Genomic DNA, 144,179 nt, shown 5'->3' on the forward strand with positions numbered 1-144,179 from the left:
GTGCAAAGGCATGATGACTTAGTGATTAAGAGAGTGGAGTCTGGAGGCACCCGCTAAAGTCTAAAGCTCTGCCACTTTCCCGCTGTGTATGGGGCAAGTAACCTAATGTCTCTGCACATCAATTTCCTCTTCTGTAAAATGGAAATGGCTATAACATCACCCCTCTAAAAAGACTCTTATAAGAATGAAATGTCAGAATGTGTAAGGTACTTAGAAGAGTACCTGGCACATAGTGAGCATACAATGGACAGATGATACATTTTTAAAAAGTCACCTTTTAGGTGATGGGGCAGCAGGTGATTTTTTTTTTTATTCAATTAAAAACATGTACTTTTTGATCATTGGGGAAAAAGTTAACAATTTTTTTACTAAGACTTAGAGAAAAATCTGTGCTTAAAATTTTGTTTTCTTTTGAGCTAGTTTCTACATCCCCAGCTGTTTCTTTTTCTCTTACTCTACTGTATCCAATATTAGACGTCTTCTTGGCTGTAAGAAATCCTGGGGTTTGGGTTATTTCTCAGAGTTTCCAGAATTATTGTTTTATTGTAGTCAAATATACATAACATAAATTTTACCATGCTGACTACATTTAAGTGTACAGTTCATTGGCATTAAATACATTCACAGTGTTTTGCAATCATCTCTGTTATCTATTTCCAGAACTTCATCCCCTCAAACAGAAACTCTGCACCCATTAAACAACAACTCCCCATTCTCGCTATCCCCAGTCCCTGGTAACTCCCACTGCACGTTTCGTCTGTGTGAATCCACCTATTCCAGGCACCTCATGTAAGTAAAATCACACAGCGCATGTTCCCTTGTGTCTGGCTTGTTCACTTGGCATGATGTTTTAAAGGTTCGCCTATGTTGTAACATGTGTCAGAGCTTCATTCCTTTTTATGACTGAATAGCAGTCCATAATAAGTATGCATGACATTTATTTATCAATTTTTCTGTTAAGCATGTGAGTTGTCTCCACTTTTTGGCTACTGTGAATAATGCTGCTATAAACACTGTGTACAGGCATCTGTTCCAAGTCCCTGCTTTCAGTACTTTCGGGTACATACCTAGGAGTTAACTTTTAAAGGAACCGCCAAACTGCTTTCCACAGTGCTGTGCCATTCTATTCCCACCAGGATTCAGCATTATTTTTAAGTATGTAAGGCTTAAAAAAAAAGTCATACCTAGACTGGGAATAAATAACAAGGCTTAGAGTCCTGCCACTTTGCTGACAAGTTGCCGGTATCAGCACCCTTCATGCATCACCTCCTGGTCTACAGCAACGCTTTTCACTGTACACAGCTGAGGCTCCCATAGCAACCCCTGAAGGGGCTTGTTCCATGTGTAGGGCCCTGGGTCCCATCCCACATACGCTGAATCAGCATCTCTGGGAATGGGGTCTGCTGAATCATCATTATGTGTGCTAAAATATGAGGCTCAGAAACCTAGATTGTTGAGTTCTGGAGGGCAGGGAAGCTATCTCAGTCACCGTTGTGTCCCTCAGAGCCACAGAGCGGACATTCAGCAAACATATACTCAGATTAAATACTGCAATCTAAAGTTATTCCTATCTGCCTGCTAAGTGCAATATTCATTAAAACTGAATTTTATCACCAGACAGCAGTTAGAGAAACTGTAATTAAGGTGTGCAGAATACCTTTCATTCGCATAGAGCGTGTATTTTTCCAGCTGTGGTCTATTATGCCATCTTATGCTGCCAAGAATTCTGTGTGTAATTTTCAGTTGAACCCTCCATGCTTTGAGGCAAGGTGCAAAAAAATAGGGACTGGGAATCGGAAGAGCTGTCTCTGTGTGGTCTTTGACAAGTATATATAAAATATGTGAGAATGAAGTTTATAATTTGTAAACGTTGGTAACATTTGGTAACACTGTCACCTCCGCAGTGTTGCTGAAACTCAAGCGGTATTATGCGTGAGGAAGCCTGGTGTGGAAATGGCTGTAGTTACTATGTGGCCTAATCATTCAAACAAACAAAAGCTCATTTCTAAGTCTTCCTAAAGACTTTACATATGCTGCTGTATAAACTGGCTGCTCTAAAACACACAAAAGAGCAGACTGGAAAAGAAACATAGGAAAACATTAAGCGGATGCACAACATTCATTCATTCATTCATTCCATTTATCCAGAATCTATATTTACATCACGCAGGGCATTGTGTGAAACATGGTAATTAAATAAACTCAAATCTGTTCTCCAAAGGTTTAGTTCCTTTGCGTACGTTAGTAACTCACAAGCTTCCCGCGTCAGATCCAATCTCCGTCGGCCGTCCTCACAGGCTACGGGACCTCCTGAATTCGCACGCGCTGTCTCTTTAACGAGTAATAGAGCTCCGATCGCATCGATCAGAGTCTTTACCCTCTAGCTCCCATCAGTCTCATTTCTGTCCCGGTGACTCCTCTCCTTCTGGGTGTCAAGCCGGGTGGAAAACGAGTGTTAATAAACTTTGGCTTTGGTGCGTGTTCGCACCTGACCGTAGGGCGTCTCGCTTGCGAGCTTGAGGTCGCAGGGCCGTCCCCGCGCCGCGGAGCCTCGGCGCTCGGCAGAGCCTCGGCGCTCGGCTAGCCAGGCCTGGAGCGCGGGGCGTGATTGGGCCGCCGTTGTTGTAGTGACCGGGAGGCGCCAGCGCTCCCGGCAGACGGTTCCGGGCGCCGCACGGTCCCCCATCCCATCCCGCCCCTTCTTCTCCCCGGTTCCCCCCACCGGCAGGAACCGGTGGCCCACCGCTTCCCCTATGGCCTCTGTCCCGGTAAGGACGGGCTGGGGAGCGACTGCCCGGAGCTGGTCCCGCGGGCGGCGGGGCCAGGCCGGGGCCGCGCCCGCACCTGGCGGGAGGTGGAGGCAGGTGTCGGCTGCGGGGTCCAGAACCTCTGGCTCCTCGCCCCTGGCCCCGGGCGCCCGCGTCTCACCCGGCGCTGCTGGGGCGTCGGGAGCGCCCAGCTTGGCCGGGCCCGGGGCGCTCCGGCCGGGGCTCGGGGGCTGCAGTCTCATGGCCCCCAGAACCCTCGGGGGGGTTCCGTGGAGCGCCTGCGTCAGAATCGCCGGGAGGTTTCTAAAAAGCGCCCGAGCCGGGCCCGCCTGGCACTGCGGCTGCGCGGCCGGGCCTGGGCACCTGCATTTCCCACGAACTGCCGGGGGCGGGGGGGGCGGGGCCCGCAGGTGCGCTGGGCTCTGAGACGCGGGAACCGAGGATTGTGCCCGCTCTGCGGGGGCAGGTGGCGCCCGCGTGTCCCGGAGGGCTCCCCGCGCGCCCTGCGCGCTAGCGGACCCCCGAGGGGCAGCCTGCCTCGCCGACGCCCGACGCCCAGGCCTGCGCCTGCTTTCCAAACAGGACCGCTTTCCTTCCCAGGAGGACCCGGTTCTGGAGCGTTATTTTAAGGGCCACAAAGCTCCGGTCACCTCCGTGCACTTCAGTCCCAACGGCAAACAACTCGGTGAGTTTTCTTCTCTGTTTTCTTTTTGTGACGGGCAAGCGCTCGGCTGTCGGAGCCTCGCCCGCCGCCCACGCTGGGCCCCGGGAGAGCCGCCGAGGCGGGCGGGCGGGCGGGCGGGCGGGGAGCCCGTGGGCGCTGAGCCGGCGGCGGGCTGCGCCCGGCCCGAGGCTTTTCGCGCCCGAGCCGCCAGGAGGAGCGAGAGGGGAGGGCGGGCTGGTCGGCGCCGGAGGGCGGGGCGCCGGCGGCCAGAGAGTTTGTGAAAAGTTGTGAGGCGCGGGAGGAAGTGCGGCGCGGCCGGAGCCGGGCGGAGGCGGTGGCCCGCGGTGCTCGGTGGCCCCGGGAAGCCCGGCGGCGGGAGGGGAGCCGAGGGCCCGCGCGAGAGGAGGGTCCCGGTGGGAAGCGCGCGCCCACCTGAGCCGCGAGCCCAGCGGCGGCCCGCAGCCCCCTGCGCGGAGACCCGCGCCCGCGCCCGGCCATGAGGCTCCGGGCGGCCGCGCGGGGCACCTGGGCGGGCAGAAGCTGCCTGCTGCTGGCGCTGGCGGCCGTGGCCTACGTCCTGGCCGAGCTGTCCGTGTCCACCTTCCACGCCTCCCCCGGAGCCGGCCCGGCCGGGGAGCGGGGCCCCGGGCAGCCGCGGGGCCCCGGGCGGAGGGCGGAGGACGGGTCGCGGCCGCTTTACGAGAAGCCCCCCGCGGACGCCCTGGCCCTGGGGGAGTGGGGCAGGGCCAGCCGACTGCAGCTCAGCCCGGCCGAGCAGAAGCAGCAGGAGGAGCTGCTGGAGCGGTACGCCATCAACATCTACCTCAGTGACCGCATCTCCCTGCACCGCCACATACAGGACAACAGGATGCCCGAGTGCCGGTCCAAGACCTTCGACTACGGGCGGCTGCCCACCACCTCGGTCATCGTGGCCTTCTACAACGAGGCCTGGTCCACGCTGCTGCGCACGGTGCACAGCGTCCTGGAGACCTCGCCGGCCGCGCTGCTGAAGGAGGTCATCCTGGTGGACGACCTGAGCGACCGCGCGCACCTCAAGGCGCAGCTGGAGGCCTACGTGAGCACCCTGGCGCGCGTGCGCCTCGTCCGCACCCAGAAGCGCGAGGGGCTGGTCCGCGCGCGGCTGCTGGGCGCCAGCTTCGCCACGGGGGACGTCCTCACCTTCCTGGACTGCCACTGCGAGTGTAACTCGGGCTGGCTGGAGCCGCTCTTGGAGAGGATCGGCCAGGACGAGACGGCCGTGGTGTGCCCGGTGATCGACACCATCGACTGGAACACCTTCGAGTTCTACATGCAGACCGGCGAGCCCATGATCGGCGGCTTCGACTGGCGCCTGACCTTCCAGTGGCAGTCGGTCCCCAAGCAGGAGCGGGAGCGGCGCAGGTCGAGAACCGAGCCCATCCGGTCGCCCACCATGGCCGGGGGCCTGTTCGCCGTCAGCAAGAAGTACTTCGAGTACCTGGGGACCTACGACACGGGCATGGAGGTGTGGGGCGGCGAGAACCTGGAGCTGTCCTTCCGGGTGTGGCAGTGCGGCGGGCGCCTGGAGATCCACCCCTGCTCGCACGTGGGCCACGTGTTCCCCAAGCGCGCCCCCTACGCGCGCCCCAACTTCCTGCAGAACACGGCGCGCGCCGCCGAGGTCTGGATGGACGGCTACAAGGAGCACTTCTACAACCGCAACCCGCCCGCCAGGAAGGAGGCCTACGGCGACATTTCCGAGAGGAAGTCGCTGCGGGAGCAGCTGCGGTGCAAGAGCTTCGACTGGTATCTGAAAAACGTGTTTCCGAGCCTGCACGTCCCGGAGGACAGGCCGGGCTGGCACGGCGCCATCCGCAGCCTGGGCATCTCCTCCGAGTGTCTAGATTACAACGCGCCCGAGAGCAACCCCACGGGCGCGAACCTGTCGCTGTTCGGCTGCCACGGCCAAGGGGGCAACCAGTTCTTCGAGTACACGTCCAACAGGGAGATCAGGTTCAACTCCGTGACGGAGCTGTGCGCCGAGGTGCCCGAGCGGAGGACCCACGTGGGGATGCAGAACTGTCCGAAAGACGGGCTCCCCGCGCCGGCCAGCATCGTTTGGTATTTTAAAGACGACGGGACGATTTTCCACCCGCACTCGGGACTGTGCCTCACCGCCTATCGGACCCCCGAGGGCCGGCCCGACGTGCAGATGAGAACTTGTGACGCCCCGGATAAGAGTCAGATCTGGAAGTTTGAGAACTGAAGGAGCACAGCAGCGCTTTGCCCGGGGCGGGTGGCGTGTTCAGGGAAGTCAGAGGCGCCTCCGCCACGATGGTGTTTGATCCGAAAGGGCCCCGGGGTGGTCCGCGGTGGCAGCGCCGAGGCCCGCGGGGGGGGGGGGGGGGGCGCGGGCGGCGCCTGGCTCTTGGGGGGCTATTTCAGAGCTCTGTCGGGCGGCTCCTCCCCTTGGAGAGGGCGACTGGGAATCAGGATACACAAAACATGGAAGTGTCAGACGATACTAAAGAATGTAACAGTTCAAGTAAAATAAGAGATGATGTATGTTGATGGGTAAGTTCACTGCACGTCCCGTTTTTAAATAACACGCATAAAAGTGCAGTTTGAGCTACAGCTGTTTTGACTGTACATAGAAGTTTAATTTCTTTAGCCAGCACATTAAGTTTTAGGTTTTATTTTTTTTATTCTTGTTGTTTTTTTGTTTTTTTTTAATCAAATGGAAATCAGAGAAAGCTGATTTTAAGGAGAAAGGCCTGGTTTAGATATATGTGTCATTAGAAGAGGGCATTAGTTTGAATGTGAGGTTGGAGGTCTTTTTAACGTACAGACATCTCAGAAAAATATACCCACACCTGAATGAAATGGGGAGATCTTTACATTCCACACTTTGTAAACTTGAGCTGTTGGACTTCACTGATCTATTTTGATACCTCAGATAGCTCTGGTTTTGTAGCCTGTCCTGTCTGTGAACTTGTTTGTGTGTTAGGGCATTTTCCGATTGCACTTCCTTAAGTTATGAATGTACTGGGGAGGGACTCACTGAGAATACTGTACTTCCTTACCTTTGTTAATGCTTAATCACTTAAAGTAAATACAGTTGAGGCCTCTCTGAGCTCAAAACCCAACTGTGTTTACTGAAATGTGTGAAACCGAAAGTGGGCCCCTCTGTGCAGAGGCTGTGGAACTCGCCTGTGCGTTCTTGCTGATGAGGGCATTTCAGGACTTATCTTAAGAAGACTAGGGAGAAAAGCCTGTCTTGACAGTGGTGAATGCCGCCTTCCAGCACGTTTTTAGCTGCTACCACCGAACCTGGCACTTAGGCAGCTTCGGGCAGTGGGAGAAGGACTGAGCGAATGAATAGCTCAGCCCAGGAGTGTGACTCCGGTCAAGTCGTTTGACCAAATGACTCAGTTTGGGCCTCAAGTTTTCTCATCTGTAAAATGTGGGTGCTGGACTAGATCTTGAAGATCCCTTCCAGCTCTGCAGTGTTACGATGATGCATTATATCAGTCTCAGATTGAATCATTGTGCAATCTTTACAACACTTTTTATCTCTTCATTTTAACACAGGTAATATTGTTGAGCAATTCAGTCCAGTTAGGAAGCTGGAAAAGAGAAATGACTGTAACGCTTAAGTGAGCTGAGCTCACCTGGACCTGGTTTATTTTGCATTGAGTGGAAAGCTATTGTGGTCAGTGTTTGCATTCATTTCATTTTGACAATTGTTGAACCAGTTTTTGTTTTTATCTTTTAATCTTTCAAACTGTAAGTAATCTTTTGGGCTAAGGATGTAAATATTTCCCAAACTAAATAATTTGAGAAGTAAGCACACTATTTTTTACTGATTTTATTCCATTGTTATATCTAGAAATCACTGGCTAAATTTAGAATTAAATTTTAGTTAGTTCACTTTGGTCTACATTTTTGAAAAATGTATGCTTCGTAAAGATTTAGCTCTTTTCGGTGTCTACTTAATGACCTAGAGGGTAGCAACTTTGCAAAATCTGAAATTAAGAGAAAAATGTTGAGGCTAGCCATTTCAAAAAGTAAAATTGCTCAGTGTCTTGAATATTTTGTTTCTTTTTTTGCTTCTTAAAATGAAAATGTGTTATTAGCTTTCTGTAAGTAAGTTATCTGGCAACCTTAAAGATGAACAAAGAATTGCCCAGATTCCCTGTGCAGTGTGCATGGCCCGGGTGTAACTTAAGGAGGACTTAGAATAGTGCTCTGAATTTTACAGAAGGCTTGACTGACAACAGATATTCTCCTAAACCCACCCTCTTCCCTTGCTCAGTCTGTCTTTTTTAATGATTAAATTACCTTTTCTTTTAAACTTATTTTTGTTGTTCTTGGTAGCACCTCCTCAAGTGGGAGAACTAAAATAGATATGTTCTGGAAGTACTTACTGGAATTATTTTTATTCCAGTATCTTGCTGCTCATGTCAAGAGGGAAAGGGAGCATTGAAAAGTGAAGGAGTACTGTACTTAATTCTCCACTTTTGGTCTGAATTTCAGGGTGTGACCTATTCATCTTTTTGTAAGAAATTTTAGGGTAGTGCTTTATTTATATGAATAATTTGGAACAGTTAGGCTGTTCATTCCTCACAATACTGTAGGTAACAGTATTGTGACTCACAATACTGTAGGTAACAGAATGAGACTCACTTTTCATACATAGGCATTTCCAATTTAATTCCAAAACCACACCATAAAACTGCAAACAAAATATGTTTTGTTGCCCTACTTCTAATTCATTGGTACCAAAGCTCTCTTTTGTTGTGGACAATTAAGAGTTGACCTTTTAAGTTAACTTACATGCTTAATAACAGTTTTAGTAAAATATTTGCTAGACACAAAGTTCCAACTTTAACTGGCCAGTCACTGTGTCATTTGGTATCCAAGTCATTTAAAAAAAAAAATGATAAGTTGGTCGTCCGCAGGATCTATAACTCAAAATAACTTGTTTGTAAAAGAAAATTTGTATTCATTAGATGTTGGCAAATCAAACTTTCCTAGGTGGAAGACAAGGTTATTTTTTAAGTTATGTAGTTGTAGTTGATTTAGGATCTCAATTTGAGTTGATAAAATACTTAGCTTTGACTTGTCTCTTTGAGTTGCTGTTTTAATAATATTTTTAAATGAGCACAAAGAATGTTGAGGTTCAGATTAATCTGTTTTGAACGATGAATTTTTTTCTGTGTGATGAGTGGTTTCCACCCTTTTTTCCTTTTGTTAATGGTATTTGCCATGTTGATTAAGGCATAAAATAAAATGTGTGCCTAATTATTTTTGCAAATGGATTCTGATTATTTTAGTCTGTGCGGTCACTGTTCCTGGGTGCACATTTATTGATGGTACAAAAGTAAGTGAAGCTTGTAATCCTTTTACTTCATTGAGAATGCAGACAGTACAATATAAAGAAGTCAAGTTTTCTGTATTATTTTGCCAGATGTCATAAACCAGCAAGTGTTCTGAAGTGGTGGTAGTGCTATTTATGGCTGGGAATAATCAGGGATCTCTGGGACCCACTGAGGGCACTATAAAAGAAGGCAAGTGAACACCTGGGCACATTAGCACTCATTTCACAACCCTGGGCTGGAAAAAAAAAGTCTGTCCTGTAGCCTCACACTTTCTCAGCCTTCCCTCTGCATCACCCTGTCCCGTCAGTACCATCTCTCTTCCTCTTCAGTGACTCCTAACGCCCTGCACTCCTGCCTCCCCGCAGCCTGGGAATTACTAGCCTAAGGACTCTGCTTTATATATTAGGTGTCTTATAGCCACACTGAAGATATGCATAGTTGAGCTAAATATATTTTCACTGATCTCTTGTTTTTTTATACTATTTAAAAAGTTGCTATAAATACATGTGTTATAATCTTGCTCTTTTACTAGGTGACTGCAACCCTGAGCAAATCATTGCATGTCTCTGTGTTTGTTTCTTGAATATGAAAAGCAAACTGGAAAATCCATAGAGACAGTACATTAGTGGTTGCCAGAGACTGGGGAGGGAGGAATAGCAAATGATTGCTAATGAGGATGGGTTTGGGGGGGGCAGAGGGAGTCGTGGTGATGAGAATATTCTGGAACTAGATAGTGACAATGGTGGTGCAACTTTGGGCAAAACACTGAATTGTACACTTTAAAAGGGGGAATTTACATTATGTGAATTGTATCTCAGTTGAAAAAAAAAAACCTCAGGGTAAAAAAGAGGCTGGAGAATTTCATGTGTCCTAGAAAATATTTCTCTTTTCTGTGTCCCTCTGTGCGTACTAGACTTTATAACAGGCCAGCATGATTTATTATTAATACTTGAGTCATTTTGGAATTTAGTAGAATTAAGAAACTTAGATATAATGTGAATCTCCCAGCTTATTAGGCTGCTGGAGGAAATCAGTTGGTATTGAAGTTTTTCCTAAAATTCAGGAAAACCTCAATTAATGCTTTTTAACAGGATGTGGAGATTGTTTTAAAAGGTGAATGAGTTCCTGAGGTGTATAGGTTGTTCATGGCAGAACCGAAGAGTAAAGAAGTCCCTACAACTTGCTAATAATCAGGTAACTACTTTCCCTTTCATGCCCAACCTGACCCCTTTCTCGGGCTGGCCTGGGAGAGAGGTCTTCTGCAGGCCCCAGTGTCCTCAGCTGTCTGGTCAGCCTTCTAACCCATTTATTTGCACTTACCTAATCCTGTTCAACGGGGAATGGGAGGTACTGTGTTTTTTTCAGTAATCCTTTATTTAGTTACTGCTACTGTGTGCCAGATGCTGTCCTACGCTTGAGTATACAAGAGGAAGTTAACAAAGCAGGTGTGCTAGGAGTGGCATGAAGAATTCACAGTCCAGAGATAGAGACAAAGAGTAACAAGTGCACACACAAATTATATGCAGGTATACAACTTGAAACAGGAAAATCATTGAATGCTGTCAAGAAAAGGGACAGGGTGCTTTGAGGGATAATAACTGTGTCAACATACTAAAGTTTATGGGTCAAAGGACACTTCCCTGTGGAAGTTAGATTTAATGCAAGACCCGAAGGAGAAGTTAGCTAGGCAAAGACAAGTATTGTGTATAGAACAGCATATGTAAAAAGGATGGGAAAGAGCTTGTCCTCAAGAAAACAAAAGGCAGATGAATCTCAGAGGGAAGGTGGGGGTGGGGGGATAAACTAAGAACTTCTATGCATATGTGCATAACCCATGGACACAGACAATAGTGTGGTGCAGGCCCAGGGGGAGAGGAACAATGGGGAGAAAAGGGGGACATTTGTAATACTTTCAACAATAAAGATAAATTAAAACAAAAATAAATTAATTAATTAATAAATTAATTAATTAAAAATAAATAAATGGCAGCCAGCATGGGTAGAGCCTGTACACCAAGAAAGAGAACTTTGGGAGATGAAGTTGCAGGGGGAGGCAGAGTAAGCTTGCGTAAGGCCTTGGAGGCTAGGAGGCTGTGGTGGGTTAAATGGTGGCCCTCCAAGAGATATGCCCATGTCCTAATTCCCAGGACCTGTAAATGTGACAGTACTTGTAATAAAGGTCTTTGCAAATGTAATCAAGTTAAGGATCTTGAGAAGAAATAATCTAGAATGATCTGGGTGGGCCCTAAATCCAATGACTAGTGTTCTTATAAGACACACACAAAGAAGATAAGAGAAAGCCACATGAAGCCGGAGGCAGAGAATTGGAGCGACTGAGCCACAAGCCAAGGAGCTCTAGAAGGTACCAGAAGCTGGAAGGGGCAAGGAATGAAATCTCTGCAGTCAGTCTTTAGAGGGAGTGTGGTAGTGCCAGCACCTTGATATAATACTTTCAGTCGCTACAGCTGAGAGAGAATAAATTTCTGTTGTTTTAAGTCTTTAAGATTTTGGTAATGTGTTATGGCAACCCCCCGAAACTAAGAGGCCGTGTTTTAGGATTTTGATCTGAGAGCTGTGAAAGGTTGCTGAAGGGTTTTAAGGAAGGGAGTGATGTGATCCAATTTATACCTCAAAAAGATCACTGCGGCTACCATTGGGAGACTGAACTATTAGTAGAGAAATCAAGAGCTATTGTAGTAATATCAGCAGGTGATGATGGTGGTTCAAACTAGAGTGGCAGTCTTCAAAGTAAAGAGGTGGTCTGGGAGTTATAGCATACAGATGGCATTTAAAGTCATGGGACTAGATAAAATCACCTGGGAAGAAACTAGGACATTGAGGGCAAATGGCCCATGTCTGAGTCCGGAAGATCTCCAACCTGTAGATCAGGGGAGGAAATAACAAAAGAAACTAAGAAGGAAGAATCCGAAAGCTAGGAGGGGAAGCCAGTATAGGGGGGTGTCAGGGACGCCAAGGTGTAGAGGAGGGTAGAATGTTGAAGGAGAGACGACCTCAGGTAGTCCTGAGAGAGAGAGTGGGGGAGGGGCTGTCACAGAATTGAGCCCTGGTGGGCGGCGTGGAAGATCCCTGTGCAATTAGTGATGGTGAGTTTACAGTGTTCCCAGTCTGTCTGAGATTGTGTCCAGCAGTTCTTTCTCACTGGCACAGAGTCTCAGAAAAGGCAGAGGGATTGGGATTTTTCCAGGCTAACCTGAAGGAAGGAGGGAGAGCCAAGGGATTGAATAGATGTGTAAGACGGGAATTATAAATAGGATAGTTAAATGAAGATGGTAAAACGGGGCCTAACGGAGATCATAGGACAATGGATTAGGCTTCGGGATGAGGCGGAAGCTCCTGAACACGTGAGCTCTAAGGAAAGCAAGTTGTCAGAGGACAGCAAGTCTCAGTTAGCGATGTGGGAAGTGTTCGGGTCCTGCTGGCGACAAGATCCAGGGCATGACCCGGAGGAACGGGTTGCTGAGGAAGCGCGCAAGGAAAGTGTGTGGAGAGCCCCCAGTGTCCCCTTGGTCTGAAACGCTCCTCAGCACCTCACTCCTGGCTTGGCTGGCTCCTCCTTGGCCTTCATGCCTCCACTGAAAAATTCTACGGGTCACTCCATTTGAAGTAAATGTTCTGTCCCACACAAAATTCTCCTCATGACTTCCTGCTTTACCTTCCATGTCTTCCGTGTTTGTTTCCCTCTTCTCCACCTGAATACAAGCTCCCCGAGAGATTTTTGGCCTATTCTGTTACCTAGCGTTTCCCCTGCCCTACTCACAATGCCTTGCATGCCGTAGGGGTGAGAGCCCTTGAATGAACTGGCAATGCCAAGACTTGCGATGGAGAGGGAGGCTGTCCTGGAGGGGTGAAGTGTGGGAGGGAAAGTGGTTGTTGCTTGAAAGGGTTTCAGCAAACTTGGTGTCCCCAAGCATGGCTAAGGGTTAAGTAGTTAAGGACAAGCAGGGACTTTCATAGGAAGATGTGGATATGAGGGTGATCATCTAATGGGAGCTGCTCTGGTCCAGTGGTCACTTTTGGGAAGGAGAGAAGGCATGGGTGTCAGGTTCAGCTTGGGATACCTAGAGCGTTATGGGAGTGAGAGCACCCGGTGATTGATGACCAGAGGAGCCCAAGGCTTATACTTCTGGTCTTGATCGGAGAAAACAGAACATGAAGCATGATGGATTTATTTATTTTTAGCTTTTTTTTTCCCATTAGAGTTGACATACAATATTATATTAGTTTCAGGTGTACAACATAGTGATTAGACAGTTACATACCTTACAAAGTGATCTCTCATAAATCTAGTACCCATCTGGCACCATACATAGTATTACAATATTAATGACTGTATTCCCTATACAATATTTTACATGAGGAATCCTTCTTGATAGCCTTCCTTGGGTTTCACAGGACAGGTTGCGAGGTGATCAGAGGAGTGAGAGGAGAGGGATGGGAGAAAACAATAACCTGTGAAGTGTTGCCATCCCTTTTTTGGATGCAGAAACTGAGAGTTCAGTTAAGTTTCCTGAAGCTATCTAGCAAACGAGCTGCAGAGCCTGGCCACGCCTCGCTTGGAGTCGGACTCTGGAGACACGCTCTTTTCCATTAGACCAGTCAGGCTCTTTCCCAGAGGGCAATGCTCAAGTTTATACAAACATTAGAAGAGCTTAGAAGTATTTTCACATAGTTTGCAGAATCCGAGCTGCACTTTAGAAGTTTCCATTTAAAATTATCAAATTTTAATATTGAAGTTCACAGTTTTTCCCCTTTTTCCTTCAAGGTCATCCTGTTAACTCAATCCCTGTTTAACATGCTTAGGTTGTTTGTAGAATAAATGATTGTAAAGAACAAGTTAACGTCTTGTTTTCTGACTGATTAGAAGCAGGATTAAATTTGGAATTTTTAAGTTATTTCCTCACAGTGAAACCATAATAAAAGTTTTCCAGAAATTCTTCTTCTGATATGATTCATGATGGCAGCCTGTGTAGTAGCTCTGTTGAAGCTTCTCCTACTGTTACAGTTTTAAAAATTACTCCCGAGTGCTAAACTAATCTAGTGTACTCCCTGAGCAGTAGTAGCAGGGTGCAGTATTTCTCAAATTCTGATAATATCTACCCCCAAAGAATGTAACCTCCTAGAAGTATGCATTTAAAGGTCCCCAGTAATTCTAATGGAGACAATTCATAAATCCCCAGAGCTTTGGGTTATTGATAAGTGCCCAGGATTTGGAGTCTGATAAAACTGGGTTTAAAAATGGAGCTGTAGCCTTGGCCCATGTGACTCAGTGGTTAGAGTCTCCCCCGTGCACTGAAGGGTCCCGGCTTCGATTTCCCATTTCAAGGGAATGTACCTGGGTTGTGGGGCCCATGCCGGAGGCAACCGATCGATGTGTCGCTCTCACATCAATGTTTCTCTCTCTCTCTGTCTCCCCCTCCCGCCCACTCTAAAAAAATCAATGGGGAAAAAATACCCTCCAGTGAGGATTGACAACAAAAATTTTTTAAATGGTGCTCTACTACTTTCCTTCTGTGTAACCTTGGACAAGTTCCCTACCCTCACTAAGACTCATTCCCTCATCTGGGGGAGAGGGACCATTGTATCTGTCTGCCCTGTTGTGAGGAGTAAATGAAAGAAAGCTTGTGAAGCCTTTTAAGGTACTTGGCCCATCATAACTCAGTAAAGGCTTACGCTGCTAGGATTATCAGCCCTCAGAGATGTGGAGTTTGAGTAAGTTAAATTAAATTTCTCAGATTGATTATTACTAAAGCTAATTTTCAAATCCCCAGCAGCTTCTTTTAGACCATGGTTAAGCCAGCAAACTAATTACTTAGTGGCAGCTAGTAGGAAAACGCTTAATTATACCCTCATTCGGGGCAGAGAAATTGTAAGTTCATGCCCTCACTTAACTATACTATTATACAGTGCTAGGGTAGTAAAAACTAGTTCTGAAAGTATTAGATAGGGTAATAAAGCTTATCTAGTTAAGATTAGAATGTTCTCTTTTCATTGTGCAAACGTCTTCTGTCCAGGTGCATAGCTGTGTATGCCTGGGGGTTCCATTTTATTTTTCTTTTCTTAAAAATATTTATAGAGAACTCCTTCTCATAGATTTCCTTAGAAGATTTCCTTGTTTATTTTTCCCTGAAGAAGGTAGTCCAGTGTTTCTTTTGTGACCCAAAGGCTAGCATGAGCCGGGAAATGGAACAGAAAGTACAGAATCGTGGTGCCTTCAAACTAGAAAGCTGACACTAGTTCTGGCAGGTGACTTTTAAGGCAGGACATAATGAGGGTGGAAAACAGAGAGGGACTTCTGAAAGAACTGAAAAATTCAAGAATTCCACATGAATGTGATTGAATTATTAGGACTCTCTTGAATATGGGACAAAAAGGCTTGAGAGGGATATAATCCTAATTTATAAAGTTGTGAAGGATACTATAGTGTGAACACAGACCTTTTTAGTAAATTCTAAAATGTGTATTCTTTGACCCATCAATAATTCTTTTGGGAATTTACCACAAATATAACATGTGCACGTGTCAGAAATGACACATGCACATCACAGCGTCATTTGTAAAAGCACTGGGAACCACCTAAATAGGGCAGACTGGTTAAATAGATTAAGGTAGAATACTATGCAGCTATTAAAAAGAAGGCAGACCTGCCTCCAGTCATGACGCAGTAGTTGATAACTAAACTCACCCTCCAGCTGGAAACAACTGTAAAACATACGAGACAACTGTTTACAGAGCAACAGAGTACAAAACTGTGAGCCCCCCATTACCTGGGCTTTCTTCCTAGGGGCACTCTACCTGCTGCACAGCAGAGAGGTGGAGACTCAGCGTAGTGACAGCCTGGCTGCTGGAGGCAGCAGAGGTCATCGCTGTGGCTGTGAGGGGGCTGACGGTTGTGTGGCAGGATTCCTAAGAAGTTCTTACTGAGTAGGGGAAGCAGCCACAGAAGTCTGTAGGGGGTTGTCATAGTTTTGGTTGAGGGCCCAGCAATATGTGCAAGTTGAGAATCTGAAGTCTAGCAGAGGTTGCTTAATGCTGGGCTGGAAGCGGAATGGTGGCCTGGGTGCAGGGCTGGGCATCCCTATATCTCTGAGACAAAGTGGGGAAATCTCACGAGCACCTCGGACATGTGGTTGAGATACCAGGGAGGCTAAGCCTTAGAAATCAGGACTGCACCTGATATAAAAGGCCCGCCCTAAACCTAAGTTCAAAACTGAACTAGGTCCACTCTAACAAATAATAAAACCAAGTCCAACAAGACCAAGAAGGGAAAAAACTGAATCCTGAGTTCTGGTTGGTGGGGTTGCTGTTTGCAGAGGTGTGGGTTAGTTATTGATGATCACCCTACTATTTGTGTATTCTAGGCTTGAACAAAAATATATTGAGCATAATGGGAGCCAAGTTTTTACTGTGGGGGAAGAGTTAGAAATATGAACTAGGCCAGGCTAAGGCTAGAGTGTATTCTTTAGAGGTGGGCTGGAATTGGAGTTATCAGTATGCACTCGTGGCTTTTGATATTTTTTTATCTATGTATATAGATAGATTGATAGGTGATAAATAAAGATATACAGCCTTCTGTTTATATTTAATTTCTTTAATCTGCCCACTGAAATTTCTCTTTGTATCTCATTTCCTAGCTCTGCTCTGACATACTCACAGCAGTGTACAAACACAGCCCCCAGGTCTTGGTTTCTAAATGTCATTCTCCACTAACAGGGACCAGAGCATTTGCAGGGAAGGCCAGTTCCAGGGCGGGGGCAGGGAAAGTACATCTTGGAACATTTTGTATCTCTAGTAGTAAGGAAGTTCTCAAAGAATGATGAACACGTATCAGAAGGACAGCTTTAAGGGCTCTTCTAGCCAAGTATGGAACTATATAAGAGTCAAAATAAATTATAGTGATGGATTACCACCGGAGTAGAATAACCTTGAATCCATACTGAATCTGACCTTGAATAGGTCCATAGGTTATGAACCTGTTTATTCAAGATCCAGGATTCAGTATGGACCCAACCTTGAATAAATAGATAAATGGAGGAAAAGGAGAAGTTTTACCTTACAATAATAAATTAAATATTAGTTCATTAAATAATTTACTTAATTACTAATTAATATAATTACTAATTAGTAGATTATAGAAATAATGATGGGTTGGAAAGTCATTAAAGAATACTAAAATTAGTGTGTGATAGTTTGTTGAGGAAGAAGATTTTTATATAGTCTTAAAATGTCTCCCCACAAACTACTTATTAATTACAAAGGGGACAGATACTAACTTTACAAGGCAAAACCCACCTAAACCAAGTGATCAAAGTGAACCTCACCAGTAGTGGGACAGATAAACATCACGTGCATCCTAATATGATGATGCACTGATAAGAGAACATAAATTTTGTGGATTTCTTATCAAAAAATATATCCTGAATCTGACACACAAGGTAACATCAGGGGAAAACATATTGTTAAACATACTACAAGAATAACAGGCCTGCAATCTTCAAGAATATCAAGGTTAATAAAGACCAAGAAGACCTAGGAAATCTTTCTAGCTCACAGGGGACTAAACATATATGGCAGTTAATACAACACACATCCTGGCTTACATCATGGTCTGGGGAAAACAGCTATAATCAGCAAATTCCATATATGGACTGTGGCTAATGAAAACATATTAAATATTACTTAATTTCCTGACTTTGCTAATTGTACTGTGGTTTATACTAGTGAATGTCCTTGTTATTAGGAAATACATACTGAAGTATGTGGTAGTAAAAAGACATGCTTCTAACCTTGTTTCAATTAGCTAAGGAAAAATATGCCTATATAAAAGTGTTTATATAGAGAGAAGGCTAAAACAAGTGGACAAAATGTCAACGAGAGCAAAATCTAAAGTAGAGAATATAAGGGCTTTTTTTATTGTTAAATTTATTGGGGTACATCAGTTAATAACATGTAAATTTCTTGTGCTACATTGTAATTTACTGTAAGCTTGAAATTGTCAAAATAAAAGTGTACCACAAATGGGGTGGGGGGGTGCGCAGCTCTGTGTCCTAATAAAACATGATCTCCAATGCATTATACACTAGGTGGGCTGGGCAAGAGGAGCGCGGAGAGGCAAAATGCAGACTGGCCGGAGTGGCATGCTGCTATTTGTGTAAAGAATACATGTGAATAGACACATTTGTTGAAGCACACAGGAGGATACTCAAGAACATGGTTAACACTGGCTGTCCCTAGGAAAGGAATCAGGGGCCAAGGGGCTGGAAGGAGCTTTTGGTAAATGCTCTTTCGTAATACTGGAATTCCGTACCAGGTACATGTACTAACAATTGAAAAGATAATTTAACAACAAATGCAAAAACTGGAGGCAGTACCGTTTCCTTCCAGAAAATGGTATTCCTGACAGAGCAGACCTCTAAGTAGTTGATTTTGTCTACATTAACGAATGAGAGAGCTTGGGTTGACTAAAGAACGTTATTGCTACTTAGGCCAACACAGTTAACTGTTGGCTTTTTGGACATTATGGGGAGCAAACATGTTCTCTCTCCATTAGTACGTTCCTTGTGTTACCGCCAGAGGCAAAGCACTGGCTAGGTGAGCATGGATTTTGTTCTTTCTTTTGTCCTGAGGTGGATTTCTTGAAACAATGAATTATTGTTACAGAAATTAAATAGTTTTTTAATGTGTAGATTTACCAGTTAGCCTTTTTTCTTAATGTCCACCTTTGACATTTTATCTCAAAATAGACCAGTCAGATGACGAATGGTATGGCTTTGACATTTACAATTATGTGGTAATGTTTATATAGGGTGTTGCTCAATGGAAATGTATGAAAGCAAATTCCAGGTTGGCACTATCCATCATTGACATTGATAAAACACCTTTCATTATCATCGCATTAGAGTTCAGTGGGGGAGGTTAAGGAAGTAAGGAGGAAAATTCAGTGTTAGTTTTCACAGTTTTTAATAAAAATGCACTTATGGGTTTTTTTTATAGATTGTTGGTCTTTTTTTTCTGTTTTCCTGAAATTCACAAGAAAATGTAAAGTGTACCCTGGGCCACACCGTTGTAGTTGGAGCATCTTTGCTTCTGGTGTTTTATAATTAGTGGGCCTCTGAAATGCCCCCTTACCCTAAGGTTAGGCTTCCCCTGTCCTTCAAACCATTTGTTCATCCTGCTCCCTGTCACTTCTCTTTAGCAGGCCTCATGCTAATAATAGCAAATATTACTTTAATGTGGGTATGTAGCCAACAAGCCTAAAGTTACGTTTTGAGCGTCTACTCTAGGTCAGGTGCCTCTTCCCTCTTCTAAATCTCTTCAAAGCATTTCCCACAGCTCATCACCCTCTTGGAGTGCTTCCTGAACTTCTGCACACCACAGCCTACTTGCCCCCTCCTACTTCATTGTGGTTCCTTCCCGTGCCCTTCCTTCTCTCAAGGGTGAGTGCCTTCACCTCTTCTTATCTGCATACTCGCCTCCTGAGAGAGCCCATTCAGCTCCCAGCCTTTCATATACTATCTAGACGGCTACTAGTAACAGTCACAAAAACTCCTGTAATAATGGCCACATTGGACTGTTTTCTGTGTGCCAGGATGAATTATAAGTATTACTTCACTTAATACTTTAAATACCTCGTTCTGTAGATGAAGTGTCCCATTCATAGGGGTTGGGTCACCTGCCCAAGGGTGCACAGCTGGTGAGCCTGGATTTCAGTCAGGAGGTTGAATTCTATGCTTTGCTTTTTAAACCACCCTGGACAATTGAAGCTGCAGGTGAGTATGTCCAACACCCTACTTGGCATTTCAACTTGTATGTCAAATGGGCATCTTAAACTTTATATTCTAAAAGGAACTCTTGATTTCCCACCTCATCCTGCCTCACTCTCAACCTCCTCTTCTGGTCTTTCCAGTCTCATTAAATGGCTCAGAAATTCACCCGGGTGTCCAGGCCAAAAGCCTGGCATCTTTGCTGCTTTCCTTTTCTCTCCCTCACGTCTAATCCATCAGCAAGCCTCGCAGGCTCCACCTTCACCGTGCATCTTCCCCATCCACAGTCTCTAATCCAGACCACTGCCCTTCCCCTGACCAGATAGTTGCAATAGCCTCTTAACTGGGTTCCTTCTTCAAGTCTGCCCCCCTATATATTCTCCACACAACAGCCTTATACCTTGAAGTATAAGGTATGTATCAAAATTATACAACCTGATGAATCTTCACAGTGTGACCTGTGCATTTAACCAGCACCCAGAGAAGAGAAACAGTATTACCAGTACCCTCAGGGCCCCGTTTGCACTGCCTTCCAGCTGCTGTTCTCCTTCCCTGCCGCTCAATCCCTGTGCTGACTTCTGACTCCATAGATTGGTTTACTACTTCTTGAACTTCATATAAATGAACTTTAATTACACAATAGTTATATAATATCAGTATACCACAATTTATATATCCACTTTACTTTGATGCATATTTGGGTTTCTAGTTTTGGTCTATTTTTAATAGTATTGCCACAGACGTTATTGTACTATGATTTTTGCTAAACACATATAAGAATTTCTGTTAGGTATGTACCTAGGAGTGGAATTGCTGAATCAGATGGTAAGTGTATATTCAGCTTTAGTAGATACAGTATTTCAAAAACAATTTTTCTAAGTGGTTATAACCAGCAGCTTTATATGAGAGTTCTCGTTGTTCATATCCTCACCAAGATGTGGTATTGGGTTTTTGTTTTGTTTTTTCATTATAGCCATTCTGATGAGAGTGTAGTAATACCTCATTGTGGTTTTAATTTGCCTTTTCCTGGTGACTAATAGAATTGAGTACCTTTTCATGTTTACTGACCATTTGGATTTCCTCCTTAATGAATGCCTATTTAAGTCCTTTATTTTCCTGCCTTTTCTAATTGATTTGTAGGAATCTTTATAGATTCTTTGTTGTATGTTGGATGTATGTATTGTAAATATCTCCTTCCTCTCTGTGGCCTTCCTTTTCAGTTACTTAGTGGTATCCTTTCAATGAGCAAAAATTCTTTCTTTTTAAAAAAAATTTCTTAATATTGTGTAGTAAATTCTTCTTTTCCTTTAGTAATTTAGCAGTTTTCATGTCCTGTTAAGAAATCTTTGCCACCTAGCCGGCGTGACTTAGCGGTTGAGCATCAACTTATGACCCAGGAGATTTGGGTTCAATTCCTGGTCAGGGCACATGCTGGGTTTCTGGATCGATCCCCAGTAGGGTCGTGCAGGAGGCAGCCGATCAATGCCTCTCCATCACTGATGTTTCTCTCTCTCCCTCTCCCTTCGTCTCTCTGAAATCAATAAAGATATATTTAAAAAAACAAAAAAGAAATCTTTGCCTATCCCAGTGGCCATGCAGATATTCTAAGTTCTCATCTAAAAGCTTATTGTTATGTTAAAATCCCTATGCAGTTAATATTTTACACCTGAATTATTTTTAAATGTTATGTAAGTGATTCTCATATAACTTATTCTCATAAGTAGCACCTGTTGCTTTACCAGTAAAAAAATTAAGGACTTAAAAAAAAATAAAAGCTTACTGTTTTACCTATCACATTTAGATCTACAATCCATAGGGAATTTGTGTGTGTATATAACAAAAAATGTAGGAGTCAAGTTACTTTATTTTTTTTTAATGAATATCCAGTTGACCACCTTTTTCTCATTGTCAGAGAGGCAATTTTCTTAAATCAGTTCATGAGATCTCCCTGCTCAAAATCCTTCAGTGGTCTCCCATTGCACTTAGAACAAATATGCACCTGTTACCATGGCTCCTTGGCTGGCATCTGCGTGCTTCTCTGCTTCCCTTTCAGGGTTCACTTTCTCTCCCCTCCACTATGGACACTCAGGCCTCCTTACTGTTCCTTGGCCTTCAAGTGCGTTATTGTATCAGGCCCTTGCAGTCGTCTTCTGTCCAGAGTGCTCTTTCCCCATATCTTAGCCTGGATCATTCCTCATTTAACTCAGATTCCTGCTCAAATGTCCTTTCCTTGGAAAGAACCACTACCCACCCCATATGACATTAAGAATCAGTAATGTATAAAAGTCCTCTGAACATGTATGATGTTACTAATGAACTTTCTCCCCTACAGCTGTGATTCCTTGAAGTAAGGGATCGTGTCCTGTCTTCGTTTTGGGATCTCATTTGCAACATAATACATTAGAACTCAAATAGGGCCCTGAATATAAAGCATATTATAATTCATTGTTGTCCCTATTTTGTCTATATTTGCCTCAGATAATTCAGACCCTGATATAAAAATTTTATAATTTAATGAGCTGTGGTGGAAAATCAACTCTTTGTACTTTTTAAAAAGGGAGTAGTGGACAGCATTACAGTTTGAAACTTATAAACTCACTTTAACTCTTTTACATGGAAACAGTGCATAGCCCAAATGAATTTTATCTGTGGCTAAAGAATTTAGAAGGTTTTCAGTGACTTAATATATCACATCTAATAGTAATATTAATTGCATTTAAATTTTATAAAGTTGCATTTTTTCCCTAAGCATTCTACAGTCTAGACTTAGTGACTCTCAGTCCTATTGTCCTATAATTGGGGCAATTTTGGGGGCTACATGCATACATAAAATTTGGTTTGGGGACAAGAGTTAGACCCAGCTTTAATCTGTTTATTTGTTCTTTCTTTTTTTTCCATATCCAAGGATATGTTTTTATTGATTTTTAGAGAGAGAAGAAGGGAGAGAGAGAGAGAGAGAGAGAAACATTGATGTGAGAGAGACACATCGATTGGTTACTTCCCGCACAAGCCCGGACCAAGTCTGGGGATCAAACCTGTAACCCAGGTATGTGCCCTTTACCGGGAATCAAACCCAAGACCCTGTGGTGCATGGGCGGATGCTCTAACCACTGAGCAACAATGGCCAGGGCTCTTGTAACTTTTTTATAAATGTGAAATTACTTCCACAAAAATGGTTTGAAAAAATTCATCTCATCCAGCCCTCTCTGGAAGATCATTCAGTCCTTATGACAGAAAAGTTAAGTAACTTTGCTCAGTCACCCAGAGAGTTAGAGACAGCACTGGCTCCTAGTCCTGTGTTCTGTTATAGTCACTGAGTCTAACCCAACACAGGGGCCAGGGATCCTGCTGTGTGGTTTACACAGGACACGGCCAAGCTTGCATATTCATCATGTAGCTCTGGGTTTCTGTTAAAAATCTTTTTGCCGTTACCAGTCAGCCTTACAACCTTCAGCCCCTCTATTACCTGGACATCTCGCTATTAGATATACTGCCCATTGTAACAAGACATGCCTACATGTTACGTTTTAACAACCAGTGCTTTTTCTTCTGTTTCTTGATAGCAACTGCTTCTTGGGATACGTTTCTCATGCTATGGAGTTTCAGGCCACAAGCTAGAGCTTTCAGATACGTGGGTCACAAGGACGTTGTAACGAGCGTGCAGTTTTCTCCACTTGGAAACTTACTGGCATCTGCTTCACGAGACAGAACTGTTAGACTCTGGATTCCTGATAAGTAAGAGAAACAACTGGTGTGCTGTGGATTTAAAAATGTGAGAGAACGCTGGAGCCTGCTGCTCCTGATGCATGTCTCGGGCGGCCCAGACGCCCAGTTACCTGCGCTGTTACCTGTGACTCAGTCTGAGTCACACTCCAGGTGTCAAGTCAGACTGCTTCAAAGCACTTTCTTCTCATCTTTACCTCATAATTATGTCTTCTATTTGAAAACTATTTTTAACCGTGGAAATATGCTTAGTATGCATTAAGTTATTGCGGGGGAGGTGATAGTTATCAATCCCTTAGTAAATCTGATGTGAGCTTTAGATTGTCTCCCCAGAGAAATCCTCATTGGCATGTACAAACAAAAATTGTGGTTTTTAACCTCCTAAAGCCCTTCCATGGATCTTTAGGGACCTTTGGGTCCCCATTAAAACGCCCTGTGCCAGAATTATCCTTTGATGCATATCATTCATTATTAGGCTCCAGAATGTTCCTGTTAAAGAAAATTTCTGACAAAGTGTAAATCATTGCATTTATTGTAAGGTCCTATTCCGTTATAACAAACCTCTCTGTAAGACACTTTTCAAACCCTAGTTGATTGCCCACCTATTTTAAACAATTATTGAGCCATGAATTTTTTCAAAGCTTTTAAACTCTTAATTATGCAATTTTTCAAACATACTTGAAAAGAGGAAGAATGGCACAAAGACTCCCCCACCCCATACCCATTGATCAGATATAGTGGTTATCAGTATTTTGTCAATCTTGTTTCATCTATCCCCCCTTTTTAGAACAAATCCCACACATCACATCATTCCCCCTGTAACTACTTCAGAGAATAAGCATTCAGGCATGTTCTATGACTGTTGTGGCAGGATTTGATTGGTGGTGTGTGAGCCGGCACGCCCAGTGAAAGTAAGTTCACAGGGCATTTCCCTGCCACCACCCAAGGGAAACCCCATGCTCAGAAATCTGAATATTATCCTGATGACAGCAAAAACTGTTGAAGAGAAATGACATGTTATAATGACACTGTGGATGACAACATAGAAGGGAATTTTAAGGGAGAGAGACTGGTTTGTGGTTTAAAAGGGAAAGCATTTTCTAAACTTAATTTTGGGAATGTAAGACCAGCACAACACAGGCTCAGTCACTCATTGCTAATTCAAGGAAGCCTAGTGAACAAACTCTACAGAGGTACATGAGCTAAAAGCATATTGCACCATTAATCTGCACTGGCTAATCTGAATACAACAATTAAGCTTGTGTAGATTCTCGTTGCTCTTTTTAAATCATACAGTAGGCCAGGGCAATACAAATCATGGCAAAGGGAAGGAAACAGTCATATCCTCACTCATATGCCAAGGGCCTTGGTGCTGGCTATTGGTCCTTGATCTGCCCTCTCCCTGGCAGGATAGGGGCCTCTGTATAGCAGGGCAGCCGGATTCTAGGATGGTAAAAGCAGAAGCTGCTAGGCTTTTTGAGGGCCAGGCCTGAAACTTGAAGAAGTGTCACTTCTTCCCTATTCTGTTGGTCAAAGTAATTCACAACACCAGCCCACATTCAGAGGGAAGAAAAAATCAGCAGATTCCGCCTCCTGTGGGGAGGAGTGGCATGGGTGTGAGGGAGGAGAGGAATTGTGCAGCCGTATTTCCAGACAGACGCCCCAATAGAAGACTAAGAAAGAATAGTGGAAGCAGGTCCAGCCTGGCATTTGTCATGGTAGACAGTCAAGAGAATTTGGGCAGAAAGGACAGGTAAAGGTGTGGGAGGCAGAGCACCTACATTAAGGCAAGGTGAGGAACTGGAAACCAGGTAAGCACTGGCACAAGGCATTCAGATTTTTTTTGATTTTTTTTACATGCTGCCTGTTGAGACAGGATCCAGTGGCTAGGCCAGCCTACAGCTGGGAGGGCCGTTTAGAAGGATGGCAGGCCGGCCGGCCTGTGCGGGTGCACCATGTAGAACTAAAGGGCAGGGCCGACTTTGATGATCTGTCTCTTTGCTTCCTGGTCACAGAAGATACCAAGGCTTTTGTTTCTTCCGGGCCTTATACCTGAGTCCAAGCCAAACTACTCTGACCTCCACTCATAAAACTTTCCCTGAAACCTGAACTAGTCCCTGAATGCTCCCTCCTATTTTATTAAATACTCGTTTTAGTTATCCCTGGTATAGTATCGTATATCAGGTGATGGGGATTCATGAGTCACCTTTGCCTCCTATAGGCCACCAGAGGATCTAAGAACCTTTAAGTATTGCCTCTTCCCAGTGGAATTCAACAAAATGCATTGAGCTCTTTTTGTATGCCTGACACTGTGCTAGATTCTGGTCTTACTGAGATAAATAAGTCATCATTCCTGTCTTCAAAAAACCTACTGCTTAATAGGAGAGAAACAGACCTATTTTAAAAAACGAAAAAGTGCTGCATGATGTAATAAGCCAAATGGATCCAGCACTGAGAGCAATTCAGCCTGTCTGGGCTGGTCAGGGAGGTCCAGGGCTGGGGAGTTAGTTCAGGCTGAGAAAGCAGTAAGTACAAAAAACCAGAGATGTGTGTCTGAGTGCTGTGACTGTTCTCAAAATGCAAAGTTCAGTGCGGTGACAGGTTGCCCCAGCAAAGAGCTTGGGTGTTGTGCCTTTTTTTTTTTTTTTTTGGAGAGCAGCCAGTGACACGTTGACACTGGGAATCTACATGCTTGGAATTACACCGTTAGCAGGGTATTACGCACAGCATGTAGGTGACTGGAGGGAGATAAAAGATTAGAGCAGGGGCCAGCTAAGAGGGTTTGCGATAATCTAGGTGAAGGATATTGAGGGTGTATCTACCTTAAAGCAGGCATAGCTGGGACAGAAAGAAGAGGGATTCAAAGATATTTAGGCAGCAACAGGCTATCACTATCACTCAAGAGGTGTGTTGACCTATTGGGTGTGGGAGGAGAGGCGGGGAGGAGTTGAGTGTGACTTCCAGGCTTCTGCGAATTCTGTTGCCTGATCTTTTTCACACAGTTCTGAAGATTTCCCTCATAAGGACTCACCTGTGTAGATGCGATGTTCTGAATGGAAGACTTGCTGCCTGGATGTAGGATAGAGGGGAAGTGCCTTGGGAACTTGAGGACGAGACACAAAGTAGTATTTCCCAGATGTCACCTTTTAACCCCAGCGCTATCTACCAGACTGCTCCTAACTATTTTAACATTTTCCCCCCTGCCGCTTCTCCTTAAATGCCACATATTATTTTCTCCATCTGTTTTTCCTATTCTTTTTTCCCACCCTAGCCAAGAAAAAACACCAACATCTGAAATTTCAAGGTGTTGAGAGCTGTGTTGTTTCCATTTATCCTTTGTTTTGCTTCTGAGGGTAAGACGGGGCCTAGGGGCGAGCAAGGCCCTACATCCAACCCGGGTGTTGGAAACAGGAGTCAGAGGCAGATCACTCAGGGACATCTCCTTCCCAGCCCAGACTGCCAGTCCAACAGCGTGGGTCGACCCCAGTTTGGAAGCATTGCCCTGGAGCTATTCTTTTAATCAATCTTAGCTTTTCTAGGTTTCAGGTTCTTTAAATTACATATTGCTATTTCTAGAGAAACAGAAGGAACTTAAATGCGTGGTAGAGATTTGTTCAGAGTATTATTACCCTACCTTCCAATTAAAACATAAAGAACAAATGCCTTTCAGGGTGGGGACCACCAGTCTTTCTTATTAAGTATCAGTTGTGACTTTAATTGACAAAACCAGCTTGAAACAGTGTTGATGAAGAGCATGGTAAGCAGCCTTTTCACACTCCTGTGGGTTTTACAAGAGTTAAGCTGTTTTATATGTTTCAGAGTCTGTATACTGATTAGATGTTGATTATAATTAAATCAAGTGATACAAATATTGAACTGTTTGTTTCCAGGAGAGGGAAATCCTCTGAGTTTAAAGCCCATACAGCTCCAGTTCGAAGTGTGGACTTTTCCTCTGATGGCCAGTTTCTAGCTACGGCTTCTGAAGACAAATCCATCAAAGTATGGAGCATGTATCGCCAGCGCTTCTTATATTCCTTGTACCGGCATACACACTGGGTACGCTGTGCCAAGTAAGTGCAAAAAGCTTCATGATAGGATTTCCACGCTTTCCCTGCCATAGTCTATGTTTTCTCTCCAACTCTCAGAAGAGGAGTTTGTTTGCCTTCCTGCCTGCCTGCCTGCCTTCCAACCTCCCTCCCTCCCTTCCTCTCTTTTGTTCATATATTCATTTATTCAGCAAACACTTATTGTGTGCCTGGGAACACAACAGTGATGAGAACAATGGTAAACAAAACAGTCACAAACCCCTGTGCTCATGAAGCATTCATCCTACAGAGGGGAGCCAGGCAATAAACAAATAGGTAAATGGGTAGGGTAGGTCAGATGGTGGTGAGTTTTAGGGAACAAAACAGCTGGATTAGAAGGAGGGCTGCAGCTTTAAACAGGGTGTTAGGCAATCCTCACAAAGGCCTTGGAGCAGAGACCTAAAGGAAGGGAGGGAGCAGGGCTTGAAGATACTTGGGAAAGGAGTGTCTTGGATGGAGAAGCAAATGCGGAAGCCCTGGGGCTGGAGCCTGGTGGCTGATTGAAGACAAGTAAGGAGCCTGGTTGGGCAGACCCGGGGAGGGAGCAGGAGAGACCCGGAGGGAGGTGGGGCCCAGGTCAGGAACGGCTCTGATGTACGCTCTGAGTGAGATGGGGTGCCACTGGGCCGTGTTCATTTTCTGAGTTACACTTTAATGAGATCACGTGGAGTGCTGTATGCAGAAGAGACTCTCAAAAGTCCCGGCTGAAGCAAGGAAGCACTGGGAGGCCCTTGCAGTAGTCCCCACCCTGGCTTGGACCATCCTGGTGGTGGCACTGGAAAGCTTGAGAGGTGGCTGATTCTACAATAGTAGTTTGAAGTTACAACCAAGCAGTATTTGCTATCACGTTGGATGTGATAGAGAAAAAGAGGAACCAAGAGTGACTCCATAATCATGGCAACATTCTGTTGGGAGAAGTGCTGTTGGCGGTGTTAACTGTCAGCCGACAGCCATGGAACCCTTTCTGTTCCTAAAGACACACCGCTAACCCACTTAAAATGCGCACCTCATTTCCCAGGGCGGGGAGGGGGGGCTGCTCTTTATTTCCCCACTGTGCAGGTGAGGAGGCTGAGATTCAGAGCTAGGGTTGAATTTGTGCTTTTTCTCCTCAAGGTGGTTGCTTGGCTGGTGTGTTTGATGTTTGATAGCCTTGGAGTGGGGAGGGAAAAGACTAGAACCAGGGGCTCCAGTGCCCTCAGGTCTCTCCCTAGGCCTCTCTACACGCTGGCTCCATTCTCTCAAGCACCCTGGTATTGAGGCCACTGTCAGCTCTACACTGAATTCCTCACAGATTCGTGACCAGATTTCTCTTAACTTCCCCTAGCTCCAGTTAGAGAAAAAGGTACCAAGGGGTGATCTCAGCTCAGGCCCTATGCCCATCTCTGCCAGGCAGTGAGATACTGTGTCTCCATTTAGCCAGACACCTGACTGAGACCAGTTAACCTGGCCAGGGAGGAGGGGTCATACCAACCATAGGTTCTGGGGGTGGAGAGAGAGGACAGTGCTCACAAGAAGCACTGGTACAGACATGGTCACTGGGGAAAATCTGAACCTGGACCCTGCCGCCCCTCAGCTTTGTGCCCGCTGTATGAAACAGCATGCCCGGTGGATCCAGCTGGGATGTGGTGGGACTGGAGTATGAGACTGTTCTGTCTGTCTGGCCTTATAGCCCATACTCTTAACACTTACTATGCCCTCAATGGGACATTATTGCTTGGGAGGTGTTGATTATAATCTATGGTAATGAATCTAAGGAAAAAAAAACACCAAAAAAACCAGAAGGCCATACTTTTAGTCAGCAGTTTTTTTCTTCTAAAGATTTCAGCTACTTTTGGCTCTGGCTACCTCAGTATTTTTTCTATATATGCCAAATATCTGTGTGGTTGAGAACAGGGACCTGGAACCTAAATATATAGGTAAAAATCCCAATCCCACCACTTAACAGCTGTGTGACCTTTGGGAAAGTTACCTAACTTCTCAGAGCTTCAGTGTTCTTACCTATAAAATTAGGATGGTGATAATAGTTAACTGCCACATAAGTTGTCATGGTATTTAATTAAGTGAGCAAATATATAAGAGCATGTGCCCACTAATCACTAGATAAATCTAAGCCACCATCCTCATCATCACCATTGGACATATTTTTATTTAATTTTGAAAGATACTTTGTTATTCGAGTTGATAATTTTTTTCCATCTAAGAAGGTCCCAAGTGGCTGGTCAAATCACTGATTTGATTTATAATAATAAATACATTATTATTTATGTGTCAGTGATGCTATAGTAAGAAGAGGAGGCAGAGATGTAGCATCTAGTACATCAGGCCCAGAGAACGGATAGGCAACTGGGCTAGGTACTGGGAAGAATTATTTAACTCCCATTGTGTGTCAATTCTGGATATGTTTGGCAAAGGACTCACTTTTATTATCTTCATCAGAAAGCTCTACATAAGCAAAAGCATTGAATATTGGCTTAACTGATCAAGATAGATTGTTTCATGTATACTCTGACTAATAAATAAATAGCTGTTATTTATCCAATTTGTCTTACATGCCTCTATATCCTTCCAAGAAGAATTTAAGGTGGTTTATAATAATTTTCATACCTGTGTATATATCAGTCATGGGAGAGAATGAGAAGACACTTCTACCTAGAGCCATGTCACTTTGCTTAGCAAAATTGGGCATATGCTTAGCCTGTTTGCTGCAGCTGTGGTATTAATGGAATAATGGTAGCTGACCTGTTTTCATTTTCTAACAAGAAGGAATCCTAAGTTGTTCAGTTAAAAGAAAATTTTTCCTAGAGTAAATTTTAGGAGGTACTTTTCTTCCTTGCTCTCGTGTTGAATCAACTGTGTATAATACAAATGTTAAAATAAAAAAGTAACAATACAAACCAGAAGAATTTATGAAAAGTTGAAAGATCACCCATGAAGTGAGATTTTAGTTTTTAAAATATTCCTTTAGTAAGCATAGTCCCCAGTCTGTACCACATATCGGTGCTAGTGTAGAGCTGAAAGGTGCCGTATTAGCCTCAAGGAGCTCTTATAGTTCAAAGGGGGGGAACAAGATACCAGATAATTATAAAGTGGCGTGTCCTATGAGAAGACGATACACAGGGCGATAAGGGAGCCTGTGAGTGGGCACTGAACCAGAGTTGTGTGAGGAAAAGTCAAGGAGGACATTCCTGGCCCAGGACTGAGGAAAAGGAAGGGGAGTTGGCAGCATATTATCAGGTGGGAAGAGCTGGTCAACTGTTCCATGGAGGGAATCTGCAGGAGTAAGCACTGTAGCCTGGGAGTGCAGAGTACGCTCTGGGACCATTTATTATTAGTTCAGCCATAGCCAGACACAGGAAGCCAAGTGGGACGAGGTCAGGGAGGAGGCGGGAAGGCTCGGGGTCACTGGATTGTGAAAAGATTTTAGACTTCATCCTACAGGTAATCAAAGACACTGGAGGGCATGGAATGGGGAAGAAACACTGTCATTTCTGAGCTCTTCTTTACTTATCGGGCTATTTACCAGCATGACTTTGCGGTTTGAGGGTTGGCAGGAGATGGTCCATGCCAAGATGCGCCTGCCCACCTGCACCACCTGGTTACCACTGGGCAAGTTAGGCTATGGCTCTCAGCCTCTGTGGGGAGTGCGGCTTCTCCAGGTCGACTGTTGTGTGGATGGGAAGTACAAGTTGACTGTGTTGGGGACTGAGTGATGCCATAGGACTGCCATTCCTCCAGCTGGGCACCGTTCTTTAGGGGGAAACTCGGGAATGGGGAGGGGCCCCTGCAAATGTTCTCCTCCCTTGTCAGTTCACGAGAAGAGAGTGATAATGGGGCTCTGCATGCCTGTCTGCCCTGCATCCATTCCCCAGGTCATGGTAATGGTGCCCGAGTTTCCCTGAGGAACCGGTCCGCCCCCACAGCCCTTCCGTGTGTTACCCAGCTGCTGCAGTGGCCCTGTCACCAGTTCCAGCCATGGGCATTCGGCTCAGGCTTGCCATGCAGAGCAGAGCATCTCCCTCCTGTAGGAGTTAGTGGGCCTCATTGGAACCACAGGACTTTCTCTGGGATTGCTCTCTTTCAGCTCATTTAAGCCTGTAGTTGCTGAGGGATACTGTGGGCAAAGAACTGACCTGAGAATGATGCTGATTCCAAGGAGAGCAGAGCTGTGAGATAAAGACAGAATGAATGGCTGTCTGATTACATGGGGTAGTTTCTGGATGCAGCTGTACCTGGAATTATTAGCATATGTGTGGGGGTTGGGGGAATACGAGCCTGAAAAAAATTCCCTTTTGCTTTTTTTTTAAAGTTACTTTCCACAGGAAGTGATAGTGGAGCAGAGTTTTGTAAAAGTGGGAGTTACCCTTGCATCCGGTCATGTGCGCTCAAGAGGCCTGCTTTATCTCCATCCCAGCACCACTGCCTTAATTTTTAGCACCACTGGCCCTTGTAGAGGCCTCTGCAATTTGCCTCCTACATGTTCTCTCTGATCACAGATTTGCCTTCATTCAGCCTTTCTGCCTACTGCTCTACTGGCTCCAAAGAGACCTTCTGAAATGCAAATCCCATCACCTGCTCCTCAGCTTAAAAGCCCTGAGTGACTCCTCTCCCTGGCATCTGCTCTGCCTTCCCGTTACTGCCCCGTCTTTTGTCCCTTGCCCATTCACCGTGTTACAGCTGCCCAAGTGTGTGAGGCTCTGTTATCTTTACCTCCACATGCTGCCTGCCACGCCTGGAGGAACCCAGATCCCACCGCCCCTTCAGGGTCCTGCTTTGCATCTGTTCTCCGAGAGATGTTTGGCCTCTGCCAGGCTGAGCTTGTTGATCCCTTGTGTGTCACATTGCTCTGTTTGTGAGGTCTGTCAGTTTAGGCCTTTCTTCCCTATTACACTTTGAATTACAGGTATTTTATTCATGTTGTATTCTCTTGTCAGGCAGTCTTCTAAGTCTTACAGATACCACAGGAAGCAAAACAGAAAAAATTCCTGTGCTCATGGGGCTGCTCTTACTAAAGGGAGACAGACAGTGAACAAATATACTAGTGATATGTGCTCTGCAGAAAAATGCTGTAAGGAAACAAGCTCCGTATGGCGGTCAGGGAAGCATCTCTTCTAAGGGACTTGACTGAGGTGAGGGAGCTAGTATGGCAGGTGTCAGGAAGGGTGTTCGAAGTAGAGTCAAGTACGGTGTGAGAAGCACTGTAGAGTGTTAGTCATAGAGTGGGGAAGACCCAGAGTTGTACAAAAATGTGGATTGAATGAATCAGTGAAAGGGTGACCTCTATCTAATGTGCAGGTAGCTTTGGAGGGAGTTTTCACAGGCCCCTTCAGGCGGGAGTCATTTTTGTGGATTCTTTACATCAAATTCAGGAGTACTGTACATGCATGTTGCATGGAGAATGTTTACAGGGCTTCACTGCTTTCTTTTTCCCGTTTGGTCTTCCTCTGTTCGGATTGATAATTTTTATACTCATCACACCTTAATGGAATGCCTTTATCTTGCTGGTACCTTGTGGTTCTGAGTTATTATTTTTTGTTTGGTTGGTTTTTTAATCATTTGCTTTCTTACTATTTGGAGGGAGTGATTCATACAAAGTTCTGCAGAGGCCACTCTGGAAGAATGTTCTCAGATAAGTAATTGGGTTAAATTTAATGAATAAAGACTTCACCTTCTCGGCACATTTCCATATGTGTGCTCTACAACATGCTTAGAGATTCTCCTCCGGCATTTATTATGATCTTTTTTTCTTGGCTCAACGTACTGCAGTTAGAGACTAAGACAACTGAGAGGGTCCAATTGACCACTCAGGCTGAGCTCTCAGAGTGTTTGTGCAACTTCCTGATGGGGTCGTCCTAGTCCAGGCCTTACTTCCAAAGTCTGGCCGACTAGACGTCCTGTTTCCACTCTTTACCCAGAGGTGAGAATGCTGAGAGGAAACTGAGTCGTACTTAATACAGTTAGGAGAGTCTGAAACATAAAGTGGATACCAGTTTACTCATGTACAGTGACAACACTAGCTTTCAGCTCCCTGGAAGATCTGTGTGCCTCAGCCAGGGCCTCTTCCTTGTTAAGAAAGTCGCAGTAAGACCTCAGTGGGCCCTGGAACCAAAGCAAGAGAGTTTGCTGGGAAAAACCTTGACGGATGGTTTTTCAGGCCGGGATAATGAGATGGCCCTGCCTTTGCCACGCATACACACCTGCCGAGGAGTCCGCATCGTCAGCCTGCTGGTCAGGCACCCTCTCCCGGGGCCGGCGGGACACGTGCTGACCGTGTTGCTCTTGCGTCCGCGGTTGCTGGGCGCTCGGCTGGCACAGCCTCTTCCGGGTGGCGCAGTTTGTGCGTTAGTTTCAGCAGAGAGACAGCATAGGGTAGTGGAGAGCATGGGCTCACCAGCATGCGGTCCCGGGAGCATGGCATAGCCTCTCTGGGCTTTTGTCTCACCCAGAGCTGAGAATGGGTACAAAAGGTGCCTTTCTCATCGAGTCATCGTGAATGAACAGGCTAATGAATGTGAGTAATGTCAGCTATTAATTACCCTCACATTCCGGTTTTTTTTCTCTTCAGGATTGTACTGGAGTCACCTTTAGGTTGTATCCAAAAGCCATTTCCCATATCTGCTCATAGTGCTTGAGGTTGCTGCTGTACATGGGCAACTGCTCTCCTCCTTCGAGTTCATTTTATGTATTTAACTAGCAGAGGATGACTTTATATTCAAGTACTTGGCTCTGAAAATCTGTCTTTTAATCGGAGTGTTTAAATTTATGTAACTAGTCCTACGATTAGGTTTAAGTCTACCCCCTTGATTTTTGTTTTCTGTTTGTCCCATTTGTTTACTTCATTTTCCTCCTTTTCTTTTGGATTCATCGAGTATTTCTTAGTATCCCATTTTACTTCCTCTGTAGGCTTTTTAGCTTTGCTCTTCATCTGTATTTCTGTTTATTGGTAACCTCTACCGGTTGCATTGTACATCCTTAACATATCACCGTCTACTCTTGAATTAATTTTATATATAATGTCAGAACTTCTAAAAGTTCTAATGTTAGAACTTACAAAACTACATCTTCATTTACCCACCGCTTATATCTACATATGATAATAGCCCACAACACATGAAGCAACCATTTTCTTTTAAAGAAAGTAAGAAAAAAAAATGTCTATCATAGTATTTGCCCCCTACTTACCTTTGCTAGCATTCTTTATTCCTTAGTATAGGTCCAGGTTTTCATCTGTTATCATTTCCCTTTATCCTAGAAAATGTCATTTACTATTCTTGTAATACAGGTCTCCTGGTAATAAATCCTCTCAACTTTTTGTTTACCCTTTTTAAAGGATGTTTTTGCTGAGATGTTGAATTCTAGTTCAATGGGTAATTTTTCTTTTAGCACTTTAAAGATGTCACCCCATTGTCTTCTGGTTTGCATTTTTTAATATGAAGGTGGCAATCATTTATTGTTATTCCCCTATGTATAATGTTCCGTTTTCCCCCTGCTGCTCTGATTTTTTTTTTTTTAATTTTTTTTTTTATTATTTATTTATTTATTTAAAATATATCTTTATTGATTTCAGAGGAAAGGAGAGGGAGAGACAGAGACAGAAAGAAACATCAATGAGGAGAGAGTCATTGATCGAGTCCTCAACCCGGGCATGTGCCCTGACTGGGAATCGAACCCTGATCACCTGGATCCTAGGTCAATACTCAACCGCTGAGCCACGCCCGGTCGGGCAAGATTTTTTTATCTTAATCTTTTGTTTTTAGCGATTTGACCATGATAAGCCATGGACTTAAGTAATTAAAATTCTGTACCTGTCTCTGTGCTCAGTACTTATGAACTTTTTCCTGAAGCCCAGACTTACTCCATGGGGCACAGAGATGGTGCTCATTAGTGTAAAAAAAGATGAACAGTTATGTTCTCTGGACTAACCATTGTTTTTGACCATGCATCTTAATTTACAGAAATATTTTTAAGATATGCCAGATATTGGGAAATATATTCATGCTTTTAAAATATAAATTAGTATAGTCTTTTTAGAAATCAGTGTGCAAAATATTTCAGGAGTCTTTGTTATAGAGATTCCACAACTGGAAATTTATTCTAAAATGCCCTTTTGTATTCAAAGGAAATAACTTTATATTCAAAGATATTGCTTTCAGTATAGTTTATAATGGTGAAAAATTGAAAATAAGCAATTTTTCTGAATAACGAAAACCAGTTAAATAAATTTAGATTATTATGTAGCTATTAAAAGGGGACTATAAGCAAGTAATTACATGAAAACATGTTTATGTTGGGGAGAGAGAGGGCAAAATTCAGAACTCACGATTATAATATAAAAGGCCTATAAACGAACAAAAGACAAAGTACCTGTTACACACAAAATATTAAGGGTAGTTTTGTTTGGGTGATGGGACTATGAACTTTTTTACTTACTATATTTCTTAATTTTTTAAATAAGTAATTTTTCTTTAATAAGTAATGAAGAAAATATTTATCATTTGAAATATATATATATGTAGGCAAGAAATATCTATTTTACAGACAAAAGAATTCTTCTAAAAGTTAGAATTATTGTAGCCCTGTGTTCTTAAAAATAATGTATACTGTGAGATAACTATATTTCTTTATGATGTTCTTAGTCAAAAATAAGTAGAACCTAATGAGACAACTGTTCCAACATTATTGCTTTTATAGCATTATTTTTTTAGGGGGAAAATCTGCCTTTAATTTTCAGTTGTTGTCAGTGTTACACGCAATCTTTAACCATCTAAATTGCAAATATTTTTTGTTATTGTGCTAAAATAAATGTAATATAAAATTTACCATTTTATGTATACAGTTCAGTGGCATTAAGTACGTTCATGTTGTGTGACAAATTGCAAAGATTTTAAACATAAGATCTCATTGGCTGTAATACTAAGTTAGTCCCAAATCCCTTAAAAAGTTTTTTTTCTTATGCCCTAAATGTTTACTGAAGACCTACTCATTACCATGCACATGACTACGATGGATGTGGTTTCTCTCTTCTTGGAGCTTACGTTTTGTTAGGGAAGCAAACAGAACACATGGCTGTAAGGGTGGTGTGTGAATGTGACCTATGTTAGTTACACGACCCGGGGAGCTAACGTGGGGGTGGCGGGAGTTCAGGAAGGCTTTTCTTGAGGAAATGAGGGGAGCAGAGACTTGAAGGACAAGTAAGATCCTTTTAGGTAATTTAAACTAGATAGAGAGTAGGGGGTGGTGTTTGAGGCCCAGGGAACAAATAGCATGCGAGGTAACAGCTGATTCAGGAGCAAGGACCTGAGAAAAGAGGGGTGTGGTGTCAGAGAAAGGACTGTGATGAAGATGAATGGACAGGAGGGCAGAGGACCTGGCAAGCAGTGGTGCGGATGTCAGACTTTTTCCCAAGGGAAATGTGAAACCCCCCCCCCCCCAAAGGGTCTTAATCTGAAAGATTTGATTTAGAATTTAAAGATCACTTTTGTTGAGCCATGGCCAGTTTGGTTCAGTGGTTAGAGCACTGATCCGCGGACTGAAGGGTCCCAGGTTTGATTCTGGTGAAGGGCGCTTACCTTGGTTGCAGGCAAAAAAAGGTCACTTTTGTTCCCTGTGGAGAACAGAAGATAGCATTGTATGTTTTTTTAATTAATTTATTTATTAAATTTATTGGGGTAACATCGGTTAATATGATCATATAGGTTTCAGGTGTGGGTTTCTATGTTACAAGATCTGTATATTGCACTGTGTGCCCACCACCCAAAGTCAGATCTTCTCCCGTCACCATATATTAGGACCCCCTTCACCCCCCATCCCCTTCCCTCTGACAACCACCACATAGCTGTTTGTTTCACGAGTTTCAGTTTTATATCCCACATATGAGTGAAATCATATGGTTCTTAGCTTTTTCTGACTGACTTATTCCACTTAGCATACGGGGGCTAATCATGGATTGGAATATGGGGGGGTGGGGGAGAAAGAGGAATCAAGCATGACTCCTAGGTTTCTGACTTCAGAAAACGTTTACTCAGAAAAGGAACCCTGGAGAAGGAGCTGTCTGAGGAAAGAGATGAGTTCAAATTTGGACAAATTCGGAGTCAGAGGTGCCTACAGGTATCCAAGAAGAGACACCCAGTAAGCAATTGTACTTAAGGGTGGAGATCCAAGGAGAGGAGTCTGGGCATATAAATTGTAGATGGCCCAACAAATAACTGGCATGCTTAAATTTTTTATACCTCTTTCATCTGCTCTCTGTCTCTCAGCAGTTGCAAGAGTGAATCTTGTTACTGCAATCAACAGATGGTTTCTCTTCTAATGCTGACTAACACTTAAAAAAAACATAAATATTTTGCTTATTTTCTTGAACTTCAACCTCAGTATGTAAACACAATCCCATCAAAGTAAGCTCTGAGACTGCCTTTTTTTTTTTTTTTTTTAATGAGTCTATGAAAGTTTTAGGTCTGAATGCAATCAGACTCTCACATTATCTAAATAGAAAGTGGTAGCCAGGGGGGTATGAGTTTCACAAGGTTACAGAGCTGGGCAGTTGCAAAATTGACCCTACAATTCAGGACTCCGTAGTGACTAGGCAGTCTTATTTCCACCGCTTTTCACTGCTCTCCCCCGCCCCTGCCATGAATACTGCTGACTTCAGAGTACCTCTTACTAATGATTTGTTTCTTAAAGGACACGGACGATGCTCATGCTGGTCTCAGAGCCCTGAGGGCTACAAATTTGTTTTTATAGAATATTTATTCTAATGATAAGAAATATTCAAATGAAAATTTTTATTTCTTATGAAAGCACTTTAAAACCTCATGGTTCATGGATCTGTTTGGCTTTCTAATGAATGAATAACTTTCTGTGCATATAGAATGCAGTTTTATGTACACTTTTGGGAACTCCATAGATTCCAAGTTAAAGATCTATTATATAACTCTTGGGCTACGTTCAAGGACACGTGAACCAGTTTTTATGGAAAGTGTTCAAGAATTTTCTCATTCACTCGTATGACTACCAATACATTTTAAAGGATTGAACAGTAAATAGTTCAGTTAACTTCTAGAACAAATGCCTTATAGACAGTCCACGTCTGCTGATCCATTAGTCACTACTGACTAACGTAGTATCCATCTTGGTGACAGTCTCTGGAAGTTTTTAAAGGTGGTTTGGTGGTACTGAATTAGAGAATTAGAAATCTGTTAATGTCTCAGAGCCCTGACAAAGAAATGACTTTTCTTTCCTGATCAAAGTCAGGGCAAAGCCAAGCCTGCTCTTTTGGTTCTAACTTTTTTTTTTTTTTTTTAATATTTCTTTATTGATTTCAGGGAGAGGAAGGAGAGGGAGAGATAGAAACAGTGATGAAAGAGTCATTGGAAGCCCCACACTGGGGAATGAGCCCGTAACCTGGGCATGTGCCCTGACTGGGAATCAAACCAGTCTCCTGGATCACAGGTCGATGCTCATCTGCTGAGCCATGCTAGCTGGGTTGTTGCTAACTTATTTTTGAGGTATCTAATTAAAAATAAAAGGGAGAAGAGAAGATACAAGCCACCATCTTTACTTTCAACCCCTCCAAAGGCAAAAAAAAAAATACAGAAAGCATATGCAGGGATTATGATATAGTGTCCAGAGGAGGGGCAGGGCCTTAACCCTTTGGTCATGTGGAGTTGGAGGTAGAAACCTCTAACTCTGGTGCCAGCTTCTTCCCAGTCACCTCCTCCATTCTGTATTTATCTAATGTTTGCATTCTCTGCCTTTCTTTAGCACAGGAAATTTCTTTCAGGCTGTACCCTCCTGCTCACGATAAATTTCTAGCTTGAAAATTTTCTCTTATTCTATAGCCCCTTCTGCTCAGGATGAATTCATTCTGGCCAGTATACCTCCTTTTTCTTACATGTTTCTTTAAAATCATATTTCTTCTATGGAGCTTCTAATGATAAATTGGCACCTTTTTGTTTTCTTATCATGAGGACAGGGATGTCAGTTTCATTCACCACTAATGTATATTCCTGTTACCTGGGACAGTGCCCAGTGCCTGGTTCAGGCAGGTGCTCAGTGAATGTTTGAATGAATGAATGAATGTCCTCCACATAAACTCCCCTAGAGCGCTCACAGCAGATGCTAGTGCACGCAGATTTTTATTAAAGGGTAGTCCAGTGGTTAACCTGTCAGAGCCCATCACGCAGCGCCTGAGGAGCACTGCCTCGTGGTTCTCCACTCTAGAACCTTCTATGGTTCCATAGGGGCTGCACAGAGCTTTCTGTGCTCCACATCCTGTGCCCAGGAGAAGACACTTCCCTGTCTGTCAGGAACTTAGCAGAGTGATCCAGAGGTTTAGCCATGGAGCCAGGTTGTCTGGTTCTAGTCTTCCTGGTTGTGTGACTGGCATTTACTGATTCTTTATGTGCCCCAGTTTTATGCATCTGTAAACTGAGGTGAGCGGTGGCACCTGTTTCGTAGGGTTGATTGGGGATTAAAAGAGTTGCTGTAGGGTTAGCAGGATACTGATGATGGTGGAGATGGTAGGATTTGGCCAATAGTGTTGTTGGGTGAGGATTTTTGTACTTTGTTTTTAATCTGATCATTCCATTTTATTAATTTTTTTCATCATTGCTTTCTTAAAATGTGAGCACCAAGTCGTCTCAGAAATAGTCCTACCACTTGAAATATGCACATTAAGGAATGTTTTAAAAAGATAGCTTGTTACAAGAGGCAGTTTGATTACTTGGATTAGTTGTTTACATTGTCATGTAAAGTTTATTTTCATGGGGATGCTGAGTAGGTTTTTCATCCCCAGGGCCTGTGTAAAATAAATTTCATCTCTTGGAGCATTTCTACAACACTGTCCTTCACATTTGAATCTTCATCACATATTTTCTGGTGGAAAGATTAATAATATATCACATTATTATAAAATCATGCTGAACTACCAGCATGGGAGATATTTTCTTGCAAGGTTATTTTCTTGAATTTTTAAAGATTATTTTACATAGAACTTAATTGTGCTTCTATGTGCCTTTTTTAAAATATGGTGAATCCATAACTGCCAGATTCAAAGTTTCTGTCAGGAAGAATTATTATTCTTAGGTCAGCCTTAAGAACAGGGAGGGAGGAGAGGGTGGAGTGAGAGAGAGTACAAAGAAAAGCCTATAATTATAATCCACACCCGTAATTGATGATTTATAGTAATCTGGGCATAGAGGGAAATGTAAGTAAAATTGAAACATAATTAACCTGTGACCTGAATTTGTCTTCTTTGGTTTTTGTTATTGCTAAAATATTAATAACAAAAATACTATTCATGATTTCCTCGTAGTCTAAAAAAATTGGTTTTGGTCTTCTGCTCTTCTCTGTCCAAAAAAGGCACTTGGGGGTGGGGCAGCCTTGGAAAGGATCTTAAAATGAAAGGAGAGCATAAAAACAGTAGATAAACCATCTGAGAATTTTGCCATTTGTTTTTTAATGGGGCACGTGGATGATAGGTGTGTCCATGCAGGAACTTCCATTCCCTGTAAATGAGTTGTCCTACTTTCAGTCCACTGGCGCTCTCTGGCCTCCCCACGTCCAGGAACTTACAGGTTTGGAGAGTTGGTCCTTTTGTTAATGGTATAATTTAATTTTAATTCTAAACACACAAGTCCTTTTGTTACAAAAAGCTTAACTACAGTGGGAGGATGAATTATAACGGCTCTCTTGGGTCATACGGATAGCACCGGAAAATGACAGATGTAGAAGAAAGAAAGAGAGTGCTTTCAAAAGGCAAGGCACTTGGCTTGGAAGGCATGGAGAGATGAATCAAAGACCTAGAACAGATGCCATCAAACTCAGCTATTTAAATAAAAGAATAAAAGGAGAAGAACCTTGGTTGATCTACATAGTATATTTTGATCTTTTAATGGCCTGTCAGTGTCGTCTGTCGTGCTTATTTTCAGTTGAAAAGATGTCGGTTGCAGAAGCCGACCTGGCTGCATGGTGTGGTGACAGTGGTCTCTGGTATTTAGTATGTACAGCCTGACTTTTTTGTGGTGGGGGTGGGGGGGCTGTGGTTGTGATCATCAGGAGCCTTCCCCAAAAACAGCCTTCTTTCTTGTGCTTTCCAGATTTTCACTTGATGGAAGACTAATTGTGTCATGTAGTGAGGATAAAACTATTAAAATTTGGGATACCACGAGTAAGCAGTGTATCAGTAACTTCTCAGATTCTGCAGGGTAAGTCCATTGCATTTGTGCATTTATGTGGCATAGTTTGCTAAGGAGACATTTCATTATTACAGTTCGAATAAAGAAATCAGAATAAAGAAATCAGAATATGAGACCATCTTATCCTTTCCTCCTAGGTTTGCAAATTTTGTGGATTTTAGCCCTAATGGTACATGCATAGCTTCAGCAGGTTCTGATCATACTGTGAAAATCTGGGATATAAGATTGAACAAATTACTCCAGCATTATCAAGGTACAATTTCCATAACAAAAGAATTCAGTCGTTGAGTGGACTCCTGGGAAACTCAAGCCGACAGACTGTCCTTCTCAGTGTGGTCTGGCCCTCTTAATAAGAGTCATGGGCTGCCTTTGAACTGACTAAAGAACACTGAGCCCCATCAGCAACATGGTCTGAGAAGCTGGGGTAGATGCCAGAGTGGAAAGGGAGGTGGCAGGACCTTTAAAATGATGCCAGGACTGTAAAAGAAAAAAGAAAGAAATTACTGTGAGACTTTCAAACTCTAGTTGTTCACATTATATGAGAAGTCAGAGATAGAAACTGGCACAAATACTTGTTATAACTGGTAGAAAACAACATCTTACTGTGCCTATGTATTGAAGTTAAAAGAGAAATGAATCCATGTCTTGGTTTATATTGGTTTTATATTAAAATTTTCAGACTTAATAAGTGTAATATTTTACCATGTAGCTGACACTGATAAATCCTCACAGCAGCCCTGAGGAGGTATTATTATTGCCCCCATTTTAAAGATAAGGAAATTGAGACTTAAAGAGGGTAAGTAACTTTCTAAAAGAATTGAGAAAACTGACGCGGGTCTTTTGTTTACAAACTTTCCATTGCTGTGTTATGCTGCCTCCTATTGGAAGGATGGTGTCCCGAAATGAATCCTCAAGCTGGCAAGACTGTCCTTCTCCAGATATACCTGCACACTCTTCACCCCTTAGTACCAGCCTACTAATGATTACTGAACCTAGTTTAAAGCTAGGTTGTATACCTTATGTGAACTGGTAGTAATCATCTGATGCTTATATTGGTAATATATCTGAAGACTTTTTAGTTTTGTGGTTAACAAGATCATCTTTCTATAACACGTTCTTATTTAGAAAGCTATTCTGTCTCATTAGCTGGATACTTAAGTGTATATTGCCAAACTACGTACTTGTTTTAGTGAGCTATATGGAATTTTGGTGTTTTGGAAACGTTGCCTATAATTGATTTTTGTTTTCCACCTGATATTGCTAATAGAGTAAAGGGGCATCTTTAGAATTAAGAATTGTTCTCTAAAATTTTTGCTTTATTTTCTACAAATCAGTTCACAGCTGCGGAGTTAATTGTTTATCATTCCATCCTTCGGGTAACTATCTCATCAGTGCTTCTTCAGATGGTACACTTAAGATCCTGGATCTATTAGAAGGAAGGCTCATATATACACTTCAAGGACATACGGTACTAACACTGAGACTTCTATTTTTTAAATCATATATATTTAAAGTTTTGATCCATTTTATTATATGCTTTTATTATTTTTCAAAATATAGCACATATTGCTGCTGTCATAAAAAATAGTTTTGCTTCCAAGGTCATGTTTTTATCCTGTGGAAACAACTAGAAATACTATTTATTGTAATTCTTGTCAAAACTAGTGTGTATCTTTTATGGCCATTAAATTAACCTTTCACTGCTGTCTTCATCAGGGTGTAGTTTAGGTTTAACTGGTTAAGTGGTAATAGATAAAATTTTCCCCCTACTTCTGATCTTTCTTGTCCTGTGGAGGCTGTCCCACTAGCTCTGACACTCTTAGCCTCTCACACACCCTCAGTCACTTCTTTCACTAATCTGGTGAGATTAAAAGGATACATTTATCAAGTAGAGTCCAATGCCTTCTACTCTTAGAAGTAAGCCTGCCCTCGCTTTTCATCTTTGATACTTCTTGTGGGAGGCCTGCTGTTGTCCAGTCTTGCCTGGGGCTGGACACTCAAATATGACTCATTCAGGGATTCAGTTCTAGGAAGCCCACTAGCCCACAGATAAAGCTACATTCTTTCTTTGCAAACCGTTATCAGTAAGAAAGATGATATTTTGGCTCTCCTATGCCTTATTTCTTTTTCTTATTTCTCAATTGGTTTAGAACTCAGTGAGAAAGAGAGGTCCTATTTATTGAGTCCGTTTAATCACACACACACACACACACACACACACCCTGGCATATAACACACTAAGGAAAAACTTTTTTAAGTATGTAAACTATTCCTCCTTTCTGGGTAAATATTCAAACTTATCTGAATTTTTAGAATGCATCCTCTCTCTTTTTTAAAGTACTAGATACTTCCTTTTAACCAAGTCTAAGCAGCTTATATCCAGAAATAGAATGGGCTTTGTGGTCTAGGGGAGAAGGGTTTTTTTCTGCCTTCCTATATCCTGCCTGGCTTCCTGCTTTGCTTTGTCACTTGCTCTGCAGCTGTGTTAGCGTGAAGCAGAAATAGACACTAGCCAGCTCATATGTACATATTCACAGGTTTAAGCTGAGTAAATAGCCAATAAAAGTAGCCAAGGATTAAAATATCCATGGAAATAGATTAATAGAAAAAATAAACAATATTTAGGAGAAAAATTTGTACACAAAGATGTAATTTTTCATGGTCTGGAGGAGATGATGTTTATGAGGCTACAATAACCTAAATATGTGGGATGGTCTACTTAAAAAAATATAAAGTGTTTTTTACAAAAAGCTTTCTTTTCTAGGTTAAGGACACATTAACAAAACAGAATATGCTGATATTTTTGAAAGGAGAAATCATTACTCTTATCTGGGTTGAAAAATTGACCTAGAGGCTGTGCACGTTGTGACTGTGCCAAGTGTAGTCTTGTCCAACTTCACAGTCATTGCTCAATTTCAAGTTCTCACAACCTCTCACCCAGATGATTGCAGTAACTTCCTAACTGGCCTCCAACCATTCATTCCTACTTCATCCTCTCACAATTGCGACATCAATCTTCATTCAATGTTATTGTGTATTAGTTTCAGGTGCACAGCATAGTGGTTAGATAAAGTGTTTATGACATCAGTTTTTCATCACCTCTCTTCTCCTATTTATCTTCTGCTTTTAAAATTAATAGTGGCTCACTGTTACCCACATGACGGGCGAGCTCAGTGAAGCCCATTGTAGTCAGAAAATGGGAAAATGGCCTTTTTTCATGTAGCCTTAGTCTCATCACTCAGAGCTATCATTCAGTTTCTGCTAGTGAGTTGTTGAATAGAGTCCAAAGCCAGAAAATCTTAACAGAAATTCTTATTAGCTTATCCATGTACAAGCTTTTCTTTAAAGGAAAAAAAAAAAGTATACTTTAAAATTTTTATTAGAATTTATTTTTCATTTAATATCATTTATACGTGTTTTCATATAATTGGGCTGGTTCTTTGATTACCTTCACTCCGCCTGCATTAGTTGCTAGCGACAGGATGTGTTCTCTCAGACCGACTGCATCAATTGTCTACATAAATTAGACAGAAAGAAAATGAATGTTCCCAGTACTCTTAGCCATGAGAAAACTTCACCAAGTACGTTTTCTTTTTCCTCCATTCATTTCTTAGGGACCTGTCTTTACTGTTTCATTTTCAAAAGGTGGAGAGCAGTTTTCATCAGGAGGTGCAGATGCACAGGTTTGTACGTCTTCCTGCTCCCTCTTTGATTAGGTTAAGGCAAGGAATCCAAGACTCCAGTGCAGATTTTTACAACCAGCTAGTTTGTATATGTTAAAATGAGTATTAATGAGCTTATATTTTAACTTAATGCCAGGAAGTCTGCTATTTCATAGCTGAAATCGTGCCAGTTCTGTTAATTCTTGGAACTGAAACAGCAGTTAACTTTCTTTGCTTGTCTTTGCACTTAATTATACATATAACTGACACTTAATGTACGCCTGGTATTGGTGTGGCACTTTCACTTGAATTGTTGCCTAGTATTTTGTCTGTATGTCTTATGTTTCAAATGATAAGGTTCTTGAGGATAGTAAATATAAATTGTTTATGGGGCAATTTTGCATTTACTTGAAATAGCCAAAAGTCATTCATAGCCAGATTTATTGAATAAGGTGGACAGCATGGTTTTGGGCTTTGGGAAAATAAAGAGGATTTTGAGGTAATAAGTTATTTTCTTAATAAGAATTTTAAACTGGACGTAAAGACAATTCAAAAGGTTAAATCTTTCTCTCACTCCCACTCTTAAAAAAGTATTGAGAAGTAACAATGTTGTTGAAATATACATCTAGTCTTCCTATTTTGAGGGACAATTCTGTATATTCATTTTTTAAAAAATCAGTCAGTTCTATTGCTTGTATATGCAAGTCAATAATTGCCAATGTGATTAATTTTTCAACAGGTTTTATTATGGAGAACTAACTTTGATGAACTGAATTGTAAAGATATTATTAAAAGAAATATCAAAAGATTACATATAGATTCACCACCACATCTTTTTGACATCTATCCAAGAACACCACATTGCCATGAGGGGAAAATTGACAGTGTTGAAGTGAGTACTTTGTACATATTTGTCCTGCTATTTGTAAGTGTACATTTTGGGGCTACTGGTCAACTAGATGCTTGAAATTAATTATATAAAACCTAGTTCTGCCTTAAAACAGCAGAACTTCAAGAAACAATTACTTTTATTAATAACACTTTAAATATGGTAGCATGTAATAAATTCTAAAGCCTCTCATATTTGCTTCTTGAAGGCTTAGAAATAAAACTTAAAAACTGTGTTAATAGTAGTAGGAAATGAGGAAAAATCTAAGGCCCTTGGTAACCGTGAAAGCTGAGAAAGCTTCATATTTTGAATGTATTTAGGGAGCTCATGTGATGACTGTCATGAGAACGGCGCCGAAGCGTCATCATTTTTATGACAGTGATTGAAATAAGTATCTTGAAGTCCTTTCATATTGCCTTATGGACAATAAAAAAGAGATTTGGGCATTAAACCTAGTAATTGAGACCATTTTACTATTTGTTACATATATTTTCAAGTATGTAATTATCTGTTTAGCTGTAGGTTTCTGTTGACAAGTTCCTTTAGGTCCTATAGATTTAAATGATCTCTCTTTTGAAAATAAAAATCATCTTTGCTGGATACTTTCCATTTTCCATGATTCTCTTTAAGCCCTTTTCTCTTCCAAGAGTTAATATTAAATCATTATTTCCTGTTCATCTGAATTTCTTTTTATCATTGACAGGGCCTCTTTTTGCGTTTAGAGTAGGTATTTTGAGTTCCTAAGACTTACTCCCGAGTGGCGATGCACAGGGGCCCATGCAGTGTTCATGCTGTGCTTCCATCTCTCTCCATGGTCTCTGTCCCCAGCCCCCAATCATTTCTTTAATTTTGGTTTCCTTCGTCTTGGTCTCTCTGTTATCTCAGGTATTTCTGTTAGTCTCAGGGTGTGTGTCTGTGTGAGTATGTAAGTTTAAGTTTTTAAAACTTAAGTTTTTTGTACTGTTTCCTGTATTTTGCTTAATCTAGCCACATTTTGGGATTTCTATTCTAGTTTTTTCTTGGTAATGTTTATTTTCAGTTCTTTGCTATAATTTTGGTCCTTTCCAACTTTGACCTCCTTTCCAGTTTTTCTAAATAAAATCTTTACCATTATGCTTTACTACTCTTATTTTTTTGAAAGAAAGAGTATAATTTGTTTGTGTTTCAGTTTCTACAATGATAGATGTATTGTTTGATCCCCGTGATTACATGTATTCACACAAAATATATGTAAAATATATTTTAATTTGAGTTTCCTTTCCTTGTTTAACCCCAGCCAGTTTTACTAACTCTCTCAGTGTTTTATGTTGTGAGCGTAACTGCTGTGGCGTTGCTGAGCTTAACCGTCCGTGTTCCTGCTGCCCTGTCACTCCGCCACCTTTCCACGGTGATGGGTGGCTGGCTGCAGGCTGAGCCCTGCTTTCCTTACTCCTGATTCAGTGACATTTCCATGACTCCACACTACCTTGGCGCTGGCAGTTCAAGCCATTCTCCCTGTGATTTACTGCCAGCCCCAGCCCATTTAAGAGTTCCCCACTTTCTTCAAAACATCAAGTTGTCTGAGTAGCTCTGCTCGGACTGCAGCCAGAAAGCAGTGAACTGGCTGGGTTGCTTTGTATGGCTAGGTCAGCATGACCCAGGCCAAGCAAAGTACAGTCTCAACAGTATTTTTCACATATACTCTTAAAAAACCTATTAAAAACGGACTTTTCTTCTTGGAATTAGAGTTCAGTTACAGAATGCTGAGTCTTGTGACTGAATTATATTTGTGGCCTTAAGAAAGTTGGCCTGAGTGCACTTAGTTTAAATTATCTCTAAGCAATCATGGTTGCTTAAATTAAGTACACAATGAACATTTGTAAATTACCTTTATATCCTGTAATATAAATTCCAGAGAAGTGATAGGATTCTGCATATGAACAACCAATTGTTTATTTTTTTTAAATCTCTTATAATAAATTAAGTTTTCTAGACAGAAAACATTTAATATTAATAAATAATTATTAAATATCAAATTACTTTTTAAAAACTGTAACTGTCACTAGAGTAGAATAATATGACTCAGACTAGATATTATGCTGTGTGTTCACTTAGATTAGGTAAATTTTACTTTGAAATACTAAATTTTGTGGATTGAATTATTTTTCAAATCTTTAGGCAAAATCACCTTACATGTTACTTAGGAAATGTTTGAAACTTAGCAAAAAACTTTTTTTGAGGTTGGAATTCATGATTAAAAGAACAGAAATGGCCCTGGCCGGCATTCTCAGTGGTTAGAGCGTCAGCCTGCCCACCAGAGGGTCTCAGGTTCGATTCTGGTCAGGGGCACCTACCTGGGTTGCAGGTCTGATCCCCACCCCCTGCTGGGCCGCGTGTGGGAGGCGACCGATCCATGTGCCTCTCTCGCATGGATGTTTCCCTTTCTCCTCTCCCTCCGCAGGTGGGGATTAAAAAAAATAAAGAACAAAAAATGCATTATGAGAGGATGTGGAATAAATGGCATCTATGATCTACTTAATTTCACTAACTTTCTTTGCAGTCACCATAAGTGTTTCATTTCTGAGTTTGAAGCAACATAGCCTTTCTGTGACTTGCATTTTATTGTGTTTTCATTTGAATTGCATAATTTCAATCTTCTGAGTGAGATTGTTTGGGCTTTGGCAAAGGCCACCCATTTGCCAGCCTTCGATGCTCCACTCGTTTGAAGGTGGGGGATCCTGCAGAGTCTTAGGCCTTCGGTACCAGCTGACTAAACATATAAATTAGTAATTTCTACATGGGTGGAGAGGGAGATAGCAGTGAGCTTTCAGAATACATGAGAGAGGAAGGTCACATGGAAGGGCGTGAAGCATGAAGCCCTCACCCCAGCTGTGGGAAACAGACCCCTCGTGCGTCCTCTCTACTATCTCGCTGCACGTCCTTTGTAGTGCTTCTGGCCTAGGCACCACATCTTAATTAAAAACAGGAGAACAACTTCTTACTTTTTTTGGTGGGAAAGATGCCTGATTTCTAGATAATGTGCCTTAACCCCACCCACAATGTGCCTATGGCACATCACTGGGTCGTGCTGACTTTCTCTTCTTCGGACTGTCATGAGTTCATTGCCCAGCCCTGCCCCCAAACAAACGCAAACTTTCCATCTTGGAGGGGGAACTTACTGTGAGTGATGACACTTTGTCCTGAGCAGTCCCCTACTCTTGTGCATATTTTGATAGGAAGATAACAGAGTCACTCTAAGGGGTGGTGATAGATCTTGGTGACAGTTAGACCTCAAAATATTTATTCTGGGAGAACTGCAGAATATTGTAGGAAGGGGTTATGGTTAATTAAAGAGAATTTATTAATAAAAGAATTGCTGTAATGGCTTTTAATTTTATAATGGCTGTTTAAGATGATCTTACTCTATAAATTGCACTGGAAATTCTGTGTGACCTTTAGTAGGAAGGAAAACTTCTTTTAACTAAACCAGATATTTATATAGCAATCTGGCCATGATTCATTGTTGAAAACTGTAAGTGATCAATTTAAGTCTTCAAGTCTGAGATTGGGTTTTATCTCAATCTTCTATAAAGGTTGAAAACATTATAATTTATGATAAATAATGACAACTTCTTTACCAGTTTTGTATTTTTGTTCTAGATGTTGTATATGGCTATATTATTTTGGGCCTCAATAATTGTTCTTTAGAGATTACATGATACTAATAGTAGTAATAATAATATCTAACACATACATTATTTTAATTTCTTTATATAAATTAAGTCATTAAATCTTCCTAAAAACCCTGTGAAGTAGCACCATTTTTATTCCATGAGAAACTGAGGCACATGCAGTTAAATCATAAAACTAGTCAGTGGGAGCACTAGAATTTCAACCCAAGCATTTGGGTCCCATTCTTTACTTTAACCATTTTGATGTAATGCTTTAGTATAATCAGATTTAACATATTAAGTATGACCTATGTGCTGGACATTGTGGTGGCTTTAGGGTATGCAACTGGGAACAAAATGGGCAGGTTCCTTGCCCTTCAGAATTTGTTAGTAGCAGTGTTTGTGTTCATGGACTCCTAAGTATGCTGGATACAGAGAACCTCGGAGCGGGGTGGTTCCTGTGAGGTCAGATAGACTAACTCTCTCTCATGTGTGAATCCCTCAGTTATATGCCATGTTCAGTGATAGAGAATTCAGCCCCTCATAAGGCAGCCCACTTCATTTCAAGGCAACTAATTAGTAAAGGTTTCTTCCCTTTAATAAAAACAGAAAGCTAGAAGGCAGGAATACTGTTGGTATTCCTGGAGGTTAGCTAGAAAAGAACTTAACTGTGAGTGTCAAACACCCCCACCCCCATCCCCAGCATGTTTTCTTTATGGAGAAGACTGTAAGCTTTTACTTAGTAAGAATTTTTCCCTCTATTTAATGTATGTGACATCAGCTTGTGCCACAATACAATAAAATACTGTTACATCAACAGTTTCCCAACTTGTAGAAGCTCAAGGATTTCTCAGTGAGGGATGCTGACCATTTATTTCCATGTGATTTAGATTTTTTAGAGCAGTTCCAATCTGATGGTAAAACCAGATTGTATTTTTCATAGGCACACAATTTCATATCTACACTAGGTGGCAGTAGATAGAAGAGAATAAATGTTTGTGAGCAGTCTGTTAGGACAGCTCGCCTAGGAGGGAAAGGAGCGTTGTCCTCAGGTTCCTTGTCTTTGCGGAAACTCTGGCCCCAGAGCTCCTAGGATGGGGCTGTGTGTTCCGCTCTGTGGGACAGCCAGGAGGGCACACCGGCGTTGACAGGCTGAGCACGCAGTGCCCCCCGCACCCTGCAAATTCTAATCTCTTCTTTACTGTAGCGAGGGGATTACTGGGCATGTACACCTCTGCCTCTGACACAATTGGCTAGATAATTATAGAAGCTTCTTAATGTTTCCAAAACTACAGCTACACCCTTCAAACAGGATAAGTGCTTTTCAAATCATTCTGCTCCTCTAGCCTCTGGCTCAGCCCTTACCCCACAGTCCAGGGCTGTTCCAGTAGTGTCCTCACGGTTGCCCCTTCTTCATTCTTGATACTCTGCACGTCTCTGTCCAATTAATTTTTCTAAGGCATGTTTTAGAAAGTTTTTCTGTGCCTTCCCAAATCCCTTCACCCTTCACAGTTTGACCTTGCCGACCTCTCTCATCGCTACCCTGCGCAAAAGCCAGGTCAGCATCCACCTCTGCTTGGAAATGCCTTTTGCCTCATCGCTATGTCTCTGTTTTTTGTTTGTTTTTGAAACCTTTAAAAGGGCCGCCTTAAGCTCTGTTTCCTCCATAGGAAGCCTTCGCACGCGGTGCTCAGTCGGTAGTTTCTTCCTTGTGGTTCTCCGCGCGCTTACTGTTGGTGTCATTCATTTCAGAGGAAGTTCTGCTGCCTCTCTTGACCTTTGTTCACTTCTTTGTATTTATACTGTTTAATAAATATTTGGTGACGATGTGGTTTAATTTTATTTTCTCAGATTCGGAAATAACCTCCCTAAGAAGCAGTCACCGCTCTAGTTAATTATTCCTTTGCTTTTTTAAATTTACTATATATGTTTGAATCTATAATTACGTATTATTTCATTTTTGATGGTTTTAAACTACACAAATGAAATATACTGAGTATATTTTTCTGTAGCCTGCTTTTTTATTTAACATTAAAATCCTGAGATTCCTATGTATGTATGCACTCTGAACTCAGACATTCACATGTTGTTGCATGTAGTTGTATTTCATTCCTTTCACTGCTGCACGGGGTTCCAGTGAATTTATCACGGCAGTCATCCCCACGATTATGTATCTACCCTACTGTTGGTAAACATTGGGGATTCCTGGTCATGGGTTATTTTTTCTTTTCTGCGATTACAAACAATACTGGTATAACCGATGTTGGCGTCATTGAACTTTCTAGTTTTTGCAGTTTAACAGGTGCCAAGTGCTATTTTGCTTTAATCTTTTCTAATAACTGATGTTTCTGAAAATCTCTTCGTATGCTGGTTATCTGTAAGATTTTCTTTCCTATAATTTTTTTCTTGGGATTTCTGTCTTTTTCACATTGATTTGTAGGTTTTTCTTATGTATTTTAGATATTTGCCCTTTTTAGTGTTAGACATCACACTACCTCCTTCTGTTTCGTTATCTGATTGTTAACTTTGTGGTGTTCATTGTTAAACAGAAATCCTTACTTTTGATATAATCACATGCTTTTTTCTCTCTCTCTTTTTCCTTATGGTTTTGCTTTTGCAGCTTCTGTTTAAGTAGTCCTTCTTGACCGTGGGCCACAGAAATTCTTATACATTTACCTTATTAACTTTATAATTTTACATAACACTTAGGTTTCCAGTTTGCCTGGTCTCTACCTTTGTATGTAGTGTATTAGTAAGGGGTCCATGTAGTGAGCCAGTTTTCTCAACTATAAGTTGTCTTTCCTCTATTGATTTGAGGCACCATCTTCCCTTTACATTTATTTTTCACATATACAGGGCTTTGCATCCGAGCTTCTTATTTGAGAGCCTTTTATTTTGTGTATTGTCATGAGTTTTGTGTGTTTTTTTTCATATAGGTCATACCCATCTTTATATGTTTATTATGATGTATTTAAATTTTTTATGGTATTGTAAGTGATATCTTTTTAAAATTTACATTTCTAACTATCTTGAAGTTAGACATACAATTGATTTTGTATTTTGATTTTCAATTTGGTAAACTTGCTTTTAGTTTTAATAATGTAGCAGTAGATTCTTTGGGGATTTCGCCCTAGACAATTATATATAATGACAATTTTGTTTCTTCTGTTCTAATTCTTATATCTTAACACCTTTTATTTCCTTTTCTTGTGTTAATGAACTGGATAGGATTTTTTTCTGCGTCTTTTGAGGTGGGTCATTTTGTTTTGTTTTTAAAGTCCCCTTATTAGGGGAATTATATTGATTTTCTAATGTAAAATTAACTGTTTATTTCTGGAATAAATTCAATTTGGTCATGATGATCTTTTGTTATACATTGATATATTTGATAGGCTAATATTTTGTTAAAAATTTTTACATTTATGTTAATGAATATACCAATATATTTTAATTTTAGAATATATTAGGAAATGCCCTCTAAGTTTTACAAATGGCATCCAGTTTCTTGTGATATAAATTTCTAATATTAAATTTTGTTATGTGTGTATACAGATTAATCCAAAGCTTGAAGTAATCGACTTGCAGACCTCTACTCCCCCTATTGTGGACATCCTTTCTTTTGATTCTACCACAGTAAGTTTTCTTTGACTTTTAAATGCATTTAATTATTTGGCACAATCCATTTTTCTTTTTTTTCTCTTCTCCTCCCCCCTGTCCTCCCCTGCCTGCTCACCCCCCTGCACACACTTTCCTTCCCTCTGAGGTTCATCAGTCTGTTCCATGCTTCTGTCTCTGGATCTATTTTGTTCATCAGTTTATTTTGTTCATTAGATTCCACATATGAGTGAGATCATGTGATACTGTCTCTCTGATTGGCTTATTTCACTTATCATAATACTCTTCAGGTCCCACCATGCTGTCTTATAGGGTAAGGGGTCCTTTTTTACAGCTGCATAGTATTCCATGGTGTAAATGTCCGAGAAGATGCTTGATATGATTTAGATCTTCCTGAACTTGTAGAGACTTATTTTGTGTCCTAGCATGTGCTCTATCTTTGAGAATGTTACATGTGCACTTGGGGAGATTGTATATTCTGCAGCTTTGGGGTGAAATGTTCTGTAAATGTCAATTAAATCCATCTGAGCTAGAGTGTCATTTAGTCACTGTTTCCTTGTTGATTTTTTGTTTAGAAGATCTATCCAATGAAGACAGTGGGGTGTTAAAGCCCCCACTATGAGTGTATTGCTGTGGATCTCTCCCTTAAAGTCCTCCAGAATATATTTTTTTTCTTCACCCTGTGTCAATATTTTGTTCTGAGGTGGGTCTCTTGTAGACAGCATATATTTGGGTCATGTTTTCTTTTTTTTTTTAATATATCTTTATTGATTTCAGAGAGAGGAAAGGAAAGGGAGAGAGAGAGACAGAAACATCAATGATGAGAGTCATTGATCGGCTGCCTCCTGCACGCCCCCAACTGGGGATCGAGCCCGCAACCCGGGCATGTGCCCTGACCGGGAATCGAACCCCGATCGCCTGGATCCTAGATCGATGCCCACGCCCAGCTGGGCTGGGTCATGTTTTCTTATCCAGTCAACTATCCTATGCCTTTTGATTGGAGCATTTAATCCATTTATATTTAAGGGTATTATTGATAAGTACTTATCTATTGCCATTTTATTTCTTTATGCCTGTGTTTCTTTCTATTTCAACTTCTTATTACAGCAGCCCCTTTAACATTTCCTGCAATGCTGGTTTGATGGTGATAAACTCCTTTAGCCTTTTTTTTTTTTGTCTGGGAAGCTCTTTATTTTACCATCTATCTTGAATGATAGCCTTGCTGGATAGAGTAGTCTTGGCTTTAGATCCTTGTTTTGCATTACCTTGAATACTTCATGCCATTCCCTTCTGACCTGTTGAGTTTCTGATGAGAAATCAGCTGACAGACTTCTGGGAGCTCCTTTGTAGGTAACAGATTGCTTTTCTCTTGCTGCCTTTAAGATTCTTTGTCTTGAATTTTTGGCATTTGAATTATAATGTGTCTGGGCATGGGCCTCTTTGGGTTCTTCTTGCTTGGGACTCTCTGTGCCTCCTGAACTTGTGTGACATTTTCCTTCACCAGATGAGGGAAGTTTTCTGCCATTATTTCTTCAAACAGGTTCTCTAACCCTTACTTTCTACATCTTCTGGTACTCTCACAATGTAAATATTGTTATATTTCATGTTGTCCCACAACTCCCTTAAACTGTCCTCCTGTTTTTAATGTTTTTTTTCCTTTGTGGTTCTCTGAGTGATTTTTTTCTACCCTGTCTTCTAATTCACTGATCTGACCCTCAGCTTCCCCTAATCTGCTGTTTAGTCCTTCCATTTTTTTTTTTTTTTTTTTACTGTGTCACTCTTAATTTCCTTCATAGTTTCCATATCTTTTCTCATGCTATTGAGCATCCTTATGATCAGTATTCTGAGCTCTATATCTGATACATTGCTTATCTCCATTTTATTTAGCTCTTCATCTGGAGAATTTTCTTGTTCTTTCATTTGGGGCTTGTTTTTTTGTCTCCTCACTTTAGCTGCCTGTTTGGATTTGTTTCTATGTATTAGGTAGATCTGCTAGGACTCCCTGTCTTTTGGACAGTCTCCAGTGCAAGCCAATGTCAGATGCTGTCTGTGATTGGCCTTGAGTTCCCTATTTGAGCTTTCTGCACTCCACAGCTTGCAGTTCTCTCTGCTGGAGCTGGGTGCATTTGGAAAGAACCAAGATGTGCCTCCCTTTTTCTTAAGCGTGTGGGAGAGAACATAAAAAGTGGGCTAAATAGCGTAACATTTTAGCGTAGAAGAAAAAACCTTGTACAAAAAGTTATATTCACAATGTGCCTAAATAGCCACAAGGGGGAGCAGCACAATTTCCTGAAAGGCCTTCACTTTGAGGCTCCAACTCAGTCTAATTCATACTCGCTGTTTCATCTCCTGTTAAGGTGCCATCCAGATGACATTTCATTTGCTGTCACAGAATAGATTATCTTCTCTGTTAATTGCCTTTCAGAGGTGTTAATCTTACTTGTAGTCTTCTCCTTAAAAGCAGTCATCCCCCTTTGTTAATCCCTCCTGGTGGATTTTGCAGACATTCAGAAGTATTTCTAACACTTGCAATTTTGTTTGTAAAAATTCCATACAGATAATTTATTTACTCAAAAATGGAGTTTCAGCCTTTCAATTTTAGTCTGTTAATCTTTGCAAGGCCAATCATTGCTGTCGTCAATTCTGCTAGTCAGTGCAACTAATCATAAGAAGAGATGAAAGGAATGGCATGGTCTCTGGCGACACTCCTGTGATGGTGTCACTACTGAAAGGCATGCTGCTAAAATTCACAAATTCTGGTGAATTGGGTTTGGTCCCTGTAGCGAGAGGAGCAAACAGTAAGTGGTTTTGAGATGTGCTGCCTTCTTATGAGATAGACAATATACTAAAATTGGGTGTTCCCGACCTGGCAGATATCACACATCATCAAAAATCTTTGGTCCACACTTTGAGACTCACTCTCCCTGCCAGTACCTGAAGCTTTGCAGAGCTTCATGACCTGAGGAGTCCAGACGTTCTCGGCAGAGTGCATGCTATGGAGGTGGGCATAACTGCCACCTGGCAATTGATAGCAGGGTGTCCGTCCTTGGTTGGTAATCCACAGATGCCAAAATCAGCAAGTCTATGTTTTAGGACCCTGACTCGGAATAGTGTATATGGGACTTGTAGAGGACAATTCTGTGTAATCAGCACATGACAAGTCTGCAGCTGTGATACAAAACAGACTAATAAGACTGAAGAGTGTAACTATTATCTACGTAAGGATAATATTAAGGTTAAATTATTTGAAATTGCCATTTTTTAGGCAAAATGGTCTAAATAAGTGATTTTGCATGGCTCAAACTAATACGTAAGCATTGAAAGGAAGAAGACTCCACTGTTACTTTGAGTTGTGTGCTTGATGCTACATAAAAATAAAAAAAACAAATAAGAAAACTCAGAGCAAAAACTTGTTGCTATATTAGGTTTATAAGTTCCCATCTAGGCAGATTCTTTTATAATCTGGAAGATTACTGCTTACCTCCAGGCAAGGTATAGAGACTCCTGATTTTATATATTTCACTAGGGCATTTTCTGAAGGAATAGATGCTTATAAAGCCTTTAGATTTTTATAAAGAATATCTCTAAAATGCTTTTCTTTAAAATTTTTCCCCTTTTATTTTTTACTTTTTAAAGTTTTTTTTTTTCATTCCCATCCCTCCCACCTCCTCCCCTTTGGCAGCCATTAGCTCATTCTCTATTTCTGTGGATCTGTTTCTGTTTAGTTTAGTTTATTCATTTGTTTTGTTTCTCTTAGATTCCACATACAAGTGATACCATGTAGAGAGTATTTGTCTTTCTCTGTCTGATTTATTTTACTTAGCATAATACCCTCTAGGCTTATCCATGTTGTTGCAAATGGCAGGATTTCATTTCTTTTTCATTGCTGAGTAATATTCCTCTGTGTGTGTGTGTGTGTGTGTGTGTGTGTGTGTGCGTGCGCGTGTACTGCATCTTATGTATCCATTCGCCTACTGATGGACATCTAGGATGCTTCCATATCTTAGCGTTACTAGTAATGTTGCAGTGAACATAGGGATGCATATATCTTTTTGAATTAGCGTTTTCTGCTCTGGCATGAAGCACAATTGCATTAAATATCTGTGGTGTGAATTTTGCCTGTGATTATAATTTAAAAACCCTGAGAACTATTGGAATTCATAAACGGCAGTGTTTAAAGGTGGGCTTGGTTTTTGTTATCATGGTTACTGTTTATTTTGGGATTTGTTTGTTTGAATTTTGTAAACTGGAAGAAAGTTTCCTTAGAAATTCATTTCATCAAGATGGGGCATAAAAAGATTACTCTTTAAACCTTAATTCGTCAAATTTTTTGGATAAAAGCAGGTGTGTTATGGTGTAAGAAATTGTTGGCTTCTATTCCTGCTTTGGCTTTAGTTAATATGATGTGCAGGATGGTTTGTACATCTAAGTGTACTGATATCTCACATATACTCTGATTCCTTCTTACTCACAGAAGAAATTATGGCATACAGTGTAACAGTTAGTACAGTGTAACAGTTAGTACGGTGTAACAGTTAGTACAGTGTAACAGTTAGTACGGTGTAACAGTTAGTACAGTGTAACAGTTAGTATGGTGTAACAGCTAGTACGGTGTAACAGTTAGTACAGTGTAACAGTTAGTACAGTGTAACAGTTAGTACGGTGTAACAGTTAGTACGGTGTAACAGTTAGTACAGTGTAACAGTATCTTTGTGGCTGCACGTGTGTCTCAAATGCCAGGCAGGAAATTTGACACAGTATTTGGAGGTCAAAATAAGCTGTTACCAATCTGCATTTTTAAAGCTTTGTTGTAAAATAGTGTTTCTGTAAAGGCATATACTGGCTGTCATATAGGCATAGTTTAATAATATGGATCTCAAATTTTTGAATCTTTATTGTGATTATGTTGTCACCTATTATATATTGATTTCCTAAAGATTATTTAGTTGAAGAATCCATTGAATCTAATTTTAATGTTTTCATTTATTCAGTTACAGTGAGAACAGTTTTGTCATCAAAATTGTAGGAGGGCCTTTAACATTCTCATTGACGAGCTATGGCTAGCTGCATAAGATGTTTCAGTACCGTCCCCCACCCCACCCAGAAGGCAAGCAGCAAGATAGGAATTTCTCTTCTGTATCCTAATATACAGTGTTTTTTAAAAAAATACTGTGAACAAAATTTATTTATAATATTTTGGGATTATTAAAATGTTTTTATATGTAGATAAGGAATATTCCTAAGTTTTAAACTATCAGCTTTGCTATTTGTCCTATAAACGAACACAATGAAATTGATAATCTTGCCAGTGTTGCTCTGATTGTCAACACTGAACTCTCCTTGGGGAACTGAAACTGTTCTCACTGTCATTCCGGCAGCTGCGCAGGGAATATGCATGTGACGTGCACACCTTTCCTTAGACTTAGGGACAGTATTTCAGGTCAAATGAATTCTTTACAATAAACAGAGAATTTGCTACTACGTCATAGAAAAATTTCAATGTCTACAGTTTCTTGCTGCTCATCAGTCAAAATACTTAAGCCACACTGCTTGAAGGCATTCCATGAGACGGGGAGGGGACGTCAGGCCGGCTACTCACCTCAGACGCACACCTTTGCCAGGCAGAAATCGCAGTATAAGTAGTAAGCGGCAGTTTCAGTATACTAGATTGCCACATGTACATGGTTGTCAAGTGAAGGGTTGTTACTGGGGGTACTCAGAAAAGATCGTTAATGGGCTAGAGGAAACTAGAGGACTTCTCTAGAAGAAAACCTTTGGCCAGTTCTGGACTGGACCAGAGATGGGTAGACTTTTGATTAGGACGTTCCAAGTGGGGACAGCAAGGTAGAAGCAGATGCCTCAAAAGTAATTGAAAAAACAATACATACCAGGGTAATAAAAGCACATCGGTCTAGTTTGGGGACTTTAAGGCTCTTAACTCAGTGGATAGCAGATGTGGTAGAACGCAGGGGGCACAGCCTCTCACATTTTTGGCTCTCAGTCAGTATTTCCTGAGTAACTATTCTACGCCACTTACTGTTGTTGACTTTAGAAAAGGTAAACAAAGCAAAAGCACCTGCCTAGGAGAAGCCTCCTCTAGTGGGGGAGGCAAGCAATTCACAAATTTAAAAAACAGACTACACAGTGTAGTAGGCCAAAAAATGCGAAGGTAAAGAAAGCCCTGCGGGCAGGCAGGAGGAGGGTGTTTTAGATAGGGTGGCCAGGACAGGAATCACAGTCGTGGTGACATTTGAGTACAGAACTAAAGGAATGAAGGGAACGAGTCATGTGAAGATCCGGAAAGAGCAGGCAAGGAGCAGTGCTAGCTGGCCAGATGGAGAGTGAGATAGGAGTCACTGAGGGTCACCTTCAGGAGGGACGTGATCTGACATGTTTTAACAGCTTCACTTCAGCTGCTGTGTTGAGAATTAGATGGGGGAGGGGGGCGGGGAGGCGACAAAGTAGAAAGCTCCTGAAATGATCAGACAGGGGGCAGTGGCTGCCTGACCCGGGGTGCTAGCAGGGGAGGTGATTCTAAGCGATGGATTCTGGGTGTATTTTGAAGGCAGAGCCAAGAGGATTTCCTGACAGATTGGATGTCAGCTGTGGGATTCCCTGTGTCCTTTCCCCGGGGACAGTTAGGTGCAGCCCTGAGTAATCTCAGGAAGGCCCAGATAATCTCCTGGCTTGGCATTGTTTTGCCAGTGGGGTTGCTGAGAGGAAAAGAACTGTGGTGTTCCCATCTTCTTTTCTAGGATCAGGAAAGGGATCAGCTGAATCCACACAAGAGATGCTCTGCTGTTTCTGTGACTTTGGGAAGTGAAGTAGCAAACACACTCCTTCCTAGATGTCATTTAGATTTGCAGTTTTCAGCAAAGTGTATTGGTTTCCCTTTTGGAAAGATTGTTTTATGAGCCTATTTTTTGGAAGAAAAAGGTTATATACACTTTCATGGAGGTTGTCATATAGAATATGCTATCTGAAAAATATTAACATATTGACAAAATACACGGACACATAAAGAGTAAACTTGCAGATAAAGAGGGACTATCTCCACGGATGTTGTGGCAACCGTTTGCCCTGGTTGCTAAACAACATTGCATAACTAGTTCAGTTATTCCAGTTCCCAACTGCTTATGTAAGCAAAGATTTGGAAAGACTTACTTGAAAGAACACAGTGTATGCAAACCTAAATGTTCTAAAACTAAAATTTATAACTTTGAAAGTGTAAGATGGCAATACGCAATTTATTGTCCCCAGATTGCCATTTTCTTTTCCAGGGAAATCAGTAAAAGTCATGTTGCACAAACCTTCTGCTTTCTCTGCTATTCCGTGTGCTGACGTTCCTGGGTTTGCGTAGAAACAGCCTCTAAACTGGGGGGTGGGTGAGGTTCTTTTTTAAATTGCTAAACTTTGTAAGGGTTTATAAGGTGGCATTTAATTTGTGAGTTTAGTGCACGTGATTCCTGTGGCATGTTTGTTTGTAACTTTGTTGCTGCTTACTGAGCTTTAGGAAGCATTTTTGTGGTATCCTCAGGCATTGATTCAGTGGCCCTGCAGTAGCTGCCTCCTGCTCCTGCTCTAAGCATTTGGAACGAGATAAACATAGGCATTTGTGGAATCCATCCCTGGACTCACTAGCTGCTGCCTTCCACAATTTACCCTCCTTTTATTAAAAGACTTTTAGTCGTAATTTCAAACCATACTGAGTACGTCAAGTGAGCAGATACAGTAATTTTTTTTATCTAGCTATTCAAAAAGCCTACTTCTAAAATGCTTAGTAGGAGTAAAAGAGGAATTCTTTTCAGAGTGGAGAAATCATTTAAAAACTGGCAAGAAAAAAAAAAAATCTGAGATATTTAGGTTACATTATGGAGCCCGGAGCATGAGAGACAGAGCATTTAGGTGGTTTGCTTGTTAATAGCAGGGGCCAGCTGACAAAAGACTGCTCACATTCCTGAGTTTATGTCGGAATTTTGAATTAACTTCCAGGTGGTTATTTGCACAATTATCTAAAAGAGAATAGCCAGGCGCCACCAAACCCAGAAGCCTGAGCTTCCTACACAGAGCTTCCCAGCCTGTTGCCTACAGCCAGCCCGAAGAGGCTGGTTCTTCTTAGGACGCCGCACCTATCCCCAGCGAGCCCCACCTCACCTTATCGCCTTATCTGTAGCCCATGTAAATTCTTTCAAAACAGCTTACATCTTCCTTCCCCAAAACATAATGTATGAAAGTGCTCCTCAGCTCCAGGACAGTGGACCTGCTGCCTTTTCCACCCAGTGCTGCTGCTGGTGCTGCTGGTGGCGGCTTAGACTTCACGCCCCAGACCTGATCCTTTCTGGCTCAACAGATCCTTCCAAAAGGCTTTCGGCCTTGGAAGTTAAGTTTTTGTGTTTAACATAGCCTTGCCCTTTGAAATTTTAAGAAATGAGGTAATTAAATTGTCAAAGGCATTTTAAAAATAAGACATACATTGATAATTAGCAGAAGTAAAAGATGAAAAATCCAACATTTCCACAAATTTCTTACCATTTCCAACTGAGCTGTATCCTTGCCTTTGAAGTACATCAGGCCCCATATGTTATAAAAAGTACCAGCAGTTGTGAATGTGATAGCTGACCTTTAACAAAGTGTCTTAGGATTGTAAGTTTTAAAAAAAAAAAACAAACCTAAAACTTTTTAGTTTGTTAAAGGAACATGGTTTTTGTTTGTTTCTTTTGTTTTTTAGAAGATAGAGATCTGGAAATCTATAAAATGTACTTAGATAGTACCACTGTAATAAGAGATTAATAGTGTGGGTCAGAGGCTTTCTTATTTTCTCCAAATAAAATACACGTTTTAATAAAAATCATAATAATCATTAAGTTCCTTGTTTGATGTAGCCATACTGAAAATTTTACTAATTTGTGCTTCATTCCCTTAAGTTTCAAGGTCACAGGGAAAGAAAGCTTACATTAATGAGTGTTTTCTTCTACTAAAATTTTTTTTTACTAATTAAAGGTTTTAAAAAACCCTAGTGAAATAATACTTTATGCAGTAAAACTGTTACTGTAGTTAGATATTAATTGGAAGAGAGCAAGAGAAGCCAATATTGTTGAGCAAGGTCAGCTGGGGAGCAGAGGCGTCTTTGCTTCACCGGGAAGTTATAGCTTCACACGCTGCTCATTCCCCATAGATCACTGGGGGGAGGGGGGGAGGAAAAAAGGGGGGTAAGCTCATGTGCCGTAGAAGTCAAAATGGCCCAAGGGGAGGTACTTGACCTTAGAGGACTGTCAGCCTAGCCTGGGGAATAGATCCTTGGCTGGGGGGTAGACCCAGTGCAACCCCGGGAAAGCTTGGGAAGATGTTTGGTTATTTTGAAAAAGCTGCTGGTTATTATCCTAGGAGATAAAGCCACCCCGCCGGCTTCATTCCTTCGCATTCCCTCTAGCCCAGGAACATGCGACCCTGCGGGTCTAGCACCTGCCCAGGCGCGCAGGCCACATGGGCTCCAAAGGGGCTGAGCTTTAATATGAAGCAGGGACCTGGACACCGGCCTTTGTCTTGGTCTTGCTGAAGACACAGTTGCACTCTTTTCATGGAGGATGGATGGAAATAGGACATCGAAAACCCAGGAGGGGAACTCCTTTGATTTTGCATCACAAATTAACCTTGCCGCACCACCGTCTCCTGCGCGTGGGTCCATGAAAGGCTTTTCTCAGGCTCTCTCGGAAGAGCCTGTTTCCCACCAACAAGAGTGGTCCTTATACTTGTTGAGGAAAGTGATTTGTGGGGGCGCAAAAAATAATTTTCCTCCCACCTTCTAAGTTCTTCTACCTGGGCTAGTGATCAGATTAACAGGAGAAAATGTCCAGAATTTGTTACAGGTGTACATGCAGGGGTACTGTGGGATGCTGAGACCCAGGGACGAATGGGGCAGTTGCGGCTTACGTGCCGGGCTGGGAAAAGGAGAGGGAGGCCGGGGTCTGGGATTCTAAAGAGAAAGCAGGTTATTCATAGGTAGGAGAGAAAGAACAAACATGTGGGAAACAAATTCTTGCTGGGCCACCCAGAGACAATGGGACAAACAGGCTTTGCTGGATTTCTCCCGGTCGGCCGGCCACGTTGGGTTTATATTATGATGCTAAGGGGTGATGCTCTCTTCCCATAAGCAGGTTTTCTATCTGAATTCCCTCAGGCAGGTAAGGGGGAGAGGTCAAAGGTTCTTTCTGAGTCTTTTTGTTTCTTAATAATCAGCTTAAAATCAATATCCCAAAAGGCATATTTTGGGGCTGCAAAACTTTTGTCACCCTCCACTCAAACTTTTCTATGTGAAACGTGTGTGTGTGTGTGTGTGTGTGTGTGTGTGTGTGTGTGTGTGTGTGACAGACATAAAGAGAGAGAGACTCTACAAAAGGATTTTATAAAACATGCTATTTGGGAGAACAGAATAAATACTTCTTAGAATTTCCTTTGGAAAACTAGCTCATTTCTGGAAACCCGAGGTGCTGAAGTTCCAGGTATGATTTCTGCCTTCCAACTTCCTGAGATCCTGTATTTCTCAGCCGTGTCCCCCAACTGCTGCAGTGATATCGACTCACTGTCCCCGGGCTGGGAATCCAAGCCGCATCCCCCGTTCCCACAGCTGAGGCTGAGGCATGCCGAAAATGCCAGACAGCTCGCAGCCCACACATCCAGCAACAGCTGGCTCCTTCCTCTTCCTGGGGAAGGACAACATCCTCTGCGACGATAAGAAATGCACCCTGAGGAATGCGGGGACTGCAGCGGGCGTCCGCACAGGAAGGACGGTAGGGCTCTGAAAGTGCCCCTCCTGGCCTGTCGGCCCCGCGAGCTTCCTGCTGACCTGCAGGACGCGTAACTGCGGAGCTAAAGGCCATTTGTGGTTATTTCTGTTGGTGTTTTGTGGAAAAGAGTGGGACTTGGCTTTCAGCTGTTCTGTGCATCTGTACCCATCTGGCTTGGGGTTCTCTGGCTCTGCTCCCACCGTGAAGAAGCACACTTGCCTATATTTTCTTTATTTAGCCCCTCCACCGCTAAGGATTTGGTGGAAGTTAGTCTGCAAGTCTGCTAAAGTGCATTTTTCAGTCAGTTTTTAGTGCCTTATGAAGTTCGGTTATGTAAAATACATTAAAGCTTTTAGAAAGATTAAAACCCTCGTAACCTGAGTGAACTGGCTATTAAGGCCCAGTGCTGGTCCTTGCCTTTCTGTAGTTTTCAGTTTCTTTGCCTTTACTTTCTAAGATAGTCAGGCATCAGTAGAAGATACCAGGCTGTGCACAATCATACATGCTCGAGAATGCATAAAGCTCTGTTGCTTTAAATCCACCAACCCCTGTCATTTAAAAATTCAAACTGACTTTAATTGACTTTTACAATTAAAAAATAGTCTGGTATAATTTGACCTATTTTTCCCCCCTAATTTCTACAGTGTTTTCTTTCTCCTTGGCTTGAGATAGTAATGGCCACTACAAAGCCCACTTTTTATATCGTATGTTCTTTTTAAATTGTTTTTCAGATTCTACAGAACCTTGGTAGGTTTCAGTGTTTATGGGGACAAAATTCTTTTTGTTTCACCACAGCACATAAGAGTTACTTGTTTGTTTTAGTTGGAGGGAAGATGGAGAAGGAATGCCAGGCATCTCCTGTTCCTTTTCAGAATGTCTTCTTAATGAACATTCCTCTTCCCTCCCAGGGACAAACCATCTCAACCCACTGAGGAGCCCCTAAGTGTCTAGTTTCTAATAATCCTAACTCTTTGTTCCCCGGACCTAGAGAGGCAGTTGCTTCATGCTTTTACTATTCTTACCCCGGGCTCCCTTTTAGCCTTTACAAACCTCCAAACCTGTTTAACTGGTTCCCTACATTAAATTTTCTCTGTTAAAATAACTGTTGTGGTTTCCGTTTTCTGGCTGGATCCTGGATGATCATCCTAAAAATCCTACATTATCCTAAAGAAATAATAAGTTACATGGACAGAACCTTTTTCTCAAGGATGTTTATTCTAGCATTATTTATAATAACAAAAAAAATGGACACAAATCAAATGACCTTAAAGACAGTATTGTTATTGGTGGGGTGTCCCCTTTGTCCCCACCTGTTGCTGGTGGAAGCGGAGCTCTTGGGGTGCCGTGGGAATAAGAATTCCCTGAGGTGCCCACAGGAGGATGAGGATTGTGGAAAGCTTTATTGATGAGGTAACATTAAGGGAGTTCCTTTCCAAGGTCCCATCTCCCTCCTTCCTGCCATGGATAAGTCCCATTTTGTCTTCAGCAGGGCTAGGATCAAAGCCATTGCCCAGAGTTTCCGCTCCATATTTGCACAGTCCAGGCCAGCAGCTGGCTAGGTTAGCTTATGTTCGTAATTGCAGCCCATTGCGTGTGGATGACCACGTGGCTTCTAGGGCCACATCACTGTGGAGGTGCATAGTGAGTGCGGGTCAGAGAGCCAGCGAAAAACAGGAGCACAAGCGAACGAGAGAGAGAATTCCTTTGTCTCTGGGAATTTTAACTAGCAGCTTATCCAGTGAATCCTTCAGGATTTTATGTGCTTGCCATGGCTCCACCCTCTATAGCCAGTTACCTTTTTCCAGGTTAGACTGACAGGCAAGCACCTTTCCTACATCACCCCGACTTCACTGCGCATGTCTCCATCTTCCCCTTTGTTGGACCCCTTCCCCCAGTGATTTGCTGGGAATGGATCGGTGGTTCCCCGGGGAGCATGAATTTGTAGCTTCCTGGTGAAGCTACCTAGACAACCATGCTTATAATATCTGGCCTCTCCTTTGCTCCTTTCCTATTATTAATATTAGCTAGCTAGTTACAATGGTAATAGTATCCGTTAAATAAAAGTGTAGTATATGAATAAATGGAATATTATGTAGCCGTTCCATGTTGAACAACGATTAAATGCAATGTGTGAGATTATGGATTTGATCCTGGGTCAGTGGAAAAATTGGTAAGGAGAAAGCCATTGTTAACATGTTGAAGCATAGTCTCCTCGGCCGAGGTTGGGGGTATTAGAACCTATGCTCTAAGAGAAGAGGCCCTGTCCTCCGTCCACTGGAGCTCAGAGGACAGACCTCCTGGAGCTGGACCTTACCCGCTGAGGGGCATCAGCCAGCCGGTTCTAGTATATCTGAGGAGGGTAAAAGCTGTCACTGGGAAGCAGCTGACAGGAGCAGCAAGCAAACTTGGAGCAAGTCTATTCTGCGCCTCTGGTCTCTGGTCTGCCTCTCTGTGCCTTCTGTTGACAGAGCCTAATGGAACCAACTGGCAAGAGGTCACTGTAGATTGGAGAGTCCTGGTCTCATTATCACAAAACAGACTTTTGAAGGGTGGATATGGAATCAAGAGATATATTCCATAAGAGGAATTATTGAATTAAAGGATAGGAACTTTTTAAAAAAAAAGCTTTATAAAGCAAATTCTCTCCAGAATATATAAGTATGCCTATTTTCTACATTACAACATATATACTAAGTGTTATATTTATTTAGTTACTAACTTTTAAATTTTAAAATAGCCTTTAAAATGTAATAATCAAGAAATAGTAAGTTAATTTCTCTTTTTAGTGACTTCTGAGCTTTAAACATTTTTTGACAAATAAAAATTGGATTTAAAGTATACAAAGTAATGTATGTATATATACCACAGTCCAACTAATTAACGTATTTATTACCTATGATTATAGTGACTTGTGAGCTTCGACTTTTTCTCATGATTACTGTTCATTTTTGTTTTTGAGAATTGCCTATTTATATTCTCTGCTTATTTTTCTATTTTATTTTAAAATTGAATTTTTAATTGTCGTTATAATTTAGAAGGTTGACACCCTTTGCCGTATACTGCAAATATATTTTTCTTATCATGCCCCCTTGAATTTTCTTTCTGTTTGTTGATCAATTTAGTTGCATTCATTTCTTGAAAAGTATAATTATTTTAATTTTATGACTTCATTGGAGTCAATGCAAAGAAAGTCCCTCCCTACTCCTCAAATATATCTCCAGCTACTCTTCCTAAGGTTTTATTTTTGACAATTAAATCTTAAACTTTAGTTGAATTAATTTTAGTTATAAAGTACAAATATATGGTTAACAAAGTGTCTTCAGTTTGTGGTTTTTTTCTTTACTTATGTGATTTACCTTTGAAAAACATTAGATTCTTATGTTCTTGTATGTGTTTGGGGACTTCCTCTTCTGTTCTGTTGATCTGTTTGTTCTTGATCCATTACCATACCTTGTTAACTATTGTAGCTTTAAAATATTTTTTAAAAATATAGTACATAATTTTTCCTTCAAAAGTATATTTATATTGGATATTTCAGCCTATTACTTATCCACATGAACTTTAGAATTATTTTTTTACTTTTATAAAAATGTCCCATTGGAATATTGATTGACATTGCATTAGATTTATAAAATAATTCGAGAATTACCAACTTTACCATCTTGTGTTTGCTTTTAGAGTTTCACTGATCAAATTTAGGAGCATTCTTGTTACATGCCTTTGTTTCCCATAAAATAGCCACCATTTTTTTCTTGCTACTAAGCATTTTACCTCCTTAACAAGGATGCACACAGATTCTCTCCACAAGTTAGCCTTAAAGAGGTGTGAGGTAACTTGCCCAGCATCACAGCATCTCGGAAGTGACAGAGGCAAGCTAAGGCCCAGATTGGACTAAGTTCAGAGCCCAAACTGTGAGTCCCTGCACCCTACTGCTCCCCCAAATGTCTAAGATACCCAGATCACATGCCTTGTGAATATTTCTTCACTGTAATATAGTATAGTAACCAAAAAGGCGTGATCAGTTTCTCTGCTTAAAACAAAAAAAAAGGAGAGAGAAATATTGAGGACCTCCAGTTCCAGTATGGGGAAATAGCCCTACAGTCATGGCTTGAAATCGGTTACAGAGGCTACTTTGGTATTTTATACATTGCCTATTCCCACTGGCCAAGTACTCAAATCTTTGGCATGTACCAGACTTTTGCAAGAACAAATTCTTTTTCTTTTAATTCCTTTTTTTAAATTGAATTTATTGAGGTGACATTGGTTAATAAAATTATATAGGTTTCAGGTGTACAATTCTACAATACACCATCTATGGTTATATTGTGTGTTCACCACCCCAAGTCACTTATTATTATGATCCTCAAAGAGTTGTGTTTAAGAAACACTTGCCTCTTACTGATTATCCAGAAGGTGCGCCATATGGTGTGCTCATCATAGGTTGTTCAAGCCTGATTGTGAGGCTGTGGCTTCCTGGTATGAATAGTTGCGTGATCTCTCCTGTCTGTCAGTCTGTTTCATAGTGATACAATGGCTTTACCACCTTGGCAGGGCTTTATTACTTTTCTTTTACTGCTTCCCCCTGACCCCCAACCTCACCCTCTCTCTAATTTTCATTTTTTGTTTGTTTGTTGTTGTTTCTTTTTTAATCCTGACCCAAGGATAAGTTTCCATTGATTGGAGAGAGAGAGGGATGGGGGAGGGGGAGAGAGAGAGACATGTCGATATGAGAAACATCGATCGGTTGCATCCCGTATGCGCCCCGGCTGGGGATTAAGCCTGAAACCTAAGTATGTGCCCCGACTGGGAATCAAACCCCCAGCCTTTTGGTGTACGGGGTGATGCTCCAGCCAGCTGAGCCCCGGCCAGGCCGTTTGTTGTTTTTAAGGAAGGATATTCTTTATGGCAAGAATTGCCTGTACTTAACTTTTCTTTGGTGTTATTTTTTTTTCCTTTGTTGTTCTTATGCTGTTAGTTCTGGTGTGTGCAGGCATTATTTCCTTTGTGAACAGATGATAACATCAGTTTCCATCAGATTTGGTTACAGTGTAATTTTTATAAGGTGAGTTCTATTTTCCATTGGCTTTTATTTTTAAACAGAGCTATGGGGTTTTTCTGTGTTGTTGTTGTTTTGGTAAATACCCTCAACTTATTGTGTTGGAAATCTTGTGGGCAAGGTTTAGAAACATATCCAAATCCATAATATTTAGTTTTTTTGGTGTGTGTTTTTCTGGTGATTTGAAGCAATTTTATGGCTATGCACCTATTTACAAAATACTGACCATCTCCTCCAACCTTTCTTTCTCTCTTGATATTATTCCGCAAGCCACACGTACCCACAGTCCCGGGGGATCCAGGCCTTCCATGTGCATGACCCCTCAGACTCCATTCCCATCTCTTCTTTGGGAGCAGTTATGTCGCAGAGCTATGTTACAGTGTCACACCTTGTCCCCATTGGTGGATCTCTCACAGAATTTTCATAGTTCGCTTGGACAGTTCTGTCTGAAGCTTCATGTTTAATAAAATGAATCTGTGCCCTCATTCTCTAAGGTTGACATTATATAAAATAAGTTCATTTCAAATGACATCTAGCATAAGGCAAAGTACCATGCTGAGTAAATGTTATTCTAGATTCAGAAATATGCATGTTGGGGATAATAATAATTTAATGAAATTTCAGGATACAAGTAATTTAAATGATTACATATTTTAAATAGAACTGGAAATATATGATTAAGATAAAGTGAAGACTATTGCGTGCTTTGGAAAATCAGTCAAAAAGTTCAATTTAACTAAGAAATGTTCTCTCCCAGGTTTGTACTTTTAGAAGATTCTGTGTACATTTTGTACAATTTAAGTGCATAATAAAATTACTGAAAAAATCCATGACATTTAAAAAGTTATGTTGTCCTTCTTTAAAGAAATCATTTATATAACGTAAGTGTTCTATGAATTGTAAATGCCATAAAACTCTGGCTGTTTTACATTTTGGGACTAAAGTATCAGGGTCCATACCCTCTTCCTCCCACCTCTGGGAAAAAACAATCTCTTTCTTATACACCATTAAATGACATAAAAATTTTAAAATTTTCAAGCAAATAAGATTATGTGGTAAAAAAAAAAAAAGTCACCATTTTTTGAGCATACAGATAGGTTTAGCAAACACAATTGAGAAAAAAATTTTAAACTTCAAAATAAATTCCCTGTCCCCTTAAGTGTATTTAAAACTTTGTTTAGAGAGCACAGTTTTCTCCAAGATATTATATTATTAGCATTTTAATCAAGCATTAAGATCTTTTTACTTCTGCTAGTATGTGTCATAACCATTTTCATGTATTTATTAGTCAAGGAGAGTGGCATTCATGGAGTTTATGTCTGTTTAGTTTTAGTTTTTGCTTTGGCACTCTTTCTAGGCGGTCCTCTTGGCAACAGGGGTGCTGCGCCTGCCCGCCGCATGTTCTTTGCAGTTAGTATCTTTCATTCTATTCCCCATCACAACTTATTTCTTGCAAATGTTCTAGCTGTTGTATCCAGCCCTTAACTTATATATTTTTTTCCTACAATATTTTAGTCAAAGTTCTTTTCCTAAGCACAAGGTATATATTTTACAAGAATTTTGGCAGTGAATTTTGAATAGAAAAGTATCAGAATATACTAAAAGTCTGCCTTTTCCTCCCGCCTCTCCTCCTCCTGGTGCCATCTCTCACACCAGGGTGGGGGACTTGGATATGGCCCCAATAACTAGCATTTGCTTCCCCCGCTGCTTCTTGTGTACCCGGCACAAGAGGATCTCGGGTACTGGGGCCGTCCCTGGAGCCTGGGCCAGCCAGCCTGCTAGCATAGAAAGGCCAGCACATATGGAATCAGTTTTTCTCTGACCGTAGCTCTACAGCCTCCACATGAGTGAATCTTGGCAGGAACGGAAGATCCCTCAAGTGCTAACCACGGATGAGCCCGGCTTCCGCACGAGCCGAGCTCAGGGGCTGAACCCTGTGGTGCCATCATGAGAGGCAGTGACTGGGCTGAAGCCAGGGGCTGCTCCACAGACACTGTTCATTCATTTCTCAGAAATGAACATGTCGGGCACTAGGTGGAAGCAGGGGCCTGGGGGCGGTGCAGGATGCTTTGGGTTGTAATGGTAAGCAGAAGCCATCGTGGAGATTTAAATGGGATGGTAAGAGTGAATTTGGGGCGTTTGACTAAACCAGGAGTGTGGGGGAGGTTTTCAGAGACAGTTTCCCTGAAACAGACGTATGAGCTGAGTTCTAAAACCTTGCCTTTCAAAATGTGGTCCGTGGGTGATTTGTCTGGGCATCGCCTGAGAGCTTGTTAGAGACACGGATTCTCAGGTGCCAGCGCAGACCTGCTGGATCAGACTCTGCGTTTAATAAGGTCACCAGGCGTTTCATGTGTACTCTGAAGCTTGGGAAGCATTGATCTAAAGGTTCAGTAGGCGTGAGGTGAGAGGGCGGAGGAGTCCTGCGGTGTCCTAGGCGGAGGGAACTGTGTGTGCAAGGACTGTCTTACAGGGGCGCTAGGTGCGCTGTGGGGCCAGGAGAGGCCTGGAGCCCAGGGATGCAGGGGAAAAGGTGGTGTCATAGCAGCCAAGAGAGGCGTGTTTCGAGAGGACGGGAGTAGTCAACGTTGCTGAGAACCAAGAGAAAGGTTGAAAATGTTTGGTGAATTTAGCAGAGATTTTTGGTTATCTGCTGAAGAATTTTTTGATGGAGTAATGCAGGCGCAGGCCAGTATAAAGCGAATTGAACAGTGAGTGGAAGGAGAGGGGTGAGTAAAAGAGACAGCTAAAATAGATTATTCTTTTATTCAGTGTATTTGCTGAGTATCTTTTTATGCCCAGGAATAGTGGTATATGCATAAGTTGCTATGGGAGTACATCAGTGGCGTGGTTAAATAAGGAGTGTGTGTGTGTGTGTGTGTGTGTGTGTGTGTGTGTGTGTGTGTACAAGAAAATTAGGGCAGGGTACAGAAAGTTTTACCAGAGACAGCTCGCTGCCCAGAAGGGGTGGATACTTAAAGCGACTCTTTAAGATTGTGCCTGATTGCCCTGCCGGGCGTGGCTCAGCGGTTGAGCGTAGACCTGAGATCCAGGCGATCAGGGTTCGATTCCCGGTCAGGGCACATGTCCGGGTTGTGGTCTCGATCAATGACTCTCTCATCATTGATGTTTCTGTCTCTCTCTCTCCTTCTCCTTTCCTCTCTCTGAGATCAATAAAGATATATTTTTTAAAAAAAATTATTAAAAAAAAAAAAAAAAAAGAATATGCCTGATAATATGTGGATCAAGGACAGGGCTCAGGCAAAGGCAAGGAGGCTTGGGAGGGGAGGGTAAATTCAGGGGGCCGTGGACATTATGGGTGGCTGCAGCACTGGGTGGGATTGAGGGGGACAGCAAGGAGTGAGGCTGGATCACGAATGACTTTGAGGGCCGCTTGAAGGTGTTTGGATTCTCCTTAAGAATTTTAGGAGGACCAGTGAAGGATTTTTTTTAAGCAGGAGAGTGACAGGAGGAAGAGTTTGAGAGCAGTTCCTCTGGAGGTGTGATAAAGAAGTTGGAGGAGGGTGAGACTGGAGGCAAGGAAAATTAGGAGGCAGCTCCAGGAGTGATCCGGACGGAAGTGAGGGGCGCCTGACCTAAAGCAGCGCCATAGGGCAGGGGGAAGAAACTGCTCGTGAGATCCTGAAGAGACATGGGAGGAGGGGGATGACTCCAGAGTATCTCCCAAATTTGGGGCTGCTGAGTAGATAATGGCGCTGCTTACCAGGGTTGGAAAGAGGTAAGGCTTGGGTATGGGGCATCCATTCCAGAAGTAGAGATCTGAAAATCTGTAATTGATCAGCCAAGCCATGGGGTCCCACAGGATGACCCCTGCTCTGCAGCTCCATCGTACATGTAGAAATGATTACCATAAACAGGTGATCCCTCATTCATCTGCAGGGATCAGTAGAAGACTGTTTGTTTGAATAATGCTGGGTATTCGGTAAATACTGTGACTGAAATATGAAGCAAATAAAAGTGGTTACATTTAATGGCTTATCCATAGCAGAGAGAGTGTCCTGCTGCTGCTTTAAGATCTTCCTGCTTTCTCCTCCGTGTGTGTGTGGGTGCGTGCGTGTGTGTGTGTGTGCGTGTGGGTGCGTGCGTGTGTGTGCGCACGTGTGTGTGTGTAGATAAAGTATCATGATCCTTAACCACTCTTATTACAAAGCTATGAATCTGGTTCTCATTCTCTTAGACTCATGGCATCTGTGATATTTTTGAATTTTATGGTAGTATTTGAATATTATTTCTCCAAGACCATTATTCCCCATGGTAATCGGTTAAAAAAAACCAACACCAGTCTTTATAAACACAGTCATTTTTATTGCCTTTGGTTTCTGAGTTTCTTTCACCAGCAAAATAAAGAGGAAAAAACCTACACCTTTCTGCACACAAAAATGTAGGAAAGAAAAATACAGTATCACTATCAAACAGTATACTGTTATCATAGCATCTTATTTTTAGTTACTTATAACTAAGTATTTGTTATTGATTTTCTACCCATAAGCTATTCTTTCCAGGAGATTTTATGCCGTAATTTTTCGACTATGTCCAGTTACGTTATCTTTATCAAGGGGTTAAATATTTTAGATGAAATTCATTGATTTAAATACTTGATATTTGATTGGCATCCTACATGATTATTAGAAAACTTTTTTATCCATGAAAATGATAAGACCAGAATTTTCAACCAGATGTTGGGTCTTTGACTACTAAGTACTTTTCAAAAGTATTGTATACATTTTTCAGGCAGTTGCCTGAAAACAAACCTGTTTTCCTTTTGAAAACTACATCTGAAAGTGTCTTAACATGTTGTCTTGGATTTGTTAAACAGTAATTTTTATTTTAAATGTATAGTCAGCATATATGTATTCACTTACTAGTTAACATTTAGTATAGCTGATTTACTTATTTATTGAACTGCCACCTACCCTTAAATAACTTATTATTTAATTTGAGAAATCAGACATAGATGGGGAGAATTTTTTAAAAATTTGGAATATAATGGATAGAGAAACATCTTTAATTCAAAAATTTTTATTAATTACTTTGAGTGCTTTGCACATAGGAGTTACTCAGCATGTTGTCAAGTGCCTGAAAGAGGGTACGTTTTGGCTTCTGCCTCCTGGAAAGATGCAATTTAGATTTTAGTGGCATGGGAGCAGGACACAGTATGATGATATTGATGATGATAGGTAATTGAATATAAACCATAATTAAACTCTTATAATGTAGCTCAACAACCTTATAATGTAGCTCAGAATTATTTTCTCCATTTTATAGATGAAGAAATTGAACTTAGAGAGGTCAAGTAATTTGTCCAAGGTCACACAGTTAACACAAGGAAGAGATAAGATTAAACCCAAGTCATGTGACTTGATGTGCCACTCATATAGCCACCATATCATATAATAGAGATGTAAATGAGTGGCAGATTGCATCTACTTGGGGAAGAAGAGAAAGGACTATTATTTTGCAAATGCAAATTAAAGTCAACTAATATAATGTACACTGGTATCCTGAGTCCACATAGAAAGCTTTGACTCTGTTTCATGAATGATTTAATGAATCCTAAATAGATAGAAGGGTGATTCTCAATCCCCAGCTATGAATATGCATTACTGTTATAATCACAGTTATCATTAATCATACTAGAATACTCACATTATTCTAGATGGCGACTAAACAATAAATATAATATTTGCCCTCTAAAAGATGTTCTGTAAAGCATGCCAGTATTCTGAATGTGGCTTTGTTAAAGGATTGGTTGAATCTTTGCCTTAAAATTGCTTCTTCATAGCATTGAAACAAATACAGTAAAGTATTCAAGTGAGCAAAGGATGATTTACTTCATGTGTGTAATTTAAAAGAATTATCTCATGACTTTTAACATGCAGCTTGCTTCATTTGAATTTGGCATTTGAAGAGTTTTGAGTAACAGAAAATAGGGTCTGTAAGAAAGGCCAAAGAATGGCATTATTTATCTCAGAGACTAAGCAAGCCCAGGAAGTTATTTTTCAGAAATGTTCAATGTAATGCTTCTGATTCTGTGATCATCTTATGTGTTTTTTTTAAAATGCATATTTGCATACCTTGCTCCTAGTTCTTCTTTTAAAAACAAATAAACTTGTTTTTATTGATTTCAGAGAGAGGAAGGGCAAGGGAGAGAAAGATAGAAACATCAATGATGAGAGTCATTGATCGGCTGCCTCCTGCTCACCCTGTACTGGGGATGGAGCCTGCAACCCCAGCATGTGCCCTGACCGGGAATCGAACCCTGACCTCCTGGTTCATAGGTTGACACTCAACCACTGAGCCATTCCGGCCAGGCTGTGATAATTTTATGCTTCACAAAAATAACAAGGATAGTTATCTGAGGATGTAATTTGACTCGTGGATTTGGTTGGCTTTTTCTGTACATATGCATTGTTGTGATAATAAAGTAGTGGTGGTGTATTTGCTTTGGAAGTGCATATACTAAAACTGAAATGATACAGAGAATACTAGAGGGGCCGCCATGTGAGGAAAACATGAAATTTATAAAATAGTTACTATTTTTTGGAATTCTGTATTTGTAGATAGGGAAACACAATGTCATTAAGATGCTTATTCCCCCCAAATAAATCTACAAATTCAAGGCAATTACAATAACATTCCAGTAAGAATTTTAGTCAAACCCAAAGAGTTAATTTTAAAGCGTATATGGAGAGGACAAAGGGCCAAAAATAGCCAGGAGAATTTCTAAGCATTTGAAGGTTAGGGGCTTGTTAAACTCTAAGTGTGATGGTATTATAGGGATCGATAGAAAGAGTTCGTAGAGGAGAGCACATAAACAGACCCACACGAATATAGGTGGTTGGTATATGAAAGGCCTGGCTTTGCAGACCCATGAAGATGTGTTGCTCACTAAATGGGCTGTTCAGTAATTGTTGCTGGGACAACTGGGTATGTTGAAAAAAATAAAATTATGTTCTTACTTTTAACCACAAACAATATCAATACCAGACAGGTTAAAAACTTAAATAAGAAAAACAATACTTAAAAAGTTCTAAAAGAAAACAGAAGAATATATTTATGCCTTCTGGGTAGGCAAGAATTGCTTAAATAAAATGTGAAATATACAAATCATAAAGAATTTTTAAAAATTGGACTACATTTAAAACAGAAACTTGTGTAAATAAAAATAAAATAAAGCAAACCATAGAGTAGGAGATGTGTTACAAGATAATGGTATCCAGAATATGTAAAGAACTTTTAATATAAATTAGAAAGAAGAGTAGACCAATTAAAAGTAGACAAAAGATTTAAACAGGTGCTTTGTAGAATTATCAATATACACGTAAAGTATGCTCAAGCTACCAGAAATCAAGGAAATGCACAATGAAATTAAAGCCATGAGATACTATTTTCTGTTCATAATCTTGTTAAAATTTAAAATGTCTAACAACCAAAAATTGTTGACTTGGTAGAAAAAGGGAGATTTTCTTCAGCTCATAGAAGAACAACTTGATTTTACCATTTTGAACAATAGCTGGTAAAACTATGACTTAAGTATTCCACCCTAGGGAAACTCTCGTACCTGTATACAGGAGACATTCACAGGAATGCGCACTGTAGCGTTCAATACTTGTTAACAGGAGAAGGGACACATAAATTGTGGAATAGTCAATCAATGGAATGCTATTTGGCAGTGAAAATAAATGAATTAGACTTACCTGCATCACCATGGACAGGCCTAAAAATGTTGATTAATAGAAAATACCAAAAGGATCTAATATAATTCTATTTTATGTGAAGTTCTAAAACATGTAAAAGCAAGGCTACTGTTTAAGGGTGTCTGTGCGTGCGATAAAAGTAAAGGGACGTTGGCTGTGATGACAGCTCCGTGTCTGAGGTGGTGGCATGCTTTACAAGGTGGTGGCATGCTTTACAACGGTGGGAGATCAGTCAGAAAAGGGTACACTTTATATCTTAAGGTGGGTGGGATGGTTGCTTTATTACTCTGTAAACCTTTTCATTGAATTTTTAAAGTATAGTTGAAACAAATGAATCAGTTGTTATTAGATTTAAGAAAAGAAGGATTACTGATTCATTCAGAATCGCTAGTGTTGCAGTGAGGCTGTTTTTCTTACTCACTCATATTATTAATTTCACTTGATTGCTGTTGTTCATGCAAAGAAAGGGCAGCTTCCTGAGAGGCGCGCAGATGGCTTTTTTGAGACATAATGTGGGTGAAACTAAACCAAATATGGCTTTCAAAGTTTAGCTTCCATTTTTTCCCACGATGTAATACTTAATTGAATATGAAATATCAAATTAAAAATATATAATTTTGAAACATAAGCTATTACATGCCTCAGAATTTAGATTCTCTCTCTCTCTCACACACACACACACCTTTTTTGAGCAAGGAGTGAAATATAACTATAAATAGTGGTTTATTTCCACCCTAGTCATTTCAGAACGCTGCATAAACTATTCTTGTTGAATTCTGTAAGAAAGAGATCATAGGAACCCCTTACTCTGTAGCCCTTTGAGGTATAACAACAGGATTCACAGAAGCAGTAAGGCTACGCGTTCCCCCTTTTTGAATTTACAGGAAGTTTTGTTGTTATATTTGTCTACTGGACCATGGGGAATAACATATACTTGTAGCATTTTTAGTTTAATATTAACGCAAAAGAAAGAGCACTGATTACCTTTCTGCTCAGAACTTACTCATTAGGATTTGCCTGGTGCAGTACCCTATTGTAGACTCAGCACCGGGCGTCAGGAGACAGATCCTCTCTTAAGGAAGTTATTGTTTGTGTTTGCCTAATTCTGTAAGAAGTGAAACATAGAAAGACAGTTTTGTACAGATCTTATTTGACCTTGTTGTATCCTACCCATTTGTGTCTTCAAAATTAATAAGCTTCTATAGAGAAAAGAATAAAGATTAAAGATAAAGACAGACAGTGGATTTGTGACCTCAGCTGTCTTTTCCAAGGGGAGTGAATGAATCATTCAGATATTCTAGTTGATAGCTGCATAGGAGTGTGTTTTTCAAGTCTCTGACAAAACTGAAATTTCCAGTTTGGTCTGAAGGAGAAAACTCAAAGCTCTCCGTGAAACCTTACCCCTAAAGCCTGAAGGCTCTCTCTTTGAGAAAAAGATGCATGATTTCTCCCACGGGACAAACAGAGTCTTCCTCAGTTCAGCAAATTTAGTTTGGGAGACACAAACTTTACATGACATTCTCTGGTTTTATCCCAAAAACTATTAAATCTATCAGACTTGATCAGGTGGATATGTTCTTACAAGGACTCACAGGGTGCGACCGTGTACAAGGTGGAGGAGATGTGATTCGCTCCTTCAGGATCCACAGCCTTTTGTTCCTAAAGATTTTAGAGATTGAATCCTTTGCGGTGGGCCTGTGACATCCCCATATGGGTGACTTTATGGCTCTTTTTTCTGTTTCCCTGATTGGTCCATCCGCTTCTTGGTGAGCACTGGCTTTTGATCGCAAGGAGGGAACCAGAGACAGAGCAGCCCTGAGTCGCCGCTGGCAGACAGACATTCTCTGTCGGGATTCTCCGATGAACTCGGTGACTGTCTGAGTCCTTTGTGCTGATGGTAAACTCCGCGTAAAGCCTCCCACTCTTTGGCCACCACGTCTCTAGTCCGCCAACTTTGATAATTCATGAGCCCAGAACCGCTTGCAGCTCACTGAGCTTCCTGCCTTTTCCCCGCCCACCTCCACGTCTGTGCCGCTCCTTTATGTGGCTTAGGTTCTGTATCTATCTCCTAGTGCAGGCACGGTCTTGCCTCTTTCTTCTGCTGTTGTCTCATCAAGAAAACTTTCAAGCTGGTTGACTCTATTTCTCTGCCTAGTCCATGCCTACACTCCAGCAACTGAATTTGCCTAGGCGTCCGTGCTGACTGATCTCACTTTAATCCATTTGCACGGGGCTGCAGGGCCCTCAGGACTGCCTGGCCACCCCGGCTACCTAGGAGTTACCGCCTCGCCATCTTGTGACATCGGTGCTCCTCCTCTCTGTCTTTCCCATCGGCACACTTCTGTAATGCATTTCCCATCGTCGAAAAGGAAAGCTTCACTTGACCCCTCATACCTCCCAGCTGCTCTATTGCTCTGCTCCCCTTTATAGCCAAATTCCCCGAAAGATTGCCTGTATTCAGGTTTTTGTTTCTTCAGTTTCCACTTTTCTGAATTAGCTTCAGTTAAGCTTTGCCCCCACCCTCCTGCTCATGCCAAGGACCCAGTGACCCATCTGAATGAGCCTCTCTGTCGTGCTTGCGCATGGGGATCACTCCCTTCTCCTTGAAGCTCCTCTCACGTGGCTTTTGGGCCGCTACCCCTCCTACCTTACATGCCACGAGTCGCTTTCCTTCTCCTCTCCCTGCTTTCTAAAGTCTTTGCGACTCTTCTCTTGTCTGACTCCACAAGGAGTGATCACAGACCCATGGCTGTAAATGTTTATATGCCGAGCACCCCAACTCCAACAGAACACAAACCCCTGTACTCGGGATCCTTCCGGACCTTGTCCTGTGTACCTCTGCATCTGGCTAGTCATTTGTATCTTTTATAAAAACCATTGTATATATTCTAGTAACTCTACAACCTCAACGCAGAAGCCTCAGATCATGTATTTCCGAATGCCTTCATGACTTCGCCCCTTGCAAGTCTAACAGGCATTTTGAATTTAACATGCCCCAGAGTGGTGCTCCACCTTCCCATTGAAACACGCCTCACCAGCGGCGCTACGTCTTAATGTAACCCCTTACCCGGCTTTATTTTTCTTTATAACCATTGCCGCTACCTGATATTACATCACATATTTGTACTTTTCTACCTCACCCGCTGGAGTATAACCTTATGTCAGCAGGGTCTCTTGTGTTCATTCCTTACAGTAGGCGGGGTAATGGTCCCATCGGGATGCCCTTGCCCTCATTCCCCAGAGCCTCTGAATATGTTTCCTTATGTGGCAAAAGGGACTTTGCAAATGTGATCAAGTTAAGGATCTTGAGCCGGAGAGATACTCCGGGATTATTCAGGTGGACTCAGTGCTATCACAAGGGTCCTGTAAGAGAAATAGGGAGGCATGGGAATTAGAGGAGATACGACGGAAGCAGATTGGAGTGATGCGTCCATGAGCCGGGAGTGTGGACAGCCGCTAAAAGCCAGAAAAGGGAGGAACAATTCTCTCCTAGAGCCTCCTGAAGCCTCCTGAAGGAACGCAGCTCTGCCGGCACCTTAATTTTAGCCCCGTAAAACCTATTCTGGACTTCTGACCTTCAGAACTTGAAGATAATAAGTTTGTGTTGTTTGAAGCCTCTAGACTTATAATTTGTTATAGCAGCAGTAGGAAACTAATACGCTTCTATGCTTCTGGCTCCCAGAATTTTCCTGGCATGTAGACGCTAACTAAAATGATTTTGTTTGAATGAATGGTATGTCTTCATTATTTTAGATTCCATATGCAGATTATTGCATTTTCTAATCCCTATTTTAAATGTTATCATTAAAAATAAATGATCCATTCTTTCTTTGAACAATAATATTTGCTTTTATTTTTGTCCAGGCAAAACATATTTTTTTGTTATCCTAGTCTATTTCAGGCAGGCCTTTAGTAAGTCTGTGTGTGTGTGTGTGTGTGTGTGTGTGTGGTGAGTTAGAAATCTCAGAATGTCAGGAATGGAAAGGACTTTAAAGGCCATTCCATTGAATTTCCTGATCTAATGTTTGTGTGTTTCTCACAATATCCCTGACAAGTGACCATCCCAGATCTATTTTAGAACCTTCAGTGCTGGGAAACGTGCTTCAGCTGAGGGGCCAAGACCACTTCTGGATGAACTTTTCTGACTTTTGTCTGTTTTGTTTCCCACTTACAGAATTAAACCAAGACTAGAAATATTAGCTATAAGCCAACACTGACTTATTTAAACCCATTTATTAAAGATATATCTGAGATTTAAGTCACTGATTGTCTTTACACGTGAAATGCCTACTTTTGCATTCACACTTGAGAGAAAATCCTCACGCTGTTCTGTAAGAAGCCATCACATACACTTTTAAGGGGTAAGAGCCAAGAGGCGATCTGCAGCTCAGTGATAACCGCTTGCATTGCTCCCTGGTTGCGCCTCTGCGGGGGCTTTTCAGACAGTAATTTTTAGTAGAAAATGATATTGGTTTCACCTTGGTTTACGCTTCTCTCCAAATACTGTCAAATTATTAATATTTCTATTTTGTGAATGGCTCAGCTGATACAGGACAGTGCACTGAGTTCAGTTCAACAAAAGTTGAGCTGTGTGTTTCATGCACTATGCAATGCGAAGAAAAGGACGATCACGTTCTGGGTCACGCCTATGAGACGGGGTAAGAGGGTGTCCCTTAGAATCTAGTAGGGAATGTAGACGTGGAAGCACAGATATAACAAGGACTTAGAGATGCTCTGCTGGCGGCACGAACAGAGGCTCCTGGAGTGAAGCGCAGCCGGGATTCGTTCCCACGCGCCTGCGAGGGCAGCCGGAGGGGAGGGAGAAAGCAGGTAAATGCAGTGCGGGAACTCGCATGTAACCGAGCAGCACAGTACCTTGAATGGCCCATTGTTTATGGTATTAATACTAATAGTTTAGGTGTGTGGACCTCAATTCCATTGCTGAATGGTGAACTTCCTAATAAAAATTTGCTTTCAGATGCCATAGTTTTCACTTTCTACCAAACATTAAAAGAATTCATTCTCTAATGTATATGACATATGAAAAATTATGCATTGAAATTAACCGTGGCATTTAAACAACCTGTGAGGAGTCATTTGTCCACAGAAGATGACAGGTTTTCTATCCAGCTCTCAGGATTCTCAAAGTTGCTTGCATCAGCCAGCTCTGTATTTTTTACACTATTTAATACATTCAGATGGAAAGTGAAGCATTTTAACCCATAGAGATAAGGATTTCTCAGCCACCTAGGTTCATTCCTGCATTTGGTGAGGCTGCGTTTCCCATCTTTGAAATGGCAACCAGGGGCTCATCCAAGGAGCACCAAGTGTGGTGATTGCCCTGCCATCCTTGGGCATGAAGTGGGTCCCTGGAGAACCGCCGGTTTCGTGGAGGAAGGCACCACATCTGACTTGTTCTCTGAGGTGGCTTTGACGCCTGCCGTCGGAGGCCTTTGTTGCATGAATCAGTGAATGAGTTGTTACCCTACTGTACTCCAAGGTCAGCGGTAAAAGTAAGAGATGAGGGAACATGGTGTGGGTTCTTCTTTTTGTGGACCACTGAAGCATTTGTTCTTTTTCACAGTCTTTCAGTCATTTGTCTGCTGGTGTTTCTTGTTCACCCAGCAGTTCATTCAGTGTGCCAGGCACTGCCAGGAGTCTCTGCCTTGCTCCGTCCTAATCCCCTCACCACAACAGACTCCGGAGCAGGCATCACATTCACACTGAACACTGATAAAGGCTTTGGGTGATGTCGGTACTCAGTAAGCCTTCACCCAAAAATGAATATTAGCAACTTTGAAGTAGGAGGGGACCTCGCTGTATTGGGAGCGGCAGGTAGCGAAGCCTCTTTTGTTGGATTCCTAGTAATAGCTCAGAATCTTAAACATTTTTCCCCCTTCTCAGTTGTTTTATGTTGTTGTTGTTCTTTATGAATGAGTGCATTGAAACCTCCCCAAGTTCTACATCTCTCTTTCCCTGTATAAACAGGATGCAAAGACAGGGTTGATTGGTGAGAAAGGACCTCCTAATATCTAGATCCCAAAACCTTTGAGAGACAGAAAGACAGGAATGTCAGCTGGCTAATGTTGTGGGATGGAGATCTAGTCCTTTTCCTCTCTGCCTTCACCCTTTCTCCTCTGTTGTCTCCATGTGTCATAAAGTATTAATGTATTTGCTGCTGGTCACAAGAAAATGCTGTTAAGGTGTATTGAAAATAGGCTATGATCCTAAGTCTTTTCCTTGCCCTATTGCCCTTTCTTCACTAACTACCCTGACTGCAAACCCCTGGAGTTCAACTACTAACTTGTTATTAGGTTCAGGCCTTTCCCCAGGAACTGCTGGAGCTGCTACTACAGATCACTAGTGATATCTGCAGCCATGCGTGCACACACTTAGGTAGGTTGTGATTCATGTAAAGAAAGGCTGTCTTGGTTATAGAGAATTTGGTTTTCATATGTGAGCACCGTAATAAAATCTGCATATAAGTGGTTAACATATTAAAAATATTCAAGTTCCTCCTAAGTCTAGGGGATACAGTGGTGAGAAGAGTGGGCATAGCACAGTCTAGTGAAGGAGACAGGCAGTAAGACAAGGAACAAATGTATAAACACAGGCTCTGATCAATTATGGCAGAAAACATCAGGATGTCATGCTAGAGGAGGAAGTCCTGCTTTAGGAGGATGGGCAGAGACTGCTATTCTGGAGATGTGACAATTATGCTGAATTTAGAGATCAAAAAGGATCCCATCATGCGAGGAAGGCAGAGAAGGCCATTGCAGGCCCAGCAGAAGCCATGTTAAATAAATAAATAAGCCTGTCCTTTGAGCAGGAATTATTTGTTTCGGGGGGATGATTGTGCATGGCCGTCCGTCCAGGCATGGTCCGCAGCCCGAGGTGGCCGCCGGGATCAAGAATGCAGACTGTGGTTGTGAGGCAGGACTTCCTGGCAAACCCTTTGCATATTCCACGTGCTACCTAAATGTGCTGTCATCTTAGTCTTTGCCACCAGCCCATAGCTGGGGACCCACCTAGATAGGTAAGTGCTGTATGTTATTTTCCCGGTTCCTGTAGCTCAGACAGTGAAGAGAGTTCCCAGATGCTTCTGGGCATGTCTCATGAGAAGCGTCTGAAATCCTTTATGGTGACTTGTTTTTTCATGATCTGTGACTGATGAAATTCTGCTTCTGGACATTTGAAGGACAATTTTAGCTTTTCTTTCTCACATGGAGTTGAGTAATTCAAAGTGATAGTAATGGAATTGTTGTGGGAGCTGGATTTTAATGAGTACATCAGCCCCTAAAAAGGCGTTCTCCCTCAGATAGTTTAGCTTCACACTCTAACATATCACAAATGTGAGAAATTTGAGGGAACAGAGCGTAACTGCTCAGAGAGCAAGGTGGTGTTTAGAGATAAATATAGCCTGCTAGACAGTAAAACAAAAATGTAAGTTAATAAATTTCTGAGGAAGAAAAGAAGAAAAGATAAGTTATCAAATGACTGAAGGCACCTGAACGTCTAGGGTTGTGCCTCCCGCTGTTAGGTCCCCTCGGCTTAGAACAGTGCCTGGCGCAGAGCCGGGCTCCAGAAATACCTGCCGAGTCCACAAGCGAGAAGCCCCCGAGTAGGTAACACGTGGCTGCGCAGGAGTACTAAGGCTTTATACATATTTTTAAAATAAGCGTGAATTCTGAATGGTGGATTTTGACTTTGTTTTTATTATTTTCAGCAAATGGTGAATTAGTAAGATTATGACAGACAGAAGCTTGACCATCTTTATTTTCCTAAAAAAATGGTTGGAAGGATGGTGGGAAACAGTGGCTCTGATCCCAAAGTTACAGTGCCCGAGTCCTGGCACCTCTTAGATTCATGGCTGGTTTCCTGCGTCTTCCCTACCCATGTGGCCTTGAACAAGTGGCTTAGTCTGTACCTCTGTTTTCTCACTTGTAAAGCGGGAATAAGAGTAGAACCTGCCTGATAGGATTATTGTGAGGATTAAACCAGTTAAGATGTGTAAAGACTGGAAACAGTGCCGAGCGCACACACAGTAAGCTCTATAATGCTAATTTTCATTGCTCCCCCCCCCCCCAATCATTACCATTATCATTAGAAGTGTACTTTCCATGTTTGAGGCAATTTCTGTTAGGAACTCTCACATCCCAAGTGATAACCAGAAATGAAAAACTGATTAAAAATTTAAAAGACACAAACTTCTGTGATGCATATATTTGGAGTTTTATTTGTTTTCTTAATAGCTTTAATGAGATATAATTCACATACTATAAAATTCACCCTTTTAAAGTGTACAATTCAGTGGTTTTTAGTATATTCACAAAGTTGTGTAATCATCCCACTGTCTAATTTTAGGATGTTTCATCACTCCAAAAAGAATTTTAGAACGTTTTTATTACTCATGTACCCATTACCGATCACTCCTCCTTCTCCCCTCTTCCCAGTTCCTATAGTCTCAGTCTGTCTTCCTATATTTGTCTATTCTGACTGTTTCATATGCACAGAGTCATGCAATACGTGACCTTTGCGTATGGCTTCTGTAGCTTAGCCTAATGGTTTCAAGATTCATTCACATTGTAGTACGTATCAGTACTTCATTCCTTTCTGTGAGTAACCAATATCCATTGCAAGGATATACCACTTTTTTTCTTTTTTTATAATCCTTGCCCAAGAATATTTTCCCCTGTCACTTTTAGGATATTTTCTCCATTGCTCTTCAGAGAGAGTGGAAGGGAGAGAGAGAAAAACATCAATGTGAGAGAGACACATCGACTGGTTGCTTCCTGCACGCCCCCAGACCGGGGCCAGGAATCGAGCCTACACCTGAGGTACGTGCCCTTGGCTGGAACTGAGCCCGGGACCCTTCAGTGTGCAGGCCGATGCTCTAACCACTGAGCAAGACCAGCTAGATGGATCTGCCACATTTGGCTCATCCATTCATTCTCACAGCATTGGGTTGCATATGGATTGTTTCCATTTCCTCGGCCATTATGAGTAATGCTGCTATGACATTCATGTACATGCAAGTTTTGCGTGGGTGTATGTTTTCATATCTCTTGGGCATATTCCAAGGAGTGGAATTGCTGGATCATCTGGTAAATCTATGTTTAACATTCTGAGGAACTACCAAACTGCACCATTTTGTAGTCTAACCAGCATTGTGTTAGGGTTCCAACTTCTCTCCATCTTTACCAACACTTATATCCTGTCCTCTTTGTTATAGTCATCCTGGTGAATATTAGGTGGTGTCTCATTGTGATTTTGGTTTGCATTTCCCTAATGATGATGACCATCTTTTAATGTGCTTATTGGCCATTTGTGTAATTTCTTTAGAAAAGTATCTATTCAAATCCTTTGAGCATTTTTAAATTGGGTTATTTGTCTTTTAATCTTTGAGTTATAAGAGTTCTTTATATGTTCTTCATGCAACTCTCTTATCAAATACGTGATTTGCAAATATTTTCTCCCATTCTGTGGGTTTTTCCCCATTTTCTTGTTGGTATCTTTCAAGCACAAAAGTTTTTAATTTTGATAAAGTCAAATTTATTTATTTATTTATCTTGACATGTGTACTTTTGGTGTTATATATAAGAAGTCTCTGTCTAATCCAAGATCAGGAAAATGTACTTCTTGTTTTCTTTTTTTAAATAGGTTTTTTTAAAATATATATAAGTCTATGATCATTTTGAGTTAATTTTGTATGTGATGTGAGATAGGGGCCTAGATTCATTCTTTTGAATTAAGGCATCCAGTTTTCCCAGCACCATTTGTTAAAAAGACAGTGCTTTTCCCATTAAATTGTCTTGGCAACTTTGTCAAAAATCAAATGACCGTAAATGGAAGGGTTTATTTCTAGACTCTGAATTCCGTTCCATTGATCTGTATGTCTATCTTTACCCCAGTGCCACATTGTCTTGACTACTGGAGTTTTGTAGTAAGTTTTGAAATTAGGAAGTATGAGTTCTCCAACTTAGTTTTCAGTACTCTTTTGGCTATTCTAAGTTCCTTGCTTTTCTGTAGGAATTTTAAGATCAGCTTGTCAACTTCTTTAAAAAAGGCAGCTGGGATTCTGATAGGAATTGGATTGAGTCTCTCTATAATGACTAGGAAGTATTGCCATCTTAAGACCAAGTCTTACGGTTCATGAACATGGGATATGGATGCCTTTCCATTTATCTGGATCTTCATTATCTTTTGGTGATGGTTTGCAGTTTTTGGTATATAAGTCTTGCACATCGTTTATTAAATTTATTTCTAAGTATTTTATTCTTTTTGATGCTATTGTAAGTGGAATTGTTTTCCTAATTTTATTTTTAGATTTTTCACTGCTATATATTTTGAGGGGTTTTTTTTGGTGTGTTTTTATTTTATTGTGGTAAAATATACATTACGTAAAACTTACCACTTTAACCATTTCTAAGAGTAGTTCACTGGCATTAACTAAGTATTCGCAGTAACCATTCCCAGTATCTATTTTAAGAACTTTTTCATCATTCCAAACAGAAACTATGTACCCATTAAACAACAGGTACATAACTCCACATTTCCCTCCTCCCAGCTCATAGTAACCTCTACTCTATTTTCTGTCTCTGAATTTGCCAATTCTAGGTACCACATGTATGTAGAATTATACAGTATTTTCCTTTGTGTCTGGTTTACTTAGTGTAATGTTTTTAAGGTTCATCCATGTTGCAGCATGTATCAGAATTCCATTTATATTTGTGGCTAACTCCATTGTTTATACATTTATCTGTTGATGGATATTGGGTTGTTTCTTTTGGCTGTTTTGAATAATGTTACTATTAATGTTGCTGTACAAGTATCTGTCCAAGTCCCTACTTTCAGTTATTTTAGATATATACTTTGGAATGGAATAACTAGATCATATGGTGATTCTACCTTTAACTTTTTGAGGAACAGTGAATTTGTTTTTCAGCAGCCACTGCATTTTATATTCCCACCAGCAATGCACAAGGGTTCCAAGTTCTCCACTTCCTCACCAACACTTACCTTCCACTTTTTTTTATAATAATCACCTTAATGTATGTGATATTTGTTTTTCAATTAAGAACTAGAGTACATCTAACAATATTTTAATGGTAGAACAGCTAATCCTTCAGACAGATACATGCAAAGTGCAGTTCATTAAAAAAAAAAAAATCAAGGAAAAATTTCTCTGTTTATTGTTAGCTTTTTTCCTTGTTAGAATTGTAATTCCCATACTTTGTCGTAGTTGAGAATAAACAACTAAAGGAAAGCTGGGCTTTTAGAAAGAAAATATTGAAATATTTTATATATATATATATATATATATCATTTTAAAGTTTGGAAAATATAACGAACACTTTCTGTCCTTTCTGTGATTTCAAAGGCAACGGAAACTATTGTTAGAACTGTACCAGAAAAGGGTGAAGAGCTGTGCAGGTATTTCTTGAATCCTTCTTTAATGCCATCGGAATATGCATCAACAACCTTGAAAAAGAAAACAGAAGACGTGAGTGACCTCCCTTCTGAGAGTCAAAGAAGCATACCACTCGCTGTGACTGAAGCTTTGGAGCACATTATGGATCAGCTCAACGTTCTGACACAGGTGAGTTGGTGTGCTTTGCTCTGGGGGTAGGATACGCAGAACAATCCTGGCTGCAGCAGGTTGCAGAACTGGCAGAGCTGGGGGAAATTTTTCTTTCTTAGAAAGGCAAGCTCAAGGTGGCAATCAGTATAGCAAGGCATGCTCTGCAAGATCTTGTGGAGATAAAGCCAGAGCCCTGCCACACACACACACACGCACACGCACATGGCACACTCACTCACTCAGTGCTATATCTTGCATCCAGGGGCCAGAAGGGAGCAGTAGAGACTGAAAAATAGTGGTGGGAGCACTCCATGCAAAAAATGTACTTGATCTGGGCAGTGATGTTTTACCCTAAGAATTTCTGATGTGTTCAGATTAGGACATTTTCAACGACACGTTTAGGGCCATAAGACAAATGTATTGAGATTAACCGTTTCTGGTTAGAATGAAATATTGGCAGTGTTTGGTTTACAGTTCTTCACTCTGAAGATATTCTGGCTCTCCGGCACATGCTTTCCCTCATTGAAAGCTCCGTACACTGATGCTGTGTTCTTCTGGAGCCGGTGGGTTTTGCATTCCTGTTTCAGAATCCTACCTAGCCCTTTGATGTCAGTTTTCCTTTGCAAAGAAGGAATACCATGGATGTTAATACACCAAAGGTCTTCCAACTCTTGGTCAGGAGGTATAGGTGTCATTTCAGGGAAGTGGTGTGTTGAAATGGATACACCAAAGGTTTCTCTTCCAGCTTTGCAGGGTCAGTGTTTCCTTTGAAGAAGTTTTCTCTTATTCCTCTTTGATATATGGACCGAGAACACCAATATTCGTCAGAGTGACATTGTCACAGTTATACAGAGAGAGAGAGACTATAATGTAATCTAGAGAGACATCAGTTATTTTTCCAGAAAAATATTTCAAGTTGAAATAGCTCTTGCATAGAAATAACCTAATGCTGTTCTCAGCCCTGGCTGTACATTATAATCACCTGGGCAGTTCTGCAGCATTCAGATGTCCCGTTCTCATCTCCGGAGAATTCATTGATTTTGGCCTGGGATAAGGCGCTGGCATGGGTCCGTCAGTCACCCCATATGCTTTTGTGTTAGAGCCACTAAGTACAGGGTAAAACATTCAACTCCATGCGAGATTTAGTTTTCGTTGGCTTGTTTCCCACGTTGCCGTGGCTGCCTCAGCTGCGCGCTCGCGTGCGATGTTGGGCCCTCGTGACGTCTCCCACGTGAATCTTTCTCCACTCTTTCAGCTTCATGACCCATTTCTCCTTCCTTTTACCTGATTCACAGATAAATGAATCACTTTAAGCTTTATTGAATGTCTGTGATTTTTTATCTTTAATTTTTAATAGCTGGCTGGCTTTTACATATGAAAGTGGTTAAAAGCAGGCACAGCGCACTTTCAGAACGGGAACAGCGAACCCTCGGGCCAGCGCCCAGTGACACGGACGCCTTCTGATTCACCCTCATCACAGATGACTGGGCCTCTGACTCGGCTGCAGTGTTAGTAACTGTCGTTACTGAACTGTAATTAGAAATAAATTAAATGAAATTATGTTTTAGATGGTAGATAATGGAGCCAACCGGTGTTAAAAGTGTTGATAATATTCTTAACAGCTTTAGCATGCGGGATTGTGATACTGTTTGTAAAATATCTGGCAAAATGCTCGACCCATTGTAGGCACTCAAGAAATGGCAGAATAGATTACCAGCGTCAGTTATTTTTAATTTGTCATTATTAGTAGTATCAAATATGAAAGCAAAAGTGATTAAATAATGACATTTTAAAAAATTGGTTACCTTCGGAGGATGTTAGGACATTAATTCATTGTCTTGAAATTTGCTGACTAAAATAACCAAATATTTGTTCTGCCTTTCCCCTAGGAACTCTACCACTGGGTAACCAAGTAGTAGATGAGGGAAATGTCTCCTATTTAGAAATTATTCTAATATAGTTTTAATGATGGAATTAGAATATCATCACTAACAATCCCTAAGCATTAATAGATCTTGGCATTGAGTAGTTACTAACCTCATGAAAAGAGAAATGACCAAACCTTATTAATGTGGCTTCCAGTGAAGGAATAGACCACTGTTTATCATCTTACCTAGGGATCTAATCTAAGTCTTATCAGACTTTGAATCCAGCTGCCAACTGACAGAACATAAGGAGGGTGGAGGAGCAGACTGCACCGTACCTGAGTGCGCCCTTCCCAGAGTCCAGGCTAGTGGGAACTCTGCATTCAAATGGCCCGAGCCTGGCCGCAGACAACATATAAAAAAAGGAAGAGAAGGGATAGGAGCCTATTGGTTAAAAAAGACTTTAAATGGCACATCAACCCTTGAAAATGGGTAAGACAAAATTCTACTGTGTAGGGATGTACATGTGAAAGGTTAAATGATAAAGAAATTCAGGAAGTGACTCCTGTCATGGTCAGAATAGTCACTGTTAGGGGCGGGCGGGAGTGGTGATTCTGACGGATACAGGGAAAGGCTGGCAGAGTTCTAGGGCTTGACCTGGGTGCTGATTAGGAGTGTTTTTCTCATGAGAATTAATTGTGACGTGTTTTATGCAGCTTCCTGAATCTGTTTTATTTTATAATAAAAGTGTTTTTTTTAAGATGTAAAAGACTGAAGATGAAGTCGGTATCAACAAAAAATTAGTTTCTCCAAATTTAAGAGTAGTCGTGTGTCTGTGCATGTGTGTAGTCATGTACGTATTTATTAGCTGAAGGCGTTAGACTAGCTAAGATTCATCCTATCCTGTGTGCCAGGCGCTCGCTGAAGCATTTTCCATGCGTCATTTCACTCAGCCTTCCTAAGAACCCTTTGAAGTGCTATAATCATCTCTTGGGCATGAGAACTGGTAGAAATCATTTTGATATTTTCAAAATAAATTAGGTGTCCAGCCGTATAGGGTGATGTAGGTATGATCTATCATAGATTGGGTGCAATAGAATGACAAACGATGACATTAAAGTGGCACCTGGGATGGGCATGTGACACTGCCCCCATCCCCGCTCCCCACACGCCCACGTGGCTCGTGGCACCACCCAGATTGCCGCAGGTGGCCTCTTCCTTGGCATTGGAGCTCTGGAAGAGCAGACATCAGAACTGTCTACAGAGGCCTGTTCTTTTATTCTATTTTTCCTCGGATGCATCAGGGTGTGGGTTTTTTCCTTTTTTCTTTTTCTTTTCTTCAAACTGCTTGACAGTGCTTTGCCCTGGGGTAGGGCACAGAAACAGAGCAAGTTCTGGGGCCCATTTTTGAGCCAACTTCCTGGCGAAAGGGCCGCGGGTCCAGCTCTGAGAAACACCTGCTCTGCAGAGATTATCATCATTGTCCCACCACCAGGCCACCAGCCGTGGATTATTTTGTCTTCCTTTTTGCAGACTGTTTCGATCTTGGAGCAGCGACTGACTTTGACAGAGGATAAGCTGAAAGACTGCCTTGAAAATCAGCAAAAGCTTTGCAACGCCATGCAGCAGAGAAGCTAACCAGCCGAGTGTGAGCAGAGGCACGACCGCCGAGCCCAGGTGCGCACAGGACGTCAGTGCACGAGGCTCCGTGGAACACACCCGTGCGCTGGCTGGCGTGGCGTTTCTTAAAAGGGAGCAACAGAAGAAAAGGATAGTTAGGGATGAACTTAAACACTCAGATCAATGCCCAGGACTCATTCAAATCATTGCCATTTATGATTGCAGAAATAAAGTGATAAGCGCTCAAGTGGCTCTGTATTTCCCCCATGTTATTTTACATCAGCTTTCATGTGTAGCTCCAACCAGGAAAGTAACCAGCTCTCTGGATGTCACTGTTAAATTATTTCAGATTAACCATGTTCACGCAGTTCCTTAAAGCAATTAATGTATTTTTTTTTTTAGTGAACACCCTTGGGGTGAAATTACTCACCTCTATCATAGCATCCTATATGCAGAGAATGAGCTAGCGACCTGTCGTGTGTTTCTTTCAGTTCAAAGAAAACATTGATCCTTTCTTGCCGATGCCTTGAAAAGGTGACCTTATAAAAATTTCCAAAACAGAATTTCCACAGCAAGAATGCACTTATTTTAATGAGCAACAGTACATGTATGACATAGGTCAGGAGGCTTTTATTTAACGAATGGTGGACATTGTTTATCTTTGACCAATCTGAAAGAAAATGACGTTAAAACTATGTGAAGCACACGCATCTTTCCTTCCACAGATGCGTGCACTGAATGATTGAGTTGGATTCTAACCTGTGATCCCAGTTTACTAAGATCATGTTAGTATGATTTCATTCAGCTCAAAAGCCAGGGTGATGCGGGAGCAGTACTTAGAGATAGACACACGTGTGTGTCCACGTGCTTCAGACGCGTTGCTTAGGGTGATTTTAGCAGCTGAATAATAGGCACTTAAAAAACACACATTGACATCATCATCTTCATTTTTTTTTAATGAATTGTGATTTGAAATGAAAAGAAAATGAACCAGTCATATTAAAAGATCTTGGTTACAAGTTAAGAATCTTGTTTTATCATAAGCAAAATAAGAGATTAAATTGAAGCAAAGCATGAATTTTAGCTTGCTTTTCTGTTACCTATATCAAGGAAAAGGAGGTGTGAGAAGGCGGCCTGCAGCTAGGACGTCTGTGGGTAACATGGGGAAAATGCTGTCTGCCTCGGCAAACAAGAAAATGTGAGGTCCTCTTTATGTAGGAGTCTATATTTAGAAATTTTTCTCAAAGCAAATTTAATTGTATCAGGGAGGTGGTTTTTTATTATCCACGTTTTAAGTGCGTTTTTATTAGTGTGAACTTCTAGACATTTTCCAGAGTTTATGCAGACTAAGTGGCACCGTACTTCTATAACCTCATTGAGAAGGCTGAGTGAGAATGAAATGTCATACTGGTTTTGTTTACTCTTTTTTTATGCTTTAAACAATAAAAACATTTTACCCATTAAAAAAAAAAAAGTTGTTCCTTTTTTTTGCAATGATTGAAACCTGGAAATACTAAACTTGTTATTATCGAGCTGATTCCATTTTAATGCGCGTAACGGCCTCCCGGAGAACACGTCCGAGGGGCGCCCTGGGCCTCCTTCCCAGAGTTTAGACGCAGCAGGTCCCGGGCTCGAGAATTTGCAGCTCGAAGCAGCTCCCAGGTGAGCTGGTGTTTGGGGCCTGACGCCCACAGTTCAGAAACCACTGATCTGGCTCCAGCCGCTGCTCACAGCCTGATGCAGCCACGAGTTTTACAGTCATCACAGAGCTTTGTAAGTGACACAGAAACAGTGAGGATATAAATGAAAATGCCTCGAACCTTTTTCAAGAGAGTCATTCAATCGCACCCCCCCGCCGCCATTTTTTTAAGCTTTTGCAGATTCTCCTCGGTGTTCACCGGATTCCAGCCTCTCATCTTTCCTAACTTGGATATTCAGCTCTCTGATCCGCACCTCCACGTGGAAGACTAGTAGGCACCTCGGCATCTGTCCAAAGCTGAGCTCTGCTGCCCACAGCCCCCCACCCGCCCCACCGCCGGTGCCTCCCCGTCTCCCCTCGCAGTGCCTGGCGACGCCCTCCAGGTGCTGAGGCTGGAGACCTGGGCATCGCCCTGATTCTTCTCTCACACCCCACATTGCAAATCTCGTCAGAACATACGAAAGCCCGACCACTTCCCACCACCTGCATCACCACAGTGGCCAGGCCGCCCTCATCTCTTAGCAGGCTGACGACACTTACGTTCTACCTGGTCTCCCCCCGTCACCCCTATAGAGCAGGCCAGGGAGGTTCCTGGAAAGCCCGAGTTAAAACGTGGCTTCGCCTCAAAACCCTTCAGGTCTTCCCATCTTAGTAAAAGCCCAAGGCTTGGCAGGACGGGCTGTGCTCCCCTTCCCGCTCCTCTTGGACCTGGTACCCCTGCCCCTGGCGTCACCCCCACTCGCCTCTGGCCATAGTGGCCTCTTTGCTTCCCCGAGAAGCAATCAGGCTCCCACCCGAGGGCATTTGTACTTGTCGTTTCCTCTGTCCCCAGGCATCCCTCCTAACACCCCCGCCCTGCTCACGGGCTGCCTTTTCCCGGCCCCCCAACAGCCCTGCGGGAAAGCGTAGCCCCCGGCTCACCCCCTGCATGTTGGGGACAGCCCAGATTGCAGTAGGTGCAGTTCTGCCTCTTCCACTGCGACCTGACCTCAAAGAGCAAGAACTGTCATCATCAGATCCCCCACCCAGCACCTTGCCTCATTCATAGGAGAAGCTGAGCAGCTGTTGAATAAATGAGGATTTTCAGTTATTCACGGGGCTTTAAAACATCGCTCTTCACTTCACTTAGAGCCCAAAGCAGAAAAAACAAGACTGAGGAGACTATAAGAAACAACTTTTATTTTAGATGCTTTAGATCTAAATTTAGATGTAAATTTTAGATACTTGATATTTGGGCTGAATGGACATTGCTCCAACCTGCTATTTGTTGTCTAGATCAGTAGTTATATGTACAGTCTTTAAAGCCAGAAGACTTGGGTGCAAATTCTGGCTTTGCTTTCGTCTAGTGTGACTTTCAGGAAAGGTACGCAGAACACTGAAGCTTCCTTAGCTACAACAGGTAAAACAAGAATGGGAATTGTGTCTGTGACGTGATTAGCACAATTTCTGTAACAGAGTTAACTACTCCATAAATGTAGTTATTATTGCTATTGATCGTCTTGCTTTTCTGGACTGCATTTCTGAATAATATGATATCAACTATAACTATGGAAAACATACCATGACTAATATTAAGTGGTGTGAACAAAAAAAAGGGGGTGGTTCTATGGAAAGTAACCTCATAGGGAGACCTGATCATAAATTCCTAAATGGGCAGGCCTCCGTGAGAAGTCACACCCCAGGCATGCAAATTCTTTGCTAAAAAGCTTGTTTGCCTTAAGCCCTATCCATTGTTTCCGTGCATCTAGGTTAACACACCTGAAATGCCCCCTTCAGACCCCTCCTTGTGATAGTATCCACCCTCCAGAGCTTAACACTCTTGTAACCCAGTCCCGGTCTAGCTCCTCGCACCCTCCCGTAATCCTCCTTACGTCCCCTCCTTAATATCAGATGCAGAAAAGAACCCACAGAACTGCCATTCTCCAGAGCATTTGGGACCTTGCTCCCTTGTGTGTCGTCAGTTTTGACTCATAAAACGTCTCTACAGGTTTGGAAGCTCTTACATCGACAGTGGTAACAAATGAAAGCAAGATACTTAGTCCAAAGTTAATGTTTTATTTTTAAACATTCAACAACAATAATAAATATATTTAGGAGATTAGACTTTCATAAACACCTCAAGGTTCAGGCCAAAGGCTGGCGGTTGAGCAAGTCCAGAGGAACTCGGCCTGGGAATAAAATTGCCATGACTATCCTAAATAAAGATGAGACAAAAATAGGAAGCAGAAGCGCCTGGACTGCGAACCAACCTAGAACTCACCTTACCCTTGCCCTTTGACCACTTGGAGAACAGGTATTATTTGCTTATTGCCTTTTCTCTAAAGGTAAGGCAGTCCGGATCCTCACTGAACTTTTCATTCATATTGAGAACAACCTTGGGAATTTATTATTCCCAGTATAAATTCTGTTCATCTAAAAGAATTGGGAGATAAACCATCTGCCCCTGGGTAGCTGAGAGAGAAAAAAAGATTCTAATATTTGGAAGTATTGACAAATAGTCATGCTCAACTCGGTAGCAGATTTAATTATAAAAACAGATGGGTCTGTCTACAGTATTCAAGTGGAATTATACCATCAGCAGACTATATGCTTCATTTCTCCAATGGCTTATACAATGTTTTGCCTTAGCAAGTCACAAGGCTTTAACGTTATGCACCAGAGGACTTATGAATGTACATTGACTCTAGGAACACAGTGTAATTGCCGGCCTGTCCTCTGTAAGCCCTCCCTGTGACTCAGCCAGGTGACACAGTGGCAGCCTGGGCTTGCTACTAAAATAGGTCAATGGCTTGCCAAGAGGCAGAGGTGAATGGGGGTGGGGAGGGTGTGCACAACTATTTCTTTCTTTGCAGTGTATTTCCTTTTGGCTCAAATCTCAAACTTATTTGAGATTTTTCTCATTAAAATAAATCTCACAACAAAAGAAGTAGGAGAAATAACTGATTCACCTAAAACTTCTAAATTTATAAAGCAAAAGTACATGTGTAGGAAAAACTGACAGAAATGAAAGGCATGATTGGGAATATCAACAGTTTATAAGTAGAATTTTGTTGATCTATGCGACATAAAATTACACAAAATAAGACAGATTTAATATATGTATAAAGAACTACATGGTGTGCTGGCCAGGTGGCTCAGTCGGGTGGAGCATCATCCTGTACACCAAGAGGTTGCGGGTTCGATTCCCAGGTAGGGCACGTACCTAGGTTACGGGTTCAGTCCTGGTCAGGGCATGTACAGGAGGCAATTGATTGGTGTTTCTCTCTCTCCCTCTCCCTCTAAAATCAATTTAAAAAATATATATCCTAGGGTGAGAATTAAAAAACACACACTACGTGGTAATATGAGCAAATACACTTTTTCTCCCCCAAATTTACCATGTTCTGGACCACACGATGTAAGTCAGTCATAAGTCTATACTCCATAGATCCAGAGAATAAATCATAAAATTAGAGATAACAAAATGCGATGCTCAATACCATAGAAAACATGGAAAAGAAAACTTAAAATCCACTAAACAATATCTGGGCCAGAGACATACCCCCCAAATGCAGTGAAAAGCATTTAAAAATAGAAATAGAAATGCAACATGTCAAATTAAATGGGATAGGATATGGCCCAAACAAGGAAAGTAGGAACCAAGCATCTTCCTAAAAATGTAAAGTGTGGTCATAATAAGTAAAAGCAAAATATGACAAAGTTAGAAATACGAAACATAATTTCTCTTTGAAAATGTTAAAGTTAAAATTTAACCAAAAGGAAAACACAAACGCTTGTTTTACTTCAACAGTAATTAATGAAAACAGGGTTGACTTAGAAGTCAGTCATTCGGGTTCCCAGGGAACATTTTTAATGTCAATCTCAGCCCCAAACACAATGTAAACATTTGAGAAACAACTCTAATAGGAATGTGATTTGTGTTCTGGTTTATTTCAAGGTTTTAGTGACTCTTAAACAGCTCCGAGGTAGTACTTTCTGTCTACCCCCGTGGGGGCAGGAGTGGGGCAGGCCAGGCGGCGGCGGGCGCCGCGTTGGCACGAACCCCCGCCCCGCCCCGCCCCGCCCCGCCCCGCCCCTCTGCAGCCCCGCGCGCAAGAAACGCGTGGCCGGGCGATCTGCAGGGGAAGGAGCCCGCCGGCCTTCCGTGCACTAGAAACCCTCACTTTCGCCTTTCCTTGCTCACATCCGTCCTTAAGAAAACGTGTCCTCCGTGCCGCCCTCGGCCTGCTCACTTCAGCGCTCGGGGCCGCGGCTCGGCGGGCTGAGCATGGCTCCTGTAGAAATTTGAAACATTTATTTCAAAAACGATTTAGTGTTGACAAAAGAGTACTTAGAAACATTTTCGAAAACTACAAAGTGAAAGAAAGAAAAAAAAGTCAGCATGTATCCCTTTCGGATCCCGCTCCGCCCGCTCAAGGAGCCGCCGCCGTCTGCGCAGGTCCCGGGCGGGAGCGGGAGCGGGAGCCCCCTGGCGGGCAGGCCCGGGAGCGCGCGACGGAACACGCTGCTCCCGGGGCCGACCTCGGGGCGCTGGTGCGGATGACACGCGACGCTCCCTTGCTTCGCCCGTTTCCCCCGCTTAATCCCCAAAGGAAATCCCTTCGCTCCTCGGAGACAGAAAGTGAGCAGAACAAAGAGAAAGTGGGGGACGCGCGGGGCCCTGGCTATCGGATTTCCCTGAAGCCCGCCCGGGCGCGCAGGGAGGCACCCGGGGCCGGCGGGTCGCCCTGCGCCGGGATCGGGTGTCAGGGTCTGCGAGAGACGGGCCGCCCGGACCCGGTGTTCGCGGGGGGCGGCTGCTCCGTCGGAGCTCTCACCAGCCACCGTGCCAGAGGCAAAATCACACCGAAGCGCAAAGTTCTTAAATCCTCTTGTTGCGCCGCCCTCAGCGAGCGAGGGTCAGCCCTGCCAAGGGCACAGGCGGGGGTGACGGGCGACTGTCACCCCGCGAGCGCGGCGCGGCGAGGCGAGGACGCGGCCTTCAGGGCCCGCAGGCAGGGGGCGCGCTCTCGGCGGGCGCGCCCTGGAGGCAGCGCGGGTCCGAGGCTTCCCTCGCGCTCCCCTTAACGGAGCGATGCAGGCGAAAGGCGCGGGGCTTGATTTGGAACCAGATGGGACGATGGAAAAAAACCCACAAAAACCTATGAGAGGAGCTGTGGTGTCAGAGGGCGGGGGCTGGGTTGTTTCTGACCCAGCACAGGCTTATTCGCCAGAGCGCCGCAAAGCTCGGCTCAGACCCGGGCCGCCTGGGGACCATCGGGGTACTAAGTGTACGGCCGGTGTAAAAAACCAGAGCGCATAAAACCCCGGGCTGTGTCTGTTCGTCGTTAATACAAGCAGCTGATGGTTCCGACCGTCGTCACCCGGGGGCTGCAGCCGGACAGCCTCCCGAGCGGCGGCGGCTGGGCGGGCGGAGAGGGACGCGCGCTCAGCTGCGGGCCTCTGCAGGCTTTGGCGTCTCAAATGAGGTGTCCGTATGGAAAAATCAAGCAATTTCACCACCACCCCCAAAATATCAGCTTCTTGGCTCCCGCTGGAAAATTGGAAGAGCTGCTATATATGATCGCCATCCATTACACATGATACATTGTGTGTTACTTTTTGTACATTGGGTGTCAGTTTCGCGGGGCAGCGACTTACAGCTCGCCCGTCTGCTCGCCCTGGTGGCTGCGGCCCACCTGGGGCTGTGTCTCCAAGGCACCGCTCTCAGAATTTTGTGGTCTTGGCAATGGTAGAACTAAGGAAAATATGCCTCTTTATTTTATTTATTTTAGAGACAGAGAGATGAGAGAGAGAGAGAGAGAGAGAGAGAGAGAGAGAGAGACATTGATCTCCTGCCTCCTGCAGGTGCCCTGACCAGGATTGAACCCGCAGCCCATGTGTGTGTCCTGACTGTGACTTGAACCGCCCCTGGTGTACAGGTTGATGCTTCAACCAGCTGAGCCACAGGGGCCAGGGCCCCTCTTTATTTTGAGGAAAAGGAAATAGAGTGATAGGTTAGTGCCAGAACCCAGGCCACAAGCCTCCTCGTCACGCATGAGTCAGCCTCCTTTAGTTTACATTATATCTCAAAATGGTAAATCTATTTCAAAAACCATAGGGCCTTAGTCATATGTTAAGTGAAGAAAATTCACACTGTGTAGAAAATGATTAAAACAGTGTTAAAATAGTGCATTGAGAAAAGACTTTGGGTAGTGGCACTAGGGAATTTTTTTCTCCTATGTTCCAAACTTACTTGAATAACAGTGTATTAACTTTTGTAGCAAAATAAAAACCTATTTTTAAACACACTAAACACATGGAAGCAGACACTTTGCTTGGTCATGACAATCCCACTTCCCTTTGCCAGAAACTCACTTCCTCACTTCCTTCAAAGCTCAGCTTGGCCATGGGCCTCCATCCTGACTAATGAGACGGAAGGGGAAGTCTTCTGGTGGCTCAAGATATTAGACTTTCAGTCTTGAACACAGTTGTGTGAAAATACCAAAAAAAATTCTGGAGGCAGCCTTACAGATTCTAACCTTGAGTGGAAAAAACTTCCATAAAAAACATAGACCTTGCACCCAGATTTAGATACCTCATTAAATAATATCTTATGGTTTTATACACCATTAGGCTTTCTCTTACTTGCCCCCTCAAAATGGCTACATATAAAAGCATTTACATGTTCTTTCAGATAATCGACTTCAGAATATTTACATGTTCTTTCAGATAATCAACTTGATTATCTGAGTTTAGTGGGGGGGGAGGTCTTTTCCCAATGTTATCGAGTAAATTGAAATGAGAGCCAATACTTTTGATTATTTCATCCAACAAAGGGGGTAGTCAGATCAATAGAAGACTTCACACTTCTGCATTCAAGAGCATCCAGACAGTGATCCACTTTGGTTCCTTTTCACACATTTGTTCTAATAATTCTTGGGTTGCATGAGGCTGATCAGGCAGGGAAATCTTTACTCTGGTCATTCAAAAACTGGAAAGAAGTGCATATTTGATTTTATAAAAGTGTTCTACTTGCCCTGAAGATGCAGAGCACATGCTTAGCATGGGCTGCCATTTGATCTCCTTCACTTGTGGGGCTAGGTATTGGGGGTGAGCAGGTGGGACTGAGAGATTTAGAGAGAGGAGGTGGGCAAGAGAGGGAGACAGAGAAGCCGAAGAGAATGGAAACCATTTCATAATAATGATTTAAATGTTTGGAGATCTTTAGCCTGGAGAAAAAAGACTTGGAAAATGTGAGAACTCTTAGTTAAATTTTTGTGGGTTCAATAATTAGAGATTCATTTGGCTTATTTCAAGCAATGCAGGAATTTTTAGAACAATGCATATGAAAATAAAAAAGGCAAAAATCTTGCCGGGCCAGAGTGGCTCAGTTGGTTGAGAGTCGTCCTGTACACTGAAAGGTTGCCTGTTCGATTCCGGGCCAGGGTACATACCAGGCTGCAGGTTCAAGCCCCGGTTGAGGCACGTATGGAAGGCAACCGGTTGAGGTTTCTCTCTCTCTCTTTCTCTCTCTCTCCCCCTTTCTCTCTCTAAACATGTCCTTGGGTAAGGACTTTTTTTTAAAAAAAAGGCAAGAATCTCAATTACAATGTCAGGTATTATGACAACCCAGGAAGAGCTCACAGTTAAATTTGTTGGAAAAGAGAGGAATCATGGTCCAGCTGGACTACCTGAGTCTAGAACTTAGATCTAGAGCAGGAAATCATTAAAATTATTGAGAGAGCCCATCATATTATAGGTGACCTGGTTGCTAACTCGTAGCCCCGGCAGCAGGACTCTGATCCTGGTGCTTCATCCTTAACGTGACTTGGCTATTTTTGCTTTGTCTCTGCTTTGCCAGTCTTACTAACTGACCTGGCCCCATTTTTCTAGTTCAAATATTGATTGAAAGAATCTCATGGATGAATTTATTTATCATCATCCCTTGCGAGACAAACATTTGTACTAGGCCCGCTCACAGGCCACAGATCAGCCCACAGGTTGACCAGGACGGTGGAGTCACAAGGCCACTTAAGCACGGGGAAGTACGTTGCTTCCCTCAGTTCGGGATGGTGGGTGTGGCCTGTCCAGCTCCTCAGCCAAAAGATTCCTTTTTAGGAAATAGCTGACTCTGGGTATTTAAAAGTCTGCCACATAGAAGCTCTGGAAGGAGGTAGAAACTATAGAAAGGTAGACTAGAACCAGACCTAATGAAAACTCTCAAGCAATTAGTACTATCTGAGAGCAAAAACAGTCCTCCTTTAGAAGTAGAGTCTAGCTCGTTCCTGCAGATGTTTTAGGGGAGCCCGGATTACCTCTTGGCAGGAGTTTGTAGCTTAGAATAGAGGCTAGAACATTTAAGATCATCCCCTACTCTAGGCCTCCATGAGCCTGTGATTTATACCTGCTGAATGAGTAAATGGGTAGAAGTTGCCCTGGCACCTGAGGAGACTCAGTCTAAGACGGCCTTGAGAAGAATTTTGAGCCTCAAGAAACTCTCAGAATTGTCAGGCTCTGACTCTTCCATGAGGCAGATACTTGAGAGGCAGTAGTAGGCCTTATAGGGTCACTTGTGCACCAAAGTGACCCTAAAAAATGACAAACTCATTTCTCCTCTCGGGCTGATTTAAGAGAGTAGCACTTGATAGTGAGGAGAAAGCCTGAGATTCTCAGCTCTTGTCACTGTGTGTGTTTGTGGGTGATACATCTTATCACATAGTAATTTATCAAATGAATTAGGCAGTAACCTAATGGCTGCTGGTTTCAGCAGGACAATAGGAGAGTAGCTGTAGAGGGTAACTTGTTACTTTAATTTTCGGGAATTTCTTGGACTTTTCCCTCTGGGGCAGTGTTTAGGGGAAGAGAGGCAAGGAGAGAGGTGACACCTAATTGGACACCTGCCTGGGACAGGTGCCAAGCGCTTTCCCAGGCGTCCGACGGTGAGCAGGCCTGAGCCCCAGGATCCGTCTCTCATCCACTTGGGGTGAGAAATGGGTGTGGCCCACCTTTAAAGCCGGCTGTAGTCATAGGAGAGCCCTGGGCTCGTGACATTGACCATTTCACAGGGTAGGAGGGAAAACTCAACCTGTATTGATTTCTGCTCAGTGTGGGAAGCTAAAGCTCCGGCATTGAGCCAGCGCTGGAGTCTTGGGAGTGTGCCCTGGCTGACCCAGGCAAAGTCGCTACAAATACCTGAAGTCCCCGGTGCTATTTGGAAATTGCTACAAGTGTAATAATGACACATTGTTCAGTTCTTAGCACTTGGCGAAGTACTGTCTTGAGAAGGATTTTACTTCAAAATTATGAGGTGGAAGGTCGAGATTAAGGTTAAAGAAAATAAATAACCTTTGGAATTCAACATCCAGTGGGAGAACTGGAGACAATCAATACTTTTTTCAGAAGCGTCTTGCGTGTAGGTTTGCTCCTGGAGACCAGGACTTGTGGGAAATCGGGGTGGGGCTAAAGGGAAAGAAAAACCCAGTCGTGGAATAAAGAAAAGAAACAAATGAAAAGGGCAACTCAGCGCACTGGTTTTCTTATCTGGCCCTCAGGTCCTGCCCGTGCCCCTGCCCCCCCTCTGCTCTCCACCCTGGACTCAGGAGGCCCCTTCCTTGCTCTGAGGACAGACTAGCCCCAGGGGTAGGGCTGCCTGAGGAGCCAGTGACCATCTGGGAGGCCCGGTGTGGGGAAAGGCCTACCTCAGCCAGTGCGATGCCCTTAAGTCTCTGCTGACTTCAGCTCCACACTGCGGAGGACACTCTCCCCAACACCCGCTCCCCATTGTGTAGCCGCCATTGAGTGGGGCCCCTTCCAGCTGCCCAAGCGCACAGGGCAACATCCCTAGGTCTGGTGACTGGTTTAGGGAGCCTGAGCGGGGTGGGTACAGCCCGTTGTCTGCCTGGCTATGAAGGGAGGAGCAGCAGACCCTGCTGCTGCTCAGAGCACCTTGAAATCTCAGAGGGAAGCCGCTCTGCAGATAAAGCTGAGACAGGCAAGAAGGCCGAGCTGCGAGGATAGCAAAGTCCTTGGGGGCCACCTACCTTTAGGTGTCTCCCTTCGGTATCCTAAACGACTCACACCACAGCCTTGGAGAGTAAGTGACCTGGGAAACAGTGTCAGTGGATGTTACGGGATGGGAAAGCACCCCATGGCCAAAAATATTTGTGAAATACTGAATTACGCAAAATGCAGTCACCTGTAAGCCATTTGTAAACTAAGGCATATTATAAATGTCCAGAACAGAGTTCCTATGTGAAGCATTAATAGGCTTACTCAACCCAAGAACCAGATAGGGTTTTTATTTTTCTTTTCATTTCTTTTCTGAAGCCACATTAGGGTTTGGAGGAACACAGCTATGCTGAGCCCTTATGTGGCATTGAAACCTTAGTGCGTGAAGTAGCCGCAGAGAGAAGACAGTGGGCGCTGGACTTGGAATGTGAGAGAAACAAGGGCAGGAAGCAGAGTTGCTCCCTTCTCAGACCTTCCCAGATCTCCTGGAACTGAGAGGATCTGTTAGAGGGACCTGTGCCTGCACTACAGTCACCTCCGGAGCTTCTAGGAGCCCTTTCCCCTCCCCCCGCCTTCTAATTCAGCAGATCTGCAGGATCCCAGGCAAATTAGATACATGTGCATATGTAACAGAGAGACTACATATCATATATAAAAATACATACAGATATCTATAATGTGTTTTAGGGTGACAGTGAACATTCTTATTTTAATGACTTGCTTTAAGGTACTCAATATTTCTTTCTCTCTTTATTTTTTACTTTTCTTTTGAACGAATTTCAAAACTCACAGAAAGTTGAAAGAAAAATACAAAGAACTGCCATATACCTTTTACCCAGGTCCCCTAATTGTTAACATTTTGCCACTTTTGGTACATCTATATATTTATAGACATATCTATCTTTCTATTTCTGTCTCTCGTCTATTTTCTGAAACCATTGAAAGCTGCAGACATAATGCCCAGTCCCGCTAGGAATATCAATGTACATTTACTAAAAGACAAGGGCATTCTCCTACAGAAACCAGAGTTTCAGGCATCAAAAGCAGGCAGCTGACATTTATACAGTATCACCACGTAATTTCACCTATTGCACAGAAGAAAACTTTTTTTTCCTTCTGTTTCTGGATCCAATCCAGGATCAAGTGTCTCATTTCCTTTTGATGTCTCTTTAGTCCTGGAAAGGTTCTTCAAGCTCTCCTGTCTTTCATGACCTCAATATTTTTGAAGATCTCACACCAGCTCTTTTGTAGAGGCTCCCTCACTCTGGGTTCGTGTGATGTTTCCCTGTGATTAGTGTATGTGTTTGGCCGGGAATATCACGGCAGTGGTGCTGTGTTCCCCTCAGTGTGTCATATCCAAGGTCACATACCGTCGACCCATCCCCTCAATGGGATGTTCATTTTTACCTCCGCTCAGGGTCAGGCGGGCGTATTAAAAGTCACAGCCCTGAGGCTCAACGCCACCACTGCGGGGAAGAGAGCTGTCTGTGCCTCAGGCCTGCTCAGGAAGACAGAAGGACCACGGGGCGAAAAGCAAAGCTGGACAACGTTTATTTCTGAGGGCAATCGGATTTTCTGCGTGCAACACTTTCTTTGATTACGAATAACAAGGAAAGCGTGGTTTTCCATCTTGTCTGCTTCCCACAGAAATGTGTGTGTTACGGGCGACACGGTCAGGAAGCCTCGAGTTTGCCGTGACACAGATTATAAGACGCGTTCAGGCACCGTCAAGCCGGGAGAAGGTTCTGGGCCTCGCCTCTGCTGCTTGCTCGTTCGTTCATGTGCATGAATCGATTTTCGCCTCCGGAGTGATCCAGTGTAATCCACACGTGAATAGTGTATAAGTTGCAAATGTATCAGAGAAACGCCAACTTGGGGCTGGAAATTCAAATTCTGGAGCAGCCGGTTTCAAGTTAAGTGGCACATGGTGGAAATAAGGTAGATGGTCTTTTAAAGAATATTCGGGATCCCCTGGGCCCCGGGGTGGTGGAGGGCGGGGGGCAGGCGCCAGGATCCCTGTATAGCAGGAGCTTGGGGCAGCAATTTGGTTAAAAGAGGGGTGGCTGAGGGTGTTTTAAAGCTGTGTTATAAGTAGCACTGTTTTTAAACTTAAAATATAGACATCAGGTCAATAAAAGTAGTCAAAGTTTCTAAATATGTTTTTTACAATCACCTAGTATCCTACTGAGACCATGTCTATTATATCTACCAAAGTATGTGATCACTTTTATTTGTAGCAAATGGCCTGAACCGAGCTGGTCAACAGATGATTGTGAGGTTCTTCCTAGTAAATCGTGGTAGTTTCTTCTAACTGGCCAGCAGGTGTTATTTGATCCAAACCAGTTGCTGTGTCACAATCCAAGTAAGTGTGAGTACAAACTGGCCAAACATACGCACACGTTCTAGCAAGCAGGCAGGCAGGGTGCTCCTGGCTTTGCACAGCCCCTCTGCCCTGTGCTGGCACCGGGCACCTTCCAGGAAAGGCATGGCCTGAGGAGGACTTGCCGACGAGCTCTCCCACGGAAGGTCAGTGGCTCCTGTCTGCCCACTGCTAACTCGCAATTGCACCATAAATGTTGTTTCTAACTTTTTGTGCTGATTAACTACTCGCAAGCGTCGATTCCTGTAAGTATACTCCCCATGCCAAGTAACCTACTGAAAGGTGTAGATTCCATTCATACGGTTTCATATGTTAATTAATCACCCCTTGTGTTGTTGATTCGAGTTCATACTAACGCACACAAACTACCCTACACTACAGTATTTTAAGACTTTTAAAAAAATATATCTTTATTGATTTCAGAGAGAGGAAGGGAGAGGAAGAGAGAGAGAGAGAAACATCAGGGATGAGAGTCATTGATCGGCTGCCTCCTGCACGCCCCCAGCTGGGGATCGATCTCGCAACCTCAGCATGTGCCCTGACCGGCAATCGAACTGAGATCTCCTGGATCCTAGGTCGGTGCTCAGCCACTGAACCAGGCCCGGCCAGGCTCACTGCAGTATTTTAAAATAAATTATCACTTTAGTCGGGGTAGTTTTAGTGGTAATGGTGTGGCTGACGGAGATTTTAGGTAGCGATGTAGCCACACTGGGCTCTTACCAGGTTTGCTTTAAATTTAAGGAAATTCAGAGGAGGCCGAGGCGGCACAGAAAGCAGGCTATAGAACACCTTGAAAATCACAATACAAACCTAAAGGTGCCACACGGTACAGAAACATGAGCAGGTTCTTTTTTCTTTTTTAATCTTTATCTGAGGATATGTTTACTGATTTTTAACGAGAGGAAGAGAGAGAGAAAAAAAATTAGAGAGAGAAACATAGATGTGAGAGAAAAACATTGATAGGTCACCTCCCGTACACATGCCAACTGGGGGTTGAACCCGAAACTTTTTAGTGTGTGAGGCGACGCTCCAACCTTCTGAGCCATATGTTGTTTTGTCACTTCAAATGTCTCATTCTGCTTATTATAGGAAAATCAGAAAATATAGTCAACAAAAAGAATTGTCAATCAATAGTCCAGTTTGGCAAGGATTATCAATTTTAAACACAGAGATACATATAGATAGATTCAAACAGAGATATACAAATAAGGATACTTTTCTACAAACGTGGGAACTTTCTTTTTCTTCTGAATATAGCTTTCAGGGTCAGAGTATATATTCGAACAGCTGCACTGATTAATAGATTGATTAGGTGAGATGCTTCCCCTCCTCTTGCCAGAGGACTGGCCTCCCTCTGGGCCCTGGATGCCAGCCCCTCTCTCCCACCCACGGACACTGCTCCAGCAAGTCCCCTCCCCGCTTTTTTCCCTGCACCATCATTCCTCTCTCTCTTTCCTCTGAATACAAACAAATTTTACTTTCCCACTTTAAAACTAAATAAACAAAACCCTTCTCTTGGCCCTATTTCCACTTTTAATTACAGGTTTATTTCTCTCCCCTTTGCAGCGGAACTGAAAAAGTTGTCTTCATTCACTGTTTCTAATGATTTCCATTTTTTCCTTAAACCCACTCCAGTCAGGCTTTCATCTGCACAGGCCAAGTCCATCCGATTCAATGTCACCAATGACCTCCAGGTTGCTGTAGGGCATGTTTCAGCCTCATCTTACCTAATCAATCAGCAGCAGCTGGAACAGATTATCAATCCCTCTTCCTTGAAAGGTTTTTTTCACTGGGCTGCAGAACCTCATGAGCTGATGGTTCACTGCTTCCTTCTCAGCATCTCTTGCCGGCTCCTCTTCATCTCTGTGGCCTTGACTCTAGAGTGCTCCGGGAGGCAGGGTTTGGATACCTCTTCACTGTTTAATCTCAGGCTCCTGGCGATCTCACCCAGTCTCAGAGACGCCTTAATATCATAGATATGATTACAGACTTCCAAATATAACTCTTCAGCCCCAGCCTCCTTCTCCCACCTGCCCCTGAACTCCAGGCCCAACTGCTCTTTCACACTGCAAAAATAACATGTCCCAAACTGAACCCCCAGTCTCCCCCGTCCCCAACCTCCCCCTCCTACAAATGTCCCTATCTCACTCCATGGAGCTCCAACTAGGTCACAAACCTTGGGATCTTTCTTAACGTCTCTTGGTCTCTCACACTACCCCTCCAAACCTTGAGCCAATCCTGTTGGCCACACTTTCAGAATATATCTAGTGCCAAATGACTGTCATGGTCACTCTGAACGTCTTGCCTGGATTATTGAAGTAGCCTTATGACCGGTCTTCTTGCTCTGCCCTTGTTCCCATGGAGACTATTCCCAGTGCAGCCGGAGTGAATCCATTGACAGATGTGCCAGATACTATAACTTTTCTGCTCAGAACCCAAAATGGTTTTCCATCTCACTCAGAGTAACAGCAAAGCTCCTGTAAAGACCTTCAGGTCTCACATAATCAGTCCCCTGCCTTTCTAACCTTAGATCTTGTTACTCCCCCTTTCATTTGCTCTGCCTCAGGACCTTTGCACATGTTATAGTTGATATGGAACTCTTTCTCCATGAGCACCTGAGAGACTTACTCTCTCACCTCCTTTCAGTCTGCTTAATAACACCCTTCTCTGAGGCCTTTTTTTTTTGACACATTTAAAAACCACTCCTCCCTTTCCACCCCTAGCATTCTTTATATCCTTTCCACTTTATTTTTCTCCATATCCCCACACATTGTATTTCTTTCCTTTATGGCCTACATCCCCACATTAGTATCTAAGCGCCCTGAGGTTTACTGCTGTGGCCCCAGCACTTGGAACAATCTCCACCCAGCCGTGGCAGGTGCTCAATAAATGTTTATTGTGTCAATAAATTTTTTTCAAAAAAATTAGACACATAAAATGAGAGAATTAGAAAATTACTCATATATTTTTAAATGAAATATTATTCAGCCATAAAGAAGGAAATCCTGCCATTTGTGAGGACATGGGTGGGCCTTGAGGGCATAGTGCTAAGTGGCATAAATCAGATAAAGGAAGACAAATACCGCAAGACATCACTTATATGTGGAATCTGAAAAAGGAGTGCATTGGTGGTTACTAGGGGCTGGAGAGGGGTCTGGGAGAAACGGGGAGATGTTGGTCAAAGAGTACAAACTTCCAGTTATAAGTTCTGGGGATCTAATGTACAGCATGGTGATTATTGGTCATAATACTGTATTATATACTTGAAAGTTGCTCAGAGAGTAAATCTTAAATGTTCTCACCACACAAAAAAAGTGGTAATTATGTGATGTGATAGAGGTGTTAGTTCATGCTATGCTGGTAATCATTTTGCAATATATATGTGTATCAAATCTAAACATTGCACACCTTAAACCTACACAATGTTGAATGTTAATTATATCTCAGTAAAGCTGGGAAAATACTACCCATAACCATACTATCCAGAGAACCACCGTTTACATGTGTATAATCTCACATTCTTTTTCCTATAGTCATATATGTATATATATATTTTTGGTGGGATCGCTCTAGACGTAGTTTTAAAACCTGCTTTAAAATTTTTGATATACATATAATTTAGACTTTAAACATATACCTCCCTCCCCCCTCCACAAAGCCTTTCAGAAATACCAAGTTACATCTTACTGGGAGTATTTAAAAGTCCAATTGGTATCTTCCCCCAAACTTGGTCGTATCAGATTTGTTTTTGTATATAATCCAACCAATACAGTAAAGTTGTCTCCAATCTTGAAATCTTTCTTAGGTTTACTTTCAGCGTCATCCCCAAATCCCGGTCACCTTGATCGCTTGTCACTATGCACACACGCACCTCCTTCTTTCTTAATAACTATAGAGATTCAAGAGAATGAAAATTGTTCCTTCTCAAAAAAAATATTGAATGCTCTCGCTAGAGAAAATTTTTAATTTGAGAAACCAGATTGTTAAAACTGAGAGAGCCTGATAGTTTGAATTAGGATGCGTGAATTAGCCAAATGTGAGACAGGCTGTTATTTCCTAGCGGGTATTTAGCTGGCTGTCATAACAGTTGTTCTCCTGTGTAGTCAGCTGCTTGCGCATTGCTGACCCCAGGGGCTGCCACTTACCTAGACTACAATGCGAAATCGCCCCCTGGAGTGTGCAACGTGGCCTCCCCCAGCAAGATGTGACTGCATTACACTTAGTTCAGTTTTAGGAATCGTTTCTAAGATGTTTTCCTCCCTTCTCCCTCAGCATCTATTGACAGTTTGTCTAAGGAAGGAAGACTTTCAGTCGTGATAAGTCAAACTGTAAAAAAATATTCTTTTAAACCTTCTCTCTGGTGGACAAAGAAGGGGGTGCAAGCCATCTGGCCCAGTAAAATGAGCAGATATGTCTATTGAATGAGTTTGCTAATAGAGCTCTAGAGCAGGGGTTCGGAAGGAAAGCAAGCAGCTGAGCTCTGACACCAGTTTCATCTCTGGTGGGCCAACCGGTGCCTGGAATGTTCACACGCAGTCCAGCCCCTCTTTGGGCCCGGATGCCTTGTCTGCTTCATCTATTTACTCTGTCCCTCAGCCCCTAACCTTGAGCCCTGTGGTGGGCCTTATGCATTTCAACCTAATCTCTTTTCATTGCTGCAAGAGTTTTTCAAACAGTGTTTGGACCTGAGGATCCCTTTCTACCAAACAGGGAAGGGAAAGCAGATTGAGGCAGAGCGGCTGGAATTGCAAAGGTCCTAACCCTCCCTGTGCAGCTCTTTCGTACCTGTAAGCCTTCTGGAGGCAGAATCTGAAAACCTCGTGCCTCTACTGGAATCCACACAAAGGATCCTCCTCTTCCTCCCATTCCCACACGACCTCTGAGATTCCCCTGGAGACTGCAGTGAGTCCCCTGCCAAGGTGCAAAATTTTAGAGGAGAGCACCAAAAAAACTCAGGAATTAAGGTGAAGAGTATTTTCATATCATATTTTAAACAATCAAAATTAATGCAAAAAAATCCAGGATGAACAAAATGTTAACATGCTAAAAGAAGACAGGATTGACAGTAGGGCCTGCAGAGCCATATTGGAGCCTGAGCCAAAAGTTAAAAAGCAGCCATACCAATACCTTCTTGATCTCCATTGCTGACTTTTTGGTGTCTCTTTAAATTCTGAACCCAAAGTGAGTGCCTCACTCTCCTTGCCTGGCGCTCCCAGTCCCCTTTACACCCATTACTCCACATTGGCTAGAACTGAAGATCTCTTATCTCTCACCCTCTCTTAGACTACACGACCTTTGAGTATTAGGACAGTGTCATGTTCATCTTTGCACCTCCAACAGAATAAACACACAGTAGGCATTTAATAAACCTTTTCTGAATAAACGAAGTGGTCTAGAACTCATTGCTCATAGGTTTTTCCATCTGGCTCCACCTCTAACTAGCCCTGTGATCTCTGGTTTCAGCACACTCGTCTGGGAAATGGAAGACCTGGTAATCTTGAGTGACCTCTGTAGCTGCCTGTAGATATCATCTACGGTTAGAAGCCCAAGCCTCCCCAAACATTCCCTGCCTGGTGGTTGATGATATCAGTGAGGCAGCTGCAAGGGTGCTGGTGTTTTGCAACAGGTCCGAGAGCTGGATTCAGTAAAGCGATGAAGTTATCTGTAAATTGCCCTCTTGGTCAGATCATTGCTTTGATCTTACATTTTGCTGGGACTGTACTTAAAAAGCTTTAAACTTTGAGCCCAAAGTGAGTGCCTCACTCTCCTTGCCTGGCTGGAAGGTAGAAGGTCATTTCTCCAGTAAACGCTGTCCCTGTTGGGAAAAACAGGCATTGCCCTCTAATTAGAGAGACATTTGTTAATAAATGCTTTTCTCCTTCTGATTTCATTCCTGTTGGCCTGTTATCTTTAAAGGTGAGGAAAGGCCATAGAAGTATCGAAAAGCATTTTCTACATCAAACACATAGAACTTGTACATCTTTTGTATGTGATTGAGAGGGAGTAACAGTCAGACAACAGTGAAGCAGTTCGCTGCAGGTGTAGAAACGTGTCCGCGGAGCACCCACTGTCCACCTACTATGTGTGGTCCTCTAGGGAGCACATCAGACAAAGTTCCTGTCCACAGCGGGTTTTCAGACCCTTCCAGGAGAACATATAAATAAAGAAGCACCCAAGTTGGTTATATAATCAACTTCCAAGATGGGAAGAGCAATGGGAGTCAGAATAGTGGGAGAAAAGGCGGAAGCGAATCAGCTTTAGGTGCCTACTCTGCAGGGACTTGGAAAATCGCATCCTGTGGCATTCTTATGACTGTCCTGAGTGAGACATCACTGTCTCCAATATACTAGTAAGGACACTGAGGCTCGGAGCAAAAGCGAATTTGGAAGTATTGTTTGCTTTCCCAAAGTGTTCATGCACAAGTTCTAATGTGTTTGAACTGGACCACTTGATCTGGGAACTGCAGCCTTGAAACGGATTAGGAAACTGCTCACCTTTCCTCTCCCTCGGTGACACAGGCCTTGGGTATGGAAGTGGCTTTTCTGTAACCATCTCATCCACGGAGTGTTTGACTCTTGAGATACCACCAGGGTTTGGAAACTCTAGTTGGGGAATGTCAAACGGGCTGTTAGTTTCATTTCACACTAAATATGATTTCGGCCCTGCTGCTGGGCCATCAGAAACAGAGGTGCCTGTGGACTATTTGGCCCAGTTCCAAAAGCTCTGGGTTCAGTGATCACAATTCCCCACCTGGCTCCATGCTCCAGGGTTTCTCTTCTTTCCAGAGGCAAGCTAGATCCTGCTGTCTTCATTAAGGAGGGCTCAGGTGGACAGCTGCCTCTCGTTATTCTAAAGCCATAACCTTGAAATGGCAGCTTTGAAGCAGGAGAGCCTGCAAAACTCACTTAGGACTTTTTTTTACTATCCTTTCTTTTTTTTTGGAATGAGTTTACCCTGTTGTTGATGTTCTGCCTCTCCTCCCTCCACCCCTAACCCCAGGCAGTGGAAGGGGTTGGGATTTAATCACCCATGAAAGATGGCAATTTGGCAGCCTTGGAATGTGGAGGTCTGTTTACCCAGGGGCCAAACGTGAGGCCAGAAACGGTGCACACATCCCTCGTCTCCATCTTGGTGCAAGAGACCCAACAAAGCTCTCACAGTTTTGTAAGACCCTGGCCGGTTTGCACATTAAGTATTTCTACTTTTAAATAAAATATGAATCAAAGATTCGGCATTTGCATCTTTTGAGGTAGCAACAACATCAATTAAAAAAAGGGTTTAATTTAAAAATATATTTTTTTATTGATTTTAGAGAGAGAAGAAGGGAGAGGGGGAAAGAGAAACACCGATGGGAAAGCGGAACGTCTATCAGCTGCCTTCTGCAACCCCCTACTGGGGATCGAGCCCACAGCCTGGGCCTGCGCCCTGATTGGGAATCGAACCAGCAACTTTCTTGTGTATGGGACAGTGCCCAGCCAACTGAGCCACACCAGCCGGGGCAAAAAGGGCTTAATTTTTTAAAATGATTATTTCCTGTTTCTGGAGGATGGTTAAAACTTGCATTCCATACTTGCTCAGTGGCATTTTTTTTTTTTTTTTATCCAATGAAATCTTAATAGAAATATTGGTGCAGAACTTTTTGAATGTACGATGTAAGTCATCATCACAAAGGCTGAGACTAGGAAACAGCAGAGAGATGGTATTTGATGGGGCCGTGGAGTTTCCCGGTAAGTGGGTTGAATGGCTCCTCCATTGAGGCAGCACAGGCCTGCTTGGGGCCAAAGCCATGCAAGTCTCCCTGGGTCTGGCTCGCATCTGAGAGCGTGGCCTGTCTTTCCACGGCCACCCAGAGTCCCTGTCACGCTGCCGGACAGAGTGCCCAGGAGGGGGCCGGTGAGATGGCCGTGTCTCCCAGGAAAATGCTAGGGACTGTAACAGGCCAACAAGGAAGAAGGCAACGTAAGTGGAAAATATGATTCCCTGGAAGAGCTTGTAATTCAACTGTAGGAAAAGAATCTGAATTCAGAGAACTTCTCATCAGCAAGCGGAGAATTCCTAATGTACCCGAGCACAGCACGGCACAGGGGCCGTCCATCGGTCCCGGCCTCCACCACCCACTGCACGCGCCACCTGTGTCCCCGCCTCGCTCACCTGCACAGCTCCCATCCCAGGCACTCGGCTCTGCGTCAGCCCTTCCAGGAAGCCTCTGACTCCCAGGGGACGGGTGTCTTCGTGCTTCCGCGTGCCTGTCTCAATCACTGCCCTTATCATCACACTTATGAGACGTGTGTGTGTGTGTGTGTGGACTGTGACCATGAGGGCAGTGCCTGGGGTTTACTCACCAGGCCAACACCGAGCATGAGTAAATCACCCAGCAATAGTTAGGGGGCAAGCCTACCGAGAAAGAGCTGCTGAGGATTTGTGATGATGTGGAAGGACTGCGGGGCCACCAGGGGAAGCTTCTCCGAGAGAAGCCGAGGAAAGTGCGAAGTGAGCAGGGCTGATTGGATTGGATGGGGCAGAGCAAGGTGGGCACATTATTTACGGGAAATGCCAGCAGCTGCACCGCTGCTCCCCTGCAACGCTGCAGGGGAGACTAACGAGAATGAAACTACCAAGAGGAGGAGGGTAGCTGGGGGGCTGGAAAGCACTCTGTACTCTGGATTTGATGGGCAGGCCACATAATTCTTTCCACTACTGTCAAGAGGGAGAGCCAGTGCCAGCAGTGCCCTGATCAGATTCTCACCAGAGAATCTACATTCAGCTTATTTAAACCCAGTTTAGTGCAGTATTTCTCTGATTTTCTCTCTGAAATCCGTGTGTGCATTTCCGTGGTGGCCGTGAGTTAGTCCCATGTACTGCACTAAAACTGTCCCCATAGTGGTCCCAGCCAGTTCAAGTGTTTCCGTAAGGTTGCAGGATCTTTATCTTCAAGCAACTTAAGCCTCACATTTATTATGACTTGAGCATCATTTCTTATTCGCATGTCGTGAAAGGCCTTCCTTGCGTCCTGCGGGCACAGCAGCACCGTCAGGAAGAGGAACTGAGCGGGGTTGTTAACCAGAACATGCTGGGCCCGTTTAAACATTAACCATTGTTCAGGCCTGCAGACCTGGCTGCTAAAGGCAATGACGGGAATCGGGAATGACAGGCAAAAAAACGCACCTATGGAAAATTTTACAGTTCCCATATCTGCCTTGATTCACCAAAGTTTTATATTATATTAATATATACATAATTGTTTTAAAGAAATAGAATTACCACAAAATTGGCCTACCTCTTATCTGAAAATAGCTCCATCCGACCCACGTCATTCAGAAGAGCCGAGTCATCCCATCTGACAGCATTTAAGAGAGGATGACATCATGACATTAGAGCATCTCTATGGAAGAAGTTTTTGTCCGTGAAGAACTTTATTTTAGCAATTAGAAGGAACTTGATAATCTTGGCTCTTTGTTGTCGTAGTCAGAGCTATCATTGATTTTTATAACTCAAGGAGTGCTTTTTGTTGCTCTCTTGATTTTATTTATTTTTCTATAAATGTGAGTCATGGAAACGGGCAGTTAAATGATTCTGTCAGAAACACAATGGCTGCAATCATCACTGTCATCGTCATTTGGTTCCTGAGCACTTACTCTGTGCCAGGTACAGTGGAAATGATTTTTATACATGAGCTCATAGAACCTGGCAATTACCTCTATTGTTTTACTTCTCAAGGTGAATTAAAAGATGTGTATAAGCATCTGTCTCCTCTGTGTTCTGTCTCTACTGCAGTCTCCTGAGTATAGGACCCAGGTCTCACCCATTTTGGTATCCCAGCCCCCTGCAGATGTCAGGCGCTCAGGAAACGTCTGCTACATAAATAGAAACAACTTGAGGTAACAAAATCACACCATTTCAAAGATCTTTAAAACATTTTTTATGGCAGTACTACTTTGATATCATGGTATATCTAATAACCAAAATTTGGAAACAAACTAAATCCCAACTGTAGGGGGATAGTTAACTATAACAACAGTATAACTACACTGTGATAGCAGGGTACCCTTAGAAGTAAAGATTTTTGAAGAGAAACTTTGTTGGCAATGTCAGATACAAATGTCATGATACTTAATTGTATATACAGTTTGGTTGCAACCATGGAGATGGAAAAAGTGCCTGAAAAAATATATACCAAAGATCTGATAGTAGTTAAGGTGAAATAATTATGGATGCTTTTTTCTTCTTTTTCACATTTTTTATTAAACTTTCATATTGAAAAAAATGTAGATATAATTTAAAAGAAAAAGAAAACAGCAAAGATAGCATTATCATTGGTTAATGACATAATGGGTAATATTTATTTATTTAGCTGGTCCTCCTTGTCAAAATTTTTCACCATACACATGAATATGTTTGATTAAAATGTTTTCTAAAATAATGCAGCAAAATGATAGCAGTATAACCATTAAAATCTATGTCCCCCCCTCCCCTCCACCTATTCAATGGTTCAGAAGACCCATTTGGGTCAAACATGTAAACATCTCTGTGGAATTCCTCAAAATCATATCGTATCTAAATGACGACTTGCTTGACTACTGCTTTCATGTTATAACACAGACTGTGAAGAGTATTCACAATACTAAACATTTGGCTGTTTCACTTGAATGCTCATTTGGTTTAGGGAGGCAGAAGCTTTCTTATATCAGAAGTAAACTGTGCAGTCCAGCAGGCCTCGCTGCTGGGACAAGCCTGCTGTCCACACACACACACACACACACACACACACACACGCACGCACTTAGCCTAAGGGAAGCACATTTGCTGGGAAGGTGCCGCGTTCAGAAACATAGGTGGATCCCCCATCAGGGTTTCAGATCGGAACTTTCCGCAGATTGTCTTTCTTCAGGTTGTGTCTGTATTGTGGGCTCTCCCCTTGTTCACCCGGCCTGGGCACTTCCTTTTCATTTTATTTTACTTTTCGCTTCCTTTCCCTCACCCCTCGTAGCCTCCGTAGGTGCCTTGCTTCTTAAGTATTTGTTCCCACAATTCTACCGAAGACACAGCGGCATCTTTTGCAAGGCATCGTCCTAGCAGAGGGCTCCTGTCTTATTTTAAACGACCCTCTTTAGTGTTCACTTTGCACAGCTCCTGACTCCCATTAACCTTCACCGTCCAGCATGAGAGCTGCTCGGACAATTTCTGGTGGGATAAAATTGGACTTCCCTGCTGAATAACAACATAATAAGTGTATACCCTAAAAGAGCATTAAGTGCTTCTGATCCTGCACAAATCTGAAGAGGTTATTTGCACACATCAGGATTAATGATCTATGAATTAGCAGAGTTCCTGATCCTATTAGAAATGCTAATCTCGTGAGAACAGAGAGAACTATTTGTGAAAGGGGCTGAGCGGTCCAGACTGTGCCTGTCCCCACCGTCCTGGTTCTGTGAGAAAGGAAGGAGAAGGGAAGGGGAAGAGTATCTGTTCAGCACCTGCTACACGCCAGACACTGGGTGAGGGGCTCTCACAGCCTCCACGTAGTAAATCCTCACGGCAATCCTTCAAAGCAGGATTATGCTCAGCCTATTGTTCCTGATGAAAAACCCCCCTGAAGGTCAGCAAGATTGAGTAGTAGCCTGACCCGGGCCACACAGCTAAGAAAGGGCAAACTTAGAAGTGAGGACTTGAACTCAGGTCTTTGTGAGTCCAAAGCCCATCACGTTCTCATTATAGCAGCTGCAGAGCTTGGTTAAATAGCTGGCAGAAATGTCTCGGGTTATTAAAGACCAAAAAGCTAGGAACAGGGCATCTCTTTGAGGCTGTCTGCAGTCTCCTATTGTCATGGACTCCAGGACTCACTCCCACACTGAATGTATTGCTTGTACCTGAGATGAGAAGCCACGTTATCCTGGGTGGACTCCGGGGAGTCATGGCCTTAGGAATCAGGATTTAAGACCACTGAGCTAATACTGACTGGCTGACCCTGTGTCATTTAAGTGGGGGCTGGTCCAATGATGGAAACGGCTTGAGGACCAGTGGAGCCATTCTCTATCCCTAACCAACTGCATCTTTTGTTTGGATATTCCACTACTGTAAAACCACTGCTTAGGAGCTGCTTTCCCCTCTCCAAAATGTCCTACTGAAATGCATAGACTCTTTAAAAGGTGATACTTGAAACTCCTTTATTTCCCAGCATCCTGGCAGGATAGAAATCATAAATAGAAACCTGAAATAAACTCAAACGATTGGTTTTTGCAGAACCATGAACCAAACTAACTTTTAACATTTATTTTATAATAAACACCTAATTTTAGAATAGCTTTAGATTTTTAAGTTGTGAAAATAGTACGGAGAGTTCCCATATATCCCCTGTTGGTGATATCTACATCAGTGTGGCACATATGTTCTGACCGAGTAAACCAAAATGACATTGCTATTCACCTAAGCCCATCCTTTACTCAGACTTTCTGAGTTTCGACCTCATGTTCTTTTCTGTTCCAGGGTCCCATCCGGGATGCCATGTCTCCTTAGGCTCCTTCAGACTGTCTACACTTTCCTTGGTTTTGATGACCTTGCCAGTTTAAGAAATACTGGTCAGATAATTCATAGAATGTTTTTGAATTTGGGTTTATCTAATGTTTCTTCTCGTGTTTTTACAGGGATGACGGGTTTTGGGGAAGGACAACTACAGAGGTAGACCGCCCCTCTCATCACATCACATCAAGCGGGCGTGACACTGATTTATTATTATTTTTTTTAATCCTCACTTGATATTTTTTCCATTGCTTTACAAAGAGAGTGGAAGGGGGTGAGAGAGAGAGAGAGAGAGAGAGAGAGAGAGAAACATCGATGTGAGAGAGACACATCAGTCGGTTGCCTTCTGCCCTCATCCCAGCAGGGGACGGGATTGAGCCTGCAACCGAGGTACGTGCCCTCGACGGGAATTGAACTCAAGACCCTTCAGTTCACGGGCCGACGATCTAACCACTGAGCCAAACCGGCCAGAGTGACATTGATCTTTAAAGGAAAGAAATCATGTGATAAATCCATCCGAACCAGAACCGGACCTGTACGTTGTCTAAAATAAGTAAACTGGCACCGAATCAGATTGCCAAACCCTCTGAAAGAAAGGCCTGTGTCCTTCAGCGCAAGTCCCTGGGTGTAAGGCCCCGCACGCTCCTGCAGCAGAAAGCGTTGGGAGTTCCCACGTGCAGAATGGTCAGGGGCCCACGCGTGAAGGGCTTCGCTGCCCCGAGAGCGGCACGGTCAGTAAGGATGCCAGCGGCGGGGCCGCCTGCTCACCTGCGGGCCTCGAGGGCCCAGGGGACAGCCCGGGCCGGGCCCCAGCCTTTCGCACGTCCTGCCTGCCCCGAGGTGCTCACGTGTCCAAGCCGCGGGCTGCCCCGAGGAGTCCGCACCGTTGCCTTGCAGGGAAAGCTGGCAGCGGCACTCCTCGTTAGTGTTGCGTAAGAACAGCATCTTCACTTCACCGACTTGACCCCATTGGACTTAGCTGTCAGCCTTCAGAGTTCTCCGAGAAGCTCTCACACTCGGAGAGAGAAGAGCGTGGCAGCAGGTTCTCTGCGCCTCTTCCCTCGCACCTTCCTCGGGCAAGCTCCTTCCCCAACAGCGGGGTGAGGCCCGCGCCGCTGAGAGCCAGCCTCGGGGGCGCGCGGGCGCGGGCGCGGGCGCGGGCGCGGGCGCGGGCGCGGGCGCGGGCGCGGGCGCGGGCGCGGGCGCGGGCGCGGGCGCGGGCGCGGGCGCGGGCGCGGGCGCGGGCGCGGGCGCGGGCGCGGGCGCGGGCGCGGGCGCGGGCTGGCCTGCCTCCTCCCACTCTTCAGCCCCGCGGGGTTGGTGGCGAGGAGAGGGGGCCCTCCCCGCCCGCCAGTTTTGCATCATTCTGGTTTACGTTGCTTCCGTTTGCTTCTTGCTGCTCAGGTAAAAATGCAGCCTGTGGTTTTGGCTCTTTCATTTGTGTGTTTCTTTTCTTTCCATTTTTTTTCTTGCCAAGCCATCTCGTATTTTCCCTCTTCCTGTTTTGTCCCTCCCGTCCCCAGCCCTCAAGGTTAAACACTGAGAGGGGCTGTTTCCCCTCAGAGTGGCTTTTCCTGTGCCTCCGCTGCCTTGCTGCTGTCAGGGTGAGTGCAGGTGGAGGGGACAGAAGTGGGGTGCAGTTGCCCAGCCTTCTTCCCTGCAGAGAAGGCTAATGCAGTCCCATCTGGGGGTGGCATGCACAGTATCTTAGGCCTCCTCCCACGCCCCCCGTTTTTTTTTTAACAACCCTAAGGATCCTATTGTTGCAAATCCCATGTTAGGGTTTTTATCTTGTGTTTACTATGTGTTCACCATGTGGAAAACTAAGTAGAACTACAGAATGACGTCAAAGGAGGTCATAGGAATCCTTGAAGTGGGTTATGGCCAGTGCAGATAGCACTGCCTTCCACCTTATCAGAACCCTAAAAGGATGTATAAGCGGGCATTTAGTAATCAGGTTCATTGCTTCAGGCTTGATCGATTATCAGGACAGATCTTAGATGTTATGCAATCTGCAGTTGCTTTGATCTTCTCTGTTCTCATCCGCATACAGAGCTGGATAAATAACATTAGTCCAAGCACAGCTTCCTGGACAAATGGTAAAAAATTGATAATGTCCTACATTTTCTAGAAGCACAGGTGCTGCAGATCAATGGGGCTAATCTTATGGAAACAACTACTGCTAAACCTTTTTCTAAGACAAGGCATTTGTGTTTACAGGTTAAAATTTGGGAGGTAAAATGAATTTTTTGGGAGCTAAAAATGTTTCTTTTAGAGCTAATGGATTGTTAACATTCAGCGTGTTTTATTGAGCTCTTAAAAGAAAAAAAAAAAGAAGAAAAACAGCTAAAACAATAAAAGTAATAAAATCCACAGCCTCACCATCAGTTTATTACAAGTTAACTTTCTGCTTATGAGTTTTTCAAAGATGACTCCCCTGGAAGCTTGAGATAAACACACTATTATGAAACAGATAATTGTCTTCCAGGTTTGCTCTTATCAGAACAGATCCAGGTGGAATAGGAGACTCCTACTGGAATATGCCAGTTTATAATTGTTTAGAAATGTTTCTTATAATTTAATAGATAGCCTCGTAATTGGGTTCTTGAGTATGAGTTTGTCAAGATTACACTTTACACAGCATGGGTACTCTCAACTCAAACTCTCAAAAGATATTCCTCCGTAAATTGGTAGGCAAATACCCAGACACAATCTAGCTTTTCTCCAGTTGGTAGAGGCAATGAAGGAGCAAGTCGCATTCTGTTGGTAAGGACATACTGTGTGACTTTAAGGCAGATCCTTAATCTGTTAGGGCCTCTGCTCCCTCTTGTATAAAATAGGGAGTGGACTAAGATCTAGCTCTAATAATCTGTCCTTCTAATTAGAACAGTGATTGGAAAAGAGGGTTCTGCAGTCAGATAGCCCTGGTTTCAAGCACTGGTTCCACCCCTAAGTAGTTGTGTATTTGTTGGGCAAAACAGCTAATCTATTGGGACCTCAATTTCCTCATCTGTAAAATGGTTATAATAATAGCACCTACCCACTTCCGGTCAAGATGGTGAAGTAATGTGGTGCTAGTCTCCCCCACAACTACATTGAAATTACAACTAAATTATAGGACAACCACCCTTGAGAATCACCTAAAGACTAGCTGAACAGAACTATAACTAAGGATGTAAAGAAGAAGCCACATCAGGACTAGTGGGAGGGGTGGAAACACAAAACAAGCTGGTCCCACACTCATGTCTGGTGGTTGAGAATCAGGAGAAATGTCTTGGCTATGAAGGTCCCCCTGAGGAGTGAGGGGTTCCAGCCCCACACCTGGCTGCACAGCCCAGGGTTCCAGTGCCAGGAAGAGGAGTCCCCATAATACCTGGCTGTGAAAATCAGTCCGGGTTAGAGTGAGGGCTGCTTTAGACCCAGGTGTCCTCTAAAAGGGCCCGAGCACAGATTCACTCACTCACAAACACTTACCCTAAGCTCCAGCAAAGGGACGGTAGCTCTAAAAGTGGCAGGGACATGCAGGAAGAACTGAATTTCCTGGCTTCATGGTGAGGGCTGGAGGGGCAGGTCTGTCCAGGACAGAAGGGCTGGAAAGTACCATTGTTCTTTTGTTGAGCCCTCCCCTCTCCCAGGCTGCAGGCACAGGCAGGCACCAATTATGAGTATCCATCAACCTGGTTAATACCGTTCACCCCACCATAGTGATTCCCTGAGAACCTGCCCTTTCCCACTTATGCACAGTCTGAACCTCTTTGAGTGGCTGTTCTTCACAAGTGGCTGGCCTCAGCCTGTGCTTTGAATGTTCCTAAAAATTTCTCAAAGGTCCACAAAGCCCAAACAAGCAGTGGCTGGACTCGACGTGTCCTGTAGCACTTGCTATGCAGTTCCAAGCCTGGCACTAGTGGCAGCTGGCCTCAGTTTGCAGCATAGCCTCTCTCAGGCACCTCCAAGCCCAGCCCTGGTAGCTACCAGCTGTAGATCACTTTGTAGCTCTTATCAATTGGGTCTCACAGCTGAGCACAGGAGCAGCTGACCTTGACCAGCACTTGAGCTCCCCCCAAGAGGCCCCAGAACCAACACACCCAGAAGCTGGCTTTAGACCACAACAGAAACCACCCAGTTAGCTCCACAAATGACACACCCAAAGTGTGGACTCCGTAGGCACCAGATCCCTGCTAAAGCAAATCCTGCTCCTTGGGGTCAGCCCCTGCACACAGTTCATCTGCTGTAGACAAGGCCAGACTTCACAGCCAGTCAAACTGAGCATCAGTCCTGCCCACTGATACGCCAGCAGCAAACAAGGCTCAACAATAAGAGGGAGGCATATACAAGAGACACCCCTGGAGCACCTGGTGTCAGGTGACCAGGAAGACTGCACCACTGGGCCCCAAAGGATACTTACTTCATAAGGCTATCCTGCCAATACTGTGAGATGTAGCATATTTGTCTACTACATATAAACAAATATAGGGAGGCAGCCAAAAATAAAGAGACAAAGAAACATGTCCCAAATGAAAGAAGAGCAAAAAACTCCAGAAAAAATTAAATAAATAAATAAAATAGAGGCAAGCAATCTAGCAGATACAGAGTTCAAAACACTGGTTACAAGGATGCTCAATGAACATAGGGGAAAAATAGATCAACTCAGTGAGAACTTCAACAAAGAGATAGTAAACATGAAAAACAAAACAGAAACTATAAAAAAGAACCAGTCAGAAATTAATAATTCATTAGGTGGAATCAACAACAGATTGGGTGAAGCAGAGGATCCAATCAGTAACATAAAAGACAAGGTAGCAGAAAACACCCACTTGAAACAGCAAAAATGAGGATAGTTTAAGGAACCCCTGGGACAACATTAAGCATAACAACAGTTGCATCATAAGGGTGCTGGAAGAAGAAGAGAAACAGCAAAAAATTCAAAATCTACTTGAAGAAATAATGACAGAAAACTTCCCTAACCTGGTGAGGGAAATAGACATACAAGTCCAGAAGTGCAGAGAATCCCAAACAAGATGAACCCAAAGAGCCCCACACCAAGACACATCATCATTAAAATGCCAAAGGTTAAAGACAGAGAGAACTTAAAAGCAGCAAGAGAAAAGCAATTAGTTACCTACAAGAGAGCCCCCATACGACTGTCAGCTGATTTCTCAACATAAACTTTGCAGGTGAGAAGGGAGTGGCAAGAAATATTCAAAGTGATGAAAAGGAAAAATCTACAACCAAGATTACTCTACCCAGCAAGGCTATCATTTAGAATTAAAAGAGAGATAAATTGCTTCCCAAACAAGAAAAAGCTAAAGGAGTTCATTACCAGCAAACCAGTATTACAAAAATATTAAAGGGACTTCTTTAAGAAGAAGAAGGGGAAGAAATCTTAAATATGAATAATAAAATGGCAATAACTACCTAGCAATAATCACTTTGAATGTAAATGAATTAAATGCTCCAATACAAAGACACCGGGTGGCTGAATGGATTAGAAAACAAGACCTATACATATGCAATCTACAAGAGACCTACTTCAGATTGAAAGATGTGTACAGACTGAAAGTAAAGGGAGGGGAAAAGATATTTTATGCAAATGCAAACAAACAAGCAAACAAAAAGCTGCAGGACTAATACCTACATCAGACAAAATAAACTTTAAAATAAAATCTATAACAAGAGAAAAAGAAGGCCATTTCATAATGATAAAGTGATCAATCCAATAAGAGGACATAACCCTTGTAAACATTTATGCACCCAATGTAAGAACATCTAAATATATAAAACAAATATTGATGAACATAAAGGGAGAGATCAAAATAATACAGTACTTGTTGGGGACTTTAGCATTCCATTAATATCAATGGATAGATCTTCCAGACACAAAATTAACAAGGGAACAGTGACCTTAAATAACACACTTGACCAGATCGATTTAATTTACATTTTTAGAACATTTCACCCCAAAGCAGCAGAATATACATTTTCTTCAAGTGCACATTTCAAGTGAACATTTTCCAGGACAGATCACTTGTTAGAACACAAAACAAGTCTCAGTACATTTAAGAAGTTGAAATCATATCAAGCATCTTCTCTGACAAAAGAGATTGAATATACATTGGGGTAAACACAATCTCTTCAATAAAGGGTGTTGGGAAAATCAGACAGATCTATGCAAAAAATTAAACTGGACCACTTTCTTACTCTATATACAAGAATGAACTGATAATGGATTACAAACTTAAATGTAAGACCCAAAACCATAAAACTGCTGGAAGAAAACATAGGCAGTGAACTCTCTGACATTGCTCTTAATAATATTTGGGGGGGTTATGTCTCCTTGGACAAAGGAAACAAAAGAAAAAAATAGACAAATGGGACTACATCAAACTAAAATGTTTTTGCACAGCAAAGGTAACTATCAACAAAATGAAACAAAAACCTACTGAATGGTAGATTTTCTCCAATGATACATCCAATAAGGGGTTAGTATTCATAATATATATGGAACTCATACAACTTAACACCAAAAAGACAAACAATTTGATTAAAAAATGGGCAGAGGCCCTTTCTCCCAAAGAGACATACAGATGATGAATAGACATATAAAAAAATCAGGGTCACTAATCATTTGATAAATGCAAATTAAAACCACAATGAGATGTCACCTTACGCCTGTCAGAATCGCTATCACCACTAAATCAACAAACAAGTGGCTGGTGAGAATGTGGGGAAAAGGGAACCCACATTCACTGTTGATGAGATTGCAAATTGGTGCAGTTACTATGGAAAACAGTATGAAGGTTCCTCAAAAAATTAAAAATAGAATTACCATATGACCGAGCAAGCCCACTTCTGGTTATTTATCTGAAGAAATAAAAAACACTAATTCGAAAAGATTTATGCATCCCTATCTTCATTGCAGCTTTATTTACAATAGCTAAGATGTGGATGCTACCTGAGTGTCCATTGATAAATGATTGGATAAAGAAATGGTACATATAAACAATAGAATATTACTCAGCTATAAAAAATAATAAAATCTTACAATCTGCAACAACATGAATGGACCTATAGGGCATGATGCTAAGTGACATAAGTCAGACAGAGAAAAACAAATACCATGTGATTTCACTTATAAGTGAAATCTAAAAACCAATAAACAAACAGGCAACACAGAAACAAACTCATAGATACAGAGAACGAACTGATGGTTGCCAGATGGGAGGGGTGTTGGAGGACTGGGTGCAAAAGGTGAAAGGATTAGGAAGTTCAAACTGGCAGCTACAAAATAGTCACAGGGTGTACAGTTTAGGGAATATAGTCAATAATATAGTAATAGCTATATATGGTGTCAGATGGGCACTAGACTTACTGGGAGGGATTCTTTGTAAGTTATATAAATGTCTAACCACTGTGCTGTATACTGAAGCTGACATGATATTGAATGTCAACTGCAACTGCAAGGTTTAAAAAAATGAAATAAGCAAATAGTATGTACTTTCATAAACCATAATTTATATAAATCAAAGAGCAAGAACCAAGACTCACAATAGTTTATAACCAATACCTTATAAATTTTGTTGTTCTAAAATATCCAACTAAGTAATAAATTCTAACAACCCCGCAAAAAATAGCCCCTACCTAAAAGGTGGGGTAAATTTAAATTAGATAATTACATGAAACCTTTAGTATAAGACCTGTCTTGTAATTGTTTGTTTTTTTTTTTAAATTAACTTTCATTAGTACAGGCTGTATTATTATAACAAACAGCTTATTTGTGTGTGGTTTCCATCTTCTTCTTGCTGAAGTTTTTTTATGGGGAGGAATGAATTAGGCAAGTGGGTCATGGATAAATTAGTTTCTTATTGTTATAATTTCAGAGGCTGCTGTTATTATGGCATCAGTATTCCTGCTTTTAGTGTTTGTGATGCTACGCAATCATTAGGTGTGCTGCACTCTCTGGATTGCTTCCTATGACCTTCCCTGCCAGGAACACAAATGCCCCACTGGAAATCTGTTTCTTTTCCCAACTGGCCTCTTAATGGGGGGGGGGGGGGGAGTTTTTAAAATAATAATTTTGGACAAATGATGGTAGCAAACTACAGGGGTATGTATTTTCTAGGAGTTTGTGCTTGAGTGTGTGTGTATAAGGGGAAATGGTCTGGTTCCCAATACAAATATTACAGCTAATTTCAATCAAACCCACAGCAGTGGGGCACTTTGTGATAGCAGAAAATGATGGTGATGAGAGTGTTGGAAGGAGAGAAGTGAAGACCATGGTGCTGACCAGGAAAGGGGAGAGCCTGGCATCTAGTCGCACGTAAGCTAGCTGAGAACACTAGCAAAGTCCCGGGAGCCTCAGCTTTCTCGTCTGTGAAATCACAGGAGTACCTGCTGAGTCCTTGACCAAACGAGAGCACGCGCAGGAACAGCTCTGCAGAATCACGCAGCTTTCCAATGGAGGTGAGCGTTAAAAGATTCCAAATGAGAACAAAGAAACACTGAAACAAGTCATTGAAGGTCAAGCTTTCCTGAAAGATTTTCCCTTCTTTGGATTGATTTGAAATCAGCAATTTCCTGCTTTGAATTTCCTTGTCTGAAGTGTTTGTCTAACTAACTGCTACTTCACACAACCATTTCCACCTGGGAAGTAAGGACATCAGAGTCCCCTTCTCCCATAGTTAGGCCCAGGGCCCCCTTGAGGCCACGCACGCAGATGCGAAATCATGGTGTGTGTCTGTCTCCCCGGTTAGGACAGCAGAGCCCCTGGAAGGCAAGCACCCTGCCTGCCTGCCTAGTTTACCAGTGCCTGGGATGGGGTGTAGTGCCCGGCACCTCATAGGTACTCAGCCAACAGAGGCTTGTTGAATAAAAGAATTCATCGGGGTTCTTTCCCATGGACATGCTGAATGGCACGCACAGCAGAAACAATAAAAAAAGAAGACATTTCAACGGGTTGAGGTAAACGTAAGTGTTTAAGGAACGATGCACCCTGTCCCCGGCTCCCCCCAGCTCCCTTAACTCCACGGGAAGGCTGGTTATTGCTGATTTTGGTTGCTTTTCAAGCCAAAGCTGAAAATAACTTCAAAAGAGTGTGACATCTCAGGGTTACCAAATGCCATGAGCAGGAGCTGCTGCTTACAGGAAAGTGAAATCCAGGCTGATTCTTTTTCAGTTGCTGTCGTGTTGAATGAGCGGTTCCAGCTGACTTTAAAATTGCTGCCTAAATGGAGGAATGAGGATTTTCTGGGAAATGCAGGCTCCTAATGGAGGGCTGTGGTTTGAAAGGGTTCCCACGCAGTGATTTTTTAAATGCCGATTGGCCTAACTGCAGTGGCACCATCACCTGTTAATTATATAATGCAGCTCCGGCACGGCCTCTTACCAGACCCATTTAGTTCACCCACCTGGACCAGCACCGCGGACCTTTTTCTAGGATCTGTGGGGCAGAAGTAGAGAATCCGGTGTTTTAACCAGATTAACCCCCCGGGAAAATGGACTAGGGCTCCTTTGCCTTCCCCGGCTTGTGCTGGATGCCCTAAAGCCAACATTTGGGATTTGAGTGGCTTAAGAAAAATTGAGTTTGGTGCCTTAGTAAATCTTGGACCCCAAATGACTCTCCTCACCTGCCAAATTTCAACCTTTAGCATTGCCTGTTGGAACCTGTAGTACCTGAGAAGCTAAATTCTGTGAAGGAAATAACAGAAGCTGAGTCTGAACAACTCGGGCAAACGACCGAATCTATTGGAAGGGCATAGAGGTGCTCACAGAACAGGAGAAGCTGAGAATCTGCTTTAGAAAATTACAAGAGAAGCTTTATGAATTCAGGCGTTAGGAATAACTCAGTTATTTTTTTTTAAGGCCATTGCCACCAGAGTAAATGATTTAGAAGAATTTTCAGTTCTTGCGTCGTTTCTCTCAACATCAAAATTCCAGGTCAAGAGCATCTGATAGACCTACCAGCTTCAGTTATGTAGCCAACCTCGCCTTGGCCCAGCTAGGGGAAAGCACCATGAATGATAGTCATTTCTTCCATACAGGAAAAGTAGTTTTCCAAAGAAAAACCAAGGCGCTCTCTCCTCAGGCTATTGGGGCATCGTGGCTTCCCTTTGGCTGGGGGAGAAGTGGCGCAGCTCTGAAGGGCCCTGCCTTCAGAGACCCAGGTAGTGTAGACTATTTTTAGCTCACTGTCCTCCAGTTCTTCCTCAGAGCTCCTGTCTCCCCCAAACCATGGATGAGCACGCGGGGCAGTCCCACACCAGGACAGCAGGAGCTCCTCCCTGGAACTGCCTGGGATGCGTGAGCAGCTTAGAAGTTTGGAGAAGGGGGAAAAGGGTAAAAGGCGTGACATTGGAGAGAGGAGGAGAGGGCATCATGCCCTCCCTTTGAGCTGCTAAGTTGGTTTCAGTTCTCTTCAGGTCAATACATTTTTATTTAATTTGAGAGAAACTCGAATAATATATCTGCTGCAGTACCTTGAATTTGCTACTTGTGATATTTTTTAATGTGAGGAGAAAACAAAGACACAGTGATAGCCAGAAGTGTTTCTTTAATTCCTTTTTCTAGGATTGGCCTTTCTAAAAATGTTTTAGTATATAATTATAACATGTATAATTAATTTTAAATATTGTTTTTATTTAAAAAATAAATAACCCTGTCCCCTCAAAAGAAAGAGAGTGCCAGAGAAGTGGAGAAAAGTTATTGGGCAGAAACCTGCACCCAGCAACCCCTAAATAACTTGCTCATTTGAGTGCTTGCTGACGCTCCAATCCCTAATCTATTCTGTCTCCGGGTTTCCTATAAGTCACCTCTCAGGCGATACAAGCCAACAATCTGTAATGCACCCAGGATTTCATCCCAATGCATCCTTGAGTGGAACAGAGTACAACACACTCTAAAGAAGAAATCTTTTCCATTTCAATGTCATGCCTGTATAGGTTCTAGTTTGGGGAATATCTAATTCTGTTGCTGTTTTAGAAATAACCTCAAACCCATTTGTTACTTTTTAAAAATATATCTTTATTGATTTCAGAGAGAGGAAGGGAGAGAGAGGTAGAAACATCCATGATGAGAGAGTCATCGACTGGCTGCCTCCTGCATGCTCCCTGCTGGGGATCGAACCCGCAACCTGGGCATGTGTCCTGACCAGGAATTGAACCGCGATCTCCTGGATCCTAGGTCAATGCTCAACTGCTAATCCACATCTGCCAAGCTGTTACACTTTTTTAAACCTTGATGTGTTTTATATAGTTTGGTAAAAAAAAAAAAAAAAAAAGTCAATAATTGACTGATTCATGTTGGAGCAAACTGGTATGTTCATTCTGCTTCTTTTCTTTTTCCTTTCAGTTCAAGTTACCTACCTTAGCACTACAAATTTCCCTCATGCCTCTATCTATAAGCCACAAAAGCAGAATGGAATTGATGTTCACTGGCCACCTGTCACATGACAAGCCTTGTGACAACTGTTGGTCATTGTGTATATTTTTTCATTTACTCTTGTAGTATATCAGTGAACATATGTGTAACCTGAGACCCAGAGAGGATTTAGAAAGTATCCAGGGTCACAAAGCTAGGAACTGGTGGGTTTGTACTGAAACCTATACCTGATTTCAAAGCACATTCTTTTTATTGTATTACGTCAAATAAGATAGTTAGATATTAGCCTATCAAGAACAACTAAGCATCCCAGGAACAAATGCATGTTAGGAGATCCCAAAGACCAAAACGGTGCTAGAAGAGATGGATGAGTGGAAGCAGAATGAACCTTGTATCTGGAACACAGTCTCTTGGTTTTCTCTCTCCGTCTCCCTCTTTCCTTTCAGGAGCACCCAGAGGGTGAGTGGACTGAGTACTACTGAGTTCAGTGTTGAGTATTTTTGGATCAGAGAGGATCATCGAAGGCTGGGGCTGGGATCCATAAAGTACTTCTGAAATCTTGTAGGGTAGACCAAAGGAAGCTTCCATTTAAATGGATAATGATTTATTGTTTCATATAACAAATATTTATGTGTATATGGGTGTCTGTGAGAGGCCAGGCATACAAAAATAAGACATGGTTCTTCTATCAAAGACTTCAATGTCTATTGGGGGAGAGGGATAAGCTAACAAGCTATCTGAGAACAATGGGATAATGTATGTTGTCTGCTGCCCTTCGATGCCCCTTCCATAGTCAACGTATTATGAACACATACTGATTTTTGACCACTCTTTGTCCACTTTGCTTTGATTTCCTTTTGAAGGATTATTTCTCTCCCAAGGGAAGTCTAGTGAGACTCTCAAATATGGGTGCCCACATCCCTCTTCTCACCATCAAACTGCCCAACCCAACCCAAGCTGGAACAATGCTCACTCCCTGTAACTGGAGGACAGAAAGATAGAAAAAATTCCCCCCAAAGGAGGGCAGATCATTCATTCTGGGGCAGGGCACATGGCTCCTAGACCCATCAGATCCCTGTCCCCACCAATTCCTATCAGTTTCCAAGTCTTCTGGTCCATCCCGAGAACTAACAGAAGATCTGCCCAATAAATTCCCATTATCCATCAACAAAAAGACCTGAAAGGTCCCCTTGCTCAGATATGTGTTTCAAGGCAGGCGGAGGGGGGGTGGGGGGCTGAACAGTTAGGAGGCTCTCGTGGTAATCCGGGTGAGAGATGGTAAGAGACTGGTGGCTGGTGAGATGGAGAAGATCAAACGGATACCAGAATCAGAAGAGATAGAGCTAGTTCGATTTGGTGACTACTGGATGCAGAAAACCAGAAATATGAAGAGTAAGATGAGTTTTTCAGTAAAATAAAGTAGGGCAGCTCCCCTCACCTCTTGGGTGTGCTCTAACCTGGCCTTGCTAAAGCTGCCTTCTTCCTACTCCCCCCTCCCAGCCCTGGGATGAACACATCACTTCCTCCTAAAAAATTATCTCCATTATTTAGGAAACTTGGCAGGGATACCAAATTCCTCTTTTCACCGTGTCTCCTAAGCCCCAGGGAAACATGTTCAGTAGATTCTTGGAAATAGTCCTGGACAACACGTAGCACTCCAGCATCAACAAGCAATGCTAGTAATGACTGTGTGTCACAGGATACTTACTACGTTTGTGATGCCATGTACATTCTCACCTGTGACCACAGCCCACGTAGTTCACACAGCCTCACCCCTCCTTCCCTGTGGGGATGCCAAGGTTGCTCTGTGCTATCAGCACAGGGAAGGGGTTCAGCTACTTGCGGTCATGTGGAAAGAATCCAGCAGTGCCTGGGCGTGCAGAGCTGGACCTGATGAACTGTGCTCTTCCCCTCAAAAGGGGCACTCGGGGCACAAGCAGACAATGACCTCTATGAGTCAGTGCCCACTCTGCCTGCCTGTCCTTTGCACCAGTCTTTTGAACCAATAGATATAGTATCACCCATATCTACAACCTCTTATCTGCAGAAAAATAAACCAGTAGAAAAGTTGTGCAAGATGCTGAACAAACATCTAGGAGAAGCAAGGTCTCCACCCTGCCTAGAAAGCCCCTAAACCCTAGATTTGGAGGGGCTCACTTTTGAGATGGAAAAGATGAGTTGATATAGCTCCAGTTGGGTCTTTTTCTAGTTTCTCTTATTTCAAGATACCTTGGAACCTGAGTTTATTTAAAAAATAAAGATAACTAACATTTGAACAAACATATTAGTGGTACTTGAAATATCATATTATTTCTTGGGAGAGCTTCTGAGGAATAAAAGCAAGGTATTGGTATGTCCTAGTGGCTTTTGGAATTCCAGCATTTTCAAAATCATACTTAAGGTTGTCCAAGTAAACAATATGCTACAGACACTCAGATTGTGAAGAAAATTTTGACGGGCAGTAGAAGGAAAAGGAACAAAAATACCTCATTTACAACTTATGCTCCTAGGCAGTTTTCGCTGGATGACTATATCATTGTTTTTGTTACAGCATGATCACCTGTATTTCATTTCAAGTAATTTTTTTTTTCAGTTTCTTTGCCAACAAAGCACACTTGATAGGAAGGCCTCAAAATCTATTTATACTGCTTCACCAGTTTTATGCATTTTAAATTTAAGGAAACAACATTTAGGATATTTTCAATGATGAAAAGAACGCCATTAAGCTGCCACAAATGTCAAAAGTTCCTGGCTCTGCTAACACTTATGTAATTGTTCTGGAAACCCCACGCACCGGAATAGACCTACAACAGCAGGCATGACTCACCGAATGCTTCTATGCACAGACTCTCTCTAAAATGCTCTCCAGTTGGAATTTATTCCTTCAAAAAAAAAAAAAGACAAAATATAGTACATCTAATCCAAAAGTTCTTTCTGTAATTTTTTGGAAAGTATTGCCTCACATGAGAACATTAGAAGACGCTGCTGTTTTCATTAATAAAGCCGCCAGATGGGCTAGCATTAAAACAGGTTGAAACTTTGAAATCCTTCCTGGAAAAAAAAAAACACAACAAACCACAGAGAACGTGTGGGTTCTCAAATTTCCAAATGGCCCTTATTTCCTCTTGTGACTTTTTTCCCAAGTTTGTTTTTTGAAAGTTGTGGCTGGTAGCATATGACTGGTGTCCTAATCTCCTGAGCAATATTAAGGAAAATGCCAATCAGTGGGGCAGGCCTGGGCCCACAACACCACGGCTCGTTGGTAGCATGCACTTTGATAGTTTGTACTGGACGTCTTCTATAAGTCCAGTGCTTGTGGGATATTTACTAAAGCATATAGCATGAACCATATCCCCAAAAGCATATGTTTGGTGCCACTTTCAATCCCAAGGCAGTGCCTTTTTCATTAGCAATAGACAGAATGGAGTTTAGGAACTCGATCAGTGGTGAGTCAGATGGGGTTTGCTGAGCTGAGGATTCTGGGGGCAGTTCTCCCTAGAAGTTGCAATGGGAGTTTTTGTTTAGGTAGTAACAGGACAGTTCAGCCAAATGGTTCTCATCAGAGACTTTCAACAAGAGGTCATCAGTCTGTGTGGCTGGACACTAGTCCTGTTCTGTCCCCCATCCCTCCCAACTTTATTCTTTTTTGCAACTTGTGTCTGTTACCTGAAATTTCCAAGCCCAAACTTCTCTGGCTGCTCATCCTTCAGTTTCCCATTCAAAAAACATCTTGTCTGGGAAGCCCTTCCTGGCTCCTGACACTTAACCAACCCTGGTCTTGTCCTGCTTTTCTTTACACATCTCTCTCCCCAACTAGCCTTCAAGCTTCTTGCCATATGAGCCTTGGCATCTCCTGAGGCCCGCCTCGTACCAGCTCAGCAAAAGATCTCAATAAATATTTGAAGATAAATAAATGAATGAAGTGACTAACAATTCAGTTCCCTGAATGGAGTAAACAAGTGTTTATTAAATGAAAATCCAACAATCAATAAACAGGTTAGTAAACAAAGTAATTTTTAATTCCATATATTGACAAGGGATATAAAATAATAACCATTACTAACATTTATGTACTGCTTGCTGACTGTCCTGGACTCAGTCCTTCATATAGATTATCTTATTTCATCTTCACAACAACTCAAGATGTAAGTGCTATTATAACACCCATTTTACAGATGAAAAAATAGAGGAATGATGCTAGAGTCCTTAAGAACTCAGTCTGATCTGGGTTCTATATATTCTACTCAGCAATAGGCTCGCTCACTTCACTTGCCACAGGGGTCATGGTGGCTGTTGGGAGTTGGGGGAGAAGGTGTCATCAGGCTCTGCTTGTCACTCTGCCTACTTCCTTCTTCCCTGTGTCTTGCATGAACAAGGAGGATATGTCCCATGCAATTCTATTGCCAGGTTCCACATGATATCTGCCCTTCCTCTCCCGAAGGGTGAGGCCATACTTGGATAAGCCAGAGCCCGAGCTTTCCTTTGAGTTCCTGACCTTGCTAGCCTAAGGGCACAGGATGTGGCAGGAATTGTTTTTCACCTGATATTTGCATATCTGCCCAGTTCCAAGGACCACATGAAGTACTTTACATATTTTATCCAATTCAGTCCTCACTCCACCCTGTAAGGTAGTTGTCGTTACCTTCCAATTTACACACGAGGCACCTGAGTGTCCCAGAGGTTTAGCATCTTGCCTAATATACCCAGAAGCTGGAAGCAGAGCCAGGGTTTGAACTGGCTATTGGTTAGGGTCTCCTTTAAAGCAGAGTTGAGGGCAGCTTTTTGGTCTGCTTATTAAAAAAAGTCACAAAGATCTCATTCATTGGTGTAAAATTAGAGACAGGAGCCATCTATGATGGTGTCTCCAGTTAGAAAACCCAGCATCCCTTTCCCGCTTCTGTTCCCTCCTGTCCTGCCCTTTAGCAGCTCAGGCGCTCGTGGTTTACACGCAGTCTTTTTGGTTGACCTGTCCTGCTGGCTGATGACAGCCTGCTATGACATGGTTCACCGGGGGAGAGAGGACAGCCCGCAGTCCACACCTGCGCTGTTGGCTTTGTGAAATTCCAGACTGCTGAATCTGCTCTACCTCATCCTAAGAAACCCAGATTCCACTTTTCTTAATGACATTCCCCTCCTTAAATGACTACATAGTTATCTTTGAATGAGAAAAAGAATAGATGAATCACTGGCAGGAAACGGGGAGAGAGACGTGTGGTTGGAACAGCAGATGGCTGAGCCCGTGGGCACATCGCTGTCTGTTGTTCCTTCCACCACCCTCTCTGGAAGTGTGTACATTCATTCCAGGGGTGGTGGCGGTGGGGTGGGGAGCTGGGCCAGCGTTCAGGTACTAACATGTAACCCCACGTCCGCTCCGATTCTTCTCAGACAGCTAAACTCCAGGGAAAGTGATAAACTCAGTCTAGGCCAAGACTGGACTATTTACCCTCTCCTTGAGTTTTGACGTTAAACCTTCTAAACATAAGGCAATAAACTACTTTTAATTAGTGGCAACAGAATTTCTCATGCTATCTTTTTTCTCCTGCAGGATATGAATTAAGTGCATGAATAGTCTTCCTCTGCCAGAGTGACCTCAGAAGGGATTGGCAGATGCCTACAGGGAAGCTAGCGGAGGGACACGACATTCAGATAAAAATATACATTTTGGTGGCAGTGGCATGGAAGCAATATAAAAATACTAAGAACTACTGATGAAGGGACCAAAGTTTTTCCACTCCCCATATTGATTCTAAGCTTGGTTATTTGGTTATTAAGGAACAAAAGACTCAGAAAGAGCCTTTAACCCTCCTCCTTTACCTGCCTAAAGGAATTTAAATAAAGGATCTGCTCCAGGAAGGGGGATAGCATCATAGATAACTACAGTTTAATATAAACTAATGTGTGATAGACAGAGGAGAACCTGGTGAGGCCCATTTGTTCAGAGTCCTCCCTGTGCCCCATTGTTAAAGATGGTCCCAAAACCATTTATCTACCAAACATTTGCTTTTCTGTCTCCATGTGAATTGCCTTTCTGACCTTTGAAGTCCCAGACCACCCCCACCCCACCCCCACCCCCACCCGTCTTTAGCTCCAGAATGCCGTATAAGCCTCAGCTGCTCAATATTTCTTTGGATCTCCTATGGCACCCCAGAATGCGCACTCACGTAATGAACTTTGGACATTTTTTCCTGTTAATCTGTCTCTGTTGACTTGGTTATTAGCCCAGGTTGAAGAACTTAGAAGGTAGAGGGAAATTATTTTTTAAACCCCCACAGAGACAAGTGCCCAGGTGTGAGTTCTCAAAGTTAGCTTCTTGCTGTATGTATGGAGGTGATGCCAACCGTTAGTGGTTTCACTTGGGTAACTGAGATAGGTTTCTAGAATCCCAAGAATCCAAGAGAACACACATTTTGAAAACTATGCCTTTTTTCAGAAGGCTTCAGGTAGGCCCTCCTGTCACTTCATGTAAATTTCCAAATGTCATCGGGATGTATATGCTAGAATAAGTAATTGCTGCTGTTTGTTTTCAGATGCAAGAAACTCATTTCTTCAGCAGACTCTCTTTCACTGATTTGTTTTCTACTCCCATCACCACCATCTGCCATCCGTCCCCTAGGCCCATACACACTGCAGGACCCTGCTGGGTACACACAAATGTGCAGAAAGGGCTTGTTATTACTATTATTATTTTCCTTAGTGCAATAAGAGTTTGGTAAAATGTTAATCTAGAAGTTGAGATATGTTTCTTAGCACAAATTATTACATATCACTTGGAAACAAAGCATTGCGGTTAAGAACATTTTTTATCAATGAACCACTCCTTTAAAAATCAACTTTAGTAAAAAGCCATCAGATTAAGAATGAGTAAACTTAGTCCAGAAACCAGTCTGAATAGACATAAAAATATTCCAGCAACCGTAAATCTCGTGAAGAACAGGATATCTACCGCATGCTCATTATGATTTGATGACTCATTTATCTGAAAGTCATTCCTGCTGATCTCCACAAAAGCACCATTTCTGGGATTCTAAAAAGCTTGAAAGTCATTATTCATAATTTAAAAACATGACTGTATTAATTTTTGTGCTTCTCAAGGTTCCTTAGCCCCACCTGAGCCTAAGCCTCCAGCCTCTTCCTGAATGGACAGCGTCCTGGGGGCCCGGGCTTGGGTGAGACCAGGGCTCACCTGCTGCAGCAGCAGCCTCAGAGTCCCCAGGGCCCAGGTGTGACCTGCAGAGACTCATGCACCTGATGGATGGCTGCTCTCCTCCCATCTCTTCCAGGCAGCAAGGTCACATGTGGAATTGGTTTTCCTAATGGCTCCCTGAAGTGGCTGAGTAACAACTCAGAAGTGCTGGAGAGTTAAACTTTGAATCAAGAGATTAGAGGCCAAGAAGATAAATTCTTCTCTCCCCTCCCCCCCCCCCCACTCCACCTCCCCACCCTGTTGGATTGCTTCAAAGTGACGTGCAGGATGAGAGACTGGCTTGTATTTATTTCCTTGTGAAGTTACGGCCAGTTCCTTAACACACCACTTGGCATCCACATTCCTTTCTTTCCTGCCTTGTCTTTCTTTCTCCCTCACTTTTGCAGCCCTGGGATTGCACCTTCCAACATAGCCAGCCTTAGCAAGTAATCTTTGCCTCAATTTTTATTATCTAGGGGATTTGGCTAAGACAATAATTAAAAATAAAATTACATGTTATATCTTCAATCGGGCCTCCTGCCTACAGTCTATTTTCTTCTTAATAAGAAAGATGAGCGGAGATCTATAATCCCCATTAAGGTTAACTAGAGTTGCTCCAGTGAAGTGTCTCTGGGTTAAGAGCATGTTTCTTAATCTCATGTGCCTTCCCAGTGAGTTTTATATCAACGCAGTTGGCTTGGATGCTGGCATTTCTTTTCTCGAGTGGTTGCTTCGGCCCGGTTTGGTGTGGTGAACCAAGACAACAGAGAGGAGCTTTTCCTACACACCGCCTGGTATTGACAATCTACTCTCTGATCTCCGTCTTCTTATCTTGAATGCCACCTTCTACCATCCTTTGCCCTTAGCTCCCATTTCACATTCCGAAGATTCCTGATACGTGCTTGTGATAAAGCCAGTTCAAAGTAATGTTCAAAATCCTTTTGATTCAGGATATTTTGTTTTGCGTAAAACATGTATTTTTAAAAAACCCTCACCCAGGGTATTTTCCCACTGATTTGAGAGAGAGAGGAAAGGAGAAAGAGAGAGAAACACCCATGCGGGGGATGGACCCTGCGACCTTTTGGGGCGTTGGGCGGCGCTCGAACCAACTGAGCCGCTGCCAAGGCGAACCAACTGAGCCACCGCCAAGGCGATTGTATTTTTTAATCAGCAGCTACAGAGAATCAGCTGCTAAAAGTGAGGGGATACTTGGAATTGTAAACAAGATAACTTTAGTCACGCAGGTCTTTCCCAGGCTGAGAAGGAGAGGGGAAGGGACTTTTTCCTTCTCTGGTTAACAGGCCAGATAAGACCCTCTTACGGAGGGGCTGGAGTGGGGATGAAGGCCCTTGGACATTCAGTGGTGTCAGTGTCCCTGCTGCTCATGTGAAAGGCAGGGACTGTGAAAGCCAGAAGAGTATTAGGAAGGCTGTTATTTTAATAAGTTAAAATTCCTCAGAAGGTTTGCATAGGTAATAATGGCCTAGACCGAGCTTAAAACAAACAGCTCTTCTGGGATTAAAGCAAAACAAACAAAAACCAGGGCTTTTTGACCTTGAGCCAGCCTAGGGAGTGAGAGCAGTTTGCATTACCATGTGGGATTTAGAAGGAGATGAGAGGAAAAAGTCAGACACCAGTGAGTTATGTATCAAAATGTGCTTTAGCATTGTCAGGTACCTCTCCATTTTTTCCATTTGAAACTAATGATTGATTAATGGTATTAAAGTTCAGTGGCTACAATGAACTTAATATTATTGTTGAAAAAGAAGGTATAAAAAGAAAATAGGATTTTTATTTTATTTACCAATCAAAAAATTATTTATTTACTGGGAAAGAATTCAAGTAGCCTTTAACCATATGAAAAGATGCTCAAGCTGACTCTTAAGAGAAGTGCATATTAGTTACCATGAGATATCGGTATTCATCTATTAGACTGGCAAAAGGTTAGAGAGCACCCTATGACAGCTGAGGTATTAGGGTGGGAATGCAAACTAGTACAGTCTCTGAAGGGGGGCATTTGGGTAATATCTTATCAAAATTATAAATTTACATACCCTGACTAAGCAAGTCCACATTTAAAAATTTATCCTAAAAACACTCACATACAAAGTGGATGAACATGTAAAAGGTGTATTCACTACAGTCATTTCTTGCAATAGCAAAAAATGATTATGAACAACCACAATGTCCATCCATAGGAAGATTAGCTAAGTAAATTGTGCTGTGCCCATGCAGTGGAATACTATGTAGCCATTAAAAAGAATGAGAAGCTTTATGTTTTCTGATATGAGCAGATCTCCAAAATTTGTGCCATGAAAAATCAAACTGCACTATGTATTTTAGTCTGCTGCTACTGTGTACTAACAATTAATATTCAATAATATTAAATGTACATGCTTGTGTACTCATAGACTCTCTCTTTGGAAAGATCCACAAAAACTAGTTTACAGTGGTTGCTTCTGGGTGGCTAGGGGAGACTTTTACTCTATATTACTTCTTTTTTTTAAAACATATTTTTATTGATTTTAGAGAGAGAGGGAGAGAGATAGAAACATCAATGATGAGATAGTCATTGATCGGCAGCCTCCTGCACGACCCTGCTGGGGATCGAGCCCTGACCAGGAATCGAGCTGAGATCTCCTGGATCTTAGGTCGATGCTCAACTATTGAGCCATGCCAGCTGGGCTATACCACTTCTTTCCTTTTCAATGTTATTTCATGTACAAGTATCACCTATATAAACATAACTCAATAATGCTTTATTTTTTAAGAGAAGCGAAAATTGAATAATATATGTAGACATTTGAGAAAGGCCTTTCATCTAATTCATGGAAAAACTATATTCTATAGTTTCAAGTCACTGGGCAGCAGCATCCACATTTTCATTTGTTTTTAATAATTAAGACTTTATTTTTTAGAGCAGTTTTAGATTTACAGCAAAACTGAGCAGAAAATACAGAGATTTCCATATTTCCCGTCTTCACACATGCACCGCCTCCGCCACCTTCAACCTCCCAAGCCAGAGCAGTACACAATCGATGAACCTACACTGACACAGTATTAGCTCCTCAAGTCCATAGTTTACATAAATGCTCACTCTCGGCGGTGCACCTTCTATGGATTTTAGCACATGGGATTACATGTATGCGCTGTTATAATATACAGAATTGTTTCACTGCCCTAAAAATCCTCTGTGCCCCATCAATTCATTCCTCCCTTCCTTCAACCCCTGGCAATCACTGATCTTTTTCCTGTCTCCAGAGTTTTGTCTTTTCCAGATGCCACACAGCTAGAGTCATACACTAACTAGCCTTTTCAGATTACCCTCGTTCACTCAGCAATGCGCATCTAAGTTTCCTCCATGTCTTTCATGGCCTGAGAGCTTATATCTTTTTGGTGCTGAATAATATTCCATTGCCTGGAGGTAACACAGTTTATTTATCCATTCACCTACTGAAGAACATCTTAGCTGCTTCCAAATTTTGGCAGTTATGAATAAAGTTGTTATAAATATCCATGTGCAGGTTTTCAACTTCTTTGGGCAAATACCAAGGAGCATGATTGCTGGATCGTATACTTACGTTTAGTTTTACAAGAAGTTGCCAAACTGTCTTTCTTCCAAAGTGGCCGTACAATTTTGCACTTGTCAGTGTCTCAGAGTTTGGCCAGTCTAATAGGTGTGCAGTGGTTCCTCATTGTTGTTTTGATTTGCACTTCTCTGATGACACAGGATGTGGAACTTCTTTTCTTTTTTAATGTTTTTATTGATTTCAAAGAGAGGAAAGGAGAGGGAGAGCGAGATAGAAACATCAACGATGAGAGAGAGTCACTGATCGGCTGCCTCCTGCACCACCCTTCCCCCGGCCCCCGCTGGGGATCGAGCCCGCAACCCGGGCATGTGCCCTGACTGGGAATCGAACCCCGATCTCCTGGATGCTAGGTTGATGCTCAACCGCTGAGCCACGCTGGCCGGGCTGGAGCTTCTTTTCATATGCCCACTTGCCATCTGTATGTCTTCTTGGGTGAGGTATCCATTAAGGTCTCTGGTCCATTTTTAAATCAGGTTGTTCATTTTTTCATTGGTGAGTTTTAAGAGTTCTTTCTATATGTTGGGTAACAAGTCCTTTATCAGATTTGTCTTTTGCAAAATATTTTCTCCCAGTTTGTGGATTACACAATTTTTAAAAAGAAGTCACATTTATTTATTTATTTTAATATATCGTTATTGATTTCAGAGAGAGGAAAGGAGAGGGAGAGAGAGAGAGAAACATCAATGAGAGTTGTCATTGATCAGCCGCCTCCTGCATGCCCCTAAGGATCGAGCCCACAACCCGGGCACGTGCCCTGACCCGGACTCCAATCACTATCTCCTGGATCCTAGGTGGATGCTCAACCGCTGAGCCACACCCAGCCAGGCGAGATACTTTTAAATATTGAATTAGAAATCAGAATTATCAGATGGCCACTTTACTTTATTAATACATGGATACATCTTTACTAATTCCCTTTATAACTGATACTTTGCCATCAGCACAGCTGTGAGTCTAGTCGCTTTTCTTGAACTCTTTGCAGTGAAGGGACGTAATGGATGAGTACATGCAAATGCAGACTGTGATGTGACATATAAACTGTCCTTAAGATAAAAACTAATTTGTTTAAAGATTAAAAAGGCTTATTCTTCTGTAATCTCCCTGTTGCTTTGTGACAAATTTCACCAGTTAAGTGTCCCAAGAAATGTACGTTAAGAGAGAATCAATGAATCAGAATAATTTGCTGTACCAGAGCACCATTTCTCTTTGAAAGAACTAATCATTACATAAATGTGCTGCAGAAAGTAGCATATGTTTTTTCTTTTATGTGTTCCTGACATATCTGCTTATTACATATCACTCTATAGTTTTCATGTAGGGTTCCTCATTGTATGTCCAAATAGTTCCATCCTGGACGGAAGGGTTTTCAATTACCTAACACGACTGTCCTTTGGATCTTGAACTTTGATACCGAATGCCACCCTTGTCACATTCTTTCTTAGATCACCGACCCCACCTGTTGACTTCTTGAGGGGTGTGTCCCCATGTGATTTATCTTTTTATCCCTCAGAATATCTTGCACCAACTCAGCAGCTATATCAAGCATAGGTTTTTGTTTCAGTCTACAGTGCATTCCGTGATAGACACCAATGGTATTTTTTCAAAAAGAGGAGAGGCTTCTGATGTGGTCCTGGGCAATGCAATGGAGACCTATTTTTCAGAAAAGGCCAGGCAGCAGATGGCAAAAGACACAACCAGGTGGCCCTGGCTACAAGGCCAAAATCACCAACACCCAACACTCAAGTTCAACCTGAAAGCACTTTGCCCAACTCTTCATTTAAATGTCTATTTATTATGTGATGCCCCCTCCCCGCTTCAGCAGTAGGAGTAATAGGAGTAACGTCCCTTACGCTTTTGTTTGTAATAAGAAACAGTGGGGAGGCAGGCCTTTCTTTACAAAACCTCACTTTATGGAAGAGTGTTTGTAACCAAACGTATTGCAATGGCACTTTCATCCTAAAGCGATGGGCCCTTATATTAGAGATGCTACTTATGGGGTCCTGAGTACTGGTTGCTTAAGCAGAAGCTTCCCTCCAAAGAGTATTTATAGATGCTTTTACTCAACTTCAACTCTTCTGTAGGTTTGAAATTTTTATAATAAAAACTTAGAAGCAAAAAGGCACTTTCTCTCCCCGGAAACAGATTACACCATTGGCATTTAGAATAGCCTTTACCCCTCTTTCCTGGCTACAATTACCAGGCTCTCTCAGTGCCTCCTTGTGTGAGGTAAGATAGGTATTTTGTCATCTTCTATTAATAGGGAGGGACTCTGAGTCACAGAAGGACTAAGAGGTTTTCCTAGCCCCAGAAATAAGAGGACGATTATTTCAGGAACAGGACAATTGTGGAGGTTTGGCATCATTTTTCTAGACAATTGCAATTGCTTCCTAATTGGATTCTCTGCCTCCAGTTTCTCTTTCCCTTCCAGGCTACTCACCCCTTTGTTACCAGAATCATATTCTGAAATCATGTCACGCCCCCGTAAAAATGTCTCTGATGACTTATCGCTGCCTAAAGAAAAATCCCAGGCTCCTTAGCATGACATCCCGAGCACCTTTAAAGCATCTTTAAACCACCTTTCCTGTGCTCTTTGCCTCTCCACACCCTCTGTGCTGCTGAACGGAACCCACGGTCATGCGTGTCCATGCCTCCAAACCTCTGCTCCTGCAGGCAGCCTCTCCGGCCTGCAGCGCCTTGCCTTTCTTCTCCTGTCGCTCTGGGCTGGGGGCGAGGGAGGAGTCTGCTTAGCCATAAGGATCTAACTCCGGACACCCCCCAACACCCAAGGTTGATGAACCATTTCCTCCTCTTGGCTCCACTGCATTTCTTTTCTATTGCAATTACTGTACTACATTTGTTTTCTTACATTCTAGCTACCTGGGCACGTGTCTAACTTCCCCAATAAGACTTATTTTTTTGTAACAGAGGGTCTGAATCTTACTCATTCCCGTATGTCCCACAGTCATTTTAGTTCTAGGCCCACCACGGGTGCTCAAACACGATGGTGTTATCAAGAGAAACTTTCTTTTAGGCAAACACACAGGCAGACCTGGGAACAGTTCAGGCCTCCTGAGGAGAAAGCAGGGTGCGTGCCAGCTCAAGAGTTGAGCTTACAGGGACAAGCCGATGCTTCATTCTAAGGTCGCATTTTTTGGTTACGAAGTTATATTTGTGGGTCATGTGTACTATTTGATTCATCCTTTTAGGTTACCTTATAGAAAAACACCTGTACTTGCTGACCAGAGCTGATTGGTGAGAAACCTGGCGGTCTGGGACATTAGGAGCTTCTCAAAGTGTGAGTCACTGCTGGCTGCCAGACTGAACAACAGTTGCCTGGGTCCCTCTCTAGACCTTCTGAGTCAGTGTCCCTGAGCCGGAGGCAGGGTACGGACTATGAGCAACTATTTCCAAACATTTCTAAACATTTCACGTTGA

The 144,179-nt window shown here is 42.6% G+C and overlaps 2 protein-coding genes and 1 non-coding gene across 5 annotated transcripts; all 3 read left to right on the plus strand.

The window, feature by feature from the left end:
• The first annotated feature begins 2,687 nt into the window (after positions 1-2,687).
• POC1B (POC1 centriolar protein B) lies at positions 2,688-93,487 on the plus strand. Of its 3 annotated transcripts, XM_087814502.1 has the most exons (12): positions 2,688-2,768; positions 3,369-3,453; positions 23,137-23,308; positions 27,187-27,366; positions 41,475-41,582; positions 41,711-41,826; positions 42,908-43,041; positions 45,188-45,256; positions 45,975-46,127; positions 53,327-53,407; positions 88,328-88,546; positions 91,927-93,487. In XM_087814502.1, exons 1-12 carry the CDS (start codon positions 2,754-2,756, stop codon positions 92,029-92,031), a joined length of 1,437 nt encoding a protein of 478 aa, XP_087670628.1. In that variant the 5' UTR covers positions 2,688-2,753; the 3' UTR covers positions 92,032-93,487. The 3 variants fall into 3 exon arrangements, with proteins under 3 accessions (XP_087670628.1, XP_016070726.2, XP_087670629.1); XM_016215240.2 differs by lacking the exon at positions 3,369-3,453 and having other exon boundaries at positions 2,748-2,768; XM_087814503.1 differs by lacking the exons at positions 2,688-2,768; positions 3,369-3,453 and having other exon boundaries at positions 23,269-23,345.
• On the plus strand, positions 3,929-5,804 carry GALNT4 (polypeptide N-acetylgalactosaminyltransferase 4). The gene has a single exon (XM_016215248.2). It carries the CDS (start codon positions 3,929-3,931, stop codon positions 5,675-5,677), a length of 1,749 nt encoding a protein of 582 aa, XP_016070734.2. The 3' UTR covers positions 5,678-5,804.
• Positions 75,686-75,792, plus strand: LOC148093780 (U6 spliceosomal RNA). The gene has a single exon (XR_015714106.1). It is a non-coding gene; the product is annotated as a U6 spliceosomal RNA (small nuclear RNA).
• Positions 93,488-144,179: the final 50,692 nt, after the last annotated feature.

This window comes from Miniopterus natalensis, chromosome 2 (genome assembly GCF_054644295.1).
Source record: "Miniopterus natalensis isolate mMinNat1 chromosome 2, mMinNat1.hap1, whole genome shotgun sequence".
Classification (NCBI taxonomy): domain Eukaryota; kingdom Metazoa; phylum Chordata; class Mammalia; order Chiroptera; family Miniopteridae; genus Miniopterus; species Miniopterus natalensis.

Bases quoted from the DNA above. Each gene is read 5' to 3' on its own strand.
- POC1B (XM_087814502.1), top strand. The intron at 23,309-27,186 runs GTAAGAGAAACA...GTTTGTTTCCAG, and splicing joins AGACTCTGGATTCCTGATAA to GAGAGGGAAATCCTCTGAGT. The intron at 43,042-45,187 runs GTACTAACACTG...TTCATTTCTTAG, and splicing joins ATACACTTCAAGGACATACG to GGACCTGTCTTTACTGTTTC.
- GALNT4 (XM_016215248.2), top strand. From the start codon at position 3,929: ATGAGGCTCCGGGCGGCCGCGCGGGGCACCTGGGCGGGCAGAAGCTGC.